The sequence below is a fragment of the Equus caballus genome, chromosome 6 (assembly GCF_041296265.1).
Source record: "Equus caballus isolate H_3958 breed thoroughbred chromosome 6, TB-T2T, whole genome shotgun sequence".
NCBI lineage: Eukaryota > Metazoa > Chordata > Mammalia > Perissodactyla > Equidae > Equus > Equus caballus.
In genome coordinates, this window is record NC_091689.1 from 82368313 (window position 1) to 82477081 (window position 108769).

General features: G+C 57.1%; 2 protein-coding genes, 2 long non-coding RNA genes and 2 pseudogenes across 10 annotated transcripts; 3 read left to right on the forward strand and 3 right to left on the reverse strand.

Moving 5' to 3' along the window:
* Positions 1 to 23323: 23323 nt before the first annotated feature.
* Positions 23324 to 46131, reverse strand: KRT80 (keratin 80). 5 transcript variants are annotated; one of them, XM_070269194.1, is made up of 10 exons: positions 45947 to 46131; positions 45224 to 45626; positions 39175 to 39383; positions 34553 to 34613; positions 34194 to 34289; positions 27296 to 27460; positions 26718 to 26843; positions 25888 to 26108; positions 25431 to 25486; positions 23324 to 25298 (listed from the first exon to the last, which is right to left on the reverse strand). In XM_070269194.1, exons 2-10 carry the CDS (start codon positions 45524 to 45526, stop codon positions 25174 to 25176), a joined length of 1362 nt encoding a protein of 453 aa, XP_070125295.1. In that variant the 5' UTR covers positions 45527 to 45626; positions 45947 to 46131; the 3' UTR covers positions 23324 to 25173.
* A 4163-nt stretch (positions 46132 to 50294) lies between these two features.
* Positions 50295 to 53010, forward strand: LOC138924822 (uncharacterized). The gene is made up of 4 exons (XR_011440105.1): positions 50295 to 50428; positions 50660 to 50841; positions 50992 to 51177; positions 52678 to 53010. It is a non-coding gene; the product is annotated as an uncharacterized lncRNA (long non-coding RNA).
* Positions 53011 to 58610: 5600 nt separating this feature from the next.
* On the forward strand, positions 58611 to 61567 carry LOC138924821 (uncharacterized). The gene is made up of 3 exons (XR_011440104.1): positions 58611 to 59122; positions 59228 to 59332; positions 60872 to 61567. It is a non-coding gene; the product is annotated as an uncharacterized lncRNA (long non-coding RNA).
* Positions 61568 to 76896: 15329 nt separating this feature from the next.
* Positions 76897 to 77565, reverse strand: LOC100062757 (thiol S-methyltransferase TMT1A pseudogene; annotated as a pseudogene).
* A 4467-nt stretch (positions 77566 to 82032) lies between these two features.
* KRT7 (keratin 7) lies at positions 82033 to 98102 on the forward strand. 3 transcript variants are annotated; one of them, XM_070269201.1, is made up of 10 exons: positions 82033 to 82912; positions 83897 to 84641; positions 85923 to 86134; positions 88175 to 88235; positions 89399 to 89494; positions 90955 to 91119; positions 92243 to 92368; positions 94629 to 94849; positions 97401 to 97435; positions 97797 to 98092. In XM_070269201.1, the coding sequence occupies exons 2-10, from the start codon at positions 84318 to 84320 to the stop codon at positions 97952 to 97954; spliced, it is 1398 nt and encodes a 465-aa protein (XP_070125302.1). In that variant the 5' UTR covers positions 82033 to 82912; positions 83897 to 84317; the 3' UTR covers positions 97955 to 98092. The 3 variants fall into 3 exon arrangements, with proteins under 3 accessions (XP_070125302.1, XP_070125303.1, NP_001333141.1); XM_070269202.1 differs by lacking the exon at positions 82033 to 82912 and adding an exon at positions 83718 to 83811; NM_001346212.1 differs by lacking the exon at positions 82033 to 82912 and having other exon boundaries at positions 84268 to 84641; positions 97797 to 98102.
* A 1292-nt stretch (positions 98103 to 99394) lies between these two features.
* Positions 99395 to 106471, reverse strand: LOC102149880 (keratin, type II microfibrillar, component 7C-like; annotated as a pseudogene).
* Positions 106472 to 108769: the final 2298 nt, after the last annotated feature.

Genomic DNA, 108769 nt, shown 5'->3' on the forward strand with positions numbered 1-108769 from the left:
AAGTCGGACCACGGCGGCTCCCTGCTTGCGCGTCTCCAGCCTCTCCTGTCTCCTTCACGGTAAAGCCAAGTCCTGACCCAGCCCTGGGCCTCTGAGGCCTCACCTCCTGCTGGCCCTGCCTCCATCTCTCTCCTCTGGCGGCGCTGGCCTCCTGCCTCCCACCTCGGGGCCTCCGTCCTTGCCCTTCCCTCGCCAGACAGCACGCCTGGCTCCTCTCCTCTTTCAGGTCTTCACGAAACAGCGCTTCCCATGATGCCTCCCCTGACCTCTTCGTTTAGATTTACGGTCCCTCCTTGTCGTCACCCCATTCCCCTTTTCTGTTATTTTTCTCCACAGCAACTATCACCTAGCATACTATGTTTAAGACTGGTACATGGTCTGCAGGCGGGAGGCAAAATGAGCATGTGAACCCCTGGTTCAAGAATCATTGAGAATTCCCAGACAGGCCAGCAGAGCGTTGGACTGAGCGCGGGGGCCCTCTGAGCGCGGGGCCCCGGGAAGCTGCGTGGTTCACCCCCGGGAAGAGGCCCCAACAACACACACAAATGTACGTGTGTGTTCATGGTCCTTCTATCCCGCTGGGACGTGAGCTCCATGGGGGCATCTGGGGCTGGCCCGCATGGTTTTTGCAGCGTCTAGAAAGGAGCAGGTGCTCAGTGTTGATGAGATGATGAAGGATGAAAAGTGTCACAGCAGGGGTCAGGCTGGAGAAGGAGGGAGAGGCTTCAGGGAAGAGGCACCATGCAGCTGGCTTGGGAAAGCTGGCGGGGGAGGCTGGGGGCCTGGGGAACTGTGGGAACAATGAGCCCAAAGCCAGGGGTGAGAGAGTGTGGGCCTGCGTGCCCCCGGGCCTGCTGCTGCTTGCTAGGACCCCAGGCAGGAGCAGGTCCCGGAGGGCGTTGTGCCTGAGTATATCACCCTGAATGCTTGGGGCTGGATGTGCCTCTGTCCCTACCTGTCTGTGTGACCCTGGGCAGGGTACTTAACCTCTCTGACCTTCAAGCTCCTTCTCAGTCTTCCTTATTATAGGAATAATAGAAAATATAGTATAGTATATAGCACAGAGTATATGGTAAAGTATAAGGGACAGTAACGATATAGGGTGCATTTGGTGTCCGGGTGGGGGGAAAAGGGTGGAGGTCTGTGCTCGAGATGTCTGGGAGAGATGAGGGAGGGAGACAGTGGGGGCAGCAGACTTAGTGTCGGTCCCACGGGCCTGGAGCACTGCCGTGGGGCCCCTTCAGAGAGAGAGGCTCAGGGATAGACCCCAGAGGATGAAGGAGCCTCACTTTCGAAGGCCTCTGAGATTCTGGGCCTAAACAGTGGGGCCTCGGGAGCAAGGTGCTTAGAAAGGGAAGCCTTGCCCCCTGTCGTCCCCCTCAGCCCCCTGCCACAGCCTTTGTAAGGCTTAGGGGTCTGAGGACTCAGCTGGCTGTGGGCGGAGGACGGGGGTGCTCTTGGAGGAGAGCGCTCACTGAGGATGCTGGCCGCCGAGGACACTGAGACCCCGACGCAGCGTGCCTCCACATGCTCCTGCCCACATGCAAGACAGCATCCCTGGGGGCCCTGGAAGTAACTGAGGGGACTTTCAGGGGACAGCACAAGGCCCTGCAACACAGAGGTGGGGCCCTGGGGCTCCTCTGATTTGGATACTGGTGTCAGAGTGGCCAGTTTTGCCCCACAGGCTGGCGAGGCTCCATAAACACAGTTAACGTGACCCGTGCGTCCTCAGGAGGGTTCTGAGGGACTGAGGCTCGGGGGAGGGGGCTGGGCGGGAACGGCCACAGCAAGGGCAGGAAGGGACCATAGGGGCAGCTTGTCCACACCAAGGCCATCCTGAGACCAGACTTGCCCAAGGACAGGGTCAGAAACCAGAGAGGGGAACAGCGCTGCACCGGATGTCCCTGCTTCCCCGCCATGTCCGCGGACTCTCTAGGGCTTCAGACGCGAGTGTCTAGCTCCTGCGGGTCTCCATCCATGTCCCTCAGGTCCCTCAAGGCAGTATGTCCTGAAAGAGTCCGTCAGCCGCCTTCCCAGACCTGTCTTCCCCGGTGGCTCCAGTCTTGGGCTCCCCATCCGCGGGTGCCAGGAATCTGGGAGATGCATTTGGTAGTCTCTTTTCCGGCCTGGCCGAATCCATCCCCAAGACTGAAGCGGAAAACCAGGCTCCAGCCACAGGATCTGCCTCTGCTCTGCTCTTCCCCCTCCGTGTCTGTGCTCACGCGGTCCCAGGCTTGCCCTTTCCTCTCTGCTCCTCGCTCACCTCTGACTTGGCCCTGAGGCTCCAGAAGGTCAAAAAACGGAGGGTGGGTAGGGATCCCAGGGCCTGGATTGGGTGCCCGGGCCCTGCCTGTCCCGCACTGGTCAGCTGGGGGCGCTGCTGCCCCACGGACTCCCTGCCCCGGCTCCGCGTGGGGGCGGGGAGCTTCTCGCCTGGGCGGGCGCAGCCTGTCTGGCTGGTCTGGGTGTGGGCGCCGGAGGCCGGGAGCGGGGGCGGGGCGAGGATGCGTGGGGGCGGGGCTACGGGAGCTGGGTTTGCGCATGCGGCTTGGAGTGTGTTTGAAGGGGGCGAAGGGCAGGGCGTCGCTCACCTTACGGGTTGTGGTGCAGGTGCCCTGGGGTCCTAGCTGGCCCCCCCCGGGCCTGAGGACCCCACTGTAGGGTTACAAGGACTAAGTTGAAAGTCTGGCCTTGGCCCTGCCCACCCCTCCTGGCTGATCCCCAGGAGACCCCACGTCCACACCCACTTGGGGCAGGTCCTCTGTTCTTTGGAGGGTGGGCTTTGAGGTCTAATTCCCACTCTGCCACAGGGGCAGTCATTTACCGTGTTGTACTCTCAGTGTCTTTGCAAGTAAATGGGGACACTAACACCAATGTCACAAGAGTTGGAGCTTTCTGAAGCGGCTGGGGAGGGATGGAGTTGTCAGCCCAGACCACCTGAAATCATGGCCCCCTTTCCTGCGTGCAGCACCAGGGAGGGAGAGGTGGGGGCATCGCAAAGCCCCACCCGAAAGCTGCAGGACGGGAGGGAGGTGGACAGACATCCGAGACAGCACAGTGGTCTGGGCACCAGAGAAGGGGCGCCCCCTTACGGAGGAGGAGGGAACCAGCAGAGGCCTCTTGAGGGGCGGTGGCGCAGTTGAGCTGAAGCTTGAAGGACAGATAGGGAGGTGGAGGTGAGGGCGCTCCCGGCGTGGACAGCCCCGAAAAGCCAGGAGGCTGAACTGCTGGGCCTCTCTGGAGAGCATCTGAGTCCCGCGTGGCCAGGGCAGGGGTGGGTGGAGAACAGTGGGGGTCAGGTGGCCAGGGTGGGTGGGCATGTTGTGGGGGCCCTTGACTGCCAGTGATGAGGTCTGCAGGGAATTCCTGGGGCGCAGGCAGCCAGGAGAGGTGTCTGCAGAGGAGGTGGTGCCATGGCAGAGCTGAGCTTCTGGAAGACTCTGGGCAGCCTGGACTGCGGGAGCAGGCAGGGCTGGGTCCCTCTGCCCGCATGGGGACTGGACAGGAGGGGGTGCAGGGCCAGGCCAGGGACACCAGCTGGGGTGGGTGACCTGAGTGGTCACCAGGCCGGAGCTGCCTGGGCCTTGACCTGGCTGGCACCTGGAGGGATGGAGATGAGGGAAACCTCCAACTCCCCTTGGATTGCATTGTAAGGAATCAGGTTGGACGACTGGAGAAACTTTCTGGGCCCAGGGGCCTGGCCCTGCCGTACCCAGCCCTGAGTCCCCTGCCTCTCCCTAGCTCCCACTGCCTGCAGATACCCCATATGCTTATCCAGGCTTCTGGGGTGAGCCCTGGACTGGCCCAGCCTGAGGTGGGGCAAGGGAGTCCACACCCCAACCCTCTTGGGTGATAGGTGATGGGTTGGGACCTCTCTGGGTCTCCTTTGCCCACTTTGGTGGGGGGCATGGGGCCACAGCTCCCAGCTGTCCCATTCTGTAGGCTGGGCCTTCTGACAGGAAGGGACCCACTCAGGATGGTCCTGTGGCTGTGGGCCCAGGGCCTCTGGGATGTAAGGGCCGAGTGGGCAGGGAAGGCTGTGCAGGCCTGAGGAGTTTGGGGCCCTTGGGCCTGCCTGAGAGGGGTCCTGGGGAGTCTTGTGACAGAAACTGCGGCAGGAAGGCCTCAGCCTAGAGCTGAGGAAGGGCCCCGCTCCTGGCTGCAGCGGCCCCCTTGTGGGGGCTGGGTGGAGGAGGGAGCTGAGCTCGCCTGTTTATCCTGAGCAGCAGGTCCTGGCTTGCTGGGAATGCAGCTGGGGCCTGGGAAGAGGGGAGGGGAGGCCGAAACCGGGCAGCCAGCCCTGCTCCCTCTTCCCCAGACCACAGACGGAGGGCCTCAACTCCAACTCTAGACCAGGGGCAGGGGCTGGGTGCTGGGGCCCCCTGGGGATGTTGGCACAAGTTCCAGGGACCTAGGCTTGACTCCCTGCCCTAAAGTGTGGGCACCCCAGGGTCTAGGGTAGAGGGTGGGCTGGGACTGTACTGCAGTGGGTTTCTGAGCTGGGTGGGCGCAGTGGGTACCCAGACTGCTCTGAGCTGCCCCCATCCCTGCTGGCAGGATAGACAGGCTAGGGCCGCCCGGGGTCTGAAGGACCCCCATATGGTGCACGCAAGGGGCCGCCGGGAGCCCTGAGTGCAGGGGCTGTGCCTGGGGGATGTCCTGACCCCTGCCCCTGCCCTTGGACCTCGACTCCCAGCCTAGGCATGGGGGATCTGACCCACTGCTCCGGTCTGTGCCCAGCCTGATGCTCCCAGCACACCCGGATCCAGCAGAGGTGCCTGACTGTCAGTGGACATGGGGAGGGTGCAATGAGGGCAGTGGGGTAGAAGTGGGTTTGTGGGGAGCTTGGGAGCTTAGGGTAGGGTTGGTGGTGAGGGTAGAGGCAGGGTGTGGGGTGCTAGGGGGGTGTGGAATAGGGATTAGGGTTCGGGTAGGGCCTGGGAAGGCAGGGTTTGCAGGAATGCTGTGGGTTTGGGGCAGGAGTAAGGCTGACGCTGGAATTTGGGGCATGTCTGAGAGTGGGTGCGGGTCAGAGCCGGGGTTTGGGATGGGATGGTTCAGGGCTGGGTTGGAGGATGGGGTAGGGCGTGGGCATAGGGAAGCACCCAGATTTGGAGTGAAGGTGGTGAAGGGTAGAATTGGGGTATGTTCGGATTTGGGGTTGGGGCTGGGGTTAGTGCAGTGTCAGATCAGAGGGGGTTCAGGGGTCGGGGGCGGGCACAGGTTAGCAGGAGGCACAGCTTGGGCTCAGGTTGGCTCAGGCTCAGGGTTTCCATGTTAGGGTTAGGTGTGGTCTGTTGAGGGTTTGGGGATCCACTTGTTCTGCCTGTGGTGCCCCTGCTGGGTCTGTCTTCTCCCTTCGTGGTGGGCTGCTCTCAGCTATGGCCTTGGTTGGAGTCTGGGTCCTCTGGCCCCAGGTGGTGGCAGGACCCCCTCCACCCTCTGAGCCAGGCAGGGGCCCAGGAGGCAACATTCTGCACCTGAGCCCTGATTCTCCAGGGCCTGGGGATCAGTTGAAGCAGGGGCCCCGTCTTTCCTGGCTGGACCTGGGGTTGGGGCTCCTCCCCGCCAGTGAATGCAGTGCCCCCCGCCCCCTGGCCAGCTCCCTGACCTCCTGCCGTGGCCTCCTCTCTCACTCTGGACACTTGACTGGGAGCCTCAGCTCCTTCTTTGAGCTGCTGCTGCTGGCGGGGGGGGGGTGGGCAGGGGGCAGTGCTTAACCCAGCCCCTCTCCTGACAAACCCCACTCCCAGGTCCAGGGAGGGAAACTGGGCCGGCTCCTCGCTTGGCCTTAACTGTAGTGGTAACCAGAAGGCCTCTCACCTTGTCACGATTCCCACACATTTCAGGGCCAGACTTGGGAGCCCAGGGTCAGGGCTGTATCCACAGCATGTCCCAGGCTGACCAGGGCCCCTAGCCCTCATGGAGGGCCTCTCCTCTCTCCTCCATTACCCTCCTTCTGAGTCTAGCACCCTAGGAGGATCCTGGGCCCAGTCGGTGGCTCCGAGGGGCTGGTTCTCTGCTGCCTGGGCCGAGTTGGAGTCTGGGGGCCCAGCAATGGTGCTCCTGGTCTGGGCTGAGACCTCCAGGCTTCCCTGGGCCCGGCTCCTGCCTGTCAGCCAACTGCCCTGGGCATGCCCCTGTGGTGAGTGAGCAGGGCTGCCTCCACTCCACCACCACAGGAGGAGGTTGGGGGTGACTTCACTATCCCTTGGGTGGGACCGGCCCAGGAGGCATGGGGACACCTGGCTGGGTGTGTCTGCGTGTGACTCAGGCTGGATGCCGAGGCCCTGAGCTGGTGGCTGTGTTCTCCCACTAGCCGAGGAGGATGCATGCCGCAGCCCTGAGTCACCAGGGTGTGGTCCAGCCGGCCTGGCGGCACCCCAGACATACACATAGCCACATGCACAGCCAGCCACGCACTGGGGCCTGGACACAGGGACCTGTGGCAGAGGGCCCTGCCTGGTGTGGGCACCGTCCGCATGCCTTTTGCTTGATGTGCTGAGCCCTTCTCAGGTGTTCCTTGGTGACGAGGGCCCTGTGCTCTGGAGCTCTCTCCAGTTAGGGCCTGGAGGGGCTGGAAGGGGGTTTGGCACCCACAGACACAGCCAGAGACCCTGGGGGACACACTGACCCTCCCCTAGCTGTCCAATCAGGTAATTTGCAGGTCACTATGTGCCACTATCCGAAACGTTAACCCAGTGGACCCGTACAACCCCTGTGAGCTGAGGGAACTATCACTTCCACCTTACAGAGGAGGAAACCAGGGCTTCGGGAGGCAGAGAGTCACCCACAGTCACCCAGATAGTGAGTGGCCAGCTGGCCTTAAACCTCCTCATTGGGCATCCGCTGTGGCCTATCCTGTGCCAGGTGTTGGTGCATCAGTGATGGTGGCCTGGCCCCGGCCCTCCGCCTCAGTGCAGCCCATCACTGGGAGACCTTGACACTGCCCCTCACTCAGGGTCAGGCAGGAGCCCCGCAGGGTCAAGTGAATGAGCAGCTCTGTGGCCCCGGGCAGCCACTGGGCCTGGGTCCTAGGTGCCTCCATGCCTCTGAGGATGGAGACACCCCTAGCCCTGCTGGCCTCCGGGGCAGTGGCAACCTGCTTTCTCTGGACGGGGACAGGAGGCCTGGGGCCCTGAGGGCAGCCCCCTCCTGGGAAGCCAGGCCCGACTGCCCCCAGGGAAAGACAGGAAGTGTGGTTTCAGACCCCTGGCCCTGCCCCACAGGTGGCTGTGAGTGTGAGGGGCAGGACAGCCAGAGTGGCTGTAACTGGGGGTGAGAGGAAGCGGTGCAGGTTAAGGGCACGTGGACCCTGAACTGCCCATGGACAGCCTTCTGTGGAGCAAGGATGGGAACCCGGGTGTCCTGGCTCCCAGGCCAGGCTTGGGTCCTCAGGCACTCCTAGGTTGGTGGATTTTCTCCGACAGACCAGGGGGCTGCATCGGACCCTGCGGCCCCCAGAGAGGGCTTCCCTGGTGCCATTGGGCGGGTGAGTAGGGCGCGGCTGGGAGAGCTGGCTCCACCCCCTCCACCCACAGCCCCACCGGGTTCTTTGTCCAACCCACGCTGCTGGAGGGAGAGGAGAAAGCACCTTATAAGGTAATGAATGCGGCTGCCAGGTGGCGAGGCCTGCTGCCTCCCTGCCTCCAGGCTCCCCTCCCTGCGCAGGCAGAACAGCAGCTTCCTCCCATGGGATCCCAAGCCTGGCCTTGCGCCTGAGGACGCCACCCACCCCCTGCCCCCTCACCTCATGGAGCTTCTGCTGCCCGCCCCAGACCCAGGTCGGGGCACCTGGCATGGGGCGGGGGGCCTCCCCACCTGGGAGGCAGAGGAGGCAGCTGGGGCTCAGAGAGGGAGCTGGGTGGCAGTGTGATGTTGGCTAAGTGACTGCTCCTTTCCGAGCCTCAGTTTCCTCTTCTGTACAAAGAGGGAGGTGGGCTAGGGGCCATGCATTCACCCGAGGATCCCAGGCCCCATGGAGTGTCCCTTCGCTTACAGACATTTAACAGGCCCAGGCCACACCAGCCACACCTGGGCACAGCACGGCCCCTTCCCTAGGCCCAAGAGCTTCCCTCCCTGCCCTGCTGGGCTCCCTAGGGAAGGACCCACCCTCTCTATTCCAAGGGAGCTGGGGTTCTAGGGCAGTTCTCCTGGTCAGGTGGGCAGCCTGGCTTAACTTGCCTCCTTGCCAGCAGTGGGGCCCGGTGGAGAGGCCCGAGGACGCTGCCGCTCCTTCCTTAGGCCTGTCTCCAGCTCTCAACTAGTGCCCCCTTGAGAAGCTGACCTTCCATGGCAATGCTCTCCCCAGCCCTTGGGTGCAAAGTGTTCTCAGGTGTCCATGCTGGTCATCCTGTGTACCCGATGTACCATCTTGGAATTTCCCCTGGAGATTAAAACAGCGACCCCCATCTCCAAAGCGTTTCTCAGGCATGATCTGCTTGCCCTTTGCAGCAGCCCCTCCACCAGGACACTGACAAGCGCGTTTAACAGAGAAGTTTGACAGCATGGTGAGGCCCGAGCTGGCCTGGAGGCCGCGTGCTCTGCCCTGGGCCCTGGTGGGCACAGTGAAGGGGGGGCGTGTCTTCCTGTGGGTCCGCTAGCGAGTGGAGCTGGGAGTATCCCTGGATATTGTCTTGTCCAGCTGCTCACCGTGGAGCTTGGGGAACCGGGGCCCAGAGTGGGGACCAAAGCCCAGGTCTCCTGGCCCCTGTCCTGTCCTGTTTCCTGGGGGCAGGCTGTGTGCTCCCGCTCTCTCCCTGTCTCCCTGTCTCCCTCCCAGCTGCCTGGGCCTGGGCCTGAGGGTCACCAGGTTCTGCTTGGTGAGAGCACCTAGATGGCCCAGCTGGGAGAGGACAGGGTGGGGGCTGGGTACCAAGCCCGGCCTGATGGAGGAGCCCTGCCCTCCTCCCTCCCCCTCCACCCTCTCCTCTGGTGCAGAAGCCTCCCCATCTGCCCCCTCCCAGCACAGTGATTGCCCAGAGGTTTTCCAGGGAGCTGACGAAGCAGCGTCTGCCATGTGAAGAAAACAAGGCCAAACACGTGAGGGTGGCTGAGCTGTCCTCTCCCATCCCCAGCCCCCCTGCGTGGAATGACCTTCAGAGGCTTGCCCACAGCCCCCGCTTCAGTGCAGAAAGGACCCCTCCTGCGGGGCTGGCCCCGTGGCCGAGTGGTTAAGTTCGCGCGCTCTGCTGCAGGCGGCCCAGTGTTTCGTTGGTTCGAATCCTGGGCGCGGACATGGCACTGCTCATCAGACCACGCTGAGGCAGCGTCCCACATGCCACAACTAGAAGAACCCACAACAAAGAATACACAACTATGTACCGGGGGGCTTTGGGGAGAAAAATGAAAAAATAAAATCTTTAAAAAAAAAAAAAAAAAAAGAAAGGACCCCTCCTGAAGCTCCTGTGATGGCACCCCTTCTTGAAAACCCTGGGGGTCAGGGAACGCTTCAGTCTCTTCCCAGTTTGGGATTCAGACAGTTCTAGCAGGAAGTTCTGCCTGTTGTCCGGCTCTAGGCCCTCATGCTGTGTGTTGTACTCCTCTCTTCTTGCCCTGTTTACTCAAGGATGCAGACTGCCCATTGCTCAGGCCACAGCAGGTTAAAGGTCAGGTGCAAGTGCCCTCATGCTCTCCTCTGCCTGTGGGGTTTGGGGAAACCCGGGGCTCTGTTCTGTTTCCCACTGGGGATGCCCTTCTCTGCACCCCTTCCTCAGCCCACCGGCCCCATCCTGCCTTCCACACCTTACACACACTCCCCTCTCCAGGAAGTGAGGCCTGCTGCCCCAGGTTCTGTCCCTGACGCTGAACCTTCCATAAGGTTCAAACTGTGCGGTGCAAGGTTTGCATCCGAGCCGGTTTCCAGCATCTTCTCTGGGTCCTGCACTAGCCTGTGTTCCCAGTGCCTTGGGCAGTGCCTGACACTAGTTGGTGCCCAATAAGTGTTGAGAGCTTGTTAAGGGCAGCTCTTCAAGTACATGCTGAAAATGGTGGTTGACCGACTCCTCCTGACTTTCCAAGTGGGAAACCCCAGAGGTGACCCTGTGGTCCACCCCACAGGGACTTTTGTTTCCTAGGGCTCTGAGGGGGGCATCTGAACACATGTGGCCTTGGGCCATCTCTCTCCTGGCCTCTAGGCTGCTGCTAGGCCCTGGGAAGGGGTAGAGGGAGGAGGAGGCTGCCATTTAGGCCAGCCTCAAATCCATCTCCTCCCCCCGCCCCCATCCCCAACTTCTCCCAGGCTGGACCAATTTCTGTCAGGAGGTTCTAGAAGCTGGAAGGGCTGGGGCATGGGAGGCAGAGGTGTGGTTCCTCCCAGGTTCCAGGCTCGGAGAGGGGCTGAGAGCAGGATCACAGTCTGTGAACGACTGTTAGTTCATGCATTTAGTGAGCACTTACTGTATACCATATAAAGCACCATGACCCCAGGAGAGGAGAGCCCACCGTGAAGTGAACCAGCCCAGGCCTGTCTGATCCCAGAGGGCAGCTCTGACAAGGCCTTAGAAATGGCCTCTTCCAACGGCCCAAAAACCTGGTGCTTAGCGAGGGACATGTGCTGCCCTGGGCCACACAGCTGTGCATGGTGGCCGGGACTAGAGTCCATGTTCCTTCCTCGGCACCTGCTGCCCATAATGCTGCCTGAGCACTGGGTGCAAGGGTGGGGAAGGGGGCTCTGGCCGAGGAAGGACAGGAAGTGCCCAAGGTTCTGAAGCACAGCTGCCAGGAGTTGGGGGGGGGGCCCAGACCCAGGATGTGGAGTTATGGACAGGCACAAAGTATGTGTGTTTGTGTGTGTGTGTGTGTGTGTGAGAGTGTGAGGCGGCCGTGCAGGGCTTGTTTTGGGCAGGCTTGTTAAATGAACGTTTATAGAGCAGGAAGAACATTGTGTGCCCATTGCACGTGCTCGATAAGCATTTTGCTGTGGATACTTTGAGGGGTCTTGGAGCAGGCCCACGAGGACTGGGTGGCCATGCGCAGTGGGGAAGGCTGGCGCGGTTGTGGGCAGGAGGAGGGGTGCGTGGCAGGTGGGCTTCGAGGGGGTGTAAGCAGCTCAGAGACAGGGAGGGAAGGAGGCTCCAGCTCTGCCCACCTCCTGGACAAGGGGGTCCAGGAACTGGCGGGGCTTCTGCAGCCCGGCTGCAGAGTGTGCAGAGGGCGTGGTGGGTGTGGTCTCGCGGGTGTGGGATGTTGGGTGGGGCGGGCGACTCAAAGCCTTGGCAGATCACCGAGGGTAGGGGGCAAGGCCTCTACAAGGCTTTGGCTTTGTCCTTGGGCAGTACCCTCCGCCCCAGGCACGGGCAGGCCGAGTTTGAGGAGCGGCGGATGGGGGTCGGGGACCGTGGGAGGCGCCCCGGGCCGGCCGACTGCCGCCTCCCGGGGACCTGCAGCGGCCCGCGGCGGCCGGCAGGGGGCGGTGCCCAACCGGTGTTGGGAGGCTCCCCTTCCCCGGCCCGGGCGGGGCGCCCCGGAATGCGGCGGGGCTTAGATGTGGCGGCGCCGCCCGCGTCTGTCCCGTCGGGTCCGGGCGGCCCCGAGCGGCCTCCCTGCCCGGGCACGCCAGCCCGCGGGCGGGCGGACACCAGGTGTCGGTGCTGCAGGAACAGAGGCTTCCGCGCCCCGCCCGCCCGGCGCCACACCCGGCCCAGCCCCCCGGCGCCGTGGCGGGGTGGAGGGGCTCGGAGCCGTTGCCAGGACAGGCCCCGAGGTCCCGAGTTTCGGGGTCCATGGAACCCTCCGCGGGCAGCGGCATGACACACACCTGCCCCGTTGGGGGGTGCCTGTGGGCCAGGTGCCTGGCCCCGGCTTCAGTGGCCTCCCGCCTGTCCTGCAGGAGGCAGCCCCAGCTGTGCTGGAGTCCAGGCCCTGGGCCTCAGTTTCCTCCTCTGTTGAAAGAGGGCATGACCTTCCTCGCAGTACTGTTGTGAGCGTTGACCCGTAAGAGAGGCTCAGGGACAGTGGCCCAGGACAGTGCCAAAGGACATCTCTGTCCACCTCCTCCATCAGGCTGGCAGCTTCTCCAGGGCAAGACTCCCGAGGAAGGAGCCTCATGGTCCCCTGACCCCATCCTCTAGCTGGCTGTGGCCCCCTGGTTGGGAGTGGATGTGGGGTGGGTGAGGGGTGCAGAGTGGCTGGGAAGTGAAATGCGAGCTTTGGCTTGGGCTGGTGACAGGCTGGGCCTGGCCTCTCCTGTCTGGTGTCTCTGAATGGAGCCGGGCCACCTGGAGCCTAGAGGGTGCTGGAGAGGGGCTCAGCCTGCCCAGCTCTTGCTGACCCTGCCCTCGGCCTGCAGGGCCAAGACAGGGGAGTGGGGAGGCACATTCCTGGCTTGGAGGGGGAGACTCTGATTATGAGGGGCAGGCCCTGACAGCATGGGGTGGTTGGGGGCAGGGAGAGTACAAACCTATTTCCACTTGACAGATGAGTAAACTGAGGCTCAAGTCCCCCTGCCGTGGGTTAGTGGCAGAAGCAGGACCAGAACCAGGGCCCCTGACTCCAGTCCAAGGCTCTTTCCCCATTTCCTTATCTCCACATTTTTGAGGTTGCTTTAAAACTGCAAAGCTGTGGTGGTGGAGAGGGTTTGGGTCTAGAACATGTTCGGGGTCCACCTTCCCAAACCCAGGCCTGTCTGTGGTCACACCAGTGACCCTCTCACTGTGGCCGTGGTCGGGCCCAGAGGTTCCAGAAGGGACCCTGTCTGGGCAGTGTCAGTCCTGCAGCCCTAAGGCCAGGCCCTGGGAGGAAGTCTCCTTGCAGCCTGCCCCGCTCCCAGCAGAAGAGCAGCTGATCCCACTGTGTGTGCCCCCTCTTTTCCTTTCTGCCCCTCTAGTTGGGCAGTCCTGGGACACAGAGCAAGGTCAGAGTGAGAGCTTCGCTGGAGCCCTGGCTGCCTCCAAAGAGGTGGAGAGGGGGCAGGAGGCCCAGCTCCTGGCCTTTATAAAGCCCACCTCCGCTGTGTGGCTTAGAGCAAGGCCCTTCCTCTCCCTGGGCCTCAGTTTCTCCATCTGTAAAATGAGGTGGTATGCTCCATTCTTGGTGCTGGGAGGTCACTCCTGGCATGCCTGTGGACCCTGGGTGGCCCTGACCTATTTTGGAGGGACCTGGAAGGGGAAGGGCCTAAGTGGGTTGCACCAGCTGCCTTGGGCCAGTCTAGTTTCCAGAGGATGAAGCAAAGGGGCTCTCTGTCTGCTAATATGGCAGCACTTCCTGCCAGCTGCTCCCCGCCCACCCAGGGTGAGAACAGGCAAGGGGGAAGACCTCACATCGTCCTTTTGGGGCCTGATAGGCTGGGGGCTTGGTGACTGAAGGCACACTTTCAGGGGTGAGCTGCCACGTGGCTGTCCTCATCCCCGGGAAGGCCTTCAGAGTTAGTTTATCAGCCCAGGCTGTTCTCCCCCTGGACCCAGGACAGGGAGCTCGTCTCCCTTAGGGCCCAGGCACTGGGGTGGCCATGAAGGGTGGCCTGGCAGTCAGGGTTTTGAGAAGGGACTTAGGGTCCTAGAGAGAGGAGGTCATGGGGCTATGGGCTGGCTTCCTTTCCCAGGAGGCCATGGGGAGTGCGTGGGGGCAGGGTGCTGTGGGCCTGCTGGGTGCCCACCTCTGACCCCGGTGGCAGTCTCAGCAGCCTGGGGCTTGTGGGGAGATGGAGAGCCCCAGGAGGCTCCCAGGTTTCCCCAGGCTCAGCAGGGCCCCCTAAAGCACTCTCGACTCATGGCAGGCAGGACAAAACCTACAGCAGCCTGGAGGGTGGGCAGGTCCCTGAGTCCTCCATTTTGTACCCCAATGTCTGTGGCCAGGAGGAAGAGGGAAGGCAATGGGCATGCAGGAATGCTGGCCAGGCCTTGTCCCAACAGGCCAGGGTGGAGGGCCAGCCCCTGTGTGGGCCACGTGCTCCTAACTCAGATTGTAGCTAGGCAGCTGGCGCAAACAGCAGAGACACACAGAGCAGACCCTGTGGATGTGTGCGTGTGTGCGTGTGTGTGCCTGGAAGGCCTCTGGCTCAGGGTACTCATTGTCTCAGATGGAGCTGGGAACCCCTCCTATTGCTTTATGGTCAGAGTCACACACAGGCCTAGGGTGGGGGCTCTGCCTGCTGACACTTGCTGAGAGCTTACTGTATACCAGGCCTGATCCGTCCATTAGCTCCTCTAGTCCTTACAGAACCTGACAGACGCCCTTATCACCCACTTTATAGATGGGGAAACTGAGGTTCTGAACAGTTGCACACGCCTAAGGTCACCGAGGAAGTGAGGGAGTTCAGACAGAGGTCTGACTCCAGGGTGTTGTTTTACCCCTGGGCGTGTGTAGACGGGTGTGCACGTGAGCAGCGGCCCAAGGCGCGTGTGTGGAGATGGGGGCTTTGATGGTGGACCTGTATTGGTTTGTATTTGTCTGGACGCCTGCTTGTAGGTGTGCCCATGCATGGAGGTGTGCACGCGATGCTCTTGTGTGGGCATCCGACGCACAATAGGTACACGTGTGCATCTTTGTGCATGTGTGTTTGCATGTGCACGCAGGCGAGTGCGCATATGTGCAGAGCATACCTGCATGCATTGTGCACGTGTGTAGTGCTGTGTATGTGTGTGCAGGACTGCACACAGTCGTGTGCTTGTGCATACATGGTCCTCTCCAAGGCTGACCTCGCTCTCCAGCTCACCCACCTTCTGTCCCCTCCTGGGGCTCCTGACTCAGCACTGGTGTCAGTGCCATGGCAGGATGTGTAATGGCCCTGTGGGTGGCACCAGGACTTCTGAGGATTGGAAGGAAAGGCATTTTGGGGAGGGATGGGATTGGCAGGGAAGGGGGTTGGAGAAGAGGAAGGCAGATGGGATGAGAGGGATGAAGGCTGGGGATGGGGACCAGCCCGGGTTTTCTCTAGCCCCCCAAGCATGGGCAGAGGACTCACTGTGGCCTGGCCCAGGGAGCACCGGTCCTGCCCCCAGCTCCTCACCCACCTCTCTCAAGGCTCAGTCCCTGCTACATGGGGAAATGCTTCAGGGAGCCAGCAGGAGAGTCCCCGTCTGTGCCCTGTCTGCATATCTGTGTGTGCCAGGCAATCCCCCCAAACCTCTGGAGGGAGCCCAAGATGAAGATTGGTTCATGGGCCTGAGGGAGAAGGGCTGAGGCCACATTCTAGCCCCAGGAATTGCCCAGTGAACCTGCGCGGTCGTTCTCCTGCTCCTGCTGGGTGTGAAAGTGCAGGCGGGGACGCGGTCAGCAGGGGGCGCTCGGGGCCCGCGGATGGCGGGGAGAAGCGTTGCAGGCAGGCGGGGATAGGAATGGGAGGGCGGGGCTGAAACACAGGTGCAGACCCACCTGCCGGTGGCGGGGGCGGGAGGGCGAGCACGGACTTTGCACCAGGAGGGACAGACTCCCATCCCCCCACCAGTAGACTCACAGACCCTCAGAGGGACGGGCACAGGGACAGACCCCTCCCCTCTGGAGCATTCTGGGCTGGTGGAGGGCCCTGGGTGAGCTGATGGAGGTGGGAGTGAGCGCACCGGCCTGACAGGGTGCGCTGGGCCTTTGTGATGGTGAGAAGGGGGCAGGGGCCCCCCCGGAGTCAGACGGGCTTGAGGTCTGATTCCAGCTGTGCCTCGGGGTGGCCGTCGAGGAGACGCTCGACCTCTCCTGAAATGGGGGCACGGTCTGCTGCTGCCCAGCACAGGCCTTGACACAACCGTGGAGGTTGCTACAGCACCGAGGCCCCCTCTCCGGTGTGTCTGCATGCTCCTTAGGCAGGTGCTTCATGAGCCTCTGCTGAGAGCCAGCCCCTGGGAGGCCCTGGGGTCCAGTGATGAACAGGTCACACAGTGGCACCTGCCTCGAGGAGGAGCGCACATTCTAACAGGGGAGGTGCCCTGGCGCTTGTCGAAATGAAAACTACCCCCCACCCCACTTGATTCTTTGAAATGGAAATTCTGGGGTAAAAGAAAGACTGGCAGAGAAGGCCCTTTCTCTCTTTTATTTCTTGTCAGATGCGGGCTTAGAAAATTCCAGATTTTACTCTTCTGCTCTGGTCCTCTGCCTCTTACCACAGAGGTCAGACCCAGTCACTGCCCGCCGCAAGCCCTCTGTCTCCCTCAGTGGAAGCTGGAGTCCGACTATGGCCCACGAGGCTGGCAGTCTGGCCTCCTCCCACTGTCCCCATCATCCCTCTGCTGCAGCCACACCAGCCTCCTTGCAGGTCCTCAAACAGGCTGGGCAGTGTTCTGCCTCAGGGCCTTTGCCCTTGCTGTTCCCTGTGCTGGACCGCTCTTCCCCAGGCATCCACCTGGCTCGCTTCTTCACCTCCTTCTGGGTTTTGATGAAATGTCCCCTTCTCAGTGACCTCCTTATTCATCACCTCACCCCCACCACTCCCTATCCATCTTTCTCCTTGATTTTCCTCCATCACATCTATTATTGCCATCTAGCCGACTATATCTTTTATAACACATCCCTTATCTGTCTCTCCCTAGGAGAATGTAAACTCCGTGTGAGCAGGGACCTGGGCGGGTTTGTTCATGTTGTTTCCCCAGAGCCTAAAACATGACGAGCGCATGGTAGGCATCAATAAATATTTGTTACGTGAATGTTGAGTGCTGGCTGTGAGGTGGCACGCGTCCCTTGGTGATAGGGGCTGATGACAGGGAGGTGCCTGACTTGGCTGAGCCTCAGCTGACACCAACCTGTCAGGGGCTGGAGGACTGGGGGCAGGGGAGGAGGAGATGGCAGGAGTGTTCTGGTTCTTTCTTGCTCTGTTTGGGACAGAAGTTCAGTAGCTGTGGTAACATCCACCAGACTCACATGCCTTAGTTGGGGCAGGAAGAGGCGGTTTCTCCCTTTAAAAAAATTAAAAATGTAAAAAATCTATCAATCAAAGTCAGGGAGGTGTTCTTTCTTTCTCTCTCTCCTTCCCTCCCTCCCTTCTCTTTCTTTCTTTGGTTATCCATTTGCCCACCTGCACCCCATCTCTGACAACCACAAATCTGCTGTCTGTATCTATGAGTCTGTTTTTTTTTTTGGATTCCACATATGAGTGAGATCATACAGTATTGTCTTTCTCTGTCTGGTTTATTTCACTTAGCATAATGTGCTTGGGGTCCATCCCTGTTATGGTGGATGGCAGGATTTCCTTCTTTTATATGGCTGAGTAATATTCCACTGTGATAAATAGAAATGGCAAGCAATAGGATATATTAGAGTATGCGAGGAAGCCATTTGGTATAAACCTAATTCAGCCTGACTTTGTTTTTTTCAAAAGGGCCTGACTGTGGCGTTGAGCACGCATTGTATATCTGCTTTAAACATTTCCTATGGCAAGAAGAAATGGCCTTAAGATAAAGGCGCAACTTCCCCCCACGTTGGCATTTCCTTAGGGATAAGTGTCTTTCCTTAGGCTAGGAACTGATTGCTGTGCTCGCCTGTGACCACCCAGCTCAGGACAACAGACCTGCCACCCTGCTGTGTCCACCCAGACAGCAGACCTACCTGCTGTGTCCATTAATCTCTGTGCCGACAGAGCAGTCTCTCGACTATTGTAAAACGGACATTTCACTCATATGTGAAACACCCTGTTTGGGGGTATATAACCACTCTGTGTACCCCACTTCTTTGGTGCCCTTTCTTCCTTCGGGAAGAAAGGCCCTGGGCCATGGTTCTCAGATTTTAGCTCAGAATAAACTCTCCCAAATTTTCATTTATAGATTGGTTATGGATTATTTTCTTGGACAACTGTATACACATCCCACATTTTCTTTATCCATGCATCTGTAGAGGGGGCACTTAAGTTGTCTCCATGTCTTGGCTACCGTGAATAATGCTGCAGTGAAGATGGAGATGCACATATCTCTTCCAGATAGTGTTTCATTTCTTTCTGGCAAACACCCAGAAGTGGAACTGCTGGGTCATATGGTAGTTGTTTTTTAAAGTTTTTGAGGAACCTCGATACTGTTTTCCATGGTGGCTGCACCCTTGTACATTCCTACCAACAGTGCACAAGGGTTCTCTTTTCTCTACGCCCTCCTTACACTGTTATCTCTTGTCTTTTCCATAATAGCCATTCAACAGGTGTGAGGTGACATCTCACTGTGGTTTGATTTGCATTTCCTTGCTGATTAGTGATGTTGAGCACCTTTTCACGTATCTGTTGGCCATCTGTATATTTTCTTTGGAAAAACATCTATTCAGATCTTCTGCCCATTTTTTAATTTGATTTTTTTTTTGCCGTTGAGTTGTATGAGTTCTTTACATATTTTGCACATTAACCCCTTATCACATATCTGATTTGAAGTATTTTCTCCCATTCTGTAGGTTGCCCTTTCATTGTGTTGATGCTTTCCTTTGCTGTGTGGAAGCTTTTTAGGCTGACGTTTGACCTCTTGTTTATTTCAGGGCAGATGTTGGTTGTTTCTGAACAGGGGTTCCAGCAGGTGATCTGCAGGTGTTACACGTTCTTGGCCTGGGGCAGTCCACCTTCTGGAATCTCACACAGGCCTTGGCCACCTCATCAGAACCATCACCCAGTTTTAAGTCCAAACTGTTCCCAGTTGAAGGAAAACATTTTACTCTGTCCAGTGCCTCTGCCCCCATGTCCAAGAACCGGCCCCTGGGGCCCTCACTTGAGTTCCTGGGTCCAAGGCCACCTGCTTCAGCCCTGGGGTGGTATTGCCTCCTGGGTTTGCTGACCTCTAGAGCGCCTCCGTTTTCCCTTGTTCTCCATGCTCTCCATGCTGGCGCTCTCAGCTCCTGGCACTGACTCCCCAGTTTGAAGTACCCAGCCTCATTCCTCCTTTCCTGACTGGATCCCAACTGGCACACTAGAGAAGGAAAACTCGAGACAAAGCAGGTTGGGCTAAGTGCTAGGAAGAACACCAGATAGCGAAGCAGGAAATGCAAAGTAGTGTGGAAGTAGTAGGGGACTATTTTAGGTGGGCAGGTCCCTCTGAGGAGGTGACATTTGAGCTGACAAATGAGGAGCCAGATCTGGGGGTGGTGGTGAGTATTCCAGGTGGGGTCAGGGTCTCTGGCGCCTGAGGGCTGTAGCCACCCTCTGAGCCAAAGGTGCTGAGCCTGCCCCTGAGCGGGAGGGGAGATGGCTCAGCCCAGGGAGCCTCCGAGTGCTTAGGCCTGAGATCGGAGCAAAGCGCGTGGGGATCCGAGTTGGACGTTTAGCGCTTGGAAACACAGCCCCGCCTCCTCCCTCCCCGCCTCCCCCCTCTCTCCTCTTCCCTCCTCGCCTCCTACTCCGGGGAGAGAAGTGCGGGTCCCGCCGCGGCCGGCAGAGGGCAGTGGTTGCTGCGGTGACGCCGCGGGCCTGGCATTGACCTTCCTTAATGGATGTGAGCGGTCCGCTCCCGCAGGGGCCCGGGGGCTGGGCCACTTCCCTTACCCTCTCTAATCCTCAGCCGCCCCCCCAACAGGTCTGTGAGCCCTAACCTCAGCAGGTGAGGCTGGGCAGATGGTGTGGACCCTCGCCTAAACACTCCTGGCCAGGCCACCTGGGCCCGGTGGGGGCGGGTTCCAGTTCTACTCCGGATCAGGGGAAAGGCTGGCACAATTAGCGTGTTTGCTATTATTGTTATTTTAAGCACTTAGCATGTGCCAGGCACTGTGCTGAATTCTTTTATGGTGCACCATCTCTTTAGAGCTTCTCAACACATCCAGGAGGCAGGTCCTCTGTCCCGAGGTTGCCCAAGACCACACAGCTGGAACCCGGATTTGCTCTACGGGCCACAGTCTCAGTTACTCTGACTGCGGCCTGGGAGGGCGCCTTGCCCAGGGGGCTGAGTGACAGGGGAGGCGATGAGCAGGCTGGCAAGGTGTTGACGTAGCAGGGGTCTGCAGGCCACTCATCTGCCTCCTTTATTTTCCAGAAGAAGAAACAGCTCCACATGAGGGGCAGCCTTGCCCAAGGTCCCCCAGGGAGCACGCTGCCGGCCACACAGAGGGGACTTCAGCATGACAGGGGACCACGAGTCGGATCCTGGCCAGAAGCCCCTTGAGAGCAAGGGCCCTTTATTCCCTCCCCGCTCCCCACTGTGCTCCCCTGTAGGGAGCAGCACACAGTAGGTCCTCGAAAAGTCCTCTGCGATGGGTGCCTCTTCATCCCTCAGGAGCTGCAGTCACCTGCCCATCTTACCTTCATTCATTTGTCCGGCATTTACTGAGTAGCGACTGGGTGTTGGCACCCTGCTGGACGTGGGGATGCGCAGTTGGGTAAGACTCAGTCCCCGCACACAGTTGGCTTATCTCCTGGTGGGAGTGTCAGGCATTACCCGGCCTTATGACACATCCTCCCATAGTTTTCCTCATTCTCAACTCAGGCTTCCGCTGCTGGCCTCTGGTAACCTTCAGCCTGCTCTCTGCCCAGGCTGCAGCCTCAACGAATCTGCTCCACTCCCGTCCCCTAGGCCATTTCCACTGCCTTCTGCTTTGCCAACCGTAACACCCCCTCCTTCTAAGCTGCCTCTCACCCCTCCTCCAGGAAGCCCTCTTTGATAACATCCCCCATCTGCTCTGCAGGCCCCAGTGCTGAGGTCTTGAGCTCTGCTCACGTATCTCTGTTTTGGTGTGGGTCCGCCCCACCACCCCACATCAGCGTCTGGAACTTCCCAAACACAGGAACTGCCTCTCTTCCAGATGTTTTTCCTCAGGCCTAAATGGACCAGGAGAAGGAGCGGGAAGAGAGGTGGTGCAGTCCACCCCCAGCTCACATGGCCTGCCTTGGGCTGTGGTTCTGGGCCCCAGTAGATGAAGTTTCTCTGGAGCCACCAGGGCGCTGACCTGCCTGTCCTGGCCCAACCCCTCTGAGCCCTGATCTTTTCCATGCTGAGTCGGGGGCTCAGGCTAGGTGCCAGCTGTTGGATGCCTGTTCAACCCCACCGCCCTTTGTGTTTGAAGGTGCTGGCCTTCAGTGCCACTTCATCAACTCCTGGGTTGGTCATTTTTAGTGCCCCTATGGCAGGCAGTCTGCAGGTAAAAAATGGTTCCATGGAACCAAAATGCTTCCTCTTAACCTGCTGGGTGACTGAAGGTGCAATGCTTGGCCTTTCTGGGCCTCCGCTAATGATACCTGTCCTGCCTGTCTCACAGGTGGTTAGGAGGAGCGGAGCTCAGGGAGAAGAAAGGGTCAAACCCAAGTAAGGAGCCGATTGTTGCTGTTGTACTCAGAGCAGGGGCGGTCCCCTCGGCCCCCGGCGTTCACTGGATCACTCCGAAGGCAGGAGTGGGAAGGAGGAGGAAAGAGGGAGCTTGCACAAGGAGGGGGAATTGGACTCCAGGCCTCTCAGAGAGCTGTTCAGTATCTGCCAGCAGGAAAGGGGCAGGAGAGTTTCCTTGTTTGGGTAGGGAAATCATTGCTTTCATTCATTCATTCATTCATTCATTCATTCATTCATTCTATGCTAACTGTGCTCCTTCAAGGTGCCGGGCATTGCATTAGCCCTGGGCATAAGAAGGTCAAGGAGATGTGTCTCACCTTCCTGGGACGTTTAGGCTGGGGGACCTCGGTTGGGGAAGCACCTCAGTCATTTATTCTTTCATTAATTTTACATTTATTGAAAACCTACTATGGGCCAGGGCTGGGCCAGGCCCGGGGATGTAATGGGATGCCATCCCTGTCCCCTGGGGAGCTCAGGGTCTTCTGGGGATAAAAGGCACCAAAGCAGGCAACAAAGCATGTGAACGTGGAGGATGAGGGCGTCCAGGGTCCGGAGATAGATGTTGGAGGAACGTACCATCGCCCCGAGCATCCAGGGCAGGGCCAGGCTCAGGGTGAGCATGGGCTCAGTGAGTGTTTGGGAAATGAGTTCTCCGTGTAGGGGGAAGTTTCTAAAGAACTTATGAGTCAAAGAATAAAATCATTTTAACTGAGCACTAATAAAAATGCTACATGTGAAAACGATAGGAAGCAGTCAAAATGGTACCTGAAAGGAAATTTATGATTTTCCGAGAATCTCCTATTGAAAAAGAAGAAAGATGGAAAATTAAAGTATTCAACTCAAGAAGTTGGAAAATGATAAAAGTAGTAAGTTTAAAGAAAGTAGAAGGAAGGAAATAATATGTTATACATTTTTTGATTATACCATTTATATGCAGGTTTAGAAATTCAAAATGGTGGTCAGAAATTCATAATTCTGACATTAAGAGAATAGAAAACAAAGATAAAGTAAGTAGAGCGCTGGTCTCCGCTCCGGGTGCCTCCTGGAGGGGATTGTGGTTTATCCATCAGTTTCTCCTGAGTTTTGAGAGAGAGCTCATCCCTCAGGAGCTTCAGGAGAATGGAGGAACTCTGCATGGAAGTCTCCGGACCTCCAGCCCAGGGGCCTGGCTGTGCTGTGCCCTAGAGCCAGCCTGAGGCCTGTTGTCTGTATTTGGTCTCCTAGCTGGTGGGTTGTCTTTGATCCATACCGTGGACTGTGATAACAATAGCGTCCTCACTAATAACCCTTTATGCTTGTGGAGCTGTCGCATTTCAGAGTGCCTGAAGCAAGAGGTGTGGGATTCCTGATAGGAATGAACCCAGTTCCCTCACCAGATCCCCAAATGCCCTATTAGGTCAGTCGGGAGGGTGAATGCTCCATTGTACAGACAAGGAAACTGAGGCTCTGTTGTCGGAGGAGTCCTTGTCTCCTTGCCGGGGAGTGGGTGAGCCAGGACACAAATGCTGCAAAGTCCCCTCTTCGCCTGCAGGATACCTGTCCAGAGACACCTGTTCCCCCGTCAGTCCATCTGGCTTCTCCCTGCTCCCTTAAAGCCCCACCTCCTCTGAGCAGCCTGTTCCATTCCTGGCTTCCCTGCACAAGCGTCTTCTTTCTCTGACCTTCTTCACTTGGCTAGGAAGTCCAGGATGGCTTTTTTCAGTCAACAGCTCATCTCTCAACCCAACCGGGAGCTTCTGGAGGTTGAGGAGTGGGGACCAGTCTAGATGTTTGCGTAGAGCTGGGCTTGTTGAAGGTCCTCGATCCTTGTCTGTTGATCTAGCATTTGATTTGGCAGGATCGGGCCTGTACCTATTAAAATACAGTCTGGGCTGTGCCAACCCCCATGATGGGTTGGGCAGAAGTGCCTGAGAAGGAGCCCACCACCACTTGGGGGAGCCCTCGCGTCTGTGCTTGCTAAGGTGGCCATGTGGTGCCTGGGAAGGGCGGTCAACACTGGTGCAGTCTCCTTGTAGGATGGTGGGGCAGGAGACCATTTCGTGTCACGTTGCATTGGTCTGAAGGTATAACTAGGTCCCTGGACCCCATTCCCCATCATTGGAGAATTCCCCAAGTCCTGTGGTCGACCTGTCTGACCAGTGACTGACCAGTCCTTGCAGGGGAGACAAAAACAGACACGCGGCTTTATCCATGGACAAATCTCAGCACTTTATTGGTCCCTTGGCAGGGAGAAGGGTGCATTGCCCCAAGATCGTCAGCCGGTTGGGTGGGGTAGCTGGGGCATGTGTTGTCTATCCAGATAGTAGAATATACAGCACTGATTTTGCAGAAACAGGAAGGGAAGCAATAAGTTAAAAGCCACATAAGTTATGAAAAAATAATATATATACTTTCTATATCTTGTATCCCCACTGAGGATTTGCCCCCTTGGAAACCAATAAATAGGCAGAGAAAAAGCAGCAGCAGTACCCTTTGGGGACTCCATGGATGTGTACATGTCTGAGTCCCTCCCCTCTGAGTCAGTGGCCCTTCAGCGCCCCCCACAGGCCTGAAGGACCTTGAGCCTAGGAGGGGCCAAGGCCTGGGGCCACCAAGTCCTGGAAAATGAGATGAATGAATGGAAGACGGGCTAGAAGAGGAGGTGAGGCAAGGGGCAGGTAGGGAGAAGAGAGGGAAGGAGAGAAAGCGGCTTGTGGATGGGGAGGCTGGAGCTGCCCCAAAGGCGAGAGCCAAGAGGAGGAAACGGGAGCCCTCCTCTGAGCCCCACATCTTTGTGTTGGATGCAGAATTTCTCTTTGGTTGTCAGGGGCTCCCCAGCCTGATCTCAAGGGCTCAGAAGCTCCCAGATCCGCCTGGACCGTGCCTTCTTCATGGCCCTGCCTGGGCAGGGGAGTGGGCATGGAGGGAGGAGAGGCGGAGGGGGAAGACAAGAAGGAGCTCTAACCAGCAGGTGTGAGGTGTTCCTGGGCTCCGCAGTGACGCAAAGGAGGGGAGGGCCAGGCTGTGTGGCCTTATGGAGAGAACAGAGGCCCTGAGACGTGGGATTCATGGGAAGTGGGCCTGGGTTTCATGGTGGGGGTGGAGTGGGCTAGGGTCTTCAGGGCCTGGTGTGCCAAAGCCAGGTTTCAAGCTGGGAAACACCTGGGCGGGGGTGCAGAGCTCAGATCTCAAGGAGGGTGGTGAACCCCAGGATGGCAGGGAGGAGAAGGGAGGGTCTGATTCTCCAGCCTGGTCTCAGGCTGCCATCCGGCCTTCCCCCCAGGGAGTTCATCATGGCAAGAATAGCTTCTGGAGAAGGTGCTGGGAGCTGGCCGGGAAGCCTGGCCAATTCTGACTGTGACCTGCTGGGAGGGACCCACAGGAGAGGGAAGGGACACAGGTGTCTGGGCTGATCTCAAAGGTCCAGGCTCAGGTTCCAAACACCCAGGGAGGCTCCCCCTCACTCCCTAATACTGTCAGGTCTCTGGGGAGCCCAGGTGGTCAGGAAAGACAGGGGCACTCTGCACCCAGCCTCCCCAGGAACTCCAGATACAGGGAGGGTGCCCAAGCGGTCCCCATCAGCCACTGGTCCACGGCTGGCCGGGGCTGGGTGAGCGAAGGCACCAGCCTCAGTCCCGGGGCAGAGGCAAGGCAAGGCTTGAGATATGAGTTTAGGCAAGGGTTGGGCAAAGGGTCAAAGGGACCTTGGTGGGAGCCCTCTGTTGGGGGAGGAGCCTCAGAGGATCGGGGAGGTGGAGATGAAACGGACCCCCAGTTCCAGTTTACCCAGTGGGGAAAACCTCTGGCCAGAAGGTGGGAAGAGTGGGACTGTGAGATATTGGTATGGAGCGGAGTGGCTCCGAATAGCTGGTGACAGTCCTGTCCCATCCCTGGCAACCCACAAAACAGCAGTCACCCTTTGAACACTCCTCCTCTCAGTTCAGGGTCAGGTGTGCCTCCCCTCCCAACCTAGAGGCTGAAAACTGCTTTCTTGAGTCCGGCGAGCGTCCCTCTTGCTGCAGCGGAGGCACCTGGGGCTCCTGGTCCAGCTGCCTTACTCTGAGGCCTCGGACTCTTGTGAGAGGAACTTCTCCAACATTTCGGTGATTTGGATCACGGCGCCTTTGCTGTGCTGCTTTTTCCGGGAGGGGGCGCTCGAGAGGCGGGACTTGGAGGCAGCTACAGGGGAAACAAGGGGTGGGGCAGGGAAGGGGCTGGAGGTTTGAGCCACTTAAAATGATGCCTTTAGGGTCCTGATCCCCGCACCCCGTCCCCCGCCCCGCCGTGGGCGCTTGGGGCAAGGAGACTCACCGGTTCTCGATCTGGACTGCACGGTGCTGACCATGGCGGCTGAAGGCAGGTCCATCCTGGGGAGGCAAGACATGGTAGGATGTGAAGGGAGCCTGCGGCTTAAGCTCCCCTGGGATTGGGGGCCTGGGGACTGGCCGGTGCAGGGCAGCTCTTGATTGTCACTCCCAGCCCTGGGCTGCCCTGCTGTGTGACCCTGGCTAGCCAGCTTGTCCTCTCTGGGCCTCTGTCCCATCTCTCCTGCGTAAATGGCTAACATTTACTGAGCACTCAAGGCTCAGTTTGTAAGAGCCTTGAGTCCAGTTTGCAAGAGGCCAAGGTCCCAGCTTGTAAGAGGCTGAGCCAGGACATGAACCCAGGGTTCACAGCATCATGCTGGAGAGGAAGGCTGACTTTGTGTGGGCTGGTCCTCCATTCCTCCTTCTCCCCCAGCCCCACCCTGCTGGCCCCGCCCCCTCACCGGCTCTCCTCGCCCTCCACCAGCTTGCGGTAGGTGGCGATCTCGATGTCCAGGGCCAGCTTGGTGTTCATGAGCTCCTGGTACTCGCGCAGCTGCCGAGCCATGTCCTTCTTGGCCTGCTGCAGGGCCTCCTCCAGCTGGGCCAGCTTGGCCTTGGCATCCTGGAAGGCCAGCTCGCCCTGCTCCTCAGCTGCCTTGATGTTCTCCTCCAGGCTCAGGCACTGTAGCCAGGAGGGCAGAGGAAGGGGCCCGTGAGCAGGGGTGGGAGGGAGAGAGCAGGCCAGGACTCACCTCTGTCGTTGGTGGGGTGTGTGTGGGGAGGGAGGGCTAAGCAGCGGCCCTCCTGGGTGTGGTAATGGGTGGCATTGCAGCAAGAGGAGTTTAGTTAGACCTAAGGTGACAATTTCCAAAGGCCACCAAAGAGGGAGGTACCACAAGCCTGCACAGGAGCTGGTCACAGCTGTCCCCACAGGGCAGCACCTGCTCAGAAGGCTCATCCTGGCTGGAAGCTGGGGCTTAGGCCTCCACTCCCTTCTCTCCGTGCGGTTGGCTGGAGGCCTGGGAGGGAGGCCGTGGGCTCTGGGTGTGTGTGGTGGGGGGCTCCCTAACATGGCAGTGTATAGAGCATGTTTACACGCAGAGCTCATGTAATCCCCATAGCCATCTCAGGAGGACAGGTGAGGAAACTGAGGCACAGAGATGCTAAGTGACCTGCCCAGGGTCACTGGGTCAGGTCTTGCATGTGCTCAGCATGGGTGAGTGTGTGTGTAAGAGTGTGCGTCCCGGTGCTCCGCCCTGCTCCACCCCCAGGTGGTCCTCCAGACACTCACGTGGCTCTTGATGGAGAGGATCTGGGATCGAAGCTTCTGGATGTGCACATTGAGGTCAGCGATCTCGCTACGGCTGCTCTGGAGGCTGTTGGCATACTCGGCAGAGCAGGCGGCCCGCTCCTCCAGCTGGAGGGAGTGGACGAGGTGGCAGTGAGGCGCGGCTCCCTGTGTCCCTCTCATCCCCCAGCTCCCTCTCCTCTGCTGCCCACCACCCCCAGGCCAGCCTCCCCCTCAGTGCCCCTCTCCTGCCCCCACCACGTGTCTCTGGATGGCTTCCTCCTGGCTGCCCTAGACTGAGCCCGCACCTGGCCTGGTGTTGCTGGGTGGCAGTACCATGTGAGCTTCTGGAAGGCACAGACTGTGAGCTTTCCCCGCCCCCGCCACCCCTCAGCTGGCACACTGCTGGGCTCTCACATTCTCTGTCCCTGCCTGCAAACCCTCCGCCGTGGTCTCGGCCCCCCTGTGCTTCCACATCCCCTCTCAGAGTCTCAGCCCACGAGCTGCAGGTGACTGCAGCCATCACTAGCGCGGCCCCTCCTGTCCTGGCTGCCTCTCCGCCCTGCGCAGTCTGCCCGAACCTGGCTCCGGGAGTACGCCTCGGCCTCCTCCAGGCTGCGGGCCGCGATGGCGTCGTACTGGACCTTCACCTCCTCCACGATACCACTCAGGTCGATGTGGCAGCGGCTGTCCATGCCCACGGTCACCGACACATCCTTCACTTGGGCTGCCAGGTCCTTCAGCTCCTGGCCGGGCACAGAGGTGGGGGGCTCAGGTCTGGTGGGGGGCCACCAGGACCCGCAGCCACGCACAGTCCCCGGGGCGAGCAGACAGCAGGCTACTCCCTGTCCCCATGGAGCGATGGTCAGATGCCTCCCTGCTCTGACTCCTGGGAAGCAGCTCCTACCCTTGGTTGGCCTCCCCTTCTGAGCGGAGGGGCAGTGAGGGACTCCCGGCTCCAGAGGCTCACCCTGCAAGCCTGATTCCTTTGCAGTTTCCCCTCTGTCTACACTGTTGCCCAGCCCTGGCTGATGGGGAAAACGCCCAGGGTGTCTGGGGCCTCAGGGAGTCTGGCCCCTCTGCTCATCGTTCCTCACACTGTGGCTCAGTGGTGTGCGCCTCAGCCTCCTCCACTGGCCGGGGGCTCCCTGAGGGCCTGGCGCAGACATGTTCATCTCAGCCCCCACATCTCGCAAGGGAGCATCTGGGTTTGTTGAATAGATGTTGGAATGCAAGCCCATGAATGATGAGGGGCTGGAGTGGGGCTGGGGGCCGACAGGCTGCACTCCCCACTCCCGCCAGAGGCTGTGGCGACCTCAGGGTCACCCAGGAGACTCACGGCTCCCGCCCCCTCCCCAACTAGCTGAGGGGCTTGCTGGCAACAGCAACAGGATTTCGTCTCAGTGTTTTCATCTTCTCCCTGTCCTTTAAGATCCCTCCTTTTACCCTACTCTCTCTCCTCTTCTCTGCTTAGAAAATGCAAATCCATGTCCTCAGAGACCCCTGGAAGTGGCAAACCTCCCATTTCCCTGGGGGCTCATTGCAGGCCAGCCTGTGTGCTCAGTGCTCCCCGGGCATCCTCACATCTCCGTGGTGCAGTGTTAGCCCGGATTACAGAGAGGAAGGGAACTGAGCACAGAGAAGTTAGGGAAACAGCCATGAGTGCAGAGCCGGACTCAGAGCCCTTGGCTGCTCCGGTAAAGCTCCCTTCCAGGGGCGGAGACAGGAGCTGAAGCCTCTGCCTGGCCTCTTATCACACCTGTGGCCCGGCAGCTTTCTGGCCTGAATGCTCGGTGGTGTGCAGAGGCAGGTGGGGATGGGGGTCTTCATAAGCGGCCACAAAGTGTCACCTCTCAAGCCCTGGGCAGCTTCCCCTGCAAGTGCTGAACAGCAACCTGGGCCTGGTGGGGCAGTGTGAGCAGGAGGAGCAAGGGGGCGAGGCAGAGGTCCCAGGGTCAGCGTTGTACAGAGTCAGGCAGAGGAGCCTTGGAGAGGTGGGGGGCAGGCGCCCAGGGAGGTGTGGGTGGGGCTTGCCTGGGGGAGGCGAGGCACAGATGGCGGTTACTCCTACTGGCATTCACAGGCCACCCTTGACCCTAGCTTCAGTCTTCAAATTTTGGTTAGTGTTCCCATTTTTCTGACTGCCTCATGGGTGTGTGTGTATATATATTTTTCTTGTTTGAATCAGGATCCAAACAAGGTCCGTACATTGCACTTGGTCCATGTGTCTCCAAGTCTCTCTTACTTTATAGATACCACCCCCGCCCCATCTTTATTTTTTTTTCCTTATTGAAAACACCAGGTTGCTCGCCTTGTGGCGTCCCCACAGCCCGGATTAGACTGACTGCATCGTGTGCTGGCATTTACCGTGCTCCTCTGCCTCCTGCATTTCCTGAAAACTGGCACGTGGATCTGGGGGCCTGCTCAGATCCAGATTCGGTTTTTGGCTCATGATGGCATTCTGCCCTTGGTCCCTGACTTGGGCCCCCTCCTGACCCTCCATCTGTCTTTCTGCTCAGAGACGGTGTGGTGGAGCCTCTGAGTCTGTTCCTGCACAGCCTGGTCCTGCTGACCAGCAGCTCTCGTGGCCGTAGACTGGAGGGTCTGGTGGGTCGGCTGGAGCCACATGGGTGGCTGGAGCCCTGCTGGCGAAGGCTGCCACTCCCCTGTCTGCTCGCTGACCGGCCCCGCCCACTAGCACCCCTGGTGACAAGGATCAGCTCCTGGAAAAGGAGCTTAGGCAATGGTGGGCATCCTGAAGTCCCTCTGGGGGCACCCTGTCTCTGCCCTGGAGCCGGCAGGACCCTGAGCCTAGGGGCTAGCTGCCCCTTAGAGGTCTCTTGAGGAGGGGTTTTGGTTGATCTTCAAATGAACTTAACAGAGATCTCTGGGCAAAGCAGGAGGAGGCCTGACTGGTGCCAGAATACGTGGATGGGCCCACAGACTCATCCCCACCTCTGTTGCCCCCGGTCACCATCAGAGATGGATGCTGCCCACATGGAAACCACAGCCTGGCCAGCGCCTGGCTGAGGACAGTCTCAGAGACGTGGCTCTGGGGGTTCCTTGGCCACATCTTGTGGGGGTCACTGGGCACGGGAGTTCCAGATAAAGCCCTGCAGTGGCACTTCTAAGCCAGGCCTTAGTTGGCATTTGTCACGGGCCAGGAAAGGGCCAGGACACCGTGAGAACGCTCTGCACGAGGGCTTCCTCATCAGGGTAAAAGGACTGGTGAGACATGGCTGATGGAGCAGCTCAGATCCTCTCTTGACAGAGGCAGGCTGACGTGTACGTGGTAAACAAGCAGGAAACGGAGGGTTCAGAACACTTGCAGACCTGTTCAGACACGTCAGCCCTGCGGGCTGCAGAGGGTATAACAATGCTGGCTTGTGTGGTGTGGCAGTGCCACCGTGGGATGGGCCCCTAGAGGGGCTGTGCACCTGGGAGCCAGAGCAGAGGAGACTGCCCTGCGTGTGACCACCCTTGTCACGGTCCCCAGGTCAGTCACTGAGTGGGTAACTTAATGCCGCCCAATAGAACGTCATGCTTAATGGCACTGGTCTAATACCACCACCTCCTATTAGCTGGGTGATCCTGGCCCAGTTTTTTTTTTTTTTTTTGAGGAAGATTAGCCCTGAGCTAACATCTGCTGCCAATCCTCCTCTTTTTGCTGAGGAAGACTGGCCCTGAGCTAACATCCGTGCGTATCTTCCTCTACTTTATATGTGGGACGCCTACCACAGCATGGCTTGGCAAGTGGTGCCATGTCCGCACCCGGGATCCGAACCGGCGAAGCCCCAGCTGCTGAAGCGGAACGTGCAAACTTAACTGCTGCACCACTAGGCTGGCCCCCCTGGCCCAGTTTTTAAACCTATCTGAGCCCTGGTTTTGTCATCTGTAAAATGGGTATAATTATAAAAGTGACAACAGCTGACATTTACTAATACTTACCATGTGCCACCCACTGTTCTGAGTGTTTTCATACATTAACAAAATAAATCCGCACAAAAGGCCAGTGAGCTGGGCACTGTTATTCTCCCCATTTTACAGATAGGGAAATTGAAGCAAAGAGGGAGAAAAGAACCTGCTCCAGTTCACGTAATTACTAAGCCAGGATTCAGATCCAAGCTGCTCCCTTAATCTCTTAAAGTCTGTGCTCCCTTAGCCATTATCCTTACTTCGCAGGGTTGTCGTGAAGATTAAAGGAGGCTACATTGAGAAAGCACGCAGCACAGAGCCTAGAACATAGTAGGTACTCAGTGAACTACCATCAATGTAACTGGTGGAGCTGACCGAGCCGGGACGAAGCGTCCAGGGCCAGAGCAGCCCGTCCCTGGAGCAGCCACCCTGGCACCATGCAGGCGGGCGCCAAAGCGGCTTAGACACACCAGGTCCCCTCTTCAGGGATGGGCATCTGAGGAGGAGCGCCCGGCTGCAGGGGGTTGTCAGCAGACTCCGCAGCTAATCTCCCTGGAACCAGAGTCTATGGGTGGGGCAGGCGGTGTTCCGGCTGGATGCAGCCGGGTCCCAAACGCACTCGGGAGCCGGAGTGCACCTTGGAAGCTGAGAGGGTCTGGGTCGCCTCAGGGTCCTCTCAGCAGCCTGTGTGCCTGGAGGTGGGGGGCAGCGGGTTGCCCGGGAGGCTGCAGGGTGGAGGTGAGGCCCTGAGCAGCCCATGGCCCAGGTTCCTGGGAAAGGCTCTTCAGAACTTATCCTGCTGTGTCTTGTGCGTGTGTGTCGTGTGTATGTGTGTGTGTGTGTGTGTGTGGGGAGTCTGTGGATGTGTTAGGGAGAGGGGAGGCCTGCTTTCTGGGACAGAGTGGGACTATCCAGCAATGCTTTCCTGATCTGGTGTCTGTTCCAAGGCTGAACCTGGCATGTCCACCCTGCTGGGGCCACTCGCGCCCCGCCCTGTTCTCCTTCCATCTGAGGTGGCCGTGGCTGGCACCGTCCTTTGCTTGCACCTGCTCTGCCCGCTGCGGTGGCCACTAGCATATGTGACAGTGAGCCCTTGAAAGGCCGCTAGTCAGAACTGAGCTCTATGTGTACAAAACACAGTAGATTTTGACTTAGTGTGAGAAAAAGAATGTAAACCAGCCCATTAATGTTTTATATTGATTACATGTTGAATAGTCATCTTTTGGACGTATTGGGCTAAACAAAATATATTATTAAAATTAATTTTTTCTGTTTCCTTTCCTTTTTTGTTAAAAAAAATGTGGCTGGTAGAAAACTTAAAATTACATATGCAGCTCACGTTATCTTTGTGCTCGCTTAGAGACCACTGGTGTGGGGATCTTTTTTGCAAAGGGTCAGTGTCGCCCACCCATGGCATGTCGCTCAGCCCATGGCAGTCGGTGCATGGGGAGAAATGCAAACCTCACATCCCCAAACCAACTTGCCCCCTTGCTGCCTCCAGAAGTAAGAAGAGCTCTAATGTGCTGAGCGCCCGCTGTCCGCTGCAGAACCCTTCTCCACAGCGATCCTATAACAGCACCAGCCGCATCCTTCACCCCCTCTGCATGCATCGCCCCTGCCCTTTACGGCGCCCCCCCCCACCCCGGCCCCCCAGGGCTGCTCATCACACTTTGAATAAGGTCCAACCCCACCTCAGGGCCAGAGGCTCCTGCCCGCTCTGCCCTCACCACAGCTGCTTCTTTCTCTCCCTTTCCTCACCAGACGTGCTCCTGCTGGGTGCCTTGTAGAGTTCTTCCTGCCCCCTCCATTCCCCACTGGCGGACCTCCCATTGTGGGCCTCGGTGTGCTGGCCCCGCCTCTGACACTTCCTGCCCTCGGGGCCTGAAGCGTTCCATCCAGCACTGCTGCGTCCTCTGCTTTCTTTGCATCTCAGCACTTGCACCCTCCAAAACGATCTTGTTCAGACACTTACTTGCTTGTTCCCTGTCCCCTCTTGGCTAAGCTGTCCCCTCCCGAGAACAGGCACTGGCCCGCCCAGCTTGACCGGGTAGGCACGCAGTCAGCATTCATTAAATGAATGAATGAATGAATGAATGAATGGATTTAATCCTCATCACCACCCTACGAGCCTGGTACTATGACTCTCCCCATTTTACAGAGGAGGAAACTGAGGCACAGAGAGGAGAAATAACTTGCCCAAAGTCACAGAAATGGTAAAAAAAGGTAGAGTCAGAATTGGGGTCTGAGGGCTGCAAAGTCTGAATGGAATCTGCAGCCCTGGATTGGGGAAGGGGCCGAGAAGTTTGGCAGGTGTGCCTCGAGCAATGCCCAGGTATATCGCTGGTCATGCCCGGCCCTCCTCCATCAGGTCTCCACACCTGCAGGGCCTCCGACCTGCCTTAGAGCTTGGCTCCGGGCTGGCGGAGCTGTGGGGAGCAGAGCGGAGCGCAGATTCTGCCACACTGGCCCTGCTGCTGTCCGCCTGGGCGCTCCAGCCCACAGCGGGTTTGGGCAGAGGAACCCTAGCCCACTTTTCTAGCCAATCAGTGGGCACGCTGCCCTGGTCAGGCCCACAGGCTTGGCCTGGCTGTGGAGGGCTCTGCCAGGGACAGGCGGCTTTTCCGTCCGGGTGGCTGATCTGGGTGGTCTGCCCGGGAGGGCTGCCTCCCCGCTGTGCCCAAGGGCAGTGATACTCCCTCTGTCATGCTGCCTCCTATGTCCACAAACAGGCCTCAGGCCCATGGAAGCCCTGCTGGGGGCTGAGCCCTCGGCAGGAGCGTGGCCCATGTGCAGCCATGAGGCCCAAGCTGCCTCCTCGCGGGACAGGGCCATGAAGCTGTCCCCTAGGGCCATTTTAGCAGAACTTTGTGATGGCAGTGGTGACTCTGATGCCTGCTCTGACCCTGGCTGCACTGCCATCATTTGGCACCAGCAGTTTGCAGCACACAGGCCGCCATGCCCTGTCATCCCCAGGGCCGTCTGCTGGCCGCACTGTCCCCCCAGACTCAGCTGAGGACTTAGGGACAAGTGTGAATGTGCATGGAGGCTCCTCTGTCTGCATCTACTGGGTCATTTTTGTTCCATTAGAAGCTAGTATTGTCTGGGGACCAGAGGCTCCGACTACAGGTCTTCCCTGCCTTAGCCCCAAACGGGGAAGGTCAAAGTGCATGCCTATCAGAGCTGGAACTGTGGGCGCCTGCGGGAGGCTGCAGGGACCAGAGAGACATCAGTTCAATAGGAACGGCTGGTCAAGGCCCCCGTTCCCTCCTCTGAGGTCACCTCCCCACCTGCCCAGATGCTCCTGGTCCCCTGCATGCCTTCAGCACGCCACACACAAGAAGGCACAGGTTCCCCTGGGAACCTGCCCATGCTCCATGACATCAGTGACGAGGGGACGTGTCAGATGATTGACAGCAGCACAGGTTTAAGGGTTTAGGAAATTGTTACGTCTGTGGCTGGAACCAGGAGCGACCGCTGACGGTTCGATGCCCTTCCCTCCCCTGCGTCCCTCACCCGTGGACCAGTCAGCACTTGGCTCTGTGGGACGCTGGCCCGTCTCCTCACCTGCTCGTAGACGGTTTTCATCAGCTCCACGAAGCTCTGCAGGCCTTTTAACTTGGTCTCCAGTTCGGTCCGTCGAAGACACTCCGCATCCAGGTCCTGGGGATGGGAGTAGGGGTGAGTGAGGGCAGAGCGAGTGGAGGGGTCCCAGGGCAGGAGTGGCGTAGGAGGCACTTTGCTTCCTGGGTGAGATGGGGGTGACCTGGCTCGGAGCCTGGGAGAAGGAGCAGGGTGGGGACAGGTCTCTCTGTCTGTCTGTGGTCCTGGGACTCAAGCCTCTGGGGGCGTTGCTTGGGGATCCTGAGGGAAAGAGGGGGCAGGGTCCATGAGGAAGGAGCCCCTGGGGCAGGAGGACAAGCTACCTTCTTCAGCTGGACAAAGGTGAACTCCATGTCTGTGCGCTTGGAGATCTCCTCTTCATACCTGGGAGGAGCGGGGTAGAGGGGAGAGAGAGAGAGAGGGTGCCTGCTCAGCTGGATGTGGGGATGTGGTGGGGCTTGGGGTTTGGTTAACCCTCCTTGGGTGGGGCTCAGGGCCTCTGCTGTCCCATTTGATGCCTTGTGCCAATTAGAAAAGAGTGGCCCCTCCTTCAGGTGGGTGCAGCCCCTCATCCTCTCTGACACATCCCCTCTGATCCCATGACCCCCTAGTGCTGGCTCTGGGGAAGCAGGCAAATCTGCGCCCCATTCTCTCGTTCCTTCCTGATGATCAGCATCTCTAGGTGGCATCTGCCTCCTTCCTGGCTCCGCCCACAGTCACCTCCTCCAGGAAGCCTCTCTTGACTGTGCAGCTCTTGCACCCTGACTTTGCTCCCTCATTGTCTTCCTATCTCCTCCCATAAGTCTCAGTTCCAAACAAGCTGTGGCTTTGGTGGAGTCTGCTCTGAGCATCCCGCTCACGCATCCCCCTCTCCCACCTCCACCGGCCCCACAGCTCCCCTCTTCTCCCCTCTGCTTTGCTAGCTCATAGGACAACATTCCATCATGTTCCCTCCAGAGGGAGGACAGAAATGCGTGGATGTTGCAGTCAGACGGACCCACAGTGTGTATTTGGCAGGTAGCTCCACCCCTCCTTCCTCGGCTCCCTGTCTACCAGGGGTGGGCGTGTGCGTGTGTGCCTGTGTGTGTGCGTGTGCGTGCATGCGTGGGGGCTGACAAGGTCCTTGCCGATGCAACGACAGATGTACCCAACAAAGGTGGTTACCCTCCTTTCTCAGATTTGCCTCCTTACTCAAGTCCACCTTGTGTTTGGATCAAGGACACTGTGGCACGGGGGGGACAGGATCTCTGGATCCCTGACCTTACCCCCTCCCTCCAAACAAGACCTCTGTCCTGGCCCAGGGGTGGGTGTCTGCCAGCCGCACACGTCCCGCCCTCAGCCCTGCCTGCCCCAGACGATGCGGGGACTCCGTGGCTTCCTGTTTTCTTCCCTCCTCTCCAGGGAATGCCTGAATCACCCGTGGCTCTAATTACAGCCGCCCGCCTGCCCCAGCCCCTCACCTCACAGCAGGGGCAGCGTCACCCGTCGCCCACATCGGCTGGTTGGACCTGCCACCCTCAGGCCTTCTTTTCCACCAACCTCCCCGAGGAGCTGAGGGAACAGACCCCAGCGGGGCAAGAGCCACAGGGCACTTGGGTCTCTGAAACTCAGTGTGCCCAGTGCGCACACTCTCCCAGGCCACTGCAGTGGCTTCTGAGGGTCCACCAGGGGCTTTGAGGGTGCAGGTTGGGGGATGGGGCAGAGGGTGGGCCAGGGAAACTGTTCTGCAATCTGGGGTCTGCCAGAGTGAACAAAATGCCCAGGAAGCTTTACCTGCACCCTCTCCTGTGACTCTCAGAGCCTCCGGCTAGGGAGGTCCTGTTGGTCCCATTTCACAGATGGGGAAATGCAGGCTCAGAGAAGGGCTTGGAGGCAAGTGTGGGGTGTGGTTAAGCATGGGGCTCCAGAACTAGACGACCTGGGCTCAAATCCTGGCTCCTTGCTGCCTGGCCGTGTGACCTTGGAGAAGCTGCTTGCATGTGCCTCAGTCATGACAATAGTGATGTCATAAGGAAGTGAATACATGAAGTGCTTACGACAGTGCCTGGCACCCACTGCAGCTATTATCATTACTGCCCAACTCTGCTCTCTCCACCCCCAGGCGCTGGCCCTCATCCCCTCTGCCGTGGCCCCTGGTATTTCTGGAGAGAAATCGTGGGGAGCCTCACTGCAGAGAGAGTCAGCGGTTCTCTGTGAATCCTTTGCAAATCCTCAGGGCTGAGCTCAGGTGAGCAGGCTTCCCACTGGATCTGGGGGCCTCTGAGGACTTCGCTGCCCTGGGGACAGGGGCCTGGGGAGCCCCAAGCTAAGAAGCCCCTCATTGACTGGCCCTCCCAACACAAGCCTGGTGGTCCAGCCTCTCGCCTTCTCCTCTCCCCTCTGGAGAGCAGAGTTCTGCCTTCCTGGGGGCAGGACCTTAGTGAGAGCTCTGCAGTGGTGGCTCTCTGAGGTGCCAGACCTCCTCCTTACCCCTCAGTGACCTTCCCATCCTTCTGTGCAGCCTTCCCTCTGCCCCTTCTCATCCACTCTCCTGGATTTCAGCCCCAGTTCACCCCCTCAATCAGATGCTCTTGTGCAGTGAACAGCTTGCACAACTGTACACAGTGTTCCTGACTCACTTGCTATGTAGCCTTGGGCAAGTTGCTTCCCCTCGCTGGGCCTCTGCTTCATCCTTATAAAGAGAAGGGTCAGCTAGCTGGTTACAGCAGAGTTTTGGAGGTCTCCATCCCTCCAGAGGCTTAGGTGATGTCATCCCCGCTTCCACCCCCCAACCCCTGCCAGTCTGCCAGCTCCCAGCTCCCAGCTCCCATACCCGTCAGTCCTTTTCAGCTCATCACCCCCCAACTTGTTTATTTCTAGGAGTGAAGCTGATCTCATGGGCCCTGCGGAGGCAGGGCACACCCCTCCCTGTCAGGGCTTGGCCTGCTGTCTCCCGGCTCCTGGGGCCACCAGGCTCTGCAGAGCCAGGCTGCAGCTTCCCTGGCTCCGGCCTGCAGCCCCAGAAGCCCTTCAGCCTCACCTCCCCCGATTCCAGTGGGTTCCCTACCCTGGAAGGGAAGAGATGCCCTGAGCCTAAACAGCAAAATCAGGCAGCAGATCAAATGAGGGGCTGAGCCAGATTAAAACAACAAAGACTGTTTGCACAGAACTTCCAGTTACAGGGTGCTCCGTAGGGTGCTCTGGCGGGGCTTAGGGAGCAGGCTCACACCGTGGCGGGCTGAAGTTGGGGACAGGACTTATCAAGCATGGCTGTGTGACTCAGGACAAGCCCCTGCCCTCTCTGGGCCTGTGTTTCCTTCCCCGTAAAAGTAGGCTCCGAGGCCGCCATCCAGCTCTGCCATTCTCTGCTCCTTTGAAGGCCAGAGACCTACAAGGTCTCGTGAAATGAGTCACAGATTCTGGTGCACCTACACCATTCACCTTGTCACTGTCAGAGGTCAGATGTCACAATTGGGCAGCTCAGAAAGGGCAATCAGACTCCTTGTGTGTGTTTCCCAGGACCTAGGAGGGCAGGGCTGGGAGAGAGGTGGCCCCCAGGCCAGGGAGGGGCCCAGCCACAAGGTCCAGCCCAGGCCAGGGCTGCAGAGCATGCCTGTTGGCAGGAAAGTTCCAGCCAGATCCACAGATGAAGAAACAGGCTGCCAGAGGAGGGAGAGCATCTGTGTGACCATCTCCTCTGAGTGTGGCCTGAGCAGAGAGGTCACGTAGAGAGGTAGTGGGCAAGCTGAGCCACAGCCCAGGTCACTGGACACCTGACAGGCTGCCCCCACTCTCCAGCCAGGCCCAGCTGGCTGTTCCTGAGACTGAGGCCGCACCTTGGAGCGCAGGGCTTGGGGCTAGGCCCGCCACTGGAGGAGGAGAGGGGTCCAGCCATACTGTGTCCTCCCCTCGTCCTGGCTGGGGGCCTCTTGGCAAGGAGACCAGACCCGAGGAGGGGGCACAGAGACTCTCTGCTCCACCCAGTCTCCTGGTCGTCGAAACCCTGGCCACTGTCTGGTCAGAGAGTGTCACCTCTCCCTGAGCCACCCAAGTGCCTGGTCTGCCTTTCAGGACCGGCCAGTTCAGTTCAGCAAACCTGCGTCAAGGACCGCTGTGTGCCGTGTCAGGGACATCAGCCTTCCAGGGGATGGGAGAGTGGCGTTTATAACAGCCAGGCATCAGCCCACACCCTTCTCACTCCACACAGGAGGAAACTCAGGTTCGGATGGTAAACAACTTGCCCGAGGTCACAAAGCTAGTGAGAGGTGGGGGCAAGGAGTTGACCCCTCCCAGGCAATGCCCTTAACCACTTGGCTGTACTGCCTGCCAGCTGCTTGTCCCCCTGTCCACCTGCCCTGCTAAGCTGCGAAAGCATCTAGCAGTCTGGGGCTGTGTTTTCCTCATCTTGCTGATCCCAAGTTGGCTGCTGAGGTCAGGCAGGCCTTACCTATAGGGGACTGCTTCTTTACTCAAAGAAAACCCCCCATTTCTGTCCCCCGCCTGCATGCACCCCCTTCTCTTTCCAGCCCAACTGAGGTCAAAATCTCAGGCCACATCCACAGCAGGCGACCATCGGTTGCTCTGGCTGTGACAGTTTCCCATTGCCAGTAGGATGTGTGGATGAGAGCAAGCGTGTTTAAGGGCTGGAGAGGAGGGGATAGGGGCCAGGGCTGCAATGGTGCCCAGGGGCCAGCAAGCACGAGGCTTAGCTGTCAGGCAGCACCAGACTGACTTCATTTCACTGCATTCACTATATGGGGAGAGCTGTGGATTCACTACTGTATCTTCCCAATATTTAGAATACCAGCGGGCACATAGTAGGTCTTCAATAATGGTCTGGAGGAAAGAAACGTTCTTGAAAGAAGTTTCCTCTTCTCCGGGCTCGAGGGGTCCCCGTACCTCGCACCTGAGCGCTGGTTGGCCTCACCCTCCACCCCTGCCCACGGCCCCACGGGGCGCAGCCTACCGGATCCGAAACTCCTCGACCCGCTCGAGCATCTGCAGCAGGTTGGCCTCCAGCTGTCCCCGCTCCTGGCTCACTTTGCGCAGCCGCTCCTGCAGCCGGCCCTGGTACTCCTCGTAGAGGTGCCCCAGGTCGAAGGCAGCCGAGTCCTGGCCCTGTAGGAAGCGCCAGCGGGTCTCCAGCAGCTGGTTGCGCTGCTCCAGGGCCTGCACCTGGGGGAGCAGATGGGCTGCGGTGAGCGGGCCACCAGGGGGTCGGCCGGTCGCCCCCGCCAGGTCCTCCCTGGGGACAAGCAGCTCGTCTGCTCTGCTCATGCCCATCGGGACCTTCCTCAGTGCGCGCGCTGAGCGCATCTCCAATGGCGGATTGTTCAAAGGAAGATGGTGAGATAAGGAGGAGATCAGAGAGAGGTGGAGCCCGTTAGCCAAGGTTTCGAGGGGAGGAGCAGGCCAGCTAGAGGAGGGGAGGGGGAACGAGGGTGGAAGTGTGCCCTTCCACCCTCTCCGTGGAAGGAGAGGCTCTCCGTGCCTGCCTGGGGCTTGGGCGGGAGACCCCGGGGAACGTGAGGTACCAGAGGCACGTCTGCTGCCCCCATCCCCGCCCTTGACAAGCCTGGTTTCATCTTGTCTGGGAAACTCAGCGCGGTAGAGCCTGGAAAGGTCTTCCATGCTAATCCTGCCAACAACCGCGGACTCGCAGCTTCTGCCAGCCTCAGTTTCCCCAGCTAGATGTTGGGGATGATATCCCTGCCCTGCCCACCTCTGAGGGCTGTTGGGAGAAGAGCCTGGGCACGTGCTTTGGGATAGTAATGGCAGCAAAGGCTCGTGTGGCCCTCCTGTGTGCCAGGCCTGGTCGTACAGGCTTGACATTTGTAACTCCTTAAGTGGGTACAACCACCCGAGGAGGGGTTGTTATCAGCTGTGCTTTACAGATAAGGAGACAAGGCACAGAGAGGGTCAATAACTTGCCTAAGGTCACAGAATTAGCAAGTGGCAGAGCCAGGTGTGGAATCCAGGCTGTAGGGTTCAAAATCCTTTAACCACCGTGATGTATGCCTTCTGTCTGCTGCTGGGTCACCAAGGGTCCTGCGACCCACCTGCCCTTCCTGGGCTGGCTTCTGTCTCCAGCTAGGGCCAGTTCTGCCTTGAGGATAAAGACTGGGTTGGGGGCTCTGGGCTCAGCTGCTCCTCTCAGACTGCCTCCTTCACGCTCTCCCGCTCAGACTTCTACAGAGGCGTCCAAAGCCCACGGCTCACGCCCCAGCCACCGGCAGGCTGTCAGGGTCCCTCCTGAGTCCTCGCCTTCCCTCCAGCCAGTCCAGCCCAGCCAGCCTGGGGCTCCCCCTGCCTCTTCCCCACCCTGACTGTCCTCTCCAGGCTCTAGCCTCTCTCCTCTCCACCATCCCAGTCCCTCCCCGGAAGTGCTCCCAGCTCCCCTTCCACAGGATGAGGCCTCAGTTTATCTGCTCCTCCTCATCTGTCCTGACCCACCACTCTCCTTTCAGGCTGAGAACCATCTGCTCCCCTCTTACAGTCCCAACGCCCGTCCCGCCCCCTCCAGCAGGGGCCCAGGACAGAGTTCCACCAGTGAGGCAGAGGGGACGGCTGGGGCCTGGCTCCTGGACAGTGCAGGCTGTTGTCGTGAGGATGCTGTGCTAACTAGCCCAGTGATGTTCCTTGTGACCACTGGCAGGTAGCTGGGCCTCCTCCCCACCGCTGCTGGCACCAGCTCCCAGAATCGCAGCCTGAACGAGACAGAATCATGGCCAGGAGCCTTTCGGATCAGCTGGTCTGTCCCTTTCATTTACGGAGGAGGAGATGGGGGCCCAGAGCAGTCAAGAGACTTGTCCAGGGTCACATAGCAATTTGGTGGCCAAGCTTCCCAGACAGACCCATCTGATGGAGGCTACCCACTCTGGACCTTCATGGGCTCCCTGTTTCTCCTGAATTTGGTGCCAGGTGGGCCCTCCTCTCTCCCTGCCCTGCCCCCAGCCCCAGGTTTTCCTGAGATGCTCCGATGCCCTTGGGAAGTCCCGTTTGACATCCACAGCAGACAGCACCCGCAGGATTGTTGGACGATGCATTTGTGGGCTGTCGTTCCCCTGCTGGACTCCCACTCGGACTGGTAAGTTCCACTTGCAGCCGACCTTAAGCCTGCAATCGGCTGCAGTCGCAGACAAACAGGTTCAGTAGGGGTGGAAGTCAAGAGGGTTTCTGTCCTACTGGTGTTTGAGAGGGATCGTTGCGGGGGAAGGAATCTGCTTACCCCACCTTCCCTCCGTTTTGACAAGCGAAAGCCCCGTGTTTACACGGAGGGTGGGGTGAGAGGAGAGACGGGAGGCTGCGTCCTCCACCCAGGAGCAACAGAAAGCCCTTTCCATCAGGAAGTCCTTCCCCTCGTCCAGCCTCATTCCCCCATGCTTCAGCACTAGCCCGCTGGGAGATGGTTGCATTTGGCCAGCCAGGCCAGCCGGAGGGCCCTTTTGGTTGTGGGGGATTCGGGACAGCCCCCTCCCCCTGCTGCCCCTGGGGGAGTCGCTTGTTGTCTCAGCGGGTGGGGATGGAAAGTCATCCCCCACCCAGGATCTGGCCTGCGGAAGCCTCCTCCCTCTGGGAACAAAGGCCTGGGGAGGGCCCCTAATCCTGGGCCCTGTGAGGTGCCAGGTTCCCTGCCTCCACCCTGGCAGCAGCGGAGAGGTCACCTCTCCTTGCCCTGCTCCCCCTCCTGCTGACACCCACCCTCAGAGCACAGCGGCAGCCCCAGGAGGGGCCTCGGAGAGCTAGCCCCTGGTCTGCCTGCCTCCCGTGCTACAGATGAGCAAACTGAGATCCAGAACTCTCTGTGGCCCAGCTCTGCGGTACTCCTGGGCTGCCCAGCTCAAAAGCAGGCCCCCACCTGGGGAGAGAGGTGCTTTTTGTGTGGGAACCGAGCAGCCCAGGCTAGAGCTCCCGGTTGGGGTCCCTCCAGGGAGGGAGGCTGACGACCTTGGCGGCTTCAGGTCCGGAACCCATGGGCCCACAGTCCAGACAGGGAAGCTTAGAGGGCTGTGTGTGTGTGTGTGTGTGTGTAATCCACTGCCTTCAGCCAGAAGTTGGCTTTGCCCCCAGAGCTCAGGGTCTCTTCGTTGGGAAGGGCTGTCTGTGCCGTCCTGCGTGTGGGCAGGCCCATGCCTTCAGTGACTTCCAGAGGCCACACGGGCCTAGGGGAAGACACTATCGCATCCCCCTGCCTCCAGGCCTTTCACCACCCTCAGGCGTCCCTCTCTGCAGCCTCCTTAGGCTGACTGCTGGCTGTCCTTCCTCTTGTCCCACCTCCAGGCCCTCTGTCTGCATGTGAGAGTGAGAGGCCCAGCCGGCAGCCACTGAGGGATGTGGGCCCTGCCCTCTCCTTGCATCCCTCGGCCTCCTCTCCTCCTGCTGCTTCTGCTCACCCCGCTCCTCTCACAGCTGCAGCTGTACTAGGCTTCCACTGGCATGAGCTCAGGGCTACTCTCAGAGCAGGGAGGTGGAATCTGAAGCACAGAGAGGGTAAGTGCTTGCCCAAAGAAGCACAGCCTGCGAGTGGAAGAACACTGCTCCAGGGCCTGGGCCTACTCCTGGTGGTCTCTGCCTGACAACCCTCTTCCTTTTCCTCCTCGATGCTCTGATGTCTCTGCATGCCTCAGAGGGCCAGAAGGGGCTGTGGGGCTGGAGGGCCCCTGCGTGTCTCTTCTCTTTGCCTAGAGCCCCCACCCCTGGGCCCATACGTCTCTTTCCAGCCCGGTGCTGCATCCCTGTCCACGAAGCTCCTCCCCATCTCCTTCAGCAGGGCCCCTCCCTCCCTCTTCTGAGGCTCCTGCCTGGAAGGGGCTAACTAGGTTCCAGAGCTCCCTGGGCCGGGCCCATGTATGGTGTTTGTTGTTTAACAGAACACACATGGTACACGATAAGTCCTTTTCAAAAATTACCCTGTTGGATTCTGACAAACCCATTACACTTATATGTACTGAGGCACAGAGAGGTTAAATAATTTGCCTGAGATGACACAGCCAGTCGGAGGCAGATCCAGGATTCAAACCCAGTAATTCGGCTCCAGGTTTCACACTCTTAACCGCTGCCTGCGTCCACTGGGGTCCTTGCGGCCTTTACATGGAGGGCCGTGAGCTAACAGACATTCTGCGTAGAGTCGGTGGACCAGCTGGGGCTCCTCAGGCAGAGCCCTAGCGACCAGGGCCCCCAAGGGCTGGCACCCTGGGTCCCACCTTGAAGACCACCGTCTCAAGGCCAAGGCTTGAGAGTTGGGAGCTCCAGTTCTGCTAAAGACCATAGAGGGCATTGCCCTGGCCCCTGGGCACAAGACCCCGAGCCCTTGGGCCCCCTCCCTGTGCCTACACACCCTCCTGTCCCCATGGCGGAAGCACAGGGTGATATCAGCCCTGGCGTTCAGGGAGAAGAGCCACCCATCTGAGCCAAATGACACAGCTCACGAAGCATTCCTTTTAAGGGATTAAACCGGGCTTGGAGAGGTGGCGCTCTGCAGGGACCTGCCTCCCCAGGGCAGCGGGCTGTTCTTTAGGGCACACCGCCCAGCGTAGGGCCTCTGTGCAGCCGGCTGGGGCTGGGAGTGGGGATGCCCCACCTCAGTGCATGGTTATCCTCCAGCAGTCACTTCTCCTCCACACCCCCGACCCTGGGCCCCGCAGGTGTGGGTGCAGGATGGCAGTCTTGCCATGTGGGTGGGGTGGGGGGAGAAATGACTCCCAGAGACCATTGGCTTTGTGTCTCACAGACCTGGGTTCAAATCCCACCACCATACACTTTCTGGTCGTGTGACCTTGGGCAAGACACAACCTCTGGGACGCTCCTTCTCTGCAGAGCGGGGGAACCGCCACCGCGGAGCGTTGCTGCGTGGGCCAAATGTCTTATGAAGTTCCCACAGAGAGCCAGGCGCAGGCGGATGCTCAGGACGTGTCACTTCCTTCCCTCTGCCCCTCTCTGCCAGTGCCTGCCTCACAGGGGGCACTAGCAACGTGCAGAGGAACACAGAAGCAGGGAGTGCAAGGTGCAGACTGGGAGGTAGGGGTTCTGGTTTACGGGGGGGCAAGAGGGCTGAGTTTTTCCTATCTGTAAAATGGGCATAAAAATGACTTCTTTCGTAAAGTTGCTTAGGGAAATAGAGATAAACATGTAAAGCGTCCAGCACAGTGCCTGGTGCAGAGTAAGCAATAAGTAGCAGCAGCTGTTACTGTCATGCCTGTTCCTCTCGGGCAGGGCAGGAGGGAGCAGGGCTGGGAGGGCTGGGCAGGAGAGTTTCTTGGAGGAGGTGAGGAGGAGCAGGTTTGGGAGGTGGACAGGACTTCCTCAGAGCTCTTGAAGCCTGTGCCCAGGGGCAGAGATGGACGCCGGTGCCACATCAGCATGCTGGCTGTGGCAGTGGGGTCTAGGAATGCTGCGTGCCCGGGACTCACTCCTTGCGCTCAGGTGGGTGTGGGCAGGCCTGGCTGGCTGCCTGTTTCTGACTCGCAGCCTCCGTCCCCCGCATTCCTATCTGCTGAACTGCCACAGCTGCGTGCCCACTCTGCAGCCTTCTTTTGGGGGCCCCACAGGCCCCCTTGGCTCTGCCAGTGCCTCTGATCCCAGGAAGCTGGACAGGGCCAGAGGCCTGGACAGGAGGGTGGACCCTTGCGAGGTCATCTCCACTGTCCATCTGCCTCAGAGTAGGACTACAGACCACACCTGCACCATCCATTCCTATGGGGGGCATCCTCTTGGCCACACTCAGAGCTCCTCCCTAGTCCATGCCTGCGGGGAGGGGGACCCCCGACCTCACACATTATTATCCAGACATCCCTCAGAGGCCATCCTGGGGTCTCTTTCTTCCCCCATGCCAGGATGGCTCAGGGACTTCCCTCCCCATCTCTCTACCAACAACTGGCCTGCGAGTCAGCAATGCCAGCTCCCCATTGGCTGGAGGCAGGGGTGGGGCATGATGCTCGGGGGAAATACAGAATTCAGCCACCTGCCCAGGCCTGATGGTCCTTAGTTTTCAGGACTCCCCTCCCACTTCTGCTCACCTTGCTGATCAGGGAGGCAAATTTATCATTGAGGATCTTCATCTCTTCCTTCTCCTGGTTCTTCTGCTGCTGGATGGCTGGGTCCACCTTCAGGTCCAGGGGTACCAGCAGGCTGGGATTGATGGTCACCTTGGGGATGGTGCCAGCTGGCCAACAGCCTGTGAGGCTGCGGGAGCTGAAGCCTGGCCCGGGGGCCCTGCAGCTGCCCCATGCTGAGGTCTCAGGCCAGGGGCCACCTGCCGATGTCACCTCACAGCTGCTAGGGCTGCTGAAGCCAACAACGCAGGAGCGGCAGGCCATCATGGCCCCCGGGCCCGGGAGCAGGGAGGGCACAGGGATGAATGAGCGAGTCTTTGAAGTGTGGCGGCGGCTGGCTCCGGTCGCAGGCAGGACAGGCTGGGGACTGAGGAGCAAACACCTGTTGTACAGTGCTCATTACCTCCAGGAGGGCGGGACGCCTCCCAGCCCGACCAACCTGTTAGATGATGTGGCGTTCCCGCCCCTCCTCCGGCCCCACGCTCCCATCTCCTCCCAGGGACGGGATCTGCCCCGCAGAGGGGGTTGTTCGCAGGCCCCCACCTGAGCCGGGCCTGGCTCCAGGGCAGGGGGCAAGGCTGGGGTGGCTGGCCAGGTGGGGGGTGGGAGGCAGCAAGAGGAAGGGCAGATCTGACAAGGAAGGAGAGAGGAGAGAGAGCTGCTCTGACCGCAGAGCTCACTGCATACCTGAAGGCTGACGTATCTGGGCTCACATACTTCTGGAAAAGATGAGGCAAGCTCCCTGAGTGTGTCGGGCAGCTGACCTGGGCACAGTGCCAGCCCGACACTGGAAAACAGCACCTTTGTTATTTATTTTTCAGTTGCCCACGGGTCTCCCCTGCTTATCTTCTCCTCTTCCTTCCTTTATCTTCTTTAATCTTATCGTCTTCCTTCCTTCCTCCTTCTGTCCCCCCTTCCTTCCTTTGATCTGTCTTTTATTGAGCACCTCCTGTGCATCAGAGGCTGGAGAGGACGCAGGTGCTCAAGACCAAGGGTCCTTGGCTTTGCATGAGTGAGACTGGGGTTCAAGACTCAGTGGGCTGCTCACCATGGTGTGGCCTCGGGCAGGCTCCTTGACTCTGTGCTCGTGTGTAAAATGGGGATGAAGATACCGACCCCGCAGGAAGTTAGCAGACAACCAAGCAGAGGGCTGGGCACAAAGGCCTGAGGGAATGGCGCCTAAGACCCGGGGCCTTCCTTCTGGGAGCTGAGTCCATCGGGGAGCGACTGCAGCTCTGCCTCTGGGCTCTGAGAATGTGCCCCTGCCTCTCTCCCTCTCGCTCCTCTCGTCCTCCCTTCCTCTCCTCTCCTTCTCCTTCCCCTGCTTCATCTTAAATATGGAGTATAAATAGATATATTTTGCTCCCACACAGCCTCTGATGGGGTAGCGGGAGGCTTGGTCAGCCCAGAGCGCTCCCTCTCGCCTTCTGCGGTTCTGGAGGCCCCGCTGGTCCGCTTCCAGGGAGTGCCCAGCTCTCCTGGGCCTGCTCTTCCTTCCTCCCTGGCCTGATATCCCTGGCTGTTCTTGCTCTGGCTGGGTGGCTGTGTGTGTCCTCCCTGGACCCAGCACGCCAACCTGGGTGGTGGGACCACAGCAGAGAGAGAAGAGACTCACGTGGTCAGGGATGGAAGAGATCTCAGTCCCCTCTGTGACTGGAGGACGAGACAGGCTGGGGACAGGAGCCACTGCCCAGGTCACACTGCCGATTCCTGGCCTCCTGCCACGCAGGCCAGACCTCCCTCCCACACCGTGGGCATTTCTGGCCACTAGGGCACAGGAATCGGTGCTGAGGCCACGAATCTATCCTGAGACTGGGTCCCAGGCTCTGATGCTAGGGGTAGGCTGGCGGGGTACTTCTAGGTGACTGGGTTTCTGCGACGGTGTCTGTGTCCCCAGTTCTGACACGTGCTGCTCCTTTTCCCATTCGGTACCCACTTGTGTGGCCCACCCCGGCCTCCTGGACCTGCTATCTGAACGGCTTGTGGTCAGACTCAGCCCCCTCCCCTCCTCCATGTGGCCACCCCTGTGGGCTCTGTGGGGAGAGGGAGGGTGGGCAATGGTGTGTGGGCTCTGTGGTGCCAGAATACCAGCCGAGAAGTCAGGTATGTCCCAAATGCTCTGCATGGATTTGTCCCCTTGGTCCTCATCAAGCCCCTATTCTCACCAGCTCCTATCACAGAGGAGGAACCTGAGGTTCTTTGGGGTAAGTGCCTGTCTAAGGTCATGAATTTGTCAGTGATGGACTTGAACCCAGACCCTTGGTTATGAGCCCTTCTTCCTTGCTGATTCTCTAAGCCTGGTGACCCTGGAAGGAGCAGTGGGAGAGAAGAGGAAGCTGTCTTCCTACTGTCCCGGGCTCCCTCCCCCGTCTCAGAAGTGCCCCTGATCCCTGCAGGCTGCTGTTTCTTGCTGACTTCCGCTGACCTCTGTCAGCCCCTGAGTTTTGACCTGTCACAGTTAAGTGCAAGTCCCTGGCTTCGAGGCTGGCACTGCAGGGCCGTCTCTGGGGCCTGAGCACTGGGCGGCCTTCCTTGGGGGTGGCCTGGCCTCTTGGAGGCATGGAGGGCACGCTCACCTGGGGCTTTGGCCGCAGGTGGGACGTGGGCCCGCGTGCTGTCTCCTCTCTGCCAGGCCGTCTCCCTTGGGTGCAATCATAGAAGTGTCCTTGGCTGTCACAGCTCGGGCTGCCAAACAGGAAGAGCGGCAAAAAAGCCCCAAACAGACACAGCTCCACGGAACCACCCAGCCCTACCCCCACCTCCGCTCCTAGCTCCACCCATGGCTCCCTTCACCCCTGCATTGGCATCTTTGGGGGAACTGGACAGGCCTCTGCCTCTCCACCTGGCTGAGGACCTGATGTGACCCTCCCTGGCTTTGGTACGGAGCCCGAACCATCTGGGGTTCAGGCCCCTAGGGAACAGGGGGCGCCTGGCAGGGGTTGGGGGAGGGGAGATGGAAGGTGGGTGAGATTTCCCATCTCTCTGGGGATGCTTGGGTCCCTGGGCAGTCTCCGAGCCCCTCCTGGACATACTCACAAACAAACCTGCTGAGGGCTTCTGGTGGGGCACGAGCGTGGGTGTTTTGTGCCCCTCACAGATTCTGGAGGCCTGTCCTGGGCGGTCCTTACATGGTCCAGGGACAGGGGCCCCTTTGCCCCTGGTCCCCTTTAGCTGGAGACAGGATGCAATCCTGATCACCCAGGAGGCAGAGAAAAGACAGAGGGCTGGCCAGAGCTACGGGGTGGGGGAGGCTGGGGCTGGGCTGTCCAGAGGCACTGGAAGTTGGTCCTCAAAGAAACAAAGGGGACTTTGCTCCTTTCCTTTGCTTCCTCCTTCCACTTCTCTCTCCACATCAGTCCCTCCCAGCCTCTGCTCTGTCTCCCTCTCATTCTCATCCCCCTCTTCGCTCTTCCTCTCTGCCTACCCATCCCTCTTGGTCTCCTGCCCACTCAGCGTCCTGGCCCTGGACTCTCTCAGCCCTGGGAGGAGAGGTGTCTGGTTGGTCCCTGCAGCCCAGCTGGATGGCCTTATGGGAATGGCATCCCTGTGTCACAGTTTCAGTGTCTCCTCTGTGCCCTCTCCCTGTTTGGCCTCCAGGCTGGGCCCGTGGAGGCGGCAGGCCTGGGACAACGCAGGGTAGCAATGCATAGTTGCTGGATGAATGTTCCAGTGAGCACATCTCAGGCCCGCTGGTGCTCTGGGTTGGGACATGGCCCTTGGGGAGGCAGGCTGGGATGCTCTGGGCCAGGGAGAATCTTAGCCTCACTCCAGGGCTTGATGTGAAGGTGGCCCACTCCTCCAGGAAGTCTTCCTAGATGAGCCCACTTAGGTTCCTATCTCTCTCTCCTCCTCTCTCCTAAATGCACGTCCACATCTATGCTCACTGGGTCAGGGCCCTCTCCCTGATGAGGCTGGAAACTCCCACTTCTTTTCTCTGGACCGGCCCTTTGAGCAGGCCTGTGAGGCCGCAGGAGGGAGGCCCTGCACGGGGCCACGTCCTTGGAATGGGCTGGTCTCGGCACAGGGCCGAGGGCCTTTGAGCAACCTGCGGCTGTGGGAAAAGAATTTCTGAGGGTCCCAGAGTTGGGGTTTGGGGAGAGCTGAGCACAGATTTGCAGAGGGCAGGGGCCAAGAGAGAGGGAACTAACAGCAAGGATAGAGAAACTAGAACAGGCCTGTGAAGCCCCTCCATGTGCCAGGCAGTCTCCGAGTCACAGGAGGGGCGCTGACCCACCGAGGGCGTCTGGGATGCCTTCCCTGAGGGGACAGCGAGCAAGGGCTTGAAGGAAGAGGAAGAGCTGTCCAGGAGGGGCGAGGAGAGTGTTCAGGCTACGATAGTAACCAGAGCTGTGGGGTGAGAGACTACTTGTGTGGGACGGTGAGAAGGACAAGAGCCAGTATTACTGGAGTGTCGGAGATGCTTCAGAGCTCAGAGGAGCAGTGAGCACCTTGGGGGCCCAGGTAGGCAGCAATCAAGGCATTTTATTACTTTGCATAAAGTCCTTCAGTGGCTCCCTGTGGATTATGGGATAAAGTCCAGAAGGTGCTTTGGGACATCAAACAAGGGCACCTACTGCCCTTCTTCTGTGTCTCATCTCTGCCATACCCTCTTTCTTTCCACAGCCCCTGCCACCCCCACCCACCGCTGACTAAACTGGACCCGTTTCCCTGAACCTGCTGAGTGCTGCCCTGTGTCCGCGTTGGTTGGTGCAAATATGGACCATTTCCATCATCGCATGCAATTCTATTGGACAGCGCTGATCTGTAAAGAAGGCATCTGAATGAGGCCAGGAGGCTGCAGACCCCTGGGGCTGTGCAGTGGTTCAGGATAGACTAGGGGGCAGCCTCGGGGTGGTGGCAGAGCTCTGGACCTGGGGACATGAGGCCTGGTTTCTGACCTGGGCTCCGCCACTTACCAGCTATGTGGGTTGGGGCCAAATGCTTGGCCTCTCTGGGCCTCAGTGGATTGTAAAATTAGGTTGTACAAGCCACGTGGATGATGGCTATTTTTTTTAATTAAATTATTTTTTTCTAGGGACATCGAATGTTCCTAAAACTGTTGTCAACTCCCTCGCTGTGCCAGGTACTCAGTGAACCAAGGCCCTTGGCCGAGCAGGGTGCCAGAGAGGTCCGGCAGGTGCGGGTGTTTGGTAATGAGGACAGGGAGAGGTAAGCATGGGCTAATTACACTTTCCTGTCTCCACGGCACTTAGCCCAATTTGTAATTATTTGTTGCTGGTTGTTTACTGGGCCTGCCTTCCCTGCGAAGGTCTGGGAACACAGAGACTGCGCGTCTGTTTTGCTCCCTCGGTTTCCCAGTGCCTGGCATAGCGCTGGCACACAGTAGGTGCTTGATGACCATTTCTTTCTGAAATGAGTCAAAGGCCACCCTTTGCACAGGGCCCTTGTCATACAGTATTGCCACACAGGAGACAGCATCCACAGAGTCGGATGGTGTACAGTGACGGGCCCCACGTGGGCTGTGGAGCAAAGCCAGGATGGGAGATGCCCCTATTTCTGGAGGCCGGCTCTGGACCCCCTGCCCCACAGGACCTGGCTGCCTCCTTGCCAGGCTGAGCTGGGTGAGTGGGGTGGGCCTGTGGTTGACACTGGGTCCTCCACCTGGGGTGTCACACATAACACCACGGATGGACTCACAGTGGCTGGGCGTCCTGCAGCTTTGCTTCCTACTCAGCACGGGCGGATCTCTGATGCCCTCCTGTCCCGGTCAGATACCTTAGGTGGGCGAGAAGATTGATGGTCCTTCCTGCAAAAGAAAGAGGCTGACGGAAACCTCTTGAAGCTGGCAGAAGCCCCAGTCGGCCTTGAGTTCGGTCAGGCATGCATTTGGGGCAGGGCAAGGACCGAGCCATAGGCCCTCTCCTTTGATGCAAGACCTGAGGATGGAGCATGGGAGGGTATGTGCCCCTGGCCCGGGTGTAGGGGAGGTCCAACCTACCTGGGGAACCCCAGCCCGAGCCTGGCTGTGTGGGTGCTGGGACATGCCAGTGGCATCTCGGCATGGTTGCCAGGCCTGCTTCTGGGTGGAGAGGAGCAGGAAGAAGGATTGCACAAGGGGAAACCGCGGGAGGGCCCTGCTTTTTCTGCTCACCGCCTCCCTTCGGGGAGGACCAAGGATCCCCGGGAAACACCGTACCTTCTCATCTGCTTCCTCCCCCAGGAGGAAACACAGGTTTGGGGCCGGCCACAGGCCTCCGAGTGGCCTCCTGCACACTCTCCATGCCACCCACTGTGACTGCCCGCTCAGCCCACGAGGACGGTTCCTTCCCACAGCCCTCATTTCCCAGGCCTCAGACAGCTCAGCATCCTCCTCCCTCCCACTCCCTCCTCTGCCTCTGTGCCTTCCTGCTGCCACTTGCCAGTTTGGCGTGCTCCCTCCCTGCTGGAAGTCTTCCCAAATAGCCCCCCTCACTTGTCCTTGGAGCGAGAGAGCTCTACAGAGCTGCCTCCATGGTGGCGGGACTTTGTTTTGTTCACGGCTCTGTTGCCACTGGCACATAGTAGGCCTGCAGGAAAGAGCTGTGGAATGAACGCACAGTGTGCCCTCTATTCTGCAGCACTTGTTTCCATGGCTCTCTTAGGCAGGGTCTCTTCCCTCCACCAGCCTCCCCTGGTCTGGGGGACATTTCCTTTCCTCATGCCAAGAGTCCTGTGCCTGGAGAAGCTGGCCAATCCTCCCCACCCTGCCATCTGTGCCTTCATTCCACGCGCTTCTGGCATCTCTCCTGGGGGCTTGCCCCTGTGCTGAGCAGGGGGACAAATACAGAGAGAAGGGAGGCCGGAGGGCAACTTGGGGGCTCTCCCTACATCCTGGTCCCCTCTGCCTCCCAGCCCAGGGCTTTCTGAGCTCTGCAATCTCATTCCATCCAGCCTCTGCCTCCAGGCCAGCTGCCCAGCTGGTTCTAGTCTCCTCGCCCTTCCATTCCTGGCACTGCACACAGCTATTTAGGAGGTGTCCCTCTCCCCGGGGCTGCTTTCAGAGAGGAACAAAGAGGGACTGGAAGGCTGGGGTGGCTGACAAAGGCAGGACGGGAGTGGTAGGAAGTCTGGAGATGCTTATTTGTTAGCCCAAACCGCTCCCTGAGCTTCAGCCGCTGCCTTTATCTGCCCTGATAATAGACCGAAACCATATTCTGCTCCCTGTTGAGCGATCAGTGCCCGGCCTCTGTGAGCCTGCCAGGATGGCCACAGCCCAGGTGGCTCTGGGCGTGGTGCCAGCTGACATAGGCCAGCCAGCTCTGGGAAGCTGCAGCCAGGAGTGTGGCCACCGGCCTGCAGACCACCCCACACGCAGGGATGTCCCACACATCCAGGGGCCTCAGTGCCCGTGCCGGCACACGGGAGGCTCTCAGGATGGAGCTGAGTTGTTTACGGTTCATTTTTCTTTGCATCCCCAGCACTGAGCACGGGGCCTGGCATACAGCAGGAGCTCAGAGGTGGAACTTCAGGCTCTCAGCACCTATGATGGGGACCTACCATGTGCAGACAGCTGTGTCCTCTCCCTCCCCATCCTTCTATCTCCTTCCTCCAGCACCTGCTGGGGATCTCCTGATGCAGCGAGATGTGCGGAGACTCCAAGGCAGCCTGTGAAAGGCCAATCCCAGGCCAGCCCTGCCCGCTGTGTTGCAGGGAGAAGGGAAGGAGAGGGGATCCTTCCGCATGTCCCCGTAACTCAAATGAGGACCCAGGCTTACAAAAAGCACTCACGCTGGTGACCCAATTTCATCTCCCAACGCTGCTCGGCAGTCCAGGCATTACTGCACCCCCATTTGGCAGAGGTATGGGATTTGCACCAAGATCTTCAGCCTCCAGATGCAGCCCCTAGCCCAAGCTTCCACATATCTGCTGGGGTCTTGGTCCCTGAGTTAAGCTCTGAGGTTCTGGGAGAGCTCAGAGGGGCTGGGGGCTGAGAGAGTGGGAGAAGAGCTGGGGTGGGAAGGGACCGGGAGGCGTAGGGCAGGGCCGGTGGGGTGAGGGGCAGAGGCAGCAGGGCCACGGGCTGGGCCGCTGGAAGGAGCAGGACCGCCCAGTGGGAATCTGACAACCTCAGCTCCTCTCTGAGGAGCACTGTCACCTCCTGAGCGGGCAAACAGTGCGGGGTGAGATTGGGGACTAATGAGTGTTTTCCAGCGGGTGATTCCTCTATGTGGGGTCTATCTTCCTGGGTCATCGCTCTGCAGTGTGCACTTAGCAGGGTAATAGCAGCCTGGTCTGGGTTCCTGCCTACCCACTGGCCCCAGGGCCCTGCAAACAGATGGCAGCAGATGAGGGAGAGGAAGGCAGGAATAAGCAGGAGCAGTGTGCCCCGCCTCCACCCTGCTTCCCTGTCCCCGGTCACTGTGGTGGGGGGGCGGGGGGGCCCCCAGACACACGGGGGTAGCTCCCCTCATGGCACGGCCTCACATCCACCCAGACCGTCATAGACACCCGCCCCCTCCCAGTCAGCCCCTGCCCAAGCCCACGAGGCCCCCTCGCTAGCCTCTGTGCTTGGTCCCTCACACATCTTCCTCTTGTGCATGCTGCTCCTCCTCTGTCCTCGGGAAGCCGAAAAGGGAGAGGGAGGTACAGTGGACCCAGGACACCCCCAGTGTGAGGCACGGTGCTTCATGTCCATGGGGGCTTCTAAATCCCCATGACCACACTGGGGTAGGGGTTATTTTTAGGTGACAGTTGAAGGTGCTGAGGCTCTGGGAGGTTAAATGACTTGCTCAAGGTCACCCAGTGTGGTAGGCGGTATATTGGATCCCCAAAATGTCCACGTCCTAATCCCCAGAGCCTGTGAGTGTGTTACCTTATGTGGCAAAAGGGACTTTGCTGACGTGATTAAGGATCTTGAGACTATCCTGAATTATCTGGGTGGACCCAGTGACATCACAAGGGTCCTTTAAACGTGGCAGAGGAAGCAGAAGAGTGACGCTGTGAGAAAGACTGGACTAGTTGAAGATGGGAGGGGAGCCACGGAAGACGGGTGGTCTCTAGAAGCTGGAAAAGGTGAGGATGTGGATCTTTGTCTAGCACCCTCAGAAAGAGTGCAGCCCTGGTGGCATCTGGAGTCTAGCTCCTTGAGACCCATTTTGGACTTCTGACCTCCAAACTGTAAGAGAATGAAATTGTGTTATTCGAAGGCCCTAAGTTCATGGTAATTTGTTACAGCAGTGTCAGGGAAGGGACACAGCCAGCTAGCAGCAGAGCTGGGATCTGAACCCAGGTCTCAGCCCCACTCTGCCCCCTTCCACCTTACTGTCTGAGGACTGAGCTCTGCCCTCGCTCCAGCTCCAGGCTGCCCGTCTGTCTGCCCTCACTCACACTGACTGAGCTGAGAGTTGGCCCCACAGTGGGGGCAGGAAAGCCCCTTGGAGTGGAGGGTGGGAGGGAAGAGGCTGGATCTCAGGCGCTCTCCTCCTCCTCCAACCCCAGCTTCCCTTCCTGTCTCTCCCCTACTGGGGGCTCATGAGTTCTTAGACACAGGCCTACAGTAGCCCATTTCTTGGGGGTTCAAGTAAGGCAGGGCAGGCACTAGCCCTTAGGGCTGGGGGTGAGGAGGGGTCTCTAGTGTGAAGGCCCATGTGGTCCCTGCCCTTAGGGCTCGCACGGCCGCCTGCTTCTGCACTTTGCGGGTGTCTCCATCCTGGTCTGTCCTTCGAAGCAGAGAGTGAAGGGGCTGGAAGGGGGTGTCTGGGAGTCTCTCCTCTGGGACCCCAGCGGTCTGTATGTCCATCTCGGGTGAAGGGAGAGATCTGTGTGTCCTGGTCCCTGGATGTGGGAGGATCTGGGGGCCCTGCCCCTCTGGGATGTGTGTGGGGCATCTCAGATCCTGTGAGCTCTCTGGGCAGATTGTCTGTAGCTCCTGGGTGTGTGTGTGAATATGTGAGGGTGCAGGTGTGAGAATTTGTGTCTACTCACATCCCTGTGTGTGTGCCTACTCATGCCCCTTGTGTGTGTGCATGTCTACTCACACCTCATGTGTATCAGTGAATGTGTTGCTGTGTAAGTGTGTGAACGTGTGTGTGCCGACACCCACCTGTGTGAACATGTGAGTGTGCAAGTGTGTAAGTGTGTCTACCCATGTTCCTATATATGAGTGTGAACATGTCTACTCGTGCCCCCGTGTGTGAACAAGTAAGTGTGTAAATATGCAATCATGCCCACTCATGTCCCCATATGTGAATGTGCAAGTGTGCCTACCCAACCCCTGCGTGTGAATGTGTGAGTGTGCAAGTGTGTCTATTTATGTCTCAGTATGAGTGTGTGACTATGCAAGTGTGTGGATGTGTCTACTCACACCCCTGGATGTGAGTGTGCGAGTGTATCTACTCACAGTTCTGTTTGTGAGTGCGTGAGTGTGTGCTTCCCCCAGCGCTCCGCCGGCATTGCCTCACCCCTGTGACACAGCCACTAATGACTGTTTGCCATTGTCTGTGCGGTGGTGGCATCACCTGTGCTAATGACAGTCTCCCGGCCTAATGACCTAGCTGCTGCCCCATCATTTAGGAGCCACAGGAGCACTCGGCCATGGGCCAGAGAGATGTTGACGAGCTCGACACATTTCCCACTGTGGTGTCAGTGGGGGTGGGGAGAGGCAAAAATCCCACCCTCCCCCGCAGCTGTGGGGTGCCGTGTGGGCTGGGCATTTCAGCTGGCTGATGGCATTCCTGGGTGGCGAGCCCCAGGTCTGGGCCCTGCCCTCTGCGTCTGGCAGGACTGGGTGGCTGCTGCCTTGCTCCCTGCTGCCCCTTCCCACAAGGTGCCCTGGACCCCCAGCAGCTAGCCCACATCAGCTCCCACAGATGGGGGTCTGCCTTCCCCACACCAAACCCCCCAGGCCCTCCTCACCTCTGCAGATGAAACAGACCCCTGAGTGGGCCTATCTGTGCCCCAGAGGTTCTGGTCTGGGGCGGCCCCTGGGGTTTGTGGGGGTCTGGGGCAGCCCGGGAGTTTACAGGGTCTCAGGCAAGCCGCCCTGCATGGAGTCCCACTGCTGAAGCCTCGTTTGCTGACCCCACCAACATGTTTTTTACGATTGAAACTGAGTTAACACAGCCTTCTGGACACAAAGCAGGAGCTGGGGAGGGGCTGCAGCTGCCCACCCCACCTCCCCCCCGTCATGAGCCCACAGCACTGTGTTCATGCTTTGCTTCAGCTTTGAACCCACTCCGCCCTGCGGATGTCTCCCACTGCCGGGTCGGCCTCCTCCTACGTAAGTCTACCTAGATAAGCAGGTAAGCTTAGCACTCTTCCTGGCTCAGCAGGGACTCACTGAAAGCTTTCTGGGTTAGTGAGTGCACCCCTGGAACCAGCTGTGTGACCTTGAAGTGACTTGCAGTGTCCTCTGAAGAAGGGGGATGCAACAGCGCCCGCTGCAGGCTGGTTTACTTATACCCGCTCCAGTCTCTGCCACCCACTTCAGGTGTTCTTATTGTGCCCCTTTTACAGATGGGGGATCAAGGTGCAGAGCACTTCCATCAGTCCACACGATCAGCAGGTGCTGGAGCTGAGATCCCCCCCAGGGTCAGTCTCCCCGTACATCCTGCTGGAGCGTTGAGGGAAAGGCCTGGGTGTGTGGTTGGCGACACAGCATTAGCACTCAGTCTGGTGCCAGAGGCCGGGAAGAGGGGACCTGCTCTCGGAAGGGTTTGCTGTGCTCCAGAGGGAGAAGCGTCGCTTGAGGAGAAGCTGACCTCTTCCAGGTTCTCCCCAGAGATTCCTGGCCTGATACCACCCTATTGGGGCCTCCCTCACAATCAAGGCAAGGACTGGAACATGGGGAGAAGCTGCTCAGTGTTTCATTAGTGAGTTTGCTTGGTTATCAAGAGGAAGAAATTGCAGGAAGAGAGATGACTTAGATTCCAGAGTCTTCCGTGGCACTCGTTAAGGGCAGGGACTGATTCTTAGCAAAATGGGCTTAATGAACACAGGGACTCGCAGCTAGAGATGGTCAAGGAATATGTCACTTTATGAGGACATTTGTAAGGGACACATATACAGGGCCCCTGAAGACAGGGAGAACTCTGGGTTTGAGTGCCAAGGGGACGCGGTCTAAGCAGTGGTCAGAGGTGGGTGGGGTTGGCCCGGGGAGGTTTCCTGGAGCAGGGGGTGTGGACTGGGTTGGGGAGGGACAAGGCTTTCCTTGGGGTGGGGGCAGTGGGGAGAGCAGCAGGCACCTTGTGTCCCAGTGGCATCGTCATTCTGGAAGCAGCCACTGGCTCAGTGACCTGGTACCCTGGGAATTTGCCCTGCCTCCTGGGTGGGGATGGTCTAGCCACATGCCTGCCCAGCCCACTTGGAAATGGCATGGAAATGTGGTGTGGCCTTGAGCCAGGTCCTCTTCTCCAGGGAATTTGGCCCCATTTTGGCCTGAGGTCCCTGGGGTGTCTTTTCTCGGTGTCTGGGGAAAGATGAGGGAGGAGTGTGGGGCCTGTGGGGATTCTGAGAAGTGAAGGGGGTGCTGCTGTGGCCTGCTGCCACCCCCTCAGGGGTCAGGGTGCCAGTGGGGAAGAGGACAGGCCCGCAGTCACCCCGTCCCCACGCTTGGCTGCTTTGGGGTTGGCCTGGGGTGGTGGAGAGCAACTTCAGATTCACAGGGCTCCTGAGTGGGACAGGCCCTTAGTCTACCCCCTTCCTTTGCAGAGAGGGGCCTGCAGGGCCAGGAGTTGGGAGGGAAGGAGAGACTGGGGGGGTCAGGGTAGGGTAGACCCAGGATTCAAGGAAGAGGCATTGCTGTGGTTTTCCAGGCGTTCCCCGGAGGGTGGCCAGTGCATCCCAAGCCTGGGCCAAGGTCCGAGGTGGGGACAGCAGACACACCTTGGGCACTGGGGCTAGGGTGGTGGTTGAAGAGGGAGAGGGGAGGACCCCGGGTGGCTTCCTGTAGGAGGGGTGGGCCATGAAGCAGGGTGGAGCAGCTGGAATGGGTGGGGGCTCCCTGGTGAGGAGGGGGAGGCGTGTGTAGGGAGCCTGGCTGAGACGACAGTGAGGTGGGGTGCAGGAAGAATGCCCTGAGGCACAGAGCTCTGGGCGCCAGCTGAATCAAGAGGTGAAGGGAGCCCCTGACAGTCCAACAGGGCTTCTGGCGCAGGTGACTTCACTCCTGGGACCACGAGGGCCGAGGCCCGGGGTTACCACTGGGTCTCACCGTGCTGTGTTCCAGGAGCTGCAGTCTGTCCACCCCGGGCTGGGTGGAGGGTCTCTTGAGCCCAGCAGTGGATTTTGCGGTGGGTGGAGGGGAGCTCCTGGGAGGCGCGTCCTGGGGTGGGCTGGGGAAGGAGGGGTTGGGGATCAAGCTACGGGAGAACTTCGGCACTGGGGTTGCCTCCTGCTCTGTCCTCACCTCTAGAGATGCCCTGAGATGAGGGCGGAGGCGTCGACTTGGGGATTCAGAGTCCCTGTATAACTGGCAGTTAGAGCGTGCCTGCAGCGGTCTCAGGAACGACTGTGTTTGGCCATCGTCTCCAGCCCAGGAAACTCTCCACGCTTCCAACAGCAGCATCCTGTTTAGGGCCAGCAGTTTGGAGCAGAGAGAAGCCAAAAGAGATGCGAAAGGAGAGACTGACCCTTGGGGAAGAAGAGAGAGTCCCCCCTCCCCTCATCCACTGTCCTCTGGGGACCGGGGGGCAGCATGACGGGGCCTGGGAGGGGGAGCTGAGACAGGGGTGCTGGGTCACTAACCAAAACCCTCACATGGAGGCCGGGGGGACTTCGTGTCTGAGCCTTGTGGGGGTGGCTCTGCTGTTGGCCCTCACAGTTTTCCCGCCTTCTGGTCCTTGGGCTCTGTGCCCAGGCCCTGCTGTCATCACCTGCTCCCTGAGCCAGCGCCTGGCAAAAGCAGCCATGAGGTCATGGGGCGGGGTAAGTTGGCATGCCCCCCATCTCTGCTGGAGCCTCGGCAGGTGCATGGCGGAGCTCTGGGCCTGGCGCCTCGGTAATCTCCCTCCTGGCCCCGTCCCCTTCCAGGGAGGTGGCTCCTTCAACCAGCCAGTTTGAAGCCTCATCCACCTTGGTCCCCAGACTCCAACAAAAGGTGCAACACTGGCTTGTGCCATGGCATGAAGGCTTGAGGTTAGGCTTCAAGAAGGACTTCCTGCTCGGAGGCTGGAATGGTGGGATGAGGGAAGGGCGAGTTAAGATGAAGGACCATGTCAATAATAAGTGTGGCGCTCCTCCTTGCGGGTTTGTTCTGTGTCCTGCTCCGAGAGAGGTTCCTAGTTCTCATGTCATCTTCACCACAACCTTGCAGAACATGGAAATGCAGGCCAAGTTTTCTCAGCCAGTAAGCGGGGGAGCTCCAGCTCTGGGATCCATCTTGAGGGTCCAGGGAGGCAGGGCCCCCGAGGACCATGTGGGCCCCCAGTGCTCACTTATTCCTTCATTTAGCGTCAGTGGTGAATAAGGAGAGGGGCAGGAGTTGGAGGTCAAACAGGCAGGAAAGAGAAGAGGTGAGTTCCCCTACCAGAGGGTGGAGGTCAGCTATGCAGGGGTGGGGGCACTGATTCTGTCTGGCGCCTCTTGAGTCAGAAAGGAAGCGCGCGCGTCAGCACAGCAGCAAGAAGGAGTGAGGTGAGACCGCAGGACCTTCTGACTTCGGGGCTGCACGTCATCGGCATGTGAAGGGCGTGTTCTCTGGCGAGGGAGAGAGTTGTGAAGGGCTCAGTATGGAGGTGGGGAGATGGATGGCCTGATTTGGGGGTCTTTCTGCAGGCATTTGTGTGTGTGCGTGTGTGCACGTGAGTGTGCATGCGTGTGCACACATACAGGTGTCCACAGTCTCTAGTGATACAATTTCTGCCCCTCCAGTGGCATCTGTATTGGTGTATCACAGGCGCTTAAGAGAGAATGTCCTCTTTGCTAATGGTCCGGAATGTACTCTATATTTGGGTGCAGTCCTGTCTTGACTGCGGCCCATTCTTGTTCCCCAAATGTCCTCCAATTTGGTACACCTCTCATTCTAATCCCAACACCCTACACTTACTCCCAGGAAGCTTTCTCTGCCCCTTCTCTAAGGACCCCCGTTCCCTTCCCCTGCCCGAGGATCAGCTGGGGTCTCAGCTTTGACCTGTGGTGGGCATAGCCTATTGCTCCCCCGTGAGCCCACTGTTGCGTCTTGACCACTCACTGCTGCATTCCAGCTCCCACAGCACTGGACCCACCGTAGCGAGCCCACACATGCTCACAGCACGGGTGAATGGAGACAGGGATGTGGGGCAACTCCTGGCATGTAACTGGGGCCAGCCCTCGGGTGTGCCCTGCCAGGGGACGTGTTGCCAGTTGGCACGTCTGCTCTTGGTGTCCAAGCCTGTGCCCTAGGTCAGTGGATCTGGGGTCAGATCCTGTGTTTTAGGTCCTAGTGGCCACATACACAGTCAGAATCCTAGGATGTCAGGATGGGTGGGACCCCAGGGACTGTCAAGGCATGAATCATCTATCCTTCATGTACAGAAAAGACATGTCCCAGAGAGGGAAGGGCCCTGCTCAAGATCACACAGTAATTTGGGGGACATTGCAGGTCTCCTGCCCCCCAGGCCAAGCCCTTTCCACCGTATCACGCTGCCTCCCTAATTTTTCCCTCTCTTTTTTCTCTTGTTTCTGTACTTTTCTTAGGCTTCCCCTCTCCAGGTCGCCCATCCAGACCCCACCATCCCTGGAGGCCAGGCTGGCCCTCCTCCACTCTGGGCCCCGCCCACCTCTCTCCTCGGCGGTCTGCATCATTAGCAGCCAGTCCTGCTCATTCCCATTCTCTAATTGTCTGGAACACAAATTAGTGCTTTATTGCTTGATGCTCTAATGACCTGGGTTCTAACCGGGCTCGATTGCTTCCCGGCTGCATGACCTTGGGCTAGTTACTTAACGTTCCTAATCCTCTGTTTTCTCATCTGTAAAATGGGGCAGGCGTGTGAGCCCCAGGGAAGAGCAGAAGCGAAGCTCAGAGGGCTCCCCTTGGAAAATGTGAGACTGAAATCTGCGGTGCTATGGGTGTGGGCGGGGTGGCCGTGGAAAGGTAGGCAGGCATATCCTGGGGAGCTTCTGCTCCTGGCAGTGGGGAGCCCTTGAGGCTTTTTTGGAAGGGAAGTAGCAACCCCCCACCCAGAGTTTGGGGTGGTTGTGAAACGGGTTGGAAGGGGTGCGGCCTTTGGAATCGGTGGCTCTGGATTTGCATGTCAGCTCCACCACTGGCTAGCTGTGTGATGCTGCACAAATTGCTAGGTCTCTCTGAGCTTCCTTTTTCAATCTGTAAAATAAGGATGCTATCTACCCCATAGATTTATGGGGAGGATTAAACAGGAAAACATCTACCAATTGCTTGGCTTGGAGTCTGGTCCTTAGTAAGTGCTTAACGAGGAGTAGCCATGATTACTGTGTTGCTGTCATCATCCGACAGCACGTGTCAGCCCGCACCCTGGCCTGGCTTGTCCCTGTGTCTGTCTGGGCTGCGGTGACAGGCTCGTTCCTCGCTTTCCAGTCAGAAGCTTCCTAAGGGCAGGGCCCTTATGCATCAACTCCTTGCTCCAGCTGCTCCAGGAAGTGAAGGAGCTGGGAAAGCTGTTGGGAAGAGGGTGATGTCATCTTTGTGGCCTCTGGGTGGCTCCGCAGAGGCAGGCGGTGGGAGGGGGTCTCAGGCCCTCTTGGAGCCTGAGGGGATTAAGGGAGCTTAGTGGGACAAGGTGTGCCTCCAACTTCCTTGCTGGGCTGCAAAGCCCACTCTCCTGGGGACAGTCCTCGGGGGCCTAGGCCGTGCAGGGGCCTGCCACCGCTGGTGAAGCCTGCGAAGAGGGGCCGGTGCAGCTCCCAGAGAGGGAGCATGGGGGTGGGGCGGAGGGGAAACCGACTGCCAGCTGCCCTGCTCCGCCTGAGCGCCTCTGTGGCCTGCACTGTGCAGAGGAGAGGGGAGCAGACGCCCCATCCCTGAAATGGTTAGAGTCCCATCATTATTGACAATAGTTATAAAACACCTACTAGGTGCTGAGGATGGTCACTGGGCCGAGAGTCACCGGGTCCTGCACACACAGAGGGGGATTCAGATGGGCCTTCAAGGGGAGAGCCCTGGGGGCTCTGGGAGCTCTGAGAGCTGCGCGTGCCCCTCCCGATGGGGGTGGGAGGCTGTGCCGGGCAGGCGAGCCACGGCCTGGAAGCACTCGTGTGGTTGGTTGTGGTTGGAGGTCCCTGGGTGTGTTACAGGCGGGGACGGTGGGTAGAGATGAGTCCAGAAAAGTCGGCAGTGTGGTAGATGTGACGTTAGGAGTGTGCACTGAATCTCCAGGGGAGTGGGGAGCCACTGAAGGGTTTTTAGGCAGGGGAGAGGGGTGGTCTGATGCAGGGGCCATGCTGTGGGAGCGAGGAGGGATGGGGTGGTCTGACTTCAGGTTTCAGGGAGGAGGGAGTGATGAGGGGGCCGTGTGCTCCTGGGGAGGGGCGGGGATGGGCTGCATGTGTGGGAGGGGTGGGCCTCCGCTGGCAAGGCATTTGGAGCCCAGGTGGGTGTGTGAGTGGGATAGAGGGCAGACACTGTCAGGGCTCTGCTGGCGGGGGAAGGCTGAGGCAGAGGACCGGAGCTGGAGGAAGAGCTGGCCAGGGGCCTGACCATGGCCTTGGCTGTGCCACATCCTCCCTTTAGGCCTCTAAGGCTGGTCTGCTCCACAGGCCCTCAGACACGAGCTGCCACCTCTTGGAAGCTCCGCGCTCTTATCTGAACAGTGGAGGGCACAACGCCTTTCCCTCTGCCCCTTGGACTATCTGATTGATGAACAGTCACTTCCTCCATCTGGGCCTGAGTTCCAGGGCGCAGAAACCTGGAGAAGCTCAACAGGACCTGCTGGCTACCACATGGCCCGAGGTGGGCTCTGGGAGTGATGACAAAGCTCTTAGAGTGCGTTGGAAGGGGCTGGACGGATGGAGGTTCTGGAAGTGTGTTGGGGTGCAGAGCTGCTGGGTGAGGTCTTCCCAACGCCTCCTTTGCTCCCCTGAAATCTGAGCTGCTCTCTCAGAACCTTCCAGCTGGCCACCCAGTCCTGTGAGAGTGGAACCAGGTGCCCCAGGTCTGGGAGGACGGGGAAGGTGGGGTGACAGCTTAGGCACAAAGGGGTGAGAACCCTGGACTCGCCCAGCTCTGGACGTCTCCGAGTCTTTGCTTTTTACGGCTCGTCTCCTGACTCCGCAGAGCCCTGAACAGGAAGAAGTAGGCCGACCAACCCCGGGCATGAGGGATTCGGGCCCCTTCCAGCTCTGTCTCAGGGTTCCCAGCTTTTGCCACACCCCGGGGGAGCAGAGGAGTGAGTGGGGTCCAGACACGCTCACACGCCAGTGTCGCCAGCCGCCCTCCCGGGGCACCTGCCGCCGGGGTCTTGTTGGAAGTTGTCCTCATGTGGGTGTTGGGCAGGTGGCAGGTTGGGGCCAGCCAAGGTGTTGAGGCAGAGTACGTCCCCAGGGGATTGCTCCCAGCAGGGCCAGGGTAGTGGGTGGTGCAGTCAGCCCAGGAGCAGGGGAAGTGAGCCCCCCACCTCATGGTTCCTGGTCCTGGAAAAGACGCCCGTGGCCCTGTCTCCGTGCATCCTCTTTTCCTTTCTCTTCTTCCTTCTTCTCTCTCTCCCTCTCCCCCTGCCTTAACTCCTGCCTCCAGCTTCCCTTCCGTCTCTGGCACTATCCTTTCCGACTCCTTCCATTTCTTTCTTCCCCAGCCCTTCCCATCTCCTCTTCCCCCTCACTACCTCCTCAGCTTCCCTCTCCCGTCTCCTCCTTGTTCCCTCTGCTTCTCTTCCACTCACTCGCCCCCACTCAGACTCTCCCCTCCCTGAGTTCAAGCTGCCCGTGCTCCCCTCCTGGGGTCCCCTCGGCAGGAGGTCATCCAATGCACCACGGGCTGTCTTGTCCCCATGATGTCCCCCTCCTCCTGAAGGCTGGCCAGGCCCAGCCCACTGTCTGCCTCAGGCCGGCGGGAAGACCGTGCCCGAGGCCAGCTCTCGCCCTTTGGAGCCCAGGGCTGGGGCTGTAGACGGAGAGCAGCGGCTCCTGGAGGTGAGGCTGGGACTCCCGGCTGCCTGCCAGCTTCAGCTCTCTCCCGCTCGTATTCTCACCCCGGCATCCTGAAGGTCCCACCTTTTGTCTGGGGGTGTGCGTGAGTGTGTGAACAGGGTGTGGACAATTGGGCATTCATGCATGCATGCGTGTGTCTGGTGCAGGCGTGTGATTTGAGTGTGTACATCCTGCTGGGTGTCTGTGTCTGTGCAAGTGTAGAGTGCACACACGAGCGTGTGAATGGAATGTGGGCCCTGGGGCGTTTTGCCCATTAGCCCTTTGTGTACCTGAGTGTGCGTACCCCAGAGAGCACGTAGGGTAGGGGAAGGGCACACGTTTTCCGGGTATGTGGAGGAGCTTGAGGGCCCCCAAGTAGGGGCTCCTCTGTGCCCGGGGGCACCCATGAGTGTGGGGATGGCATGAAGACACGTGAGGTGTGTGTGAGGGAGAGAGGGGGCTGCGAGTGTGTGCACGGGGCTCTCACAGCGTGCCCCTGTGTCCGAGAGGGCCTGACTGCCTGTGTGGGTAGACACACGTTTTCACCGCAGTGTGGGGGACAGGAGACCCTCAGGAGGGTGCCCCTTTGGGTCTGTGGTGCCAAAGACACGTGTGAGCAGCGCAGAGGGCCTGGGGGCAGCTGCCTTCGCGTACAGGTGGGGACTAGTCCTCCTGGGCCAGGGCGGGGCCAGGCTGAAAGGGGAAGTAGTTAGTGGTTTATAAGCTTTTAAAGAGATGCCTCAGCCCCCCATCAGGCCCAGACTCAGTGAGTCCCACGCGTCCTCAGGCCTGACGTCAGCCAGGTACCTGAAACCACAGGCACGAGAGGAGGCTGCCTCCCCCGCCTGCACCCACCTCGGGCTGAGGCTAGGGGAGAGCAAGCTCGCCTCCTGCCCTGGACCACCTGCTGGTGCAGGGACGCAGTGCCCAATGGATGCTGGGTCCCAGCCAGAGACCCCTCCCCCGAGGCAGCCTGCCAGCAGGAAGTGGGGAACCTGTCTCTACCTTGGTGGACCTGGGGTCCAGGTGTCTCCTTTCCCAGCCAAGCCTGGCTCCTCCAGGAGAGCTGGGTGGGCTTCCCGCAGGCTGCCCTCCGGGACTGCGCAGCCAAGAAACAGAGGGCAGGAGGCCTGTGATAAATGCTGGCTGGAGGAATGAATGAGCTGATGGTGGTCCCTGGGACAGTGCTGGCTGGCCCCAGGGAGTCTCCTGAGGGTAAGTGGGTGCCTCTGCTTATTGCTGGGAGGTTGGTCTTTGAATTCACTTCTGCATGATCTTCCCTGAACCTCACTTTCCTTCTTTCTAGAAAAGGGCAGAAATCCCCCACAGAGTGACTATACCAATGACATGTGGCGGTGTGCCTGTGCCTGGCACATGGTAAGTGCTCCGGAAAAGACAGGTGTTTCCTCCCTGAGAACTGACAGCTGCCCTGAGCCCCTTTCACAGCTACCCCTGGACCAGCTATGAGTCACCCACTGCTGGGCAGCAAGAATCCTCCAGTTTCCATTCTGGAAGCATGAGTCAGGCCCAGGTCTAGGAGGAGGCGGTCACACTGGGGTCAGATGCTGGACCCAGGCAGGACCAGACACGTGCCTGGCTGCCACCTTATTACCTTGCCAGTGGCTGGATCTCAGGAGCTGGGAAGGCGAGGCCCTGGGGCTGGACTGAGCACCCCCAGGTCTGTGGCTGAATGTGGTGTTGACACAGGCTCTGTGATATGCAGATGCTTTCATCAGGGCTGCAGAATGCATCTTGCCACGCCCAGGGCCCTGTCTTGGTTCCCAAGAGCCTCTCTTCTTTTCTAGGTCCCAGCAGTCTCCAATCAGGACCTGGATGAGATTTCCTCAGGTTTTGGTGAACATTTAAGAAGTAGAAATTCCTACGTTTTTTTGGTGAGGAAGATTGGCTCTGAGCTAACATTGGTGCCCATCTTCCTCTATTTTATATATGGGATGCTGCCACAGTGTGGCTTGATAAGCAGTGCGTAGGTCCATGCCTGGGATCTGAACCTGCTAACCCTGGGCCACAGAAGCAGAGTGCGCAAACTTAACCGCTACAACACTGGACTGGACCTAGAAATTCCTGCTTTGAACTCTCTCTGCACACCCCTGACTCTGGGGAGCGGGTCTGTCCTGCTCCATCGCTTCAGTGGACAGCGCCCGTGCATTGGGTGGGCCGAGGCAGGGATGAGGGTCTCTGAGCTTTGCAATAGTCAATGTTTTAGCCACACTGCGCATATCCTCAACGCCCAGCTTCTTATCTCTAGGAGCCACTGCTTCTCTGGAGACAGGAACGTACCGGTTTCTTAGAGCAGATACCTATGGCTTCTATGAAGATGCCTCCATCTCTCAGGAACTAAACACACCTTCTAGACAGTTACATAGACGATACGACTTAGGATGAGATGCTTCAGAGAGCCTCCAGAGGTGCAAAGATGGAGGGAAGTGGTGTGGTGTTGGGGCTTATCTGTGCCACCTAGACATGCAGAAAAAGTCAATTAAAACACACACGTGTGCACATACACGCACAGAAACACATCGGCCATGAGCACCTGTTGTGGACCAGCCCTTATAGGGACTGGGAGGGAGTGGATAAAAAGGGCAATGGAAGGGGCTGGCCTCGTGGCATAGCAGTTAAGTTCAGCATGCTCCGCTTTGGTGGCCCAGGGTTTGTGGGTTTAGATCCTGGGTGTAGACCTACACCACTTGTCAGCCATGCTGTGGCGGCATCCCACGTACAAAATAGAGGAAGATTGGCATGGATGTTAGCTCAGGGCGAATCTTCCTCAGCAAAAAAAAAAAAAAAAAAAAGAAAGAAAGAAAGAAAAAAAAAGTGACGTGAGGTTGACCTTGCACAGCTCTTGCCCAATGGTGGCCCATGGTTGCACAGAGGAGATGTACACCAACAAACATTTCTTTCCTCTCCATCCTTGACATTTCAAGAACCTCAGGGAAAACATCAAATCTGTTAAAATATGCAAAAAGTGAAGCAGCAGCTTTGCTGTGTGGATCAAACAAGCCTCATAAACCCACAGTGACCGGCTGCAGGAGCATTTGCATCCAGGGCAGCCCTCTCCTGGTTCCCTGGCTCCTGCACCAGCAGGGCCCCTGCCCGTGTCTGCTGCGGGCACAATGCTGGGGCAGTGGCGCAGAGGTCCAAGGACAACAGAGTTTGGGGACTTTCTATGGATTAAATAGATATTTATGAATCAACAATGACAATACCAGACCTCGAAGGCTGTGCTCTCTTCCCTCTCCCCCCCTTCTCTTCTCTGGGCTCCTCCTTCTCTGAGCCTTCAGGGCCTAACAGGACCGGCTTGGTCCTGGGGGGTTGTAGAGAGACTCCTGGTTTGCTTCTCCTCTGACCCCAACCCGCAGAGGCCATAAGCTTCCGACCCCCAAGTGCTCAGTGCTGGGGTTCCACGTGTAAGGCCGGAAGCCGCCCTCCGCCCCTCCCACCTGCTCCCCTGGACAGAGAGCTGTTTGCCAGCCCACGCCTGGCAGTCTGTCCCCGACTGTCAGGACAAACAGGTTTGGCCAAACCAACTGGCTGCAGCCTTTGTTTTTAGTGAGATAAAGAAAGAGTCAGAGCTTTGAGCCGCAGCTGAAATAAACTTTTGGACTTTGTTTTCTTTCGAATCATTTCTAACTTATGGAAAAATGGCAAGAATAGTACAAAGAATTCTTTCTGAACTATTTGAGAGTAAGTTGCTGCCCTGATGTCCCCTTATCCCCAAATACTTTATGGGTATTTCCTACAAACAAGGACATTCTTCCTCACTTAACCACAGGACAGCTGTCAAAATCAGGAGCTTGATGCTGATACATCACAGCCCCCGAGTTCTCGGGCTCCATTCAAGTTTTACCAGTTGTCTCAATAATGTCCTTTGTAGCAAAGGATCCAGTTCGGAGTCACGTGTCACCGCATTCGGTTGTCACGTCATCTTAGTCTCCTTTCATCTGGAACAGTTCCCCAGTCTTGATTTTCATGACCTTGATGCTTTCGAGGAGGATGAGCCAGTTATCTTGTAGAATGTCCCTCAAGTTGGGTTTCTCTGATGTTTCCTCATGATTAGATTCAGGCAATGCATTATTGGCAGAAATGCCACAGAGGTGATGCTCCGTTCTTCCTGCTGGATGCCGTCAGGCCGTGCACCATTTCAATATGTCCCATCACTGGTGATGTTAACTTTGGTGACTTGATGAGATGGTGTCTTCTGGGTTTCTCCACCGTAAATTACTTTTTTCCTCTTTGTAACTAAAATGCAGTTTGTGGAGAGATCCCTTGAGACCACGTAAACATCCTGATCCTCATCAAACTTCCTCCCACTAGTTCTAGCATCACTGACATTTCTTGGCTTAATTATTACTATGGTGGCTGCCAAATCCATTATTCCCTCTACACTTATTAGTTGGCATCTTCTGTATGAAAAAAAAAACACCTTTCTCTTCTCCACATTTATTTATTTATTTATGTTATATAGACTTAAGGATTCCTGTTTTATTCTTTATTTGTTTTTTTCTTTTGAGGAAGATTAGCCCTGAGCTAACATCTGCTGCCAATCCTCCCCATTTTGCTGAGGAAGACTGGCCCTGAGCTAACATCCGTGCCCATCTTCCTCTACTTTATACGTGGGATGGCTGCCACAGTATGGTGTGCCAAGTGGTGCCATGTCCTCACCCGGGATCCGAACTGGCAAACTCGGGGTCACCGAAGTGGAATGTATGGGCTTAACTGCCGCGCCACTGGGCTGGCCACTTCCTAACTTTCTGGAATAAGATAGTCCTGACCCATCTTGTGACGTCTCTGTCCCAGCCCTGGAATTAGCCATTTCTCAAAGGAGCCTTAGTTTCTTTAGTGGAGAAGGGTATTTAGAAACTAAGATCTGGCCACTAAGGATGCTCACAGCTTTTGAAATCTTGTCAGCGATTTTTGGACTTTTAAGCCAGGAACAGAATGTGGCCTTCAAGCTTTAACATTCTAGACTAGTGATTCTAAAACTTGCTCAGGTGGTGGACAACATGGAAATGAAGAGACTTGTAATTGAAATAAATGATCTAGTGAGTAAACATAATGTTTCACAGAATCTAAGGCATCATCAATGGAGAGAGTTAGGGAATATATGTATATATGTATACACACATACGCGATTTCAATCTATGTGTTTTTATCTATCTGTCTGTCTATCTTGAAGGCCGTGAGTCCACACTGGTAACTTCAGTACCAACCCCAGCACCACATGGTTCATTCCAGTGCCCCTCCCGTCATCCCTGTGTGTGTAACCTATCTCTGCTCATGGCCACTGCCCCCGGCACAGAGCCCTCTTCTGTGTTGGGACAAGCAACCCCCCCCACACCCCGGCATGGCTGTCTGCTTTCCTTGGCCCCATCAATGGTTTTGGGAATGAATTACACTGAAAGGCAGACAGGTAGGCAACATTTTGGACTTTTCACTGACTAAAGAATCAGTCCTTTTCCTGATCTTTGGGAGGTTTTGTTCAAAACTTGTCCTTAAAAATAATATATATTTTGCCATTTTTAAAGTACCATATTTGGAAAACAGAGGAAGGGAAAAGTCATCCAGAATTTTACCACTCGAATACAACCATCACTTAGTATTTTAGCCTATTTCCTTTCAATCCTCCCTCCCTGGGCATCTATTATATATATAATTATATATAAATATGATTACGGCTATGATGTTGTCACACCTTTCCATCCTGCATGTTTACTTGAGGCGATGATAAAAACATTCACTACTTATGAAATTCTTGGTATGGGCCAGCCTCTGTATAGGCTGTTTTCTCTTTCTTACTTAATCTTTAATGTAATCTTGCAAAATAGGTATTTTCCTGATATTAGAGGTAAAGAAATCAAGGCTCAGGGAGACTGTCCAAAGTTATGCTTCTTGTGAGGTGGAGCTCGGACTGGAACTCAGGTAGCTCTGATTCCAAAGTCTGGTTTGCTGTCCACCTACAAGTATTTTTTCCACAGTACAACACTATTTCCATGACTCTGATTTTAAATGCAGGCATGTTATCCTAGCGAGGGGCTGTCTCATAAGTACTCCTCTATTGGAGGACATGCAGGCCGCTCTCTCTCTCACGCTGTGTAAACAATGCCATGATGAACAGCTTCATGAATATAGTTTTTCACTAATTGTTTTCTTTTTCTTTTTGTAAAGATTGGCACCTGAGCTAGCGTCTATTACCAATCTTCTTCTTTTTTTTTCTTCTTCTCCCCATAGTCCCCCCCAGCACATGGTTGTATGTTCTAGTTGTGGATCCTTCTAGTTCTGCTATGTGGGACGCCGCCTCAACACGGCTTAATGAGCAGTGCTAGGTCGGCGCCCAGGATCTGAACTGGCTAAACCCTGGGCTGCAGAAGCAGAGCGCATGAACTTAGCCACTGGGCCACGGAGCCGGCCCCCTAATTGTTTTCTAAAGAGTTGATCTAATTTGAATGCCACATTCTACCAACATCGGCATTGGCATATTATTGTTTTAAAAAATAGCTGACACTGCAGTAGGCAAAAACATATCTTGATTCAATCAGCATATATTTGAAGACGTTTGGTTTTATTCAAGAAACATTTACGGGGTACCTGCTGTACACGAGGAGTGATGGCAGGGATGGAAGATACAAAGATATTTTTATTGTATGACTCAGGCAGAAATCCAACGCCAAGGCATCTCGATTAATTCAGCCCGGGACGTGCGGGTTGTTTCAGGGGCTGCTGAGGCCCTCACTCAGCCGCCGAGGGGTGATATGGGGGCAAGTGCCAAAACAACGGCTTGCTTTAGCCAGCTCAGGAAAAAGGTGATGTGGGGCAGCTGGAGTCCCAGCTGATGGGTGTGACAGTTAAGCCACAGTGTCCTAGCTCCAAACCCTCACAAGCTTGGCTTGGTGGTGGGGAGTTGCCAGCTGGGTCCTTTAGGATCTGCCCATAGGGGGCGCCAGAGGGAGCCCGAGAGGTGTCTCCTTCCGGGGTGGGGTGGTGGGGGGGCGGTTCCCGGCCGCTGGCTGTTCAGGAGCTTCGCCCCGGTGAGGTCTTCACCCTGCAGCATCAGCGCCTGCCTGGAGTGGAAGCTGAATCCAGGGGGCAGGTTTCCCAACACTTGGAGAATCCGCTTCATGCTGCCCTCCCACTGCAGACACCAGTGTCCGCTGGGCAGCGCCCCTCCTCTGAGTTTCTCCGTTTTAACGGCGCTAACCTCTCCCCCTTGTTCCCTCAGCCCTGGTGATGACGCCCCTTCCACAAGTGCCAGTTCCGTGACATCTCGGAGTTCTCTTTTTACCCTTTCAATTCCCCAGCTAACAACTCTGTATCTGGGTGATAATTCTTGACGTTGACTTCTCTCTGTTCACATAACTGGCATGGCTGGTGTCTCCTTCCTGGAACCCAGCTAAGGGCCGGCCTTGAGCCCCCGGATGCAGGGTCCCTTGCAGGGCCCACGAGCTTTCTTTTCAGTCCAGTGTCCACAGAGATATGAGGAGGAGATAGCTCCCCAGCCAGCAATGTTGGCCCAGAGAAAGCAGCCTCTTCCGGAGCATTCTGGCTCTCTCTTGTCAGGTCTCAGGTAGGAAGTGTCTAACCGGCTGAGGAATTGCTGACTAGAGAAATTCCAGCTAGAACGTTTGGGAGCTGTAGGTTCCACCAAGTCAGGGGCACCTCCCAGAGATGGGAATCTATTTAAAATAGTCATGTTATAAATTAACACAAATATTTTGTCCGTTTGATGCATTCACTAGATTTTCATTTCACCTCTATTTAACAAACATTAGTGAGGACCTAATGAGGGTCAGAGGCTGAGCTAGACAGTGGGGAAATGGACAGAGTCACCAGTCCTTGCCCCGGGAGGTCCCACTGTCTATGTGGGGAGACTCCCAGGGAAAGAAAGAAATGATGGCTTCCAGTTAAATATGGCGGATTGAACACACATATTTAACTGCTCCCGTCTGAAGCCCACTAAAGCTGCACCGAAGTTTGTTTATTTACTTAGATACAAATACAGTTAGTTGGTTGGTTTGAAAATGAGAATTGGTTTCAACATGATTGACATATTATGGGACAAGGTGAGCATAATGTGAATTTCACCTTTGCTTATGCACAATTGTGTCTGTGAGGAACATGGGTGAACACAGAAAACTGTCCCCAGCCTAACCGAGCTGTGTAAGGATACCCAAAACACACACAACTCCGACATCCCCCAGCTGCCTCGGGTTCCTCCCCACACCCATCCACACAGGTGTGACAGCTCTCCATCAGATTCCAGGTAACCCTCCTCCCGCCAGGAACTCACAGCAGCTTCAGCGTCACTCACAAGCTGCACCCCTGCCAGTCTTCATGTCCGCAAGCAAACTTCAAGTCTTTTTCCAGGTAAAACATCTTATTTATTGTAGTCATTAAGTATTTCTTAACCATTTAGTACGTGTAAACAACATGGATGGATCTCAAAAAAAATCTATGTTGAGCAAAAGAAGCCAGACACTAACGAGTACTTACTGTATAATTCTATTTCTATGAAATTGTAGAAAAGACGAGTCTTTTCTATAGTGACAGAAAATAGAGGAGTGTTTGCTGGGGGCCGAGGGTTGTGGGGATTGACTGTAGGGGCACAAGGGAGTCCTCTGGGGTAACGGGTATGTTCTGTATCTTTATTTTGGGGGTGGCTGCCTAAGCATATAAGTTTATCAAAACAGATCCAACTGCACACATAAAATGGATGCTTTTGATTGTATGCCAATTGTATCTCAATAAAGTTGATATTAAAAAATCCGGAAGATTGGTCGAAGTCTATTTAATAAGCCATTGGACCTTGGAATCCCCCCCCCGCACTCAGAACAGCCAGGCAGTGTCCCTCCCCACCTCAGCAGAGGACCCCAGGTTTGCTCTCTGGAGATGGTTAAGTTGGTCTTCGTAACAAGGCACAGTAGGGCATAGACGCCTTGCTGAAAAGATGGGGAGGAAGAGAAGGTTTGCGACTGAATGCTGAGACCCCCCCCCCCCCCCCCCCGCGCCCCGCCCCAGCCCTCTTCTCTCATTCGGTTTCTGGAATGCTAGATGCTGGGCTTATAGATTCCAGGCAGAAACTTGGAAGAGTCTTTCGAGCAGCTGCAAATGAAAGACCCAAAATACAGACATTGGGATCTCTCCATGTGAACAGCTCAGCTAGTTCACCCTATGGTGAGTCCAGTGTTGACATCCTCATCCATGCTCATGGGGCTCCCAACCGGCTGTTAGCACTACCCCTGGAAATGTGAGCAGTCTGCCATGGACCAACAGTCATCTGAGAAGAGCCTCCAACTCAACAACTGGGGCTCAGGCAACAATGGGAAAGAAATCTGGAAGAAGCAGAGACTAAGCAGGGAGATGGAAATGTTAAAAGAGGGGGCTGGCCTGGTGGCTGAGAGGTTAAGTTTGTGCGCTCTGCTTCAGTGGCCCAGACTTTTGCCAGTTCGGATCCTGGGTGTGGACATGGCACTACTCATCAGGCCATGCTGACGTGGTGTCCCACATGCCACAACTACAAGGACTCACAACTAAAATATGCAACTATGTCCTGGGGGGGATTTGGGGAGAAAAAGCAGAAAAAAATAAAGATTGGCAACAGTTGTTAGCTCAGGTGCCAATCTTAAAAAAAAAAAAATTAAAAGAAAAAACCCTCCCTTTTATTAGTCTTTTCAAAGAGAAAGAGAAGATATTTCATCCTTGAAACAAGAATAGAATGTAATAAAAAAGGCATAGTCAGAAAACAAAATCAGCCCTGGGAAATTAAATTATGACAGCAGAAATGAAAAATTTAGTAAAAGGCTTTGAAGAGAATATGAAGGAAGACTAGAAAATGTAGAAAAAGGACAAACATATGGGAAATAGGAGAGCAAAGATAAGAAAATTTGAGAACCAGTTTAGAAGGCTCAGCATTTAAATAAGAAGAGGCCCAGAAGGAGAGAACAGAGTGAAATATAAGAAAAAAAAATCAAAGAAATAATCCAAGAAAAATTTCCAGAACTGAAAGACATGAGTTTGCAGATTAAAATGGACCACTAAACCCCCAACAGATATCATCAAGTCATTTCACTGGGGGCAGACAAGATTCTACAAACTTATAGAGAGGAGTAAAAAGGTTTCTTATAAAGAATCCAGAAGCAGGATGGCTTCAGAATTCTCAAAAGTAACATGGCAGTTACTAGACAATGGATACCTTCAAAATTTTGAGGGGAAACATTTTCCAACTCAGAATTCTATGCATGTCCAAACTATGAACTGGTTTTGAGAATAAAAAGTATTCAGACATGCACTCTCTCAACACTTTTACCTCACCTTTCTCAGAAAGCTACTGGAGGATGTGCTCTACCCAAACGAGGGAGTAAACTAAGAAAGAGGAAGAGAGAGAATGTGGGAAACAGGGGGTCCAGTGCAAGAGAGAATGTAGATCCACTCCCTCAGGACAAGGGAAAGACTAGCCCTGGCCACTTTGCAAAAGACCTGAAGAGAAGCCCCCTAAACCTATTGAGGATGGCTGCCCTAGAGGGGACCCACTCTGTTTGCCTGAGCTGGGAGAAAATTGCCCTTATCTATTCACACCTGGAACAGCCAAAGAACCTAGAGGTTCTCCCCATTCTTCAGACAAGAGAGTCCTGCCTACCGGCCCATTCGCTGTCAACCAGAAGGGAGGACACTGATTTGAACCATCAGAACAAGTGCCTCCTACTGAGGAAAATTTAATGGAACAAATAAGATAGAACTTAAAAACAATGCAGAACAATGAAAATACTTGTATGGGGCTTCAACAAAAAGGAATGATCAGGGAATAGAAAAAGGTTTTGGCAATTAAAAAAAATGCTGAATTTAAAATTCAATAGAGAAAATGAAAAGTAGAAGGAATACTGCTGAATGATAGAGGAAGTCATCTAGAAGATCAAATGGAGGAACTATGTTGTAACATAGAACAAAAACATAAAGAAATGGAAATTGTGAGAGAAAAGATAAGAGCAAGGATGCCACAGCTATGAGATCTTATATCTGAATAACAGTTGTTCCAGAAGAAGAAAAAAGAACAAATGGAGGAGAACCAATATAGAAAGAAGCCATAGAGGAAAACTTCTCTGAGCTAAAGGAAGACTTGTGTATATAAGAACATAAAAAGGGTTCTTTGAACGCCTAGCAAGATGGATGAAAACAAGATACACACCTAGTCATATCCTGGTGAAATTTCAGAACTTAAAAAAAAAAGTGAAAATCCTAAAAACTTCCAGACATAAAAACTATCAACAACAAAAACAAGTTACCTGAAGAGGAATGAGAATCAGACTGGCACTGAAGGCATCATCTGTAACTTGGAAAGGTCCAGGACCGTGGACCAATGCTCACAACTTCTGAGGGCAAGGACTCATCCAAGAATCTTGGCCAAAATATTATTAAGGGGGAGTGGAGAAGATGTGCCAGGTATCTCCATGTACCATTTCTCAGGAAACTATTCAAGAAGGGAGTTGAGACAAATGAAAATTAAATCTGAAAACCAAGAACAAAAACACCTCAAGACAGGGAAACAAAGAGCATAGGAAACAGTGGAGAACAGTAAATCTAGTAAAATCTTTAGTAAATAAAAAGGATGATGATTAACTGATTTTAAGCTTTGTTATAAGTTAGAAAAGATCTTCGAAATAGAAAACAAGAGAGAAAATCCTTAGTAACAGGTGGAAACTAAAATTACAGATGATTTTAACCAAAGCCAGGATATGGGATGGAGAAACTGATGGGGTTGAGAGGAAAGAGGGGCTGAGGATGGAGAAATAAAAAGTGTTATAGGTCTCTTCTAAGCTGCAGGGGGGGCATATAAACACATAATTTTGGTATGTTGATGTTAAAGTACAGGTTCAATACAACTTGAAAGGTGAAAGTAACTATTAGTAAACTCGAGATAGATAGAAAAACTTCCAAATCCCAGGGAAGTATTTAAAAAAGAAAGTTTTAAAAAAGAGAAAAAATGGCGGGATACCCGCTAACCGTAGCGACCTACTGGGATACGTAGGGGATTTAGGGAAATGAAGGAAGAATTTTCATTTTTTCCTCTATGTTCTCCTTTAATTTTCGAATTCTTTGAATCATTTGTAATTTTCTTTATAATTAAAGACAATGAAGTAAGAAACACTGCAAGTTAACAGTGTTGCAGACGTGAGGCGATGCCGTTGGCGATGTCTTTGGAGAGACTGCTCTCCCTGATTCTCTGTCTGTCCCAGCAGACCTTTTCATTTTTCTACTAGAGAAAAGCCCTAGAGAATGGTGTGTAGCTAACTCCTGAGGCGCCCATGTGAAAACTGAAGAACATATGCATAAATAAAGATGGCTGTCCCCGTACTCACAAGTTCTCATTTGTTGGAGAAGGGAGATGTTCTGGCATGCCCCGTGGGGGCTCACTGTTCTCATCTTTAGAGAACTGGACTCTGGGATGGGACTTAGAGACACCAGGTTGGAAGCGGCCAGAGCTGGATAATGGTGAGCTCCCTGGATCTTCTTAACCCAGAGGTTCAGGCGTCTGAATTTTAGGTGTGTCTCTGCCATTTCTGTGAGCTATGTGCTTTTGTGCAAAGGCATTTAACCTCTCTGAGACTAATTTCTCTCCCCAGGAATACTGTGTAGCTGCACGTAGTCAACATTCTCTAAATGTTTGTTGAATAATGAAATGAACAAAGGAATGAGTGGAGTCACCTGCCCAAGGTCACCCTTAGTGAGCGCTGTGTCTGAAGCCCACAGGTGTCCAGCTTAGTGCGCAGTGAAGATGGGTCTCTTCCCCCTCCCCCCTCACTCACCGGCCTCAGCACCCTGCGCACTTCCTGGAGGATTTGCTCCTGGTTCTCCACAGAGCACAGGACCAGGGTGCAGACCACCGCGTCCGCGGAGCCATCGGCCACCTGGTGCACGTTCTCCCCGGCAGCCACCACAAAGCGCTCGAACTGCACATGTCGGTTCTCGGCAACGCTCTTGATCAAGAACTTCTCAAAGTTGGGGTTGGGGTCAATACAGGTCACCCTGCGCCCAGGTGGGTAGTACTTGAAGTTGGCCCCGGTGCCACAGCCCACTTCCACCAGGGAGAGCTTCCCGGAGGATCCCACAAACTCCTGCAGGTTGCTGAAGAGCTCCCGCTTCTTGCTGGCCATCTGTTCGTTGTACGTCACCGTGAACCTCTCCAAGAAGCGGGGGAACCATATTTTACATATCCTATTCCACAAGCCCAGAAAGTTCACAGGTATATGGGAAATGCCGGGATGCATATGGCCAGAAAGAGAAGGTGGGTGAGGACTGGTAGTGTGCAGGAAAGAAGGCAGAAGCATGGGGATGGGGGGTTGGGAGTGGGGTGGGGGGTGGCAGCACCACCGCGGGTAATGTAAGACCCTGTAGACTTCCCCGGGAGCACAGAGTCACCAAATGAGGGACAAATCAAGGGAGGTGGTGTCTCAAGTTCCAGTCTCCTTGGGCTCCCACCGGAAAAGAGAAGATAGGAATCGCCAAGAGCACAGCCGACGTTCCAATGCCAGTCCACCACAGTAACTTCAACAACGTCGTCTATTGAGTCTTCAAGCACATTCTATACATTATCTTCCTCAGTACTTAAAAAAGCCCACGGGATAGACACTGTTGATTCCCCATTTTACAGAAGAAGAAACTGAGTCTCACAGAGGTTAGCTACAGGGCCGTGTGGCTAGGAAGCGGCAGTCTGAGTCCAGCAGACCCCTTTCACCCTGGAGCTCTACGGTTTCCCTGAGGCTGCTGGTCTCTGCTAGTCTGAGACCAGAGAATGTGCATGCGCAGGAGGACCAGCGGCAGAGACTTTGGTCAGAACAGCCCCACAAAATGTTGTTTTTATCACCCCTGGAAGCAGAAATGGCCATTCTCATAGAGTCCGTAGAAACTTCTCTGAACTGGCTTCCTCTGCCCACCTTTGAAGGTGTGTCTCCTCGTCCACCCTTGGCTCCTTCCTGCCACAGATGTGGGGCGTTTCTCCTCTGCACCCGGGCTGGCCCCTCCTGGGTTCTTAACCCCCACCCTCAACCTTGCTCCATTAATTAGCTCCCCTTTCTCTTTCTCTCATATTTAACACCTCTCCTTAGGGTCTATCTCCTTTGCCTCCACCAACCCGCATGCTCAAGTCTCTTTATCCTGCAGTAATCCTTTCCTTTATCTTGTTTTCCATTCCAGCTAACTGCCCATCTCGCTTTCTCTGCCTGCGAAAGTTCATGAGAAATTGCAGTTGGCCCTCACTCTTTCCACTTCCTCACTCCATTCAAGCCTCGCCCGCTGACGTCTGGCGTCTACCTCCACAGCTCCAGTGAAAGTGCGTGCAGGCAGACGGGAAGGCAGTCAGGGGGAGGGGAGACAGACAGGGTGACAGTATCAGGCAGTGGTGACCAATGAATGGATACGATATCTGAGGAGGGGGCAGAGGCTGGCGTCCGGGGCACAAGTGGAGAGGAGGACTGGCCTCAGAGCCTGGAGGGAGACAGGGTTGGGGGGAGGTGAGTTTGGGCGGGGGAAGGAATCAAGATACCCTTGACTTTCTCACTGAAGAAGAGAGTAGAGAAGCCTTGCAAGACCGGGAGAGCTGGGGGCCGGCCCAGTGGCGCAGCGGTTAAGTTCGCACATTGCGCTTCTCGGTGGCCCGGGGTTCGCTGGTTCGGATCCTGGGTGCGGACATGGCACCACTTGGCACGCCATGCTGTGGTAGGCGTCCCAGGTATAAAGTAGAGGAAGATGGGTACGGATGTTAGCTCAGGGCCAGGCTTCCCCAGCAAAAAGAGGAGGACTGGCCAGTAGTTAGCGGAGGGCTAATCTTCCTCAAAAAACAAACAAACAAACAACACCAACAACAAAAAGACCAGGAGAGCTTTCAGACCAAGGGCAGAGAGAAGTGTCCAGTAGCAAAGAGGATGCAGCTGAGCCTGGGGACTGGGACGGGTGGCGACACCAGATCTTGAGGGTATGGTTTTCTTCCCTGGGGCTCTGCTGTTTAGAGCTCAAGCAGAGAAGTTCAGTGTGTAGGCTGAACAGGGCTGGGGGTTTACCCAGGTGGAGGAGACTGAAGGGTAAGGGGTCAGAGAGCGAGCGGTCTAAGCTGGGAAGAAAGCGTGAAGGAGGGTGGTGGGTGGGGAGAAACAGAAGAGTTGGGTTCCGGGCTGGGGATGCTGGTGTGGCTGAGGACCCCACCTGCTGAGAGAGAGGGAGTCATGAACGGTCTTGTAGTGTGAGAGCAGAGTTGGAGACTCCAGAGACAAGCAGTTTAGGGTCTAGAGTGTGGCCACGGGCAGAGACAAGAGAAAAAGGTGGGAGGTGAAAGTCACTGGGCTTGAGGAGCTAAGAAAGGATCAGGCAAAGATGCGGGACGGGTCCTCTCCAGGGAGAATGAGGCTGCCAGGGGGGAGATGGGCACCAGGAACCAGGGCCAGAGTCCTTGGTGAGCCAAAGGGTGTGGCCAGGAGGTGACCATGGGCCAGCAGGGACCAGCCACAGGGAGCAGGTAGACATGGTATAGCTGGACAGCAGGAGCCTCACAGGCTTTTCAAAACGATAGTGATTTGTGCAATCAATATATAAAGGTAAAAACTCAATCAGTAAATAAAAGATCTTATTCTCTTCAATAAGTACCATTCCTCTGAATGTATGTAGCTTAATTCATCTAATCACTTCCCATTGACGGGCATATATGTTGCTTTCTGGTTTTCACAAATATAAAATAATGGCAGCAGGGACCACACGTACATGTGCACTTTTGGTGAGAGCATCTTTAGGATGAGTTCCTGGCAGTGGAAGTACTTGGACAAGGACAAGTGGATTCATTTAATTTGCTTTGTTTACTGAGGTAAGGACACGTGTCTTCAATTCTGATAGCCATTGTGGGGGCCCAGGGCAGGCCACCCCCAAATATCCCACAGTGGCATATTGATTATTTTGAATTAAAGTTACCAGAGAAGCAAAAAGGGCACTCTGACCCTCCTGTCACAGGAAATACATCTCCCGTGTGACAGGTGCTCTCCTGGCATCCTTATCCCCAGGGCTTGGGGATTCAGGGCCGAGAAGCTGCATAAGCAAACCCTGCTCATTCACTGCCTCCAGCCTAAACTCTGCTTAAGGTCCTCATTAACCACGTACCTCAAATCTAAGATTCTTTGTCCTGTCGATTCTTCACAAATTTATTCTTATTTTGTATAAAAGAGATATACACTGCCTGCTTCCTTTACTCTCTGAGCATCATTTCTCTATGGTCCCCAATACGTACATATTAAACTGGGTTTTTCTCCTGTTAAGCTGGTCTTGTGTCAGTTTCATTATTAGTCCAGCCATAAGAACACAAGAAGGAAAGCAAGGGGGTTCTCCCCCGCCCCCGACAGTACCGCCGACTTGCCCTCTAAAGAGGACGCGCCAATCGATGACCCCATGAACAAGGGACAAAACTTTCCTTTACCCACACACCAGCCAATACTGCCACCAAACTCATTAGTCTTTGACTACCTGACAGGTGAAAATGGCTTTTCATTGCTATTCTTGTTGCATTTCTTTGAGCGAGGCTGAGCACCTTTTTCATATTTGCTATTTAATTTCCTTTCTTTCTTTTCTTTTTCTGTAAGCAATCTAGTGGTTCAAACTACGAAGGTCCAAATCCTGGTTTTTCTGCAGACTAGCTGTGTGACCCTGGGCCACTTACTTGAATTCGTTGTGCCTCAGTCTCCTCTCTTAAAATGGGAGTAACCACCCACACTATGCCGCAGGGTTATCCTGAGAACTGAACAGCCTGACAGCAGCAAAGTGCTTAGAACGGAGCCCGGCCCAGGGAAAGCGGGCACGACGGAGCCGTAGCTCACGTTACCCACGTCTGTCGCCCATGTTTCTGTCGCGTGGTTCATCTTTCTTACGGATTCCTCTGCTCAGGAGAGTAGTCTGTTGGTTGTCATATATGTTGCTTCCTTGTCTTTCATCATTTGACTTTTTTTTAAAGTATTACATTCCACGCAGAAATGTAAAATGGCTTTTGTTGCAATTATAAGCATTCAAATTCCAAGATCATGAAAATACATCACGCCTTTTTTCTTCTTTAGGAATTGGAGGACGTGTTTTCGGGGACGGACACTGAGTGATGGTTGTGCAAGTGTAGCAGGGAGCCAGAAAGAGTGTCATCCCCCTCTCAGGAGAGCAGCAACCTGTTCTGTCCATGAGGCCTGCAGGACGCGGGGTCCAGCAGGGTTAGGGAGGCCTTGCCGGGCTGAGGACCCGGCTGCTTGTTTATTCAGAGCTGGGTCAGAGGGCGCAGGGGAAGGGAGTGGGAGGAGGAGTGAGTGTGTACTTGGTGTGTGTGTGTGTGTCACAGAACGCTGTGGGGATGGGAGTGAGACCTTGGGCTAGGCAAGGGCTTTGTGGGATTAACTCGTCTCAAGATTCTGCCCAGAATCTCCCAGGGGATCTCTGTAAGGCCAGCAGAGCACGGGCTGGGGGGTGGGAGACTGAGTTTAAAGACCCACTGGACTGTGCACGCTTGCGGGGCAGGAACTTGACCCTGGGCCTCTTGCTGCTGACAGCTCCTCGTGAAGACTTCCAGGGGGTGTTTCTGTGCGCGGCCTGGCACCGAGTGGGCTCAGGGCGCTGGCCTGTGAATGGAGAGACAGGAGGAGGTTGGCAAGGGCTAGAGCGGCCAGGAATGCTTCCGGGAGGGGATGAAAGAGCGAGGGGCGGATACTGGACAGGCCCTGGAATGGGGAAATGTTGCTCACAGAGAGGCTGAGCCCTGGGCCTGGAAAGCCAAAGACTTTCTCTCCTTTGAAATGTCCTCCCAGCTCCCTCCAACCAAGAAACCCGGGATTTCATGTCTGGTGAAGAAACCACGGTCCAGGGAAGGACAATGACCTGTCCAGGGCCATAAGACAGGTCACCTGCACCCTGCCAAAGATTTCTCAGGCCAGGCTCTAGAGGAGAAGGGGAGGGGTAGGAGGAACTCCTGCTGTGGGTGCAGCATAGCAGACCCTGTGGGGGGCTGCAGGTGGGAGGGGCCAGCAGCAAAACGTGGAGTTGGGGGTGGAGGAGCAGGGGGCTGGGGTGGGAGGTTCTGTAGTGGGAAAGAGTTGAGGATGAGCCCTAAGGGGTAGAGAGAGAGTGTGTGTGAGATGTGGTGTGCATGTGTGTGTGTATCCGTGCATGTGAGCGAGATGGTGTGTGTGTCTATGTAACGTAGTGTGTGTGCATGTATGTGAGTGATGTGGTTGTATGTGTGTGTGTATAAACGTGTACATGTGTGTGAAAATTAAACAGTGGGTCTCTTTGGCTTGCTTAGGGCTAGGGGTGGGGGAGGAGTGGGACCCCCATGACTGTGAATATCACAGGGCCAGGCAATCTTTATGCTCGTCAAGCTACAACTGAGAATTCCAGGTTAACTCTCCCCATCCCCTTCTCTCTCACACCTGCACCCGCGTGCCCCCCCACCCCCTGGCAGCAGACACCACTGAAGGTCTCCTCGGGCATCCTTCCGCCTCTGGCCTGAGATGTCCTGACACCCCCATGGAGGAGAGGGCCAGGAGGGCCCGAGCCTCCACGGAGAGCATGAGAAGGGGCCGCTGCACGTAGCAGCCTCCCAGCTCCGGAAAGCCTTCTGAGGTGAAGTCCAGGAAGGGCATTCCATTCGCACCCTGCTCCACCTGGGCCCCCAACAACCTGGCCAACTCATTGGGCGGGGCTGGAGGTGGGCTAAAGGTGACAACAGGCCTGTCAGCTCTCTTTTCCAAAGCCTCCTCAGGCTGCCCCTCTATCAAGCTGGGTCTGGGGAGCTGGGGCAGGGCCGTGCAGAGGGTGTGGCACGTGTGGCTGGAGGCTCCTAGGAAGTGAGGCCGGCACTTAGCTGTCTCCATCACGTGTTCCTGTCCCAGCACAATGTTGATCCCCCTCTTAGGCTGGGCTTGAATCCAGTGGGGACTGATGGTGGTGGCTTCAGGTGGGGGAGGTGGTGAGAGCCGGGAACCTTTCAAGAGGAAACAGCAGGGGTGGGGGGATGGGAGCAGCGTTTGCGTGCAAATGCAAGCACACGCACAGACAAGCACACAAAGAGTGCATCCACAGACTTCTCCCCTGAACACAAGCACGTTCACAGCCACGCACACAGTGTATGTCTAGGGTGTGCACACGGTGAAGCCCAGTGGCTTGCAAGTGTGTGCACACAGAAGTGTACAGACATCCACAAAGTTTCCCAAATACACACAGGTGTCCTCTTCCTCTACAGGGACAAAGAATAAGAGGAAAAGAATGTGATAAGGGGGTGGGGGAAGTGCAGGCCCAGGGTAACCATTCCTATGGGGCCTCTGGGCCTCAGATGCCTATTGGAGCAGGCAGGAAAGTGGCGACAAGTGGGGTCATGCGTCATGCAGCCTAGTTTCTATATGGGAATTAGGTGCAGGGGCATGTGGCCAGGGAAACCAGCTAGGCCAGGCCCACCCTAGGGTCAGATTTCTCAAGAACTGAGCCGAACTCTCAAGGAGGAGCTGTACTTGAGGGGAGGCAGAGTATGCCTTTCTAACTTTCAGTAGCCCGGGGAGGGAGGCTGGGCTGACTCCTGGACTAGAACTTTTTGTCCACCTCTTCCCCCAGGCTTTTACCGCTTGATCTCTGCTCCGGCCTCGGGAATCTGGATATTCTTCACCCCTTCCCCAAGCCCCTCCAGGAAGCCTTCCCTGACAGCCCATTTCCCATCGCCCGGGACCGCTGTCTCCCACCGCGCCCTGTGTCCGCCTGCATCAGCTCGTCTGGGGGACTACGTTCTCCTCCTAACTCTGGACGGTTCCGGCTTGGACCGCAAGCATGGGCCTCGGCGGGGTGGGCGGTGTGGAGGGCGGAAGCGCGGCCTCGGGGGGAGGGGCGGGCGGGCAGAGAAAGGTGGCCGGCGGCCAGCCCCGCCCCTACCTGTGCAAGCCGATCCGCCCGCGCCTAGCGGATAAAAGCGGCGGAGTCTCCCGGGGTCAGCGAGTTCCGTCCCTCTCGCCCGCCGCCAGGTGCAGCTGATCCGGCCAGCATGTCCGTCCACTTCAGCTCCCAAGTCTTCAGCTCGCGCTCCGCCGCCTTCCCGGGGCGCGGCGCTCAGATGCGCCCGAGCTCCGTGCGCCCCGGCGCCTTCGGCAGCAGCAGCCTCTACGGCCTGGGCACCTCGCGGCCGCGCGTGGCCGTGCGCTCCGCCTACCCGGGCCCAGCGGGCGCCGGCATCCGCGAGGTCACCATCAATCAGAACCTGCTGGCCCCGCTGCACGTGGACATCGACCCCTCCATCCAGCAGGTGCGCCAGGAGGAGCGTGAGCAGATCAAGACCCTCAACGACAAGTTCGCCTCCTTCATCGACAAGGTGAGCCGGCCAGCGCCCTGCCCCGAGCCCCGCTCCAGGCCACAGCAGCCGCCCCAGACCTGGCTGCACGCGGGCGGGCGCTGGGAGCACCCGTGCGTTCTCTCTTCCTGGGAACCTTCCCCCTCTCCATGAACCCTGTGGCTCTTTTGTCCCCCTCAGTCTCCGAGCCCTGTCTTCCAACAAGCTGCCCAGATTGCCCCGCTTTTTCCTCCCAGAATGTGTGCCTGGGTCTGTCCGGCTGCCCCTGCTGGCTGAGTCTGTGAGGCGGCTTCACGGGTATTTGGCTGGGAGCTCCAGAGCTGAAGGAGGCCCCTTTCTCTGAGAGGGGGCTGTTGGAGTCAGAGAAGGGGGAGCAGCGACCTGCCCTTCCCAGCTGAGGCGCCCCGCCCTCCCCGCTCAGATTCTACCTACATTTAGGCAAATACTGGAAATAAAAGGCTGGAGGGAGGGTGGAGGGGGGCTCCCTGCCACACTACCCCCCAACCTGGTCCTCTTTGGTGACAGGGGGAGGTTATGCCTGGAACTAAGGGCTAGCCCATCCGGCCCGGCTGGCCAGGGCCTCCTCCTGCCAGTATAGACCAGGCCTCCCCTCTCCTGCCGTTGTGTCCCTCTCTGCTTCCTGGCCCACATCCTCCTCTCCACTGTTCAGACCGGGCGGGGCGTCCTTCCCAGGCCCATGCCCCCCCCCTGCTGTGGAGCTGCTCTCTCCTGCTGCCCCCACGGCCTGCTGCCCTGAGTTGCTGGTTTTGAGGAGGCTGGCTTCCCACCCCCATCATCCTGGGTGCTCCCTGGGGTCCCTTCGGGGCACAGGGCTGAGCACAGAATAGGTGCTCATTTTACGTGGACTTGGTTGTCGCACCCTGTCCAGAGGCCCGTTGGAGAAAGGGGAGAGAAGATACTGAAAGAGGATGAGAGGAGGTCCCAACCTGAAGGGAGAGGCTGAGTCAGGCCCAGGATACAGACCTGGGGGGGCGGGGCAGCCCTTCAGAGAGGGAGGTGGGGCAGTCACCTGCGATGGATGGAAAACACAGGAGGGAGGAGGTCCTAGCACAAGCACTGCATAGTCGGCTCACACTCTAAACACTTGAGATAGAGAGTCGTGGAGGAAAGGCTTGTTCATGGTGGGCTTCCTGGAGGAGAGGGCCATGGGTTGGAGGCCCAGGTTGGGAGAACAGCCAGTGGGAGCATGGGCTCCGCTGGGTGCCTGGAGACCCTCCCAACCCTGCTGTGACTGGCATGGTCTGTACCTTGTGACTTTCCTCCTCCATTTTTCCCTTCCAGGTGCGGTTCCTGGAGCAGCAGAACAAGCTGCTGGAGACCAAGTGGGCGCTGCTGCAGGAGCAGAAGTCGGCCAAGAGCAGCTGTGTCCCGGGCATCTTTGAGGCCCAGATTGCTGGCCTGCGGAAGCAGCTTGAGGGGCTTCAGATGGACGGGGGCCGCCTGGAGGTGGAGCTGCGGGGTGTGCAGGACCTGGTGGAAGACTTCAAGAATAAGTACTGTCCCCAGTGCGCCCTGCGGGCCCCTCGCCCTGGGCCAGCGTGCCCCTCCGCAGCCCCCTCTCTGCAAGTGCCCCTTAGGGTCACAACATTGACTCCGTGAAGGGAAGGTCTCGACCAGCACATTCCCTGTCTCTCCTCCTCTTGTGTACCCGGGGGCTGTTTTTAAGTCATTCTGGTCTTTTCTCCTGGCTTCCTCCCCGTGAAATATCTCCGCCCGGCCCTGACCTGCACTGTTCCCTTTGGGTGCCTGATCAAGGCCCCAAGAGAGCGTAGGGCAGAAGGTGTCCTATGAGAGATGTGCTTCAGAACTTGCACGACCCTCACAGATTATTCTAGAACAACTCCGTTTTGTTCAGAGGAGGAATTATTCAGAGAGGTTCAGGGACTTGGTGGAGATCACGCAGCAGATCCCTGGGAGAGCTGGCACTTGAATTTTGGGCCCTGACATCCGGGAGGCGACGTGGAGCTGACTTAGGTCGGGGGAAGCAAGGAAGGAGAAGGATCCTTGTGAGCCATGGGAGCGGTGGCCGAGGCTGAGGGGGGTCTGGTCAGGGCAGGAGCCAGAAAGGAGGCTGTGAGGGAGAGCAGGGGGTGCAGGGGCCGGGAGGACTTTGAGGTGCCTGCTGAGCTCTTTTCTCATTGAATAGAAACCAAAGCCTGAGGCTTGGGCCGGCCCCAGCCTGGCGTCCCTGCTTGCTCGGTGGACACGGGGCCAGCGAGTGAATTCTGTGCTCTGCCTGGGGCTGCATGACTCAGCCGGAGCAGGGACACTGGCTCTCACTGGAGGAGGAGCAAAGGTGTCTGTGGAGGGTGCCCACCCCCTCCTTCCCTAGGGCAGCAGCAAATGGGATGAACCCCAGCAGGTGGAAGCAGGCAGGTGCAGGGCGGGGAAGGCCTGGGCCAGCCGGCGAATCCCTGTTGTCACGTTCACTTGCCTGTATGTGAGCACATGCTCCCCCACCGCAGAGCCCACAGAGTACTTTCCCTTGGAGCCAGGCTGAGCTCTGGGCTGGAAGGGGCATGGGGAGGAGCCCTGGGTGCAGCTGCCCAGAGAGCTCCCACCTGTGCTCTCTCTGAGCCCAGCGGCACCGCCCGGGCAGGGTGGAATGATGAAGGTATTTCCACACTATTCCGTAGGACCTGGGGGAGTGGGACTTTGGGAGTCTGGGCTCTGGCAGGGGCTCTGCCTGGAGCATCCTGCTCCCCACTGTAGTCGCCCCATGTGGCCCCTGCTGGTCTCCAGCAGCTTTTGGGCACTGCTGAGTTCCTGTTTCCAATACCTTTTTTAAAAAAGTCCTCAAATAAATACTGGGTGAGGCCCAGGTGCTCTCTTGCTCCGTGTCCTGCGTCCTCCTCTGGGTGGGACTGGCTCCTTGGGAGAAAGAGCGATGAGGGGCACTGTGGGATAGGGAAGGGGCTAGACCACCTAGTTGGGGCCTGGTTCTTCCAGGACTTTGGGGATCCCCCTTCCCGACTCCACGAGGGTCCTCCCTTCAGGCCCCGTCTTCACCCTCAGGGCGTGGGATTAGGTCTCGGTTAAGACACAGGCCTGAGTCAGACGGCCAGGGTTCACGTCTGGGCTTTGCCACTTAGCAGCTTAGTGGCTGCACAGATCTCCCTGCCTCTCTGCCTCCGTTCCCTCCCCTGGGAATCCCAGTGCCATTGTGTGGTGACGGGCTTGTTGTGAGGATGAAATGACCAGCTCACCGGAAGCGCGTGCAGGGCAGGCCCCACGCGAAGCGGTCCATGAACATGGTCACTATTATTTGCTTTCTTGCTCCCAGTATATGCAGTCTTTGTCCTTTAATTCACACGGTCCCTGCTCCCCCACCCCCACCCAACGCCAAGACTCAAAAGCCTTGGGAAGAGCCACATGGAGAAGTCGGGGCTAGTTGCTTTCCCAGCTGACACCTGTTTTTTCAGGTGTGTCGTTAAGGAGGGGGTGAAGGCGATGCAGGGCAGATTTTCACACCTGCACAGGAGGGGGGCTGGAGGCCAAGTTGCCTGAGCACCACGCCCCCTCCTCTGCTGCAGGTATGAAGATGAAATTAACCGTCGCACGGCTGCTGAGAATGAGTTCGTGGTGCTGAAAAAGGTGAGGGGGCCTGACAGGCGGGGTGAGGACGTTGTCTGAAAACTCATGGGATGGGACCACGTGGCTCTCCAGCCTGAGCAGCCAGTAGGGGCCTGTGGCCAAGGTCTGACCTGGGGACTACAAGAAGGGAGCAATGGGCTTGGAGAGGAGCGGTCTGGAGGCCAGGCCCGTATAGCACTGCCTGTCTTGTGTGTGTATGTGTGTGCATGTGTGAGTGTGCATTTGTGTGTGTGTCTGGTGAGTCACTGGACTTGTTTCTGGGCCTGGAGGGGTTAGAATTAAGACCAAAGGATGGAGGTTAGAAAAGGAGATTTCAACCCTGAATAACGAAATGCTCTATCACAATCAGAACATGTCATTACAAACAAAGGTGGCAAATCGCAGACCTGAAATATGTACTGAGTGAAGGGGACAGGTGGCCTTGAGGCAGAGTGAGCTCCCGGTCCCTGGAGATGTGCAAGCCGAGGTTGGAAGGCCTTAGGAAGATCTTAGAGGGGCTTGACTTAAGATTCTGATTCAGCGCACACTCACTGAGCAGCTCAGTGTTCTGGGCCCATCGCATGAACACAACACGGCCCGAGGGCTGGGAGGAGGAAAGAGGCCCTGTGTACAGGAGTTTATCCACAGGAAAGCGTGGCCAGAAGGGGCCCGAGCATCTTCCGGACCTGCGGGGTCAGCCGCGGCCCGCCTGTCGCAGAGTCACCCATGCTGCAAGTTGAACATTTAGGCTTGAGGTGTCCCATCTCTGGGAGCGGCGTCCTGGAGTCTGATGGTTCTGTGCTCTCCTGATTGAGGCTCACTGAGTTGATTTGTTCAAGGTCACATAGCTAGTAGGTGGCAGAGTGAGGGGTGTGTCCAAAACACCAAAGCCTTTAGGAACTGGTAAAGTGCTAGGTTTGGGGCTTCAGGCTGCTCCGGGCTCTGGTCCTGAGGATGCAGGGAGACGGTGTCCACCACGCAGCCTGGGAGGGTCCAGTGGAGGGAACTTCCTGCCTTCAGCATGCCAGGCAGCCTGGAGAAACTGTGTGCTTCTTGGTAGGGCAGTGGTGTTTGGCTCTGTGGGTCTGACAGTGCTGGCTTGCTCTCACCCCTGCTAAATGTTCCATGTACTGAGGGCATGGTGTCCCTCTCTTCTTTCTCACCATCCCCCCCCCCCCCACCAGGACGTGGACGCCGCCTACATGAACAAGGTGGAGCTGGAGGCCAAGGTGGACGCCCTGAATGATGAGATCAACTTCTTCAAGACTCTCAGTGAGATGGTGAGGACTTGGGGGGTGGGAGACACGTCACGTCCTACGTGTCCTAACCAGGGGGCCACCTGGTCCAGCCCCTGCATTGGGCCGGTCTGGGTGTGTGTTGGGTATGTGTGTGTGGGCATTTTTCCAGCTCTTTATCCTTCCTGGACTCTGCAATCCATGATGGGCAAGGAATTCAGGAGGAGCTGGGGGCAGCAGAGCAGGGTGGGGTTGGTCAGGATCGCCTTCCAGAGACGTGGGATGACCATTTGTCAGGAAGGAGGACGGAGAGGGGCTGAAAGGAACCAGGAGGAGGTTGAGGGGTCCTTGGCCGTGACAGAGTTCAAAGGCGAGCTGGATGAGGCGGGCAAGGGCAGCCCAAGGCGGGAGAGACTGGAGTGCCCAAGAGTTTACACCCAGAGGGACTGGCTGGGTGGCTGCCCCTCCCATCCCCTTCTGTCTGCCCCTCTCCTCTGGCCCTGCCCTGGGCTTCCAGCTCTTTTCTCTCATGGCGATTTAAAAACCTCTTTGCTCCCATCAGTGTGAGTCTCTGGCTGTAGGAAAAGATCTGGTGGCCAGTCCTCTGGCGGGGCTGGTCTGGGATATAAGCACATGTGAGGCTAATGACAGGACAGGTCTCAGATCTCTCCAGTCCAGTCTTTGCCTGAATATCCAGCCTCTGTGAGCCCCTGGAGTGAACTTCCACGTGTGTGAACTTCAGGGGCTGGATCCTTGAGGCTGACTTCTGGCTCTTCTAATCTCACTGCAGGTCTCCATAGGTCTCTCACATGGTGTATATACATGTATGTATATGTACATATGTGTATGTGTATATATAAAATTATTTTCCTCTCATTATGAAAGCAATACCTACTCATTGCAAAAAATCCGGAAAATTAAGTAAAGCATAAAATTGAAACAGACCACCTATACCTGCTCTTACCATCTTAGCATCTACTTTTTCGGACTTCTTCTGTGCATATATACACATGGAGATATAGAAATGTATATTTTAATAAAAATAGAATCATACCTTTTTTCATGTAGCATATGCCGTGGATATATTTCCCTGTGTGTAAATACAGCCGTATCACCACTTTCCAAGGCTCCAGAGTTTTCCGCTTGAGGGTGGAGTATGGCTTACTTTGCCCACTCCCTGTTGACCCCCTTCACAACAGAGCTCATGCTTCAAGAGCCCCTCGCAGCTAGGAGCCTTCATAGTTCCCCACATTCTGTCACTTCTTCATCTGCTGTGACCCCACCAGGCTCTTTTATATGGGAAGTTACTGATGGGCTCCTGGGGGACCGGGGGGGCAGAGCTGTTCAGCAGGTGTGGGGTCTGTGCCCCTCTCTCCCAGGAGACTCAGGCCCACCCCGGCCTCTTCCCTAGTTTTCTTTCCCCCGCGTGTGGGGGATCCCAGGGTGGGTGTGGGAACGGGGGTGGGTCAGGCCCCAAGTCCTGACGTTCTTCCTGGTCGCTGTAGGAGTTGACAGAGCTGCAGTCCCAGATCTCGGACACGTCCGTGGTCCTCTCCATGGACAACAACCGCTCTCTGGACCTGGACGGCATCATCGCCGAGGTGCGCGCCCAGTACGAGGACATCGCCAACCGCAGCCGGGCCGAGGCTGAGGCCTGGTACCAGACCAAGGTGCGTGGCCTCTGGGGCACATTTTCTCTTCCTGGCAGGGTCCTGGGTGGCAGCTTCCCTTCCTCCTTCCCCTGTCTCAAGCCTTGAGGCCTGGGCCCCACTGTCCCGGCAGGTACCCATGGTTAAGTCTGTGGTGCTCTCCAGCGTCCTGGGAAGAAGAGGATGTGAAGGCTAGGTCTCTGCCCAGATGGAGGGACAGGGCGGAGGAAATGGACGTGGATTAAAAATTATAATAGCTAAAGTTTGACAACTCCTCCGTGCCAAGCAAAATGTCTCATGTTTTACCTGCGTTGACTCGTTTACCCCATAGAACAACGCCATTACGTAGGCACTATTATTATCCCCATTTTATAGATGTGGAAACTGAGGCACAGAGAAGTTCATTTGCCTAACTCCACACAGCTAGGAGATGGAAGAGCAGGGACTAGATCCTGGGTCCTGGGTCTCCAGACCAGGTGGGTTTCGTCACGGCACGTGCTGTGTGGAGGCAGGAGAGCTGACCGTGCAAGTGCTGAGGGAATGGGCGGGGGGTGCTGCGGTAAGCCAGTGTTCTCGGGGAGGGAGCCTGAGGCAGGGTTTAAAAGCAGCTAGAGCAGATATCCACAGAGATAGTGAGTCATCCACAGTGCCTGGGTGAGGGCACAGCTATGCCAGCAAGGAGACCTGGCTCAGACTTGCTGTGTGATCCTCGGGCAGTGCCTTCCATCCTCGGGACTCACTCTCCTCATCTGTGAAATGGTGGTGCTGACGTTTTTAACAGGTGTATTTTTAACATGGGGTGGGGGGCGTGGTTTAACAGGTGAGGATCTCAGACATCTGGTGATTGTCCGTGTGGTTGGACATGAGGGGAATGGGAAGAGCCCCAGGAACAATGGAGCTGGGCCCCGGGAAGCCCGCTTTGTCCTCCCTGTTCTGGATGGGAGGAAAGGGAACCCCTGCGGAATCCCCCTGCCCAGCAGTCGGGCCTCCTGGCACAGGATGAAGATTGCTGGGAGTCAGACAGTCGCTCCCGGGGAAGATAAGCCAGGAGGGCTTATCACGCGGAGCCTGGGGCCTCCCTTGGATGGGGAGAGGGACGAGTCACCTATCCTCATTGCCCGCCCCCGCTGTATGGCCCCTCCAGTTTGAGACCCTCCAGGCCCAGGCTGGGAAGCACGGGGACGACCTCCGGAACACCCGGAACGAGATCGCCGAGATGAGCCGGGCCGTCCAGAGGCTGCAGGCAGAGATCGACAACACCAAGAACCAGGTGGGGACAAGCCCTCCTTGTTCCTCTCTGTGTCTTGGGACGTGTGAAGGGCAGCCAGCTGAGGATGAGGAGCAGGAGGCTGGGGCGAGGGTATACGTTCTGCGGGTGCAGAAGGCTGGTGCCGCTCAAGTCTCTCGGGCCCACTCGTGAGATCTCCAAGATAGAATGTTCTTGGCCAGGTCCTGGCTCAGGCCCAAGGGAGGACAGGAGTCCTAGCTGGGCACAGAGCCTGTGGAGGGAGCCTCGGGCTGGCTGGCCAGAGAAGAACCGCCATTTATTATCAGATGGGTACTGAGCACTCTCCTGTACCTAGCTCGGGGCGCAGTGTGCTGTACCTGGGGGCTCACACTCCGTGGGGAGCTGGGGGGCAGAGGCCAGCAGAAACCCTCACTGTGGCTCACAAGGCCCCGTCCCATGCTCTGACCTCACTTCCCAGCCCTCCCTCTGTCGCTGTCTCCAGCCGCACCAGACTGCTTCGTGGGACTTGCATTTGCTGAGCGTGTTCATGCTTCAGGGCCTTTGCACGCGCGTGGTATTCCCTCTGCCTGGAATGTGGTTCTCCCAGCTCTGCATATGGCTACCCCTTTCGCATACATGGGCTTTGGGACAAAAGACCCCTTCCCAGAGATGGCTTCCTCAACCACCCAGCCACTCTCTCAGCAGTCTGTCTGAAGTTCCCTGAAGCACCGATCACTGTTTGAAATTTTCTGCTGTATTAACTGAGTTGTTGGCTGTACTCCACCTGCACTTGGAATAGAAAAAAATGCCTTGAGAGCAGGGACCCTGTCTGGTCTGTCTGGTTCGCTGCTCCTCCCTTTCCAGCACCTGGCACGTGCTAGGGACACAGGTCTCAGATGAGACATTGAGGGGAGGATGTGCTGTGAAGCTGGTGTGGGGGGTGTTGATGAGGGAAGGGTCCCTTGGCCAAGGCATGGGGGTGGACGGGGCAGCTGAGCCTGGGCAGGTGTCTGCAGTGGGGAGGGAGAGGAGGTGACCAGTGTGGCAGGTTCACAGAGCTGATTTCCAGATGAGCTGCGGGGAGGGGATGTGGAGGTGATTTACCAGAAATGTCCTCCCCTTGGAGCCCTGCAGGCCTGTTTACCTGAGGTCGGAGGCGGCCTCCTGGCCCAGATGCAGGGCCATGAATCACCGGCGAAGCCTGGAGCCAGCTTCCAGGCCGGGAGGGGAGGCACAGAATAATGAATGGCGGCTTCCCAAATCCTGCAGCTTCTGCCACATCTGGTTCTCCTTTCACCCAGCAGCGCAGAGCCAGGCCCCAGAGTTGGGGTGTCTACCACCGTTGAGGGGCCCAGAAGCAGTGGGATGGCCCTGGCCAAGGGGGCACCAGTGTGACCGGGAAGGGTACAGGCAGGGAAGGGGCAGAGAGCATGACAGGGCCTCCTGGCATGACTGGAAGGACTGGGCAGAGGGGCAGAGTGGGAGAGGATCGAGGGCAGAGGAGGGTGGGTGAGAAGGAAGGAGGGGAAGCAGTGGGCCATGGGATGGGGATGGCAGCCCTCTGAGCTGAACAAGGGGAGGCCCGGGCTCCTGGTGGTGGGGGATGAACAGAGGGATGCTGCAGCTGGGCAGGAAGTGGCAGCTGCTGTTCAGGTCCATTGTGAATCGACCGCTCTGGCCCAAACCGGGGCGCCGTTGATTGTGCATTTTGGGTTTGGATGTTCCAAGCAGCGTCTCTCCTCTGAGTCCCCCTGTTCTGGGCTCGTTCCAAACTGCTCCCTGTTTTGAAGGTGGCTTTTGGTTCTTGTCAGCTGCCTGAGATCTGGGGACTCAACTAGGATCTTTTGGCCCTGGAGCTCCTGCGGCTGGGGAGTGGGGGGCTGCGCATTTGTAAATCATAAAAGCATTTATTAATAAGAGTGATCATGATGGCGTTTAAGCACTTCCTGTATGCTGGACACTGTGCCAAGGACTTGCATATTTCCTCATTTAATCCTTGCAGTATCCCTGTGAGGTAGACACTGATTATTGCTGTTTCAGAAAAGAGGACGTTTTGACTTAGAAGGGTTAGATCGGTCCGAGGTCACATAGCTAGTAAGTGGTAGAGACTGAACTGGAACCTAGGCATCAAGGAGCAAACCCATGTTTTTAACCCTTGGGCTTCCTGGAGCTTGGGGAGTAGGCTGTTGCCACTGAAGCCACTGTAAACAGGTTGCCCAGGTGCTCCCTGCAGGATGGGGAGGCAGGAAGGCAGTGACCGGTGAGGCCTGCCCCTGGCTCACAGCTCCACCACTGCCCACAGCGTGCCAAGCTGGAGGCTGCCATTGCCGAGGCTGAGGAGCGTGGAGAGCTGGCCCTCAAGGATGCACACGCCAAGCAGGAGGAGCTGGAGGCCGCCCTGCAGCGTGCCAAGCAGGACATGGCCGGGCAGCTCCGGAAGTACCAGGAGCTCCTGAACGTCAAGCTGGCCCTGGACGTCGAGATCGCCACCTACCGCAAGCTGCTGGAGGGCGAGGAGAGCCGGTGAGGACACGGAGGCCGGGAAGGAGATCCTTCTGGGGCTCAGGGGGGTCTGGGACTTGACATTCACCCACCCACAGCCTTTCCTGTGTACCCTCTTCTGCAGGGACCGGAGGGTGGGAAATGCAGGGAGGGTACCACTGATGCTTGCTTCCTTGCCCTTGACGAGATGACGTTTTGGAGGGAAAGACCATGTGGCATAAAGCTCAGTGGGAAAGTTGAAGTAATAACAGCCCCTTCATGTGTGTGGCCATTAGCAGGGTCATCATTTGATCCTCAGAACACATTCAGGTAAGCAGGTCAGGTGCTGTCTATTCCCTAGTTTACAGAGGGGACACCGTGGTTCATTTTATTAATTGAGGAGACAGGGCCAGTGTGCAGTCATGCCCTGCTGCTCCTGGTCCAAGCATCTTCCACGAGCCGGGCTGCTTCTTGCTACGTAGCTGAGTGCTAAGTCGAGTGGTATTGCCAGAATGTGGTAGAGGAGGTTAATTTCCCCCTGTCCCCACAGATATTCGCATACTCACCTGCAGTTGGAGAGGAGGCTGGGCAGGGTCCTTACAGGGAATTCTTCCTGAGAGACTGGCACTCTGTCTGTGGGGGCAGGCCTTCAGTCTTACCTTGATGGGTGGTTGGTTCATTCAGTCAACAAACAAGGCTTCTGAGTTGAGCCTTGGGAGAAGGTTAGGATTTGAGGAGGGCAAGCGGGAACAGCGTGGACGCAGGCTTGGAAGTAGGCCTCCTCATGGCTTGGCCTGTTAGAACCCAACACGGAGATGGATGATGTGTAAGACACGATTCTGCCCTCAGGGAGCTTGCAGAGGGGTTGAGATGTGCAGATCTGCAGAGGAGGCCCTGGAGATCAGTCACCTGCCTTCGGGAAATGCTGAGCTTACGGAGGGAGTCCTCAAAGGAAGCGGGGAACGAGGGAGTGCTGGAAGCAGAGTGCCTGGACGCTGGGGGCAAGGAGGGAAGAAGCGCGGCAGCAGGATCTGAGAGGGGGAAGGAGGAGGAAGGGTCTCTGCCCCTGCAGTTGACCTGTCCCCTACCTGGGTGGCACCCAGTCTTTGTGGGAAGAGGAATTGAACATCAGAGGCCTCTGGGAAGAGAGAGCAGCTGAGCTGGGGCACGGGGCCGCCCCAGAACCCAACTGTCGCAGCCAGTTGGAGGAGGGCTTTTCCCTCCACCACAGGTGCACGGGGCCCACTTTCTTGGAAATGTGTGCCCTCTCTTCCTCATAGAATCAGAGCCGAGGGACCCTTAGAGTGGGGCCTGATCCACTTCCTCCCATGGGCAGATGAGGGGGCTGAAGGTCAGGGATGCCAAGTGGCGTGCCCACGGTTACACCGCAATCGAGACATTCCCTCTGAAAGTCTAATCTCGGTCCAGGTTGCTGTCGTTGGGGCTCAGATCCTGGTTCTCTGAGAGGAGACCATCCTATCCACCCCTCTGGGGGACACGGGGAGGGACACCTTGTTTATATCCCTTAACCCCTCAGCCTGTCCCAGGGGCAGGTCTAGGATCTGTGGTCTTAGAAACTCACGCAACTGGGGGACCTTCTGTTAAGAATGCAAAGTTACGAATAGGAAATTAGGCACAAAGCAAATATTTATTTAGGATGAGAAAAGAAAAATCACACAAATCACTAGGGCCTTAGACATGTCAGATCTCTTCCTGCTGAGTTCTTTAGTCATTGTCACAGAAATTCTCATATGGAATTGCTGTCTGATTGCAACCTGACTTCCCTTCCCCACCCACAACTGCCAGCACCTCCCAGCACTTGCCGGGGTCATTTGAACAAGGGGCCGCCAAGCTTCCTAGCATACTCATCTCCTGCCCTTGGCCTTTGCTCCCCCCCTGTCCTGGACTTGGGGCTGCTGAGGCCAGCTGGGCTCCCCTCCCTCCCTCCACCAAAGTGAGGTCTCCCCTCCCCCCCGCAGAGTAAACTCTTCCCCAAGGCCAAGGGCTTGGTGACAATGGGTCTGTGAGTCACAAAACAAATACACCCAGCTGTCTCAGATGGATTTTTAATTTCTAGTGCAAGACCTGTTTCAGCCCCACAGGCGGCTTAAAGCCACCCGCTTCCTCCCCCTCCCTCCTCAGTCCCGGAGCTGCATTCACTCAGTCAACAATGCATTAATTATTTCAACGCACATTAAGTAATTACTACCTGCCAGACCTCATGCTAGGGGCTGGGGATACAGGAACCCGTAAGCTACAGCCCACTTTGAGGATTTTATGATCTGGTTTAGGGAGGCAGCCGTCTACAGAAATAATAAGAGTGGCTACCGTTTATCGAATCCTGTGTGCCCAGGGCTTCAGGCAAATCATGTGATTGAACCCTCACAAACGCCCCTGTGAGGTTGGTGCTGAGTTAGTCCCATTTGTAGGGGAGGAAATGGAGGCCCTGGGACGTTGCCCAAGGTCATGTAACCTGTAGGTGGGAGGGCCTAAGTGCCCCCCCCCCCAGAAGTGTGGGGACGGAGGGAGGAACACCAATCCTGCTTGGCACCGAGGGAAGAGCTGCTCTCACAGGTCTTTCCTCTGCCTCCAGGTTGGCCGGAGATGGAGTGGGAGCCGTGAACATCTGTAAGTCCTTGGCTGCGGCCCAGCCCCTGTGCTTGTCCAGACTGGGCTGGGTCCATAGGATGCCCCATTGGCTGGAGGGCCCACCTTGTGGGGACCAGGAGCCTCTTTCCCTTTCAGCAGCTGCCCTGGAGCTCCCATCCAGCCAGGCTCAATGGCCCAGGAAAGCTGTGCAAGAGGGCAGGGTGGGGCAGGGGGCATGCGTGGAGCAGGGGCTTCTGGGCTGGCCCATGGCGGGGTGGTGGGAAGGGGAGGTGGGGGTGGGTAGGGAGAGGGGCAGCTATGGCAGGAGGGTGGGGTGGAGTGAAGGGATGGGGCCTTGGGTGGGGCCTCGTGCTGACGGAGCCCCCCCCTTCTCTTCTAGCTGTGGTGAATTCTTCTGGCGGCGCTGGCAGCGGGCTGGCCTTCGGGGGAACCATGGGCAGCAATGCCCTGAGCTTCTACAGCGGTGGGGGACCGGGGGTCCTCAAAGCCTATTCCATTGGGACCACATCTGCCAACCGCAGGAGCACCCGCAACTGAGCCCTGGGTGTGAGGAGACACATACCCCCGTCTGCGCACAGGAGGACTCCCATCCCTGGTCCCAAGGCTGCAAAGCAGTCCGCAAAATGATGTCAGAGTAACTTCCAATAAAGCAGCCTCTTTCTGAGGCCTAGTCGAGCCCCGCGCCTGGCACCTGGGCTCCTGGCTCCATCAGGTTGGGGGAAGGGGGTGGTGGGGGAAGGGCCCTGGAGCACACAGGGTCTGCTCTGATAGCTAGGAAGCCTTTGTGCAGAGGACTGGGAAGGCACGTTGGTGACAGTGGGGTGCTGCTCTCTAGAACTTGGCTCTGATCCAGCGTGAGACCTTGGCCCCCTCCCAGGGCTGGGGCCAATCCCAACTCATGTCCTGAAGAAATGCCCCAGGGAAGTTTTCCGTCTGCCAGAAAGTGAGCACTGGAGTCCTCTCCCACTCAGGGGGGTGGGAGGGCTGTTTGTCTCCCCCTTCCCCCCCATGCCTGTGCTGCCAGAGGACATTCCTGGGTGGTGAGAAGGCCACAAACATTCAGCTGCCCAGGTCTGGGTTTCGGGTGGACCAGCCAACTCTCAGACCAGCTGCCCTGAGCTCTTCCTGGTGCTGGATCTGCCGGGGCCTGGGGCCCTGGAGGGAGCTCTCTGGGTCTGGGATTCTGGGGGGTGATGGCGGTGGGAGGGGGTATGTGTGTGTGTTTGGGAGGGGGTAGGGGGAGGGGGTTCCCAGAGTCTATATCTCTGGTAGGGAGCTCTGTGCCTGGGTCGCTGGGCTGAGGGCCGGGCTGTGTATCTGGATCCCTGGTGGGGGACACTCCTACGTGTTAAGTCTGTGCTTGGTGGGGGCATCTATGTGTCAGGGTCTGTGTGTCTGTGAGTGTGGGGCGTGTTTTTGTGGTCTGTGCTTGGGAATATCCATCCCGGATGGACAGCAGCACTATGATGGGTCCTGGGGAGGAGGTGGGAAGTCTCTGTGTCTGGGAACCCTCGCCCCTCCCCCCCCAGGGGTGATGGTGGTGGGGTGTGTGTGGAGTGGGGGGGCCACCTAGGGGGTGTTGGTTTCTGTATATTTGATCTCATGGCCAGGAATTTTCATATGTTGAGGTGGGGATGGAGGGGGGAGTGGAGGAAGTGGACCACGGGTGCCCCAGCAGCCATAAGTGATGAAGTCCTCATTCAGGTGTCTGGAGGCCAGGCCCTTCCCCTCCTGACTAAGGCTCCTCCCTCTTGCCCTTCTCTCGTCACTTCTAGCTGCTCCTCACTCTTCCGTGTCTGGGTTTTTGGGACTGGCGCCCATCCTTCAGGATGTATATAGCGTCGGGCTAGGGGTAGGGTGCCTCAGACAGCCCTCTCTCCCTCTTTGGCTGAGAACAGCTCCTCTGTTGCCTCTGACCGGGGTGAAAACTGGGCCGGAAGGCCACATGTGTAAGCACAAACGTGTGACGGCAGCGACTTATATATGACCCATGACCTTTATTAGAAAGTGGAGACCCAGCACGAGGGGAGCGGAGGCAGCAGCGGAAGGTCGTCCGTACTTGGCAACGCAACCTCAGAGGGTTCAGAAGGCAGAGGAGGCACCGCGCCGCAGCGTCCACCACGAGGGTCCCTGGGGTCAGGCTGTCCCTTAGAAGCCACACGCGTCTGAGTCCCCAGGGCAGCCCGAGGTTGGATCTTTGCCCAGGGCTGCGAGGAAACCAGTCGTTTAGACTCTTAGGGGTGGGGGGAGCTGCTAGACATGCGGCCGAGGAGCCCGGCCTCCCCGGAAGAAACGAAGAGACGAAGCGGGGAGAGGCAAGGAGAGAAGCCGCAGTTTGGTCAGGTCGGGCCGGCCGGTTCCCGCAGCCCTTCGGCCTCAAGTCAGGGCCTCTGGGAGGTCCGGGGCCGCCGCCGCAGGCGGGGACAGTTCGCTCGCGGAGCCGGGTATTTACGAAGCCGGAGGCGCTACGCAAACCGCACCAGGCGGCCGCGGCCGCAGCTGTGTTCCGGGGGCGCGCACCGGGCGGGCGCGCAGGGGGCGCACAGGCCGGCGCTCACCGCCACGTTCCCGGTGCAGGGCCGGGAGCCCGATACGCAGAGGTCCCCGCAGACGACCCCGGCCTGGGAGCTGCTGACACCTGCAGGTGGAAGACAGGGCTTAGTTCTCATGTGAGGTCGTGGCATGCGGCCCCTGCTTGCTGGCCCAGAGCCCTCTTCTCTCGCTCAGAGCTCCACCCCTCCATTTCTATTTCCCAGCTCCCCCAAAATCCTCACACCTGAGCACTCCTTCCTGCAGTTTAACTTCAAGCATCTTTGATAAACTCTTAGCCCAGACCCTCCCTATAGGCAGAAATAGCAATTTTAAGTTACAATCATTCACTGCCACACCCCCTCCTTCCTTTTAGGGTCTTCCAACTATGGCCGCACACGCCGGCCTCCTGTTTTTGTAAATACAGTTTTGTTGGAACCCAGTGATACCTATTTGTTAAGTATTGCTTATGGCTGTGGCTGCTTTCACATCACATGGACCAAGCTGAAGAGTTGAGACAGAGGCTGCATGGCCCACAAGCCTAAAATATTTGCTATCTGCCCTTTAAGAAAAAGTTTGCCCATCTCAAGCCCTTATTTCAGAACCCACAGTACGGGTCACTGGTCACTTTATAGCACCAACGCCCTCACACAACCTTGTGGGGAGAGCAAAGAGACAAAAATTAGTTGAGGGGGAGCAAAGCTGATGAAATCTACTGTTAACCTGCAAATTCCCTCCTCCAAGTAATCTTGATGCAAATCAGATGCAAATAATATGCAAACATGCTCCTGGCTCTAAGCACAGTTTGGGGGGATGGAAGAGACATCCTCCCCACCGCTGAGGGCCTCACCTCTGCCCCTCACCCTCCAGCAGGCGCCTGTAGGTGGTGATCTCCGAGTCCAGGCCCAGCTTGGCGTTCATCACCTCCTGGTACTCCCTGAGCAGGCAGGCCATGTCCTGCTTGGCCTTCTGCAGGGCCTCCTCCAGCCCAGCCAGCCTGCAGCCGGCGTCAGTGAGGGCCGCCTCGCTCTGCTGCTCAGCCTGGCTTATGGCCCCCTCCAGCTTCGAGTTCCTGGGGGTCAGGAGAGAGTTATTAAGGCTCCCTGCTCTGGATTCAGGGTCAGAGGCCAGGCATCCACTGACCATCGACTGTCAGAAGAAGAAGGGACTTTACCCATTTGTTGGGTCATGGGTTGCAAATTAGTGCTCCCAGGGAATGTTGGCACAGAGTCTTTAGTTTTTGAAATTTAACATAAAAATCCAGAATCTGGCTTCTGTTGAAAAATGAGAGGATACGGCCCCACTGGGCCTGCATTTCCATAGGGCTGGCCTCAGTTGGATTGGACCAGCCTACTTCACTCATTACCACCCCCTGTGGATAGCTGAGTGTGTGATCACTGACCTAGAACAGTGGGCCAGAGAGGTGAAATGGGTGACCCCGAATCACGTCATGAGCTAGTGGCAGGGCTGATTTGAGAGCCCAATTTTCTCACATTTGATGTTTGTTCTTTTCCCCACACACTGGCAGGTGGTCCAACTTAGATCCCCCTGCTGCAGGCTAACCCATTCTCCTCCTGCACTGAGGGGTGGGCCAGGCTCTCGTACCTGGCACTCGGCATTCTCGACCTCGGCGGTCAGCCTCTGGATCACGCGGTTCAGCTCGTTGATCTCCTCCTTGGTGCGGCGCAGGGTCTCCCCGTGCCAGACCACCGTGGCCTTTATCTCCTCGCACTGGGGGGAGGCAGAGAGGCTCCTGAGGCTCAGGATGGGACACCCCACTGAACCCCATAGCTTGCACATCCGCTGCCCCATCCTGAGAGCGGCCTGCCCATCCCACCTGGAAAAAGGCCGAAGCCCTTTTAGCATCCTCCCTGCTGGGGCACTGGGCCCGCTCACCTTGCTGCGGTACAAGGACTCGGCCTCGGCCTGGCTGCCGCTGGCGATGTCATCGTACTGGGCCTTGATCTTGGCCAGGATGTTGTCCATGTTCAGTTCCCGGCTGTTGTCCATCTTGACGATGCCCGAGGTGTCTGAGATGTGGGCGTGGAGGATCTGGAGCTCCTGAGTGGGGAGTGGCTGGAGGGTAGGAGTTTCTTTGACCAGAGCCCCGCCTGGCAGCCCTCTCCTGGTCTCCCCCTCAGCCCCGGGACCTCTCAGTGCTCCTCAGGCCCCGCATCGCGAGGCTGAGAGGAGCTCAAGCTGGAGGTGCACTGCCTGATTTCAGTCGGGGCCTCCTGTCTCCATCCTTTGGGTCTGGGACCAGAATTTACCAATTTGTGATAATGGTCACCATAGTAATGAGAAACACCAGCCCATCTGGGGCATGGCAGTGAGACATCAAGCTACAGTTTTTCACCTTCTGACATAAACTGCCTCAGGTCTCTGAACTCTGCTCTGCACTGCCCCCACCCAAGGGTCAGAAGCCGAAATGGGGGCAAGTCCTTTCCGGTGTCTGACTCACACCCTCCTTGCTGCCCCACGGCCCTGCGGCCCGGCCCCTACCTCCTCATACAGTCGCCGCAGGAAGTCGATCTCCTGGACCGGGCCTCCGCGTTGGTCTCCAGGTCTGATTTGTGCAGGTAGGCGCAGTCCACGTCCTAAAGGGGAGAAGGCGGCCCAGGGGTCTCACTGGAGTGACAACTTAGAGCTCTCCCCACCAGCGAGGGACACCTCACTGGGCTGGGCACACTCCCCAGACACCCTTCTTAGCTGCTCAGCCCAGTGCCTGGTACCATGGCATTGATGAGGTCCTTTATGCCGTGAGGAGCAGGTTTGGGCAACAGAGGGGGATCCTGAGGGTTCCAGGCACTTCCTCTGATTCCCACTGGAATGACTCCTCTGGAATCCACATCTAGAACTATCACTGAAACTTAGGATCTCCTGTAAAATGGGTCTATTCCAGTGATGCCCCACCCTCTCTGCTCTGGAATCTCATGGAAAGAAATCTAGATCTGTGGTCAGAAGAGGTCTCAGTGCAATTCAGGGCAAGACCCTGGACCTCTGTGCCTCAGTTTCTCCATGGTAACCCCTGCCTTCCTCATATGGAGGTGGCTGGAAGGACCTGGTGAGCGTCCCCATGCTGGCGCCTGTGCAGACGGAAGTCCGAGAGGTGAGGAACAATGGCCTCGTTCACGCCAGCACTTCCCACCTGTTGCCGGCCCGAGGATGCAGCCAGCCTCTGGCAGTCACGTACTGTCATCCACCCGCATTCACGGAGTGCCTTCTCTCTGCCACACACAGGGCAGGAGGCAGGAGGCCCATGGCCAGATGGGAGTTACCCTGGATGGGGAGAAGACTGCCCTGCTTGAAGCGGGAGAGTACTCTGAGGTCTGGGGCAGCTCAGGGAGCACTGCGGCATTTGGGGAAAGGAATAGGGAAGAGGTGGTGCTGTGTGACTCTGGGGGAGTCCCTCAGCCTCTCTGAATTACAGAGAGCTCCCTCCTGCTTCTGCCCTCAGTTCTGAGGTGTGGGACAAGGATTCTGGGGTCACTCACCTTCTTCAGGGCCACAAATTCATTCTCAGTGGTGGCCCTTAGTGCCACCTCCTCTTCATACCTGGGGACAAAGGGAACAAGGGTCGGTGGCTAGAACTTCCATAGGCTGGCCATGAAGCACAGACAAACACATTCCAGGAACCGCGTGTTCTGGAGGTGGTTACAGAATCCAGATGTGGAGGGACCTTGTCCATCTATTTCCTCCGGGCGCTCAAACCCAGCCACGTCACCCACTGCTCAGCCTGTTTCAGGGACTCTCATTCCTGATGGGGGCTGGGTGGGTGCCCTGCATATTTTTGTAGGCCTCCTCTCTGCTTCTGGATCGTAAGTCCCTGGGGACAGGAACACTTTCCCCTCCTCTGTCCTTTCTCACCCCTGCCCCACCTCAGGGCCCAACACGGCACTTGGAACATAGAGTAGAAGTTCAGGAAGTGTTTGATGGATTAATGAAATAAACGCATGGTGATGAGGGAGCTGGAGCAGCTCAGACTCTCTCCGATGTTTAAGCTCCCATCCCAGAAAGGAAAAGTTCTCCCACAGGCTTCTTGTCGTCTGCTTTTTGTTGGAAAGTTCTTCTTGTGGGCTAATCCAAAGCTCTCCTGCTTTAACTGAATCCCATCTCCTTTCTCCAGACGCTCCTCCCCGATGTGCTCACCTCTTCTTGTAGCTCCCCAGCACCTCCTGCACGTGGTTGAGCTCCAAGGTCAGCCTCCCGCTGTCGGCCTCCACGCACTTGGCATCCGGCCACAGCGGCTTCTGGTAGAACCTCCACTTGACCTCCAGCAGCTTGTTCTGCTGCTCCAGGAAGCGCACCTGCTGTGGTAGCGGGAGAACAGTCGGTGGGAGGAGCTGCTCCCCCCAGCCCTGCTTAGGGCACAGGCAGACTCAGGACAGGACCTGCGGTGGTGCAGCGTACAGGACAGGGGGTGGCTGGCACAGCCCCTGCCGAGCTTTCCTGGTCTGAGGAGCCATTGGCGGAATCCTTGTGTCATGATTGCTTATTCTGGCCTGAGTGAGGGTCTGTCCTGGTGGGCCTGGATGGGATGAGGAAAAGCTGAGGGGCATAGGCTGCGCTGGGTTCCTGTTGGGCTGGGGTAAGGGCGGCAGGTATGGGTGGAGGGTAGCGGCAATCAGGGAAGGCTTCTTGGAGGAAAGGAAGTTAGAGGAGGATTGGGAGGGATAGAGTAGGATGAAAGCCTTTCGCTGTGAGCTCCCCAGGGGCAGGGCCCAGGGCTTCATTATCTCTGTCCTCAGGGGCCAGCCTGGGGCTTGGATGGATGGTCACGGTGGGAAGGCTACCTGGCTGGAGAGGGCGGAGAGGGCAGGCTCTCACCGAGCAGGATGGCTGGGGCCTGAGGAGGCACAGGGACAGGGGTGTGGTCCCAGGTGGCCCAGAGTCCTATGTTGGACACTCACGTGTCCCTGCAGGCCAGGCAGGGAATGTGAATGGGGGAAGGTTTTGGAAAATAGGGAGGGTGAGGGCTGCGGGGGAGCGCGGCGTGCAAGCCCTCACTGGAAGTCATTCACCCTGGAGGGGCCCAGGGGGCTGCAGAGATGGACAGAGCCTGGGCTCGCTGCCCTGCTGCCGCCCACTCTCGGTGGGCCCTGGGTCTCTATCCCTGACTCCTCTCTCTGCTGTGTACACTCAGAGGGCTGGGCTGCTGGCAGCAACCTCAAATATGAACCCTTCCTGGGCAGACTTCAGGACCGTGCCATCTCCTGGTGCCACTGTGCTCCTGATTAACCTGTAAATGGATTCGCTTGACATTTACACTTGAATGGAGTTGAAGGGGTAACTTTATATGACCACCATGGTTGTAAAACCAGTATCACAGGCAGATGTAAAAGGAAAGCATACAACATGAAATTCTGGCTGAAACTGTGGCCCCAGACAGCTCTGAACCTCAGGCTTGCTCTCTTTATTCAAAGTGGGAGCATAGCAAGCATCAGAGGGATGGTAAAGACATATTAGCACCCAATGAGATTTTCTCCATTGAATCTTAACTGTTTTATCAGGTGTTATGATGTTATTTAATGCTTTGATGTACCACCTAAAATTGTCACATCAAATATCAGCCGTCCCTAGTCCCCACTTCTGGAGACTGAGCTGAGAATTCTCAGGTCCTTCCAAGACTTACAGGTTCAGGAAGGGTGTGATCAAGGACACTCATCTTGTCTGTAGGGACCCTGCCTGTCTGGACAGAGGTTGCATATAACAACAGTGCTATCAGACCAGGAGCCCCTGCCCTATACTCATCTCTGTGTCTGTCTGTGCCCTGGATGTGTGTTCATCTCTCCATCAGACTGGGAGCTCACCTGGACCACATCCCTCCAGCCCCTGACTACCTCTTCAGTGCATAGCCCAGGAAGGGAAGGTTCAGGAAAGGCGTGATCAAGGACACCCACCTTGTCGATGAAGGCAGCGAACCTGTTGTTGAGGCACTTGATCTGCTCCTTCTCCTCGTGCTTCACGCTCTGCGCGTTGGGGTCGATCTCCAGGTTGAGGGGTGCCAGGAGGCCCTCATTGACTGACACGGTGGTGATGCAGGGAGAGCTGGGTGCGCGCCCTTCGCCGGAGCGGTATCCGAAGCTGCGGCCGCAGGAGCCGGCCCGGAAGCCCCCGCAGACGCAGCGGGGCCGCGGTAGCAGGAGACGCCGCGGTAGGGGGCGGCCCTGATGCAGCCGCGGCCAGGCCGGGGCGCGCAGGGGGCGCCGAGGCGGGCTGAGCGGCAGGACAAGGCGCGGCGGCGGGACGGAGCGGGCGCTGGACCCCGAGCCCGCGCGGCGCCTTATATCGCGGCCCGCGGGCCGGGCAGGGAGCGTGCGGCCGGCGGCTTTATGAGCGTGGGGTCGGCCCTCGCGCCTTGGGCAGCCGGGAATCCAAGCGGCCCGGCCGCCTCCATAAAACGGCGTTGCCTCCCGCCCGCGCTTTATGGGCCGGGAAGCGCCGGTCAGCTCCGCGGGCTGTGCGCTGCGACACCCTGCGCTCCCCCCACGCCCCTCCGCGGCCTCGGCCAGGGTGGCGCTGCATCGTGGGCCCCGACCCCAGGCTGCGCAGCCGGGCACCCCGCGCCCCCCATCTGTGCCAGCGCGGCAGCCTTGGTCTTGGTTATCTGGGCATCTCCGCCCGGTGCGGGGGGCCAGTGTGTGTGTGTGTAGCAGAGGGGTCTCTGAAGTCACTCCTGCAGATTGTTCTCGTGACCTTGGACAGGGGAACCACCTCTCTGAGCCTCAGTTTCCTCATGTGGAAAATAGGTATAGGAACAGCGCCCGTCTGAGAGTTGTTAAGCACCTAATGAGATAATGCACGGAAAGCGTTTAGGGCCCCACCTAGCACTTAATAGGAACCGTAAATGTTTGTTTATTTGTTTGCTTGTTCTATTTATTCTATTATTAATTTGCCATTCATCCTGTCTCCCTTTGGGCAAAAACTTTCTCTTCCCTCTTTCTCAGAACTCGGCTCAGAGCTCCTCTCCTAGGGAGTGTGGTGTCCTCTCTGCTCCGGCAGTGATTGATTGCGTCCCATACCCCTCTCCACTCTGCTTGCGGGGAGGGGAAGGGAGCTGCATTTATGGAGTGCCTACGGTGTGCAGGGCTTTATAACTACCGTATGGTCTCATCTAACGCCCAGGGCATCCTCTAAGGTCAGCATTATTGTGCCCATTTGCCTGATTAAGAAGGGGCAACTCAGAGTGGTCCAGGGACTTGTTTTAGGTCAAGCAGAGAAGGCTCCACCCAGGGGCAGAGTCAGAATCTGAAGGGAAGCTCCCAGCCCTCCCCCATGGTACTCCTCGCTCCCCGCCTTGGTCTGAGTCTTGGGGGTGGGCTGAGTGAGGGTGGAGTTCTTCTCCCAGGCAGGAGCCCAGACTGCCAGGCTTTGGGTTTTTAGAGAAATTGGCCTGATCCAAAGTCTTATCCTCAGTTGTTGCTTGGTCGTGGCCACTGGCTCTGGAAGGCCATATCGCATCATCAGAAAAGTTAATTATGCATCCAGTTCTTGGGCGGAGGAAACCAGAGTGTGAACTCAGCAGCCAGCATTAAAGAGAAACCTGCAAATCACCCTCAGCTTCCTTTGCTTTTAAATATGAGTTGTTGTCGTGCAGAGGGTAATTAAATCCTGGAGCCCCAGCGGTCACCACGGCCAACTGTGCCTGGCTGGCATCCCCTTTCCAGGGAGCGCCCCACTGCCCCCTTTGCCATCTTTCCCACACTCTCGTGGGCCGGAGTCCCTGGGGTCCAGCCTTGCTTTTGCAGGAGACTCAGCCCATCCTTCGTGTCGGCCTCTGTGGAAGTCGGAGCCCAACTCTACAGTGTCTCGTGCGTCCACTTCCAGCTCCAACTGGGGTTGCCAGCTGTGTGACTAATGGCTTTGGGGCTATGCAATTTTCTCCAGGAATATAGTATTGGAGAAGTCTTTCCTTGGTGTCTCCCTCACAGAGGAAATGGACTTACCGTGAAGTGTGGAGACCTTAAATTAGACTCATGGAGGCACTTACATGATGCTTGCTTGGACCGTTCTGGATTTTGGTGGGCGGGTGGAGCAGACTTTCTGTGCTATCACACTCAGTGAGGAGGTTGATAATAAGCCTTTGTTTACACAGATAATTAAGTGCAGTTAAAATCCAGAGACTGGAAGGCTGCAGGCTGAGTTGTGCCTGCTAAGGTCACAGCCTGAAGGGGATGAAATTGAAAGGTTTGGCAGCTAGAGCAAGGTGGTCCTCCAGATTGTCAGTACTAAGCGCTGGCCCAGCCCCAGGGGACTATGTGCCCTGGGTCCGCTTCATTATTCTTGGGACCCAGTGGGGATTAACGGGCTGAAGCGTGAGGGAGTTCAGACACAGTCACGCACAGCTTTCCCCGTGGAGAGGGTTGGTAGGCGTGAGTGCTGGGGAGGAGGGGGGCTGCTCCATTCTCCACCAGATCTTCTAGAACTCACTCCCTTGCCCTTTTAATCCCCAATCCACCGGTCTATTGATGAAAAGCTAATGCTCTGTCTTGGTTGTCACGTCTTTAATCCCTCTGTGGGCCCCAGGAGTCAGTTCAAGGCAGGGAGCAGACACGTGCTGAGCGCCGAGCTGGAACCGGGCTCAGAGTGTGAAGGAGGAGCCTGCAGCCCAGGCCGGGCAGGCTCCACACTGAGGGCCTTGCTACAGAGCCGCAGGGGGCCTGGCGCCAGGGAGGAATGCCGCGTGCCATGGGCAGTTGGCAGGAGAGTGAGCCGCCACTCCAGGGGCTTGGGGCCAGAGGTCAGGGCAGGGTCCTTGGAGGAGATGGCAGGTTGGCTGGGCCTGAAGAAAGGTGGAGAATTAGCTGTGCTGAGATGGGAGAG

Bases quoted from the DNA above. Each gene is read 5' to 3' on its own strand.
- KRT80 (XM_070269196.1), bottom strand. From the start codon at position 45,748: ATGGGAGCGTGGGGCCGGAGGAGGGGCGGGAACGCCACATCATCTAAC. The intron at 34,614-39,174 runs GTAGGCTGCGCC...CGCTCCTCCCAG, and splicing joins GTCGAGGAGTTTCGGATCCG to GTATGAAGAGGAGATCTCCA. The intron at 27,461-34,193 runs GTGAGGAGACGG...GTGCCCGGCCAG, and splicing joins TGAAAACCGTCTACGAGCAG to GAGCTGAAGGACCTGGCAGC.
- KRT7 (XM_070269201.1), top strand. From the start codon at position 84,318: ATGTCCGTCCACTTCAGCTCCCAAGTCTTCAGCTCGCGCTCCGCCGCC. The intron at 88,236-89,398 runs GTGAGGGGGCCT...CCCCCCCACCAG, and splicing joins AGTTCGTGGTGCTGAAAAAG to GACGTGGACGCCGCCTACAT. The intron at 94,850-97,400 runs GTGAGGACACGG...CTCTGCCTCCAG, and splicing joins CTGGAGGGCGAGGAGAGCCG to GTTGGCCGGAGATGGAGTGG.